Source organism: Otolemur garnettii, unplaced genomic scaffold, assembly GCF_000181295.1.
Source record: "Otolemur garnettii isolate 467f Iridium unplaced genomic scaffold, OtoGar3 scaffold00250, whole genome shotgun sequence".
In the NCBI taxonomy this organism is placed as follows: domain Eukaryota; kingdom Metazoa; phylum Chordata; class Mammalia; order Primates; family Galagidae; genus Otolemur; species Otolemur garnettii.
The window spans coordinates 596,048-736,925 of NW_003852645.1; the positions used below are offsets into that span (position 1 = coordinate 596,048).

The window sequence follows — 140,878 nt, forward strand, 5'->3', positions numbered from 1 at the left end:
AGGGACTCTCTTCCAGGTGCTGACCTGCAGGGAGAATTGTAAAAGTGCTCAAGGTTATTATGAGTAGCGTCTAGTTGGCTTCTATATTAGTCACCTATTGCTGCTCTGACAAATTGCCACTAACATTGTATTTTGCACAAAATAAATTTATTGTCTGACAGCTCTGGAGGTTAGATTTCCTAAAATCCTAATGTCAACAGGGCTGGTTCCTGCTGTGGAGGCTCCAGGGAGAATCTGTTCCTTGTCTTCCCAGCTTCTAGAGGTGCCTGCACTCTGTGGCTCATGGCCCCTTTGTCTGTCTTCAAAGCCAACAAGGGAGCATCTTCTGATCTTTCTTCCCTGATTCTCTCTCTCCTAACTCTGCCTTCTATGTGAATACTTGTGATAACATTGAGCCCTCCTGGATAACCCAGGGTCACCTGCTCCTCTGAGATCCGTATCATCCTATCTCCAAAATCCCTTTTGCCATATAAAGTGACCTATTCTCAAGTTTGGGGGATTAGGATGTGGACATCTTTGTGGGGTCACTACTTGGCCTGCCTCGTCCTCTGTTCCCCTCTCCTCATCCACACACCCTTTCTTGCTGTTGCAGAGCACTGGCTGGGATCACTCTGATAACCATAAAGAGTGATGCTCTGGAACATTGCACGTCAAAGTAATGCAAAGCCATAGTCTTGGCATGAGATGAGGTCTACTAAAGAGTCAATGTCATGACCGTGCTCCAGTGCTCTGTGGAGTCTGGGTGTTCTCCTCTTCCTCCTGTTCTCTTACCTTCCTCAGGAGCATCACCTTCAACAGACCCACCACTGCCTCTGCCAGCTACTGCAATGACCACAGCACTTCCTACTGCAGAAATGCAGGGTTTCACTTCAGCATGTTAAATTTAGCTCCATTGTACCTCTGTTGTGGGACAAACGGGGTTTACTGGCTGCCTGATCCCTGAACTGTCCTACTTCCTGCCCCCGCCACTGTCCGTAACATTCTTGGAAGGGGGGCAGTCCTGGTGCCTAGCAATCCATTTCCAGTTTTGTGTTGGACTAGGGCCTGCCTGCAGGTTGGGGATTGCTCTTGACCAAAGCCCTGGTGAGTGCCCCTGGTGTGTGGGGGGTCATTCCTGGCCATGCCCTTGTTCTTGTGGGGCTGGATCACACTCTTACCTTGGGTTCTGTAATCAGAGCTTGAGACACAAGTCAACTTCCCTGCAAGGTGTGAGTCTACATCTCTGCTTCATAGAAACTCCTTTCCTAGGAAGACTCTGAGCCCTTTTCTTGGGTTTCTGGACTGGTGGAAGATTTTTTTTCCTTATAGATTTTATTCATCAGGTCCCAGCAGCAGATAGATAGCACTTGCAAACTGGGGAAGGGGTGGAGTTTGAGAGAGAAACTCCTAACAAAGGTATTCGGCTAGGGGAAACTGGCAGCCAGGGCCACTACCACCCCTTTGGGGCGGGTCCCTAAGGCCCAGGTTTGATGATTCTCTAAGGCCACTCATAGGACTCAGCATAGAATTACTCATGGTGAGGATTCGTGAGCACAAAAGGACACAAATCTCAACTGACAAAAGGAGAAGGTATGTGGGGTGAAGTCTCAGGGTCAAACTCCCGAAGTACCCCCACCAGGAGGATTCTCAAGAACCATACAGGATACGCTTAATTCCCCTGTGGCATCAAGTTGTGGCATGTGTGAGGTACCATCTGTCAGGGAAACCCTTTAAAGTCTCAGCAGCCAGTGTTTTACTGGGGGTTGGTCACGTGGGTACCTGTACCCAGCATGTACCAAAATTCCAGACCCCCAGAAAGAATGGGAGTCCAGAAGAAGCCACATTGTGTAATCAGCCTTGACACAGTGAGCCACCCTTATTCATTAGGGAGGGGGGGACCTTACCTCAAATCCCAGTTCCCAGGTCATGCCAAGCCCAGCTGGCTAGTAGCCTTTCGGAGGAGGGTAGCCTTGGGCCTGCATAGATGACCATGTGGGCTGATGGGGAGGGCCCAGGAAGGGATCTCTGATGCACACTGATCTCACTCTTTCCTGCTGGTCTCTTCTACTGGTCAAGGCTAACTTAAAGCCAGATGGAACAGGAGAAGCAGATGCGAAGATGGGCCTCTCAGGGGATGGAGAAGGATGACCTGGATTTAGAGGCCCCCACCCCAAAAAAAAACCCACCTAGGAATGTGAGTGGGAAGTGATGGCTTGCAGCAAGACTGTACCCTGGGCATTGAGCTTCAGAAGTAAGGACTATTTAATTCAAATAGGTCATGACATTTCCACTAGGAGCACTTGGATGTTTTTCTAAGTTCATTGCCTCATGCATCACGTTGCAGCCAAATGGTGTTAAAGTACTCCTTGGAATCAAACCTCTCTATGACCTCTTAATAACAGCTTTCCTGTGACTCTGCTCCCATTTAGGAAAGCCAAGTGGGTGCCTTCCTTTCTTTTGGTGCCACAGAAGTCATCAGGTTAAACTAACACTCAGCACATAAAGTATTTGAATCAGAATGGGTTTCTGCCCCTGAAAAACGTGACTTTATGATAGTCTGTTACTAAAGTCATAATGCATATCATAACCCTGGGGGAGGAGAAAAATTACAAGTCTGTTGTAGGTTCAAAGATGTTGCTTCTGCAAGGAGAATCAGTAGGAAAGAAACCATGGTAACTTCTCTCATCACAGCATGTCATCACCTGTCTCACAAAAGCCATGGGAGCGGTTGAGAAGCAGCACCTCCTAAATAAGCCAATAACCTGGCCCTGGAGGTTGTTTTCTAAGGATAAAACTGACATCTGAATTTATAAGGGAATTAACTCTAATCTGTGTGGAATTTTGTTGTCATTTTTATCCACTATTAAAACAAGGGGCAAGAGTGAGATTTCGTGCATCAAAGATCTCTACTAAAAATAGAAAAAATTGGTCCTGGTGGCATACACTTGTGGTCCCAGCTACTTGGGAGGTAGAAGCAGGAGGATTACCTGAGCCCAGGATTTTAAGGTTGCTGTGAGGTATGATGATGCCACTGTATTCTAGCTGGGGTGACAGGTGACAGACTGAGACCCTGTCTCAAAATAAATAGATAAAATTAATAACAAGGGGAAAGTTTTACATGGAAGAATCACTATGCCCGATTTGGGTAACACTTCTGTATCTGATAGGACTCTCATAGTTACAATGGACTGGTAACAATTCACACTGGTATAAACAAAGAATCCATTGGCCCAACTATCTGGAAAGAAAAAGATAATTAGCTTCAGGCACAGCTTGATCTAGATGCTCAAAAGATGCCCCCAGGATCCTGCTTTTCTCTGGCTTCCTCTCATTGGTTCTGTCCTCAGCTGGGTTATTTCCTTATGGTGGCAAATGGCATGGCAGTACTGGCCTTTTGTCCTCACCTTTCCAAGTTTAATGGAAAAAAGAGAAGGTCTTCCCAGATTCCTAAACATGTCTAAGAGCATGTTCTCTGAGGATGCGATGGGGCTGTGTAACTTCCCCAACCAATCATTATCTTCTAGGGCAGTGAAACTACACTGATTGGCTAGGCACAGGGCATATGCCCAGGTCCTGAACCAATGGCTGAGGCAGTGCTGAAAGCAGGTGGGACGAAGAGGGAGGTCACCTGCTGATTGGCCAGCTCTCAGTCACGTGAGCCGCCCTGAGCGTCGTGGCCTCTTAGTGAGGTCCATGATGGAGGACGAGGATGGAGAAGGCTCTGAGGAAGGAAATGGAAGCTCTTGCCCCTAAGGAGGAGGGTATGGCTGCCCACTGGGGATGGGCGCACACCCTGGGTCCCAAGCGTGCTGTAACCGCCTCCCTGTTGCCCTGCCGTCTCCCTGCAGGTAAGGGCAGAGCATGCCCAGCTCTGCCACAAGCTCTCCGCGGTTCCCGGGGGACACAACTCACCGGTGAGGGAGACGCGCCAGCCCCGAGCCAAGCTGGAGAACCTGGAACAGGTCCTGAAGGTAGGATGCTGCCCTGCCCTCCTGTCCTCCAGCTGCGGAGGAGGGCTGTGGGTTCCAGGGCGGGAGGCAGTTGAGGCTCTCTTTTGGAGCCAGCATCAAAATTCAGGGCTGTTGGGACTGTTTTTATCCGTTCTGTGGTATAAAAAGCGATAAATAATGAAATCCGACTGTTTTTGGAAGCAGTCCTGTAAAAGCAATTATGCATTTCCATTTCTTAGCATGTTAAACACAGCTGAGCTGGGGGCGCAGGCGGCTCGGGAATGGGAATGGAGCTCACTTACTGAAGACCCAGGGCAGGGGCTGCAGTGGCGTTTCAAACTTAATGAATTTTAAGTTGTTCCTCAGATGTTTAACGACCTTTGTTATAAAGAGAATAGATAAATCAGAAAATCGCTCTATCAGGGTGTAGGTAATTAGATACTCCTCATGCATTCTGATGAGCTGGGATATCCTTCAGTATTTAATGGGTGGGTTGATTTGCTACTGATGTCACAGAGTTAAGCTGAATGAATTCTTTAGCTTTTTTTCCCCTTTGAGTGTTAAAATTTTATTGAATTCTCATTGTGAGAATTTAAATTAAAAATCAAAGAATAATCATCTCCAGTTCTATTAACCAGTACATGCGTTACTTGGATCACTTGCATTTCATAAGTACAGAAAACGAGATTGTGTTGCCCTTACTGACACTTTAAATCAAGAAGAGATTTTAATTCCAACTCTAGCTTATTGGAGTCAATGGTTGCTGCTCTGAGGGTCCACAGATGAGTGGTGACCAGTGACAGGGAGGGGGAATGAAGCCTGGTGGTCTGATATTAAGTATTAGTATTGTTGATGGTTGCAGAATTTTGTAAATATCCCACAACTACTAAATTGTACACTTAAAAATAGTGACCTTAGGGCCAAGTGAATTATGTGTTAGTTAAAAAATAAAGATGCCCTGTTCTCACTGCTGATCCTGAATGTGAGCCAAGCTTAGTAGTATGGCTCTCCGCAGAGGAGCAAAGCCATGGTCAGCACCACGTGGCGTGGCTTGCTAGTTCATGGTGGGGACAGCTGAGATGAGCACTGGTGATACTGCTTCTTGCTATTTGCTCTAAGTTTAGGGGATCACCCTAAAGAGAGGAGATGCTACCACATAATTATATAAGCAACTGCCTTGACTATTGACTGAGTTTAATGAGTTATTCCATGTTAAGTGGTTTACATGATGTTTGATGTCTGTTGAACTTGGTGGAGGATGGGCCACAAGTCTCTGGATGTCAAGGGCATAACTGAAAGTCTGTGAGATTAAAGTAAGCAGGAAGGATAGTTTAGACCAGTGGTTCTCAGTGGGCACATTTTGCCCTCCTGGGGACATTTGATTGGTATGACTGGGGAAGGAGAGGTCAGGGAGATTTTGAAGCAGGAGTGTCCAATCTGTGGCCTACAGGCCATGTGCTGATTTTGTGAGCACCTTTTGCTTATCTGTGGTTTTAGATATCAAGAAAAGTATGCACGGACCTATTTTGCTAATCACCGTTGGTTATTTGAGTATTTAACATGTAACTCTTATTTTTGTATTTGTGTATTTAACATGTAACTCCAAGATAACTCTTATTTTTCCAATGTGTGTCAGAGGAAAAAACAAAGCAAGGGCATTCAACATTTTTAAAGTCTCCTACAATGCGCACAGGTCAGCCCCCTGCAGCAGAGAATCAGCTGGCGGCAAATGAGATTCAGAAACCGTGTGCATCATTTCTTGTTTCTGCCAAAACAAGTTACCCAGAGTAGTTTAGTGGCTTCATGCAACAGTTTTGGAGCTATAGGGCAAAACGAGTCTTACAGAGTTAACATGGCAGTGTTGGCGTGGCTGTTTTCTTTCCTAAGGCTTTGGAGAGTCTGTTCTTGTGGCTTTTTGTGGCCTTACTCCATTTCACAGCCAGTGGTACAGCATCTTCTCTGATTTTATCAAAACCCTGGTGATGACAGTGGGTGATGCAGTGTAATCTCCCATCTCAAGGTCCTTAACTAAGTCAGTCTGCAAAATCCCTCTTGCCAGGGGAGTTAATGTATCTCCAGGTTCTGGGGTGGGAACTTGAATATCTTTGGAGTTATCATTCCAGGTACTGTACCCCTGGAATACCTAAGGAGTGGACCAAACACACTGGCACCGGAGGTGTCAGAGGAAGTCTGGTTAAGAACTGCAGGGTGTAAGATTCTCATCTCTCCCACCTGGCCCACAGTGGCTGCCCTTGTCATCTGACCTTAGGTTTGAACCTTACCACTAGGACCTCTCATGGGTATGGACAGCTCAGGCTTACACCTGGGCTCCTCTCTCCCTCCTGCAAACTATTTCCCTCTTCGTGGTTGCCCTCCTGTCTACAGGTGTTCACACTGGGGGCATAGCCTGCTTTTGGGAGGACAGAATGGGAGAAGAGGCCCTCAGAGGGCTGGATGTGAACTTGACTCCCCAAAGCACATTGTGACAACATACAGGGAATGCCATCTAACAAGCTAACTGGAGACTTGGCGCCCAGGATTATTATTGGGAGCTGGTCACATGGGCACCTGTGCCTAGTATGTACCTAACTGCCAGGCTTTCAGAAGGAGAGCAGATGGTCAGCATGGTCTCGGCACCCTGAGCCCTTCTTAAGAGATAGTGGGGACGCTACCAAATTAAGTTCCCAGACATCAGCCAAGGGGCTGACCTTGCCAAGAAGAGCAGTCTCTAGCCTGCGATGTGAACTCTGGCCTGTACTCCCAGCCCAGATTCCTGTGCCTGGGCTGCGTGTGCACCCATGGGTGTGGTCTGGCCCCATCTAGAACTTCTCTGGGTAAAGCACACAAAAACCCTGGTTGTGCAAACACTGTCTGGCTTGGGCTGGTGCTAAAACATACATTCCACTCCCAGAAATCACAGGCCTCATTCTCATGTCTATTCTCACGGAGGGGAACCCTGATATCCATGGATGGGGCAGATAATCAGGCGCCATGGGAAACAGCAGGTTTAAATGTCACCTCTTTCCTGTTGTTCTGAAGACATGGGCTCAGTAAGAGCTGGTGTCCTTTCACTAGGTGCTGGGTGGAAAGAAATTGCGTGCACAGAAACGCTTCACTGTTTCTACTGTGCAGAGCAGATCCCACTAATGTGACATTCAAAGTGTTGCCATTAACGCCTGTTAAGGGAAATTGCTTTTTCCTTAATTTCTTTGCTCAGGCAAGGCAGGCTCCAAAACAGAGGACAAATCCACCTTTGATCTAACATTGAGGAGATAATTCAATTTGCTCCACGTTCGTTCATTTCATGTCACACCCGAGCTTTCCTTGGGAAGTGGCACCTTGACATTTGTAGGCTACTTAAGTGCCAGCGTTAATGTCAGCATTCGGCTATAAATATCCCCACTCTAAAAATGAGTCCTGCCATAGGCAGAGTGCTTCAGACAGCCGCTTTTTCCCGTGGCACGTAATCCCCAGTACTTTTCAGATGTGAGATCTTCCCATGGAATGTAGCATGTGCCCTTGGACAATATTGGGAGGGGATGTGGAAGCCAAATGTTAGGAATTTGGTGGGATTCTGTTGTTGGGTGAAAGCCAGTCATTTTCCGACTCTCAGTTGAATCCTCAGGCCCTTTGGGATCCCAGGAAGAAATAGAACCCTGATGACCTGGGAAGTAGAAGAAGCTTGGGTATTGATGCAGAGGGACACCAGAGGCCATGGTGAGAGCAGAGAGGGAGGGGCGGTGTGAGCTGGGGCCTGCGGTATGAGCTTCCGGGTGGGGACCTCATCTGGGTTGCCAGAGACTTTCTGGGCCCTGGAGTTACCAGCAAATGGGGACACACATTTCTCCAATCTCATTGTTCCCACAGATTGTGGAGGAAGGGAAGGATGGCATAGAATAAACATAAAAACAATCTCTGATAAGAGGATACAGGCACAAGTGTTCCAGGCAGTGGAAAAGGTGCACGCTGAGATCTGGGGTAGGGTGGGGAATGGCTTGGCTGGCTCGGCTGAAGTGTGATACAGAAGGGGCGGAGGTGAGAGATTGAGTTACAGAAGTGGCCTGATCCCAGAGGGGCTACTGGCACCAGGGCAGGCTTTTGTTCTCCGTGCTGTTGGCAGAAATCGTGCCCTTGGAGGAGAACAGCTATAGGGAGCACTTCTGGTCCGGAGCGGGCTGCCCTGGGGCAGCTATTTAGAGGCAGGAACAGCACCTGCAAAGTCTGGCTCTGGTCCAGGAAGAGGCTGGGGCTGGCCTGGGGTGGGGGTAGCAGACGTAGGGGAAGAGATTTTGGTGCAAATAGGAGAATTTTTAAAGATTTGGATATTGAATGAGTCAGGAAGTGGGGATCAGGGAAGACCCTCAGGTCTCTGCCGGGGGGCTGAGGGCACGGTGGTGTTTGCTGAGATGGGGCAGCCTGAAGAAGGACCTAGTCCAAGAAAGAAAATCAAGAACTTTATTTCAAATTGGCTGAATTTGTGCTTCTTCTATTTTGTCCAGGTGGGATGAAGAGGAGGCAGTTGGGTGTGGGTCCAGGGATAAGGGTTTAATTTGGAATTATGTGGCACTTAAAATAGTGGCACTGAGCAAGGCCACCTAAGGGGAGGGGTAACTACAGCAGTGGCTGCTCCAGGATTTAGGGATCAGGCAGCAGCAGGGGCTGGAGGATGGAAACAGGCAAGCGTGTCCAGAGTTCAGGGTGCATCAAGGAGGCAGGCCCTGTGACTGGTGTTGCTAAGAGACCGGGGCTGCGTGGTGGCCGCGGCCTGAGTGGTTGTCCAGTTGGGGCTGAGTGGTGGCCGTGGCCTGAATAACAGGGAGCCCCTCTGCTGCCTTAGCAGGGGATTTTAGTTGAACAGGAGGAGGGAGTAGATTGCAAAGGCTTGAGGAGGGAGTGGACAGGGAGATCATGGAGCCAGTGGGTAGAATCACCCTTTTACCAAGCTTTGTTGAGAGTGGAAGCAGATCTGTGGGCAGTGGCCATAGAAGGATGTGGGCTTTGGAGGGACAGGAAAGATTTGGGGAGATGAATGTGGAAACCAACAAAAGTCCCCACCTAAGCTTGTCCTCCCAGCACCCGCATCCATCATAATGAACCTCAAACATACTCTTTGAGGGGTACGATTTGTGCCTTTCTGACAACTATTTCTTGGACTCGCTCATTATCCCGAGAAACTGAAAAGCCTTTTCTTCCCGGTTGTTTCTGACCCTTGGATCTATGAGCCCTCCTTCTCCCTGCTCCTTGAAGCAAGAAGCTCACCAAGTGCCCATCACCACTTTATCCTCCAGCGACTCAGAAGCCGAGGCGCCACGCCCGGAGTTATTTCTGTGTCTGGTTAATGCTTCTGATGAGTCCCTGTGAGGAAAATGGTTTCCTCCTTCCACTAATAACTTCCTTCCCAAAGCTAAATAAAGATTACACAGGCTGCCTTTGGCAGTGCCCACGTCCAAAATAAACAGAAGCACAAAAATTAGCTAGAACAATAGTGTAATTAAACAGCTGCATAATCATTCATCCAAACTAGGTCGGCTGCTTGGGCATATGACACAGCTTCTCTGGTCCTGAAGGTGGCCGTTTATAGGTATTTCAACCCAGAAATGGGTTGGGTGGTTGGGAACAAGCCAGCAGTGGTTGGGAACATGCTGGCTTTGAGTCTTGATGTTCTTGGGACAGTGTCCAGGCTCTGCCACATTCTAGCTGTGTGACCTGAGGCAAGTTGCTTAGCTTCTCTGAGCCCCTTGCCTTGTTGTAAGATAGTGACAACAGCCCCTGAGTGAGGGGCTCTTCTACAAATGGAACTTTACCCTGGAAGCAAGAACAATATAACCTAAAAATTTCACCCTCATATTAATTTGAAAAAGTAGTGACCACAGCACCCAACTCTCAGCATTAAATGAGGCAGCATGCAGACTTGGCAGAGCGCCTGGCATGTAGCCAGTGCTTTGCGAATGGCAGTGGCTAAGTATCCTCCATCTCACTAGTGTAGTCTTAGTTCTTCATTGTGCTGTCTGTTGGTGGAGCCCCAGGCCACCACCCAAGCTCCACTTCCCGCCGCACACCTGGAGTTTTCACCCAGTGCTATGTGAGTTCAACAAAAAGAGGCTTTCTTAGATGTGTACTAAAGTGTAAAACGGTGAACTTAGTGGACACCACGTACTATTCTAGCTCATGCAAAAATTTAAAACATCTCTATGAATGGTTGTTAATAATTAATCCTCATTAGTTAATCATTAATTATTAGCCATTTGGTGAAGATAATGATGTTGAATAATACAGAAGAAAGTGGAGCCCAGAGAGCTTAGGCAGCTATCCTAAGGCTACAGAACTGGTGAGCATCAACACTGGGGTGTGAGCCTGGGTGGTCTGCGTCTTAAGTAAACACTATGTTATGCCCTTCACTGACCTTTCCACCCATGCTGTGCTGTCCCTGTAAGCACCTGTTGTGGACAGTGTTGGGGGTGGGGGAGCTCCTGGAGGTGGGCAGAGGCAGATGTGGCCGGAGTAGAGTGGGGGTGGGAGAGTGGTGGAGCTGAACCCTGAGAGGTCACGGGGCAGTGATGGGCAGAAGGGGCACCTGTGCCAAGTGATCTGTTCCAGGGACAGGAACATAACAGGTACAGGTGTTTGCTCCAGACTAGGGGAGTGAGCATGTTAGGTGGTGGTGAGTGCATGGAGCACAATGAGGCCTGTGGAGAGTGAGGAGTGCAGAGGGAACAGCGTACACCAGGGTCCTGAGGCAGTGGTTTGCCAGCTCTTTAGGAGAGGAAGAAAGCCAGCGTGTCCAGAACAGAGTGTGAGAGGCAGACAGTGGTAGACAGAGAGGAAGCATGAGGCAGAATGTGTGGGCCCTGCAGTCATAATGGCACCTGGACTTACTAGGGGCTGTAAAGGTCACCAAAGCGCTTTGAGCTGAGAGGTGATGGGCTTCTTCTGCATTGTAAGATCTCTCAGGCTGCTAGTGTCCAGAGGCTGGCCTTGGGGGACATCTGGGCCCTTCTGATCAAGGAAGACCTAGTGAAAATGTTTTCACCCAGCCAGGTTCATCTTCCCACTGCCCAAGAGGAAGCTACCACACGGAGACAGCCAGTTTCTGGTAGAGAAGGGTTTATTCTGCATAGTGCCGAGTGGGGTCTGGGGGGGAATTGCTCAAATCTGCCTTCCTGAGAACTTGCAGCTCAAGTAGATTTTTAAAGACACTTTAGTGGGCAGAGGGCACTCAGGGGCTGTAGTTAGCTGAGCTGTTGGTAGGGGTTGCTGGCCTGGGCGGGCCCACTGTCCCACTGGAATGTAGGATCTGGGAGATATTTCAAAAACGACCCCTGGGTTTCTAAAAGGTGGCCTTATCTATGGAGAAAGCTAAGAAGCTTTATGACTACCTGCATTGCGACTCCAAAGTAGCAATTATGGGCTGTGACTCTTGCCTTGTACCTTTTATTAATTTGTTAGGGTGGTTCAAACAGCAGCAGCATACTCAGGAGAGATGGTACCCCTCAAAGGGCTGAAGAGCAATGACGTGCTCCCCCACTGTCTCCCCTCCCTGTGGGGTATGGTCCACGTCTGTGAGCCAGCTTCTGGGCAGATTCTGGAGGTTTTTCAGGAACTGGTGGAGTCCTCATGGCCTGTCTGGGTGAGAATGGAGGCCTTCCAGCCCCATGCTGCTCCCCGCCTGGGGGCCTGTCCACCTGTAGCCTCGAAGAGTGCCCTGCCTCCTGCTATGGGTCTCTGCTCCAGAGCCATCTTCTGGGCCACCTGGTCTAAAATGCTGGCCTCTGGCACCACCCCCACCTCATCCTGTGCCTTGTGTGTGTTCACAGCACTTTGGACCGCTGGGCGTGCTGCATGCTTTTCAACATCCCCGGCTCTCCCAATCATCGCTTCAAGGGAACTGGGTTTGTTTCATTTTTGTTTCTGTTTTGTGTTGCTCTTGCCTGCAGAACCCAGCGTGGTGACTGGCACAGAATAAGCAGTTGGTAAACGTGTGTTGAATGGGTGAAGGAGCAAGGTTACTCTCATCACAGCAGTAGACTGAATTTCATCTTTGTGTTCTGGTGGACCCAGTATGAGGCTACATGAAACAGCTGTTCTTATAAATCAAAATGGTTGAATATCAACCTAGAGCTTTAATCCAACATTCACTATTACCTCTGACTTGTCTCATTCCTCTTTCTTGACTATCTGCTCCCAAGGCTGGGATATCCATTCCTGAAGGCAGAGTCTTTTTCAATGTGCCCAGCTTCTTGGGACCTTGTAAGCACTCAGTGAATGGTGGTCAAATGTCCTGTTTCCTGCCCTGTCCTCTCCCAGAGCCCAGGGCTTGACTCTTACCTACTTACCTCTGATGGGTCACCTCCCATCTGGAGTAACCATCAGGACAACTGATGATGAGGACCAGAGCCCTGGGACATACAAGGCTGTTAACAGTGACCCACTGTAGATCCCAGGGCCACAGCACAAGGAACAAATGAACAAATAGATGGAAGAGAAACATGCCAGCCTAGAACTAGAATCTCCTCACAAAGGCTCTGTGTTCCTCAGAATAAGCAGTTTTCATGAGCTCTGGGGCCCTCATGAGAGAACCTGACTCTGGAGAAGTCACAGTCCCTGAGTCAGTGGACCACGGCTGGGGAACGTTCATTCCCAAAGCCCCTCTGAGGAGTGCAGGGGCTGCCTGACATCCTCAGGGCCTCTGTGGGTCTGTGTGCCTTGGTTGCATGTCTCTATCCTCCCCAAAATGCCCTGTGAGATGTGCTGCTGGTTCATAAAACCACAGTGAGTTGATGGTGGGTGCAGGGGACTCGAGCTGTTGTGAAGAGAGAAACTGCCAGCCCCAGATTGCTGGACCCAAACTGCTCAGTGGGACCAGGAGAACAACATACCTGGATCTCCGGAAGCCTGCCTGGCTCATGGCCAGCACTCTTTCTAGCAGAGGTGGACACCAGGCAATGACTGAGTGCCCTTTCTTTACCTTTCGCTCCATGACAGGGGCGAACCATCTATTCAGTCTCAATGGGAACAGGTTATGGCAGTTGACCAAGACACCCATGTTTTATGGGGTTTTGTTCATATTTTGGGGGGTTCTAATTTCCCAGGATCTCAGATTCTTATGATAGTTTCCATAGCAACAGCAAAACCACCACTTGTCTGTTGAGATGCAGGGTAATCACAGCTTCTGAGTTAGCTGGGAGCCTCTTTGGGAGATATAGAGGGGGCTGGGGGGCACCCTTGCAGGATATCACCATGCCTGGAATGCAGGGCAGAAGGAGATTTAACTTCTTCCTTAACACACAACTGTCTACTTTGCAAAATGAAGAACAGACACCTTCCCCATCCTCAATAAAAATGACTCAGCTCTAAGATATTTTCCAGAAGAAAGGAGATTTTGGAGGTGTGGGTGGGGTGTCCGTGGGGAAATGGTGAGAATGGCAAGTGTATTTGCCTCTCTGCCCTCCTCCCACAGGGCTCTCCCTTCCCAGCCAGGGTCCCTCCACAGCTTTGCCCTCCTGCTTCATGCCTATTCAGGGCTCCTTCTGGCTCAAGTGTGAATTGGTAACAGCCTCAGGCAACAATGTCATCGGCTTTCCCATGGATGTGAGTGTCCTGCCTCGTGATGTGTGAAGGCTACAATCCTTTAAGATTCTGAAACTAACTAAAAATATATAAAAGACTACACATCAATAGAACTGTAAAATGATGAATCAATAAAAATAAATCACCAACCAGAAGGAAGGGGTGTTGGGACACCCCCCTCCCCCATGCGGAGACTGCTCCTTTGTGATGTGGGTCATCTTTGCAGCTCTCTGATGTGGGTGACATGGGCCTTTGTGTACTGGAGGCCACATGCCCCTTGGAAGGGAGCAGCCCCCATTGCTTCCCTTAGTCATGGCTGAACCTTCCCATTTTCAAAGGAATCTGGACTTTTATGTAAAAGATACAAATTTTTAAATGTTGACCACAAAGTCACCATTTAGTAAAACGTTACAAGAAAATGACAACGAAATTCAACCATTTTGCTCATGGACTTCTGGTGCTGCCGGTCGGGCACCGTGGGACGTTTCCCTGGGTGGTTCCCAGTGTGAGCACCAGTCGGGGGCTTGGCTGCTGCCTGCCATGTACTTTCTCACGTGTTTCCTTGTGCGGCTGCCCTGAGGTCTGCGGTGGGTTGCTGTTAACAGCCTCATAGGTCCCAGGCTTCTTGTCCTCATTGTTGCTGGTCCTGATGATGATTCTGGGTGGGTGGGGACCCAACAGAGATGAGTAGGTGACAGTTGAGCCCTGAGCTCTGGGAGAGGACATAGCAGGGACCATAGCCCTTTCACACTGCTCTAGGAAACAGGCCAGTGGGGACCTCCCAAAGACCTTCCCAGGAGGGTAAATGAAGGAGCGTGTGGACTTGGGCTGAGCATGTGGGTCCCTAGAACCAGCAGTAGGGGCTAGAACACAGATTCTGAAGCTCCAACAGTGTCTGTTCCCCAGCCTGTAATGGGCAAGGATGACTTCTCTGTGCCTTAGTTTCTCCCTTCCCAGCCTGGAGCTCGGTAGTCTTTTCGTCCTATGGTTGATCCGAGGATTATGACTTGGGTGTGGTATGAGACACGTAGGAGAAGATCCATAAACCTCAGCTGCTATTTGCAAAAGACCTGGGTCAAAATGGAAAAAGTTCTTCAAAACAAGGGAAAAGAGGGAGTTCACTGTTTTAGGAGAGCCTTGAACTCTGCACAGTGTGAGAAGGACCAACAAGACCTGAAGACCTGCTGGCCTCAGAGTCCCTGCCCGCCACCCCCTACCTGTTGACTTTGCTATTCCCTGGCAAGGCTGAGACTAGCAGAGACCCCTGGGCTGGGTGAAGTTGGTCTGCCCCAGTGTGGATGCATACCCCGGGGGTAGTGACCAAGCTCAGCCAGACTTTCCTTGTCCCCACAGCACATGCGAGAGGCCGCTGAACGGCGGCAGCAGCTGGAAGCAGAGCATGAGCAGGCCCTGGCTGTCCTCAGCGCCAAACAGCGGGAAATCGACCTTCTGCAGAAGGTGAGTGCAGTGGGCTGGGGCAGGGCATGGGGGGCACACAGGAGGGGTGGGCGGGGACAGCCCACCCACAGCCTGGGCTCCCAGGCTGGAGAGCCCCTCCTGCACAGAAAGGTTTGGTCATTTTTGCTCTTCTGTGTGCTCTGGGTTTTCTGAAGTTTCCATGTTCACATTCCGTAATGCAAAAACAAAAGGAGCTCTAATATCTGGTGCTTGTAAGGTGGTAGGGGAAAGGATGCTCTTGTAGTTTGCTAGTGGAGGTGTGAATTATCTCAGCTAATATTTGGGCGGAAGTAAAATGCAGCATCGATTAAAACTAGGGGTTGTAGGGGAAAGGACGCTCTTACAGTTTGCTAGCAGAGGTGTGAATTAGCTACTTGGGGGGCAGTAAAATGCAGCATTGATTAAAACTAAAAATGCATGTAGATGCTGACCCTCCAACTCCCATCCTGAGACTGCCCTGCAAGAAATTCAGGAACACATTCCAGTGGGGGGATTGTTATTGTTCTCAGTAATGCTGCATGAGAGAAGGGGATAGGAAATTACACGTCACCAGCCAAGTGATGGTTGTATACATCATGGCACCTCCACACCGTGGGCCCCTCTGATATCAGTGAAGGGAGTCATTGTGCCTTACCCTGCCATCTGGAGGCTGTTTACACGATGAGTTATTAAGTGAGCAAATCTCACTGCAGAGCAGTATATATAGCATGATTCCATTGCCAAAGGAAAGGGGGGAGAAAGGACAGAGAAAGAAGAGAGAAAGGCGAGAAGCCAAGAGAGTCCCAGGGACAAAGACTGGGTGGTTTAGAGTATACCTGCTTGGCACCTGCCACCTGCCACCTGCTGGGGGTGGGAAAGTTAACTGTGTCCCCACTTCAGTCCTCAGCCAGGTCCTGCTGTCTCTCCTGTAATGGCAGCAAGGTCCATCTTTTAGAGCTAAAGGGAGTTGGGATACCTCCACTGAGAAATCGGAACATAGTGACTGTGACTGGTTCTCTGGTTTCCTTCCAAAGCCTGGTGTCACAGCCCTGCCCACCCTTCCCCTGGTCTGCGGCTTCCCAGCCTGGAACTGGCTGGGGTGGACATCAGGTGACTTCTCTGCCTTCTGTGCCCCCCCTTCCCCCATCTGATAGTCTCTTCAGGTCTTGAATCTTAAAATAAAAGACTCGTAATCACTTGCCCGAGCTGGGTGGTGATAACAATCTGTCAGAGTGGCTTTTCTCTTCCAGTTTATTAGCAGAGCTTGTCCCAGCAGGTAGATAACTTCTGATGCTGTTCCTCTAATCATTTAGCATGAGATCTCTGTAAAGATAGATTTCATTAAGCCAGTGCTGGTGGGACAGGCACAGTCCTTATTGCCTGTCACAATGGGTTGGCAGGCCCCCTGAGAAGCAGTGTTTCAGTAGATGTTATCGGGAAGGATATTGCGGGAGTGCAGGCAGTAATATTGCTCTCATCTCCCGGCTGCCCCCAAAGGACCTTTGCCACGGCTGGAGGTGCTGGGACCGTATCTGTGCTAGCTCAGTGCAGCCCTGGAAGCCACATCTCCAGGCTGGGACTGTCTGAGCCAGATAACCAGTCTGCAGGGACACAAATATCATCTGTGAGGGTGACAGGCTCCTCTTAGCAGAACATTCTCCAGGAGCCCAGAGTTCTATTTCCTAAGCTCGTGACACCAGAGGATGAATGGGACCAGCTCTGTTATTCAGCTCCCCAGTCGCTTCTCTGTGTTACCCGATTTCCTTTGCTCTTTCCCTTGCACACGAATCACTGTCTCTGCTTTAAGAATGAGGGGAGCAGAGGAAGGGAAGTTGGACAATGTGTCCACTTTGTAATTTCTTAGAAGGTCTGACTTTTTAGAAAAGTGTGAGAAGAGGAAGGTTGAACCTGGAGTGGAAGGAGGTTGGCAGATTCTTTGCAGTTTGTCCTGCCTGGTGTCCAGCGTGGGTGGCAAGTCCCTCATTGTTCATTCAGCAAGCTCTGGCCACCTGCCCCTAAGTCAGCTGCTTGGCCGTTGTTCTAGAAAGTGGGACAAGTGGGTCAGCCTGGGATCTGCCCCATGGGAGCAGAAAGAAATGAAAGACTGAAAGTGTGCGCCAAGAGCCGCGAGGGAAGTAAATAGTATGGAGTAGGAGGTTGGCCCTTTAGAGAAGGGGAAGGTTTACGAGAGGAGAGGGTGTCCACCATGTCAGGAGCCAGGTGAGTGCATGTGGAGAGCAGGGAGCAGTGAATGCAGAGTCCTTGACGGGTGGGAATCAGCTCAGTGCGTGAGAGAAAGAGGAATCAGGCAGGACGTCAGGTACAGGCATTGAGGGGGAGGGTTTGACTCCAGAACTCAGGCACAGGGCAGAGCGTGTAACCCACCAGGCAGTCATGCCTCTGCCCTAGGGCCAGGGACCACCTAAGATCTCCTTGCCTCCCTCTCAACAGAAAACTCATCAATTGTCTTTTGCACTATCCGAGGTTCAAACATGTTTCCCATGGGGGAGTATTGTGGAGCTACCCCGATGAACCCTGCGTCCTGTCCACAGCCCAGGTCTTTCTAGTGTCCACTCTGTGGGCCACCCACTCTCGTCACATGGGTGACACGCCATGTGTGGGCCACGTGCCATGCTCATTCTCTGTGCTCATTTTCTTCCACCCAGAGGCCCAGTTTGCAATTGTCATCTCCCAGGACACCACTCTGTCCTGGTTTTCCTCCTATACACAGACCCCTCTGCACGTCCTGGGCCAGCAACCCCAAGAGTCAGTCCTCAGCTGTGTCCCTTCTCAGTCCACACTCACTGTATGGGCAATCTTGGCTTATCCGAGGGTTTGGACATGGCCGTTGTATGGCAGCACCCGAACTTGGGTCTCCAGTCAGCTGCCGCCTCTGAATCACAGTTCTCGTATTCAAGCTGGGCTCTTCATGGCCTCTAGGATGCTCTGGAACACCACATCCCAAAGCAAAGCCCTGCACCCCACCAGTACCCGTTCTTCCCCTCAAGTCCTCCAAACTCTGCAGACGGCAGCATTTCTTGGGTTGTACAACTTTTTCTTTTCCTTGGAGTTAATTGTCTCTGTTTGCCTGGTTCTCTGTGTGCTCCTCTATTCCGGAGGTCCTTGTGGGAACTGGAAAATTCCTCTTGGGAAGGCCTGAGTGCTTCAGGGAACTAGTCATCCCATTTTCCCTGGGGAGACTCCTGCCTGACCCCTGGCCACGGCCTGCCATCCTGGCTGCTCCCAAGGACAGACACAGAGCTGGGTCCTGGGAATTCCCTCTGCACCTCCCGGGGCTTTGTCTGATCCTTTGCTTCCAAGATTCCACAATCTCCCTTTTCTTGACATGCAGTATGTGGCATGAGCAGGAGTGTGTTTTCCTGGAAAGATGGGTGGATCCTGCCACCTTACAGGACTTGGCCATTCCCTGGTGGCATCAGGACAGAGGGGACCCTTGAGTCCCAGGTACTCTGCTGCTTCAGACTTCCTGTTCCTCAAGCGGGTATGTCCTTGTCCTGTGACAAGCAGCAGTTATGATAATCCAGTGGTGTGAGCCAAAGAGTTTTCCTGTATTTAAAATTCATCTGCAGATCTGACCATTTTACTGTGGCTGAGAATTCCTCCCATTTGTGACATGATTGCTTTCAGTTTTAAGGCTATTACTGGAATGCGTGATGGATGCTAAGAGAAGCTGGATTGGCCATGACACGTGTAATTGATGCTGTAGTCGATTTCATGTGTTCCCCTCGACATGTTGGCTTTAATTACTGTGTGGATGGTTGGGAGGGAAGGGTCATAGATGGGCCCTCTGTGTCAGTTCTGAGTCAGATCCACCTGTCATGTACTGTGTCTACTCAGTAGCTTCCTTGCTCTGCGAGTGCCAGGCTCTAGAGTCCTCTCCGCCTGAACACAGTTCACATCCCACTCACTTCTCCGCGGAGCTGACAGTAAATAGTACCAGCCACTACTCTTGCTCTCTGCCATCCTGACTATGATGCTTCTGAGTGTCATGTGCTGGGTCCCAGCCAGCCAGAGGCCCAGGACTTTATCATTAGGAGACCTGCTATCCCCGGTGTGACACCACCCTTGGTGACCCACCACCACGGATGTTCTGGCATTGAGAGGGGCGTGGGCACCGTGACAGAGTGGCTTCTCTTGAGTTTCTTTGTTCTGCAGGAAGTTGCATCTGAAGGAAGGTCAAGCTTTCTCACAAATTGGCAGTAGCCCCTGAAATGAGCCTCGCTGAAGCCGCTGCTTAGATTTTGTAGGAATTCAGCACTGCCAGTTTTAACTGTTAATTTTAACAATCTATTCTGATTGCCCAAATGGCCCAGCTTGCAAGCAGCCTGCAAAAACGAACTCCTGATTTTCATCCAAAGCCAGAAACTAAGTTGTTACCGCCAGCTTGGCTGAGCTTTAGCAGCCTGCCGTGAAGTTTTTTGTTGTTTTTTAATCCTGCCAGTTGAAAACTATCTTTGCTTCAACTGACTCAATGGTGGCATTATTTATATAATCCCTGTATGTTCTCTGCCTGTTTGTCTCTTTTTCTATTTTGTTATTTATTGTTGCTCTCGGTGTTTTTGCTTTGAAAGGAATAATTTTAAGCATTCGACAATTGAGCCGAATTCAAGAATGGTGTAATTAATGTGCTGTGTTCTATTCACTTGCCCAGCTCTTAAAAACCTCATTGGAAGTATGTGAGAATGAAATGCATATGAATGAACTCTATAGAAATCTTAGACTGCTTTTCATTTTGAGTCTGTGCTGGGGAAGCCAAGCTCTTCCTTCTTTCCAACTCATGGAATTTTGTGAGCAAGAAGTGAAAAGCTGTTAAGATAATGTTCAGTTGCTTATGATGCTGAATGGCCCATCACTAATAATCCCTGAGGCACCTGGAAAAAATACTTGTCTAGAAACTGGGAATTCTGAATGTGAGTCTCAATGCAAAAATGGATTCCTCATTAGAGCTCAGTATTTTACGAGGTAGGTGCACCAAGGCATCAGGAAATAATCCTCCTTAAAAAGCAGGTGTTTTCCTGCTTCATTGGTAATGTCCGTGAGATCCTCAACCCAGTTTAATGGATGCACAACATGGCAGTGCAGTACAGGCCACAGCTGGAGACACCTTTTCCCCATTGTCTAAGGCACAACATGTTTCTCCAACTTTAAAATGGGGAGCCTCACATTCTTTTTCTTTCTCTTTCTTTTTTTTTTTTTTGCAGTTTTTGGCTGGGGCTGGGTTTGAACCTGCCACTTCCAGCATATGGGGCTGGCGCCCTACTCCTTTGAGCCCACAGGCGCCACCCAAGCCTCATATTCTTAAGCAGTTGATACTTATTTTCACTGGCACCCTTGGCTTCACGTGACAGAAAATCCAAAAAGGAAATTTTATTTGTACACATAACTGAAATTTTGACTTCTGATTTGTCTGGGTCCAGGGCCCAAACCACCTGGCTTCAGAATCCAAGGCTTCATGATACCATCTACCACCTTACCCTTGTGGCAGGATGGAGCTACCAAGGGCCAAATCCTCATGGTGGCAAGGTGGCTGCAGCAGCTCCAACCATACCTCCTCTTCTCAGGCCAACTCTGACAGGAGAGGTACTTCTCTCTGCTGTTCCTGGGCCACATGCCACCCAGCACACCACTCACTGAGGGTTTGGACCTATGCTGGGTATCTGGGAGAGACAGGTCCTAGCAAATCCAAGGGTTCCTCCCAGGTGAGAAGACGATGACAGATGTTTGCCGTCATTGTGTTGCTAGAACTTCTGGGTCTGTGAGGCAGGAAATAAACACGTTGCATTTCAGTTCTGTATGAATTTGCCTTTTGATTCAGGCAGCAGCTGTCCTGAGAAACTTTTTCAGTGAAACGTATGAACATTCTTATTCTGTGGGGCACATGGTCTTGCTCTGGTGCTGAGAGCACTCACAGGCACCTGCTGCACGGCCCAGTGAAGTCTCAGGAGACCAGGAGCTAGTTTGGGGGTCAGATCTGCAGCATTGTATTTTGTTTCTGAAGCAGTTAAAGATGTTTTAGGGATAAAGTGCTTCCCAGGGGGCTTCAGAAAGGATTACCCTGCCACTCTGGGCTCACTGCCCACTGCCCCTTCTCAGGAGCAGAATTGGGCCCCCCTCCCACCTGCCTGCCCCAGCCAAATCCCACAAGCCGTCTGCTGGATGGGAAGATTTGTCAGTTTAGCAATGGCCAGCAAACCCAACCAGAATGTATTCCATCCACTCCAAGGGACATACACAATCTGGAAACTTATTTAGAACCTTAGAATACAGGGGCTTATTAGAAGAATAAAAATAAATGAGCTACCCTCTTGATTCAGAATTAATCTGATTTTCTTCTCTCCTCCCTCCCCTTTAAACGTTTTCTCTTTTTACCATAAAAAAGGCTCAGGTTGAAGCCAAGAAGGAGCATGAAGGTGCTGTGCAGCTGCTAGAGGTAAGGAGCGGGCCCTGTCTGGGTGGGTGAGGCTGGGGAGGACCACGCTCGTGCCCTCCGCACACCAGCTCCTCCGTGCTGTTCACGTGGCCCCGTCTGGGTGGGTGAGGCTGGGGAGGACCACGCTCGTGCCCTCCACACACCAGCTCCTCTGTGCTGTTCACATGTCGTCTTATGTGGCCTTAGTGAGCACATGATAGGTACTGTGAGGAGTTCTATGTCTGCATGTGAGGAAGCTGAGCCACAGAGAGTTAAGTAGTTTTCCCTTGGCCACATAGCAGGGTCAGAACCATGTGTATCTTGAGTGTACTCCTTGACTGGCTCCCCTTGGCTGGGAAGCAAGGGCTCACTTCCTCTAAAAAAAAAAAAAGGTGGGCAGACCATTCGTGTGGATATCTGCCCTCCTAGAGACTGACGTAGGTGTGCGTTGTCAAGGTGTGACACAAATTCTGGGAGGCATATGCAGAATCAGAGAAAGGAGGCCTAGGATTCAGAGAAGCTAGTGTCATTGCAGGCACAATCTCCACAAATGCGGCATGAGTGGCTTTACTCCATCCAAGATGGCTTGGAAGGGAGATGGCTGCCACGTCCTGCCAGGGTGAGTGGTGTGTCAGATGCCAGCCTCCTTGGGAGTGAGTGGACAGACAGTCATGGACAGAGCTCTTGGGCTGCTCTGAGGCCTTGTCTGCATCCCCCATGCCCCGTGGATGGGGCTGCAGGGGGCCTGCTGGAGACAGAGGCCATGCACTCACCACTCTGAAGCAGCTGCTTATGCAAGAGGGGATTACCCACCCTGCCTGCCCTCTGGGATAGGTCTCCAGAGATGGCCGAGGTTGCCCTGTTTAGGGCGGCCCTATTCCCTGCCCCCATGGGAGCAGTAGCCACTTAGAACATGTGCAGCTCTCACTTTGCCTTTGAAAATCTATTTCTCCCACGGGAAAAGGTTTCATCATTATCATTATATATATTAAAATTGATTTTTTGGGAAGCGTCCATTAGTTAATTGCTATCTGGAGGGATGCGTGTGGTGAATAGCAGACCAGACACATAAGTACCCTGGAAGATGGAGACAGCCCCCTAATGGCCAGATGTCTCTCTGCAACATAATTTGATTCCCCACCTCCCCCATCCGAGTTGTCCACGGCACTTTAATTTGCATAATCTCCTGGCTGGAAATGTGGATCCTATTCCCCAGTTGCCCTGAGGCTACCAACTTGGTCATCCATGTTGTCTCAATCTGCCCTTGGAGCTGTCATTCTGCTGCAGTCCTGCTGTGGTCTGTTACTGTGCTGCTGTGGCACATGCTTTGAAGATGGCGATGGCTCCAGTGCAGCGTGCTTTGGTCTGACAAATAGAAAAGGGCATGTGATGTGCTGAAAATTGTGTGTTCTTTTATTTACAACATCTTTCCGTAATGGTGTCTCGCTTTGCTCTTTGCCCAGAACACCTTGGACAGCATGCAGGTATCTAGAGAATGGTGACTCCCCGCCTGGCGTGCGTGGTGATGCTTTCCCCATGCATGCACCCAGCCATGAGTCCCTGGGCCTGCTCAATCTGCCTCTCCTTCCTGGACAGGGCACCTTAAGGTGCCAACCCAAACAGAAGCTTTCTAATGTGGTGTGGGGGGAGGAGGTCGGGGTCTGTTAACCCTGAGGGCCGAGGAGCTGCTTCCAGAAGCTCCACGAGGGGGTCACCTCAATCCAGGCATCTGGATACAGAGTGGCATTCTCTGCGGTGTTGAGCAGGCACATGTACATGGTCCCACTGTCTGCCAAGGCTGTAAGGTCCAGGCTTGGAGGCCAGTCTGAATTCGGATGACCACAGGGGAGGATGGTTAGGGCTGATTCTGCCCTTGGGTTAGCCACAGGTGTGAGACTACCAGCAGACAGCCCAGGCTTCAGTTATTTGGTCATCAGAATTCAAGCCTCACGCCTGCGTGTTACACCTCTGTGTTATTCCTGCCCGTTACCCCTGCTCAGGCACCTTTCTGCTCTGCGTCTGCCACGGGCAAACAGCAAGCTCCCTCCAACAGGCTTTGTCGCTTCCTTTAACAGACAGCAGCCCTTTTAGTTACCTCTGGAGTCAAGGAGAAACTAAACTGTCCCTCAGAACAGGGCTTGGAAATTTTTCCCAACCTCTCAGACCTGCTGAATCAGAAACTAGAGGACGGCCATGGAAACTGTTTTATCTTGCCCTCCAGGGGTTGGTGGTACAGCTGATTCTGAAGAGCACATAGTCTATGAGGCCAGGAAGTGGGAAGGAGGAAATATTTTAAGGAGCAGTTTTCCTAGGGGGTCTCGGCCAATCTATGGCCTGGCAGCTTAGTAACCATTTAGCTTACCCCAGGGGTGTGGACCAGGAGACCCATCATCCGTCAAAGAACAATCTGCTGTGCATGGCATAGCTTTCGTTTCTAAGTGTTAATGTCCTTGGAGAATGCAGTACGTCCTTTCTATAGACAGAAATGATACTAAGAACAACCCCCATGTTCTCCCAGCTGGATCTATCATAATTTCTAGGTAAGACTTACCTGAGAACACATGTTCAATAAAAAATCCTCAGTGTACCCACAGACACAAACCCAGTTCCACCTATATTTCTAAGCCCTATGTTCTAGTGAGTGAGTGGCCAGGATGCTTGAGGTGGGGGATGGGGGTGTCTTTATTCCTGGTTATGTCTCATGGGGACAAGTCCCAGTACTCAAGGAATCATCTGGGCTGGTTTTGGAGTTTAGCTAAGTTATGTGCCAAGAGTTCACTAAAAATAGAACAGAGGTTTTCAGGAATTCTCTCTTCAGGATGGGGAGCTTTTTTGATAAACCAGAAAGGCTAAGAACAGGGAGATTCCAGATGCTATTAGTTAAGTAAATTTCTTTGGCATTTGAAGTCATGTTTAAAGCAAAGAAGCAAGATAAAAACAATAGTCTCAACATTTATTGAGCATGTGCTGTGTACCAACATGAGAGATATACATGTCACTCCATCCTTACCACAACTCAGGGATACTAAGCCAAGTCAGGTGAAGTGACCTGCCCAAGCAGTAAGGGGCGGGTCTGACTCAGACTTAGCTGCAGCTCTGGGACACGGCTTCCCTCCACCTTGGAACCCTGCCCTTCTGTGGTGTGTAGGCACATCCTGAAGGTTGCGTCGAAAGTCCGGGGCACTGGCTGCATAGTCTGGATCTGCCTGCGCTTTCCCTGGACATGGCAGTGGTGGGTGAGAACACAAGTCACCAAGTCACTCTATACCTGGCCTTTGACAAGTGCCATCAACTTTAATCTGGAAACCAATGGCGAGGTGGTTCTCTTCCTCCTCATGTAGGCAGTCAAGGAACAGAGAAACGGGCCACTCACCCATGAGCATACAGTTTCTAAGAGCCAGAGCAGGCCCCAAGGGCCTGAGGACATCCTCTCAGTGTGTTGAGAAAAGTCTCTGCAGGGAAGAATTGCTGCCAGGATCATAGACCTTGTCACCAGTGTCTGGTTAAGTGAAAGGAGGCTTCCTGGGCAGGGGAGCATACCTACAATGGGCGTGCCCCAGAGCTTTATGCTGCAAATGTGTCCGTCAGTGTGCTTCCTGGCTGATTCTCCAGGGCACCCCTGCAGGAGTTGGGGTCATCTCTCTGTAGGTCTTGCTGGTCTTCTCTTGGAACAAAAATATCACCTGCAGGCAACATCAGCCCCTGCTCATCTTGGCCTCAGGGGAACCCAAATGTTCTCCATGTGAACAGTTTGCTGTTGCCCAAGTCTCATTTGGGAGACTTATGAAAGTGGATGAGATGCCTCCTTCCATAGGCACGTATGGGCCACCTCCCCTTGAGGATCTCTGTCAGGGCCGCTGTGGGCTCTGGGCACCTGTGCCTGTAGGGATCCCTTACCCCCATAAAAAATGCGGAAAGTTATATTTTACATCTGCCCAGGAATAGAGAGGAATATAATCTAGATTCACCAAGATATATTTGTTATTCTTAATCACTTTTTTCTTGTGATTTTAAAGGAGATTTAAATTAAAACGTTTCTGTACATCCCTAAACATATGTTGGCCCCAGACTCTGCTGGGCCTATGGGAGATGCCAGCCCTGCCTGGCTCTTGTTGAGATGGTCACTAACCTCATAGCAGGTGAGTGTGGGGTGGATGAATGGATGCAGGTCGGGCTCAGGTGTGTGTGTGTGAGGCCAGGCTGGGTTATGCTGTAGTAACCAGCTTTCTGACCTCACGCTTACTGCATGAGGGCTGCTCTCTCCCTCTCAGTGGTGACTCAGGGACCTATGCTCCCAGCCTCTTGTGGCTTCCTGGTTCCCATGGCATGGAGGGCTCATATCGTGTCAGTGCCTCAGGTGCAGACAGACTTGGGTCACCTCTGCTTACAGGACATCATCTGGAGCTGGAGAGTTGGCCCAACTTCACTTCAAGGGAAGCTGGGAATTGCAGACTCCTGGGGCCCAGGAGCAAAGCCACTTGGGGTGGCTCATGGCACTGTCTCTGTCACATCAGAATTCTGGGAAGTAATTTTGACATCCTGGATGTTGTCTTTGACCAAAATGGCTACATAACACTGACATTAAAAGTGACAGAACATGAATCAAGTTCAAAGTCTGAGAGATGAACAGATATAGAAGACTTACAGGTAACATTCCATACCCTCAATTTTCCCCCTGGAACTGTGTGCATTTTCGAAGGAGACATGGAGCTTCCCCTCCCTCAAAGTGGTCTGGACAGTGTCATGTCCATGAAAGCCTCACTGGGAAGTGAGGTGAACTGGGGACAGGGGTATCACGTCAGATCCTGTGTTTGGGAGTTTAGTCGCTCAGGACAGAATCAGATGCCTGGTTTACCTGCCCAGTGCCTCCTTTCCCCCGGGGTTGGCACCTTGGGGGCCAACACCGGGGTGAATAAGTAGTGTAGGCCCTTTGACCCTGTGTGGCTGCCACATCTGCACAGGAACAAGAACATGAGACGGCCCAGCCCACCAGCTTGGAGCTCCCTGTGCTTTGTGTGCGTGATCTCAGCATGTCACTGAAGCAGGCATGCAAGGCGCCGGGTCCTCACAGAGCTGTGTCCGCACAGAGAAAACACTGTAGTCTTAAAAATGAGTCCTCACCAGTTTCTCACCCTGGCTCCTACTTTGTTACATTTTCATACTAAGATTTTGTCATCCTATAAAGATCTTAGAATTCAAAGCAATTGCTTCCAGGATTCTACACTTCAGAGTCTGTTCAGTTGGGTCCACACAGTTTTTCTGCACATGTAATAGTTGCAGACAGGTGCCCGGAGCAGGGACTGGTGCCAAACTGCCAATGCAAGGAATCCCCACAGGGAAATCGCTGTGGACAGGTCCGGGAGCGCCTCTAGGGACTTCTAATATGTTTGCAGAGTTCAGACAAGCACACTCTTGTGTTCTGCTGACTGTGGGTTTTAGTCACTGAGAGGAGTGAATGAAGATACTGGGGTGATGTCACTAATTATCTGGACCCCTGGTGTTCGGGCTCTTTGGCCACAGAAGATGAAAGATCTCACCGTCTGGGTTCCAGAAGGCTGCCTTCACCCCTGTTTTATAGATGGAGAAACTAAGTCCCCTGAAGTCACGTGACTTGCTTCCAGGTTCTATTGGGGGTTGAAGGCTCAAGACCTAACCCCAAGTTGATGTAGGGTAGGCCTGCCCCTTGGGTGTGCATCTGTGAGTCTCTGAGTCCCTCGTGGCTGACTCTTCCTGCCTGGTGCCATGGTCTCAGCTTGACCTACCAGGGAGTCTCGACAGTTGGGATGATGGCTACACATAGTAGGTACTCAATGAATGATAAATCCATACAGAGATGGCATGCAGTTTGTTTCCTAATCACATCTACGTGGGGTGACTGGGAGCCTGGATGGCCCCTGAACTTTGCCTGCAGTTCCAGAGCCTGCAGCACCACCCCTTCTCCCCAGACTATCCTGTTTGGACACTGATCTTGGGGCATTGTGCCCACCTCACCACCACCTCTTTATGAATTCAGGGGCAAATGCTACGTGGAGGGATGTGGGGATCCTGGCAGTCACGGCTTTGGGTATGTTTTCCACTGTCTTTATAAACACCCACATCCACGTTTGCAAGCCTCTGCTGTTTGTTCCAATTATAGTTTGTTTGCCTGATGACTGTGCCATCTGTCCCTGCTGTGGTCAGGACACAGTTGCTACTGAGCAGCGCCCTCTGTGCCCCCATGCCTGCAGGTACTGGCCTGGGGCCTGGGGAGGAGACAGCAAGCATACCCATCTCAATCCAACCTGGGAGGTGACAGTGCTCTAGGTCTTATAATAGTGACGTCCAAGTGCACCAATCTGGGGCAGGATGGTGGGCATGCTGTTTCCTTCCCCCATAATTTAGAAGCAGGTCCTTTTGTTGGTGACTCTTGGGTGGTTGGTGGCACTTAGCTCCAGAGCCTACACCTTCACCATGTGTGGCAGGGCCAGGGGTACAGTCAGATGAGCTGAAGGGAAAGGTGCACAGACATTAGGTGTGCATGCTTAGGTACGACTCTTGGATTTCTCTCGGTGGGAATTTGAGGTGGGAGAGGCTTTGCCATTCTGTCTCAACTTCATGGTACGTTGTAATGAAAGTGAGTCTTACCCCAAACCTGCTGGTGCGGACAGATGCTTGTTGACTAGCTGGAGCTAAAGGGTTTGTTCTATGTCTGGGCTGTGAGGTCCTAGCTCTCTCTGCTGTGGGCCATGCCCACTAACACACACCTACACAGGGCCCAGGCACCTGTTGTCCTCAGAACTGGCATCTGCATATAGGACCACATGGCAGTCCAGCTGTGAGTGCTGCCCTGAGGCTGCTGGGGAAGAGCTTCTCTGGTGCACACCTGATTCATCACTGGTGGAGCAGCACTGAGATATTTGAGCCATTAGTATGTCTTGAATACCCTTGATTCATTTCATCAACAAATGCCTATTTCTACCATTCTTTGTGCCTCGGAAAAAGCCTATAATTTTACTTTATCCTCCTGATATCGGTCATGCGACCAAGCATGCCTCAGGCCCGTGGAAATGCAGAGGGCAAGATGAACAGGGCTCCTGCTGCTGGGGTGGGGCTGCAGCCTCCCTGGTACCCTCCAGGAGGATTGCAAGCTAGAGGTCCCGGAGTACCTCCTAGGGCTGAGGGAGGAATTGTCTTACATTGTGGATGATGCAGGTGCAGCTGGAGGTGTCAGTAGGACCACAAGGCCCCCAGAACCAGCAGGGTTGCCCCCTATACTCTCTGGCTAAGGAGGAGTATAACACAGTGGCCACAGCCTGTATCAGTCTCCAGATGTGGCCTGGGTCAGCCTAGACAGTTCTTGAAATGCTTGTAACCAATGTGTGTATGTACTGGGTAGTAGACAACCCCAGCCAGGATGCAGCAGCCCTGCTCCGACTCCCCTAATTCCTGCAGCTTTGCCTCTCTGGCCCCTGTGGACACCATACCCCATGGTGGTCTGCAGTCACTCCTGAATCTGCTCACCCCCAGAGGGCTGACCACCCTCATCCAAGGCTGGGCCTTCTCCAGGCACCTTGATCACAGACCCTGCAGGAAGACACACCCAGAAATGAGGGAGTGGCTGGAGCCCTGGGGTGTCCTCAGGTTGGAAGTGACTTCAGTGTTATAGCAGGGCCATGGCCCAGTGTCAGGCAGAGAAGAGCCCTCAGCGGTGAGGAAGCACAGGTCACCATGCCACATGTGGACCCTGCCCCTGGGATGGAGGATCCCTGGGCACTCTCCTCTAAACCACCCGTGCCCAGGGCCCCTGGTTTTCAGTTCTGCGCCTTCCTCAGTGGACACAGCTAGCTTGACTAAGCCCATTCAGCTTTTTAAAAGAATCCTGCTGATTGTTTCTTAATGAATCAAAGAAATTAATTATAGCCTTTATATTTGTTAGGTTTATTTTTAGAAATTCATAATCTCAGACATAAATAGCACTTCATTCTGGATCCAGGAGCTGAGAAACCGAATGACTATAGAGGGAGCTGGGTGGAACAGGATGCAGACAAGGGGTGGGGGTGTGTGTGCCCCTTTTTGAGCATTTCAGCCAGGCCAGGGGGGCTCTGCTGTGACCGGGCTGTCCTGTGGGCTCTGTGTCCACATCTCACACGTGTCTGTTGAGTGCTGAGTTGGTACTGAGGTGTGTCCCCCCCCATACTGGGACCCAGCAGGTAGAAGCAGGCAAGGGTCCTGCTGCCCTGGAGCTGACCTTTCCCTGGGAAGCCCGCCAGTACACACACCAGTGATCGGGTAGGCAGGGTCTTCCTGGCCATCTTACTAAGGCCTTACACAGAGACTGAGTGAGCCTGGGCCCTGAGGAGCCACTGCTGTCAGGAATGTGTCTCTGCGCATCAAGGCTCCCTTCTTTGTGCTGACCCAGCAAACACTTATGGAGCACCTGCTGTGTGCCTGGTTCTGTGCTGAGCACTGAAAATGTGCAGTGACCCAGGAAGCAGAGCGTAGACTCAGAGCTCCCCATTCGGTGGTGGAGGTGACAAGAAGCAGGTAGTCGGGGCAGCTATAGCGTTCGGGTGGGGAGCATGTGATGGCAGGTATACATGGCAGGGAGCAGGCCTTCCATGTGCATCTCCATGAGCAGAGCCAGGGCCCTTGTTGCAGGACAGGGCCTCCTAGACAGTGAGTCCCCAGGGCAGGGGAGAGAGCAGCTTTGCTCATGCCCACTCGACCTGAGAAGGAGCAAGCCCTCAGGGGCCAGTGCTGTCCCAAGACCAGCCCCAGTTCAGCCTGGGCTGTCCTGCCCTAAGGAGGGAGCTTCGCTGGGCTGCCCTGTCCTATGTGTGTCCCTGAGGGAAGCGCCTGCCCTTCCCTAGGGTCTCGAGATGTCTGTGTGTTGTTGGCAAGTACAGCAATGTTGTTAACCAAATCCAGCAGGTGGAAATTCCCTTTTTTTACTCAAAATGATGTTCTTTTGAGTTCTGCAATACTAGGGGACAGGTGCTGAAGAGAAGGAAAAAAATGCATCAGCGAGTTAGCAACTGAGCTGTTATGAGTCTGGGCTGTGTCACTACCTCACACTCCAATTTCAAACAACTCTGGCAAGGCGTGCCAACCACAAAGTGCCCAGGCTGCACATGGGGCCCGGAACAGCCGCAGTTGGCTGGGAGCTGTGTGTTTACAGAGTTTCTTGGTGCCCGTGGTGTCTCTCACTAGCCAACAGCCAGGCTTTTGGGGGAAGCTGGGTTATCAGACACCGGCCTCCTGAGGAGGTAGGAGGCAGTCACACACATGCACACCCCATAAATGTGTGCGCACACATCCCCCCACCAGATGCCCCTGCTCACCCCCTCCTGCCTCTGCTGTGCAGTCCAAGGTCCGAGAGCTAGAGGAGAAATGCCGGACTCAGAGTGAGCAGTTCAACCTGCTGTCCCGGGACCTGGAGAAGTTCCGGCAGCACGCGGGCAAGATCGACCTGCTGGGTGGCAGCGCGGTGGCCTCTCTGGATGTCCCCACAACTCCTGGCAAGCCTTTTCCTCCATTCATGAATGGCCTAGCCACCTCCATCAGCAAAGGTAAGCGCCTGGGTCTCCCACTGCCTCTGCTGCCGGGAAGGCAGCCCTGACCAGCCAAGAGGCTGTGCCCATACCTGGCAGGGACCACAAGGACCTGTCACAGCTGTCCCTAGGATGAGATCACACAGGGAGCTCAAAACACCTCATTCACTTCACAGGCATCAGCAAATCTAAGTTGGGAGACAGTATTCTTAGGCCCATTTTATAGAGGAGGAAAGCCAAGGCGTGTGTCGGGTGTCTGTTGATGAAAGGCTGAGCCAGTATTGGGCTGCAGAGGGTACCCCGGCAACTGCTGTGCGTGAATTGCTGGCCAGGTGCCCCCCGCACCCTGCAAAGCTTGGTCCTCTGCTGTGGGTTTTCTTCTCACTTCTACAACCCAGGGGGAGCACTGGGATGCACTTGGAATTTTGTTCCAGCAAAGGCAGCGATGACTGTTAGCGTTTACCTCTGTGTTTCTATTCAGGAAGCAGAGTGAGGAGCAACATGGTTCAAGTGTGCCTGTGTGTGTGGGATTTTGTCCTGTTACAGGTGTCATTTAATCAGACTTCATTACAGGTGCCACCTCTACGCTCACGAGATGAAACTCCCGAAATGAGTTTCGTGACCGGGTCTGCCCACCAGCTTAGTTGATTTTGAAATTAAGAGGAGATACGTGTCAGACCCTCACTGTGGAATTTTATAAGAGAGAGCTTCCAAATTTCTCTCAGTCTTCTAAATTTTTCTTATCAGACTGTATGATCTGAGCTTTTTGGTGCTGGTTTTTTTTTTTTTTTAAATTAAAACGGTATGATGCTTCTGGAATCCTGCTGGGTGACATCCCCTGCCCCCACGTCTTTTCTCTTCCCCCACCCCCAGTGCAGACATCAGTGGGGGTGCTGGGTGGAACCTGTGGCCATGAAAAATAAGATGAGGGGGAAGCCGAGGTGTCCTCCACCTGAGTCCAGACGCTGGGGGCCCTGGGTGGAGCCTCTGGTCACACGGTGGGGATGGACAGTAGGTAACCAGGAGGCCTCAGTGCAGACAGACACTGCAGATGAGCAAGGCAGAGGGACCCTGGCTGTTTTAGGAGTGTCAGGGCAGAGCTGCCTGGCCACCCGCAAGGTGGCAGGGGTAAGAAGGTTTGGGCTCTTCCCAAGAGAGGACAGAGATGATGGCTGTGCAGATTTGCTGGCCTCTGCCCTGCTCAGCGAGGAGGACGGCGTCACTGCGCCGGGAGGCCCTTTGAGACTGAGGGCTGGCTTGATGGGCTCTGCATGTGCCCACACTCCAGATTTCTTGCAGGGAGGTGGTGTTCCCTGCCAGGGGAGTGGCTTTATTAGCTGAGGGCCTTTTAGAAGCTGGGTTCCTGACACCAGCCAGGGCCCAGCCCTGTGAGCAGCCCTTCTGAGAACAGCAGGCTTGTCCTACTAGGCCATCCATCTCTGATGAGTGTGTGTGTGTGAAGCATCCATTGGAGGAGGTGAGAGCAGTGCTTTACCTGAGATGGATCTGGTACAAAGGTCTAAGTAATGACAGTGAAAAATGGACACTGAAGAAAACCAAAAAAACAACATGGCCTGTGCCTCTACTAAGCCAGGGGCCCAGATGCTCAAAGAGGTTTGCAGTATGACTTCTGTTTAACCACCATGGGGAGGGTACCTCACCCTCATTAACCCAGCTGGTTTAATGAAGTGTCACCTATCCCAGAAGGGGCCCCACTGGCAGGACCCCATCTCACCTGGCACAGCCTTGTGTCTTCCTTGCTGTGTGGGACCAGCGCCTGCAGAGAGCTGCCCCTGCATGACCTGAAATCTTAGACATCCTTTCCTGCAAACAGCTGTGGGCCCCCCACCATGGGCTGTTGTTTAAGCCTTCCCCATCACTGCAGTATTTACAACTCTTAGGTATAGATGACAATTTAGAATGTTATATATAGTAGAACCTCTGTAAGTTGACCATGCAAGGGACTGTAACAAACTGGTTAACATACAGAGGTGGTCACCATAAGGAACGAGGCCTGCTGTGCTAATAAGTACACATGGTGCATGTCCAGTCTATGAGAATAAGGTCAGCCTGAGGTGGTCAGCTATAGAGGTCCCACTGTTTTTGAGGTGTGCCACTTGATGATTTGCTACGCATACGCATCGTGAAATGACCACCACCATCGGGGTTCATTAACCAAGCATCTGCCTACTCACATGGGTAGCTTTCCTTTTGGGGTGAGAACATTAAGATTGACCTTAGCAAACGTCAAGTGTACATATGGTGTTGTCAACGATGGTCACACTGCTAGATCCCTGGAACTTGTGTCATGTCACTGAAGTTCTGTGCCCTTGGATCAACATGTCCCCGCCCCTGTCTGAGCCCTGGGGAATCACCTCCTCCTGTTTTTTGGGTCCATGTGTGAGTGAGCCCTGATGCTCTGTGGTTCTGTGTCTGGCTCATTCCACGCAGCACAGTGCCCTCCAAGGTTATCCACTGTTGAGGATGGCGGGATTTCCTTCTTTTCTACAGCTGAATAATATCTTATTGTCTATGTACATGTTTTCTTTATCCCTTCATTCATCACAGATCTTCTCTCTGCAGTGGAGGTGGTAGGAAGATGCAGGGCTGGCCTCAGGTCAGAGGAGGCGACCCAGGCGGGTGCTCCTCACTCACCACCCTCCCCCTCACCCTCCCCCTGCCTGGGGCTAGCGGCTGCTTTGTGATGGGAGGGCCACAAAGGGTTGAGCATGAGCCCCTGTTGGGATTCACATTCTGAGGGGTGTGTGGGAACCTGTCCTACTTGAAGGCAGTGACTGCAGAGTTTTATTTCTAATCTTACATTTACTCATGAAGAATAATGGCAGGTAGAAATCTGCCATGCTGATCAGATGGTTTGCCTGGAAAAAAACCTAGAGAACTGGGTTGGTGCAGGTCACGTGTGCTTACATCTCATCTTTATCCGCTGTGCCATTGGTCAGGATGGGCAATGTTCTGCAGTGACAAGCAGTCCCATACTCATGGCACAGGTCCATGTCTTTTTTGAGACAGGGTATAACTTTGTCACCCTGGGTAGCGTGATGTGGCATCATAGCTCATAGCAACCTCGTTCTCTTGGGGTTAAACAATTCTCTTACCTCATACTAGCACCTGCTATAATGCCTAGCTATTTTTGGAGATGGGGTCTCATTCAGGCTGGTCTTGAACTCCTGATCTCAAGCACTTCACCCACCTTGGCCTCCCAGAGTGCTGGGATTACAGGCGGGAGCCCCCACACCCACCCTCAGGTCCTTGTCTTAATTGTGCTGCAGTCCTCTCAGGCTAGGGAGTGGGTTCCATGTTGTCACCACTCAGGAATACTGGAGGAGGGGGGTCTCCTCTCTCTGGAATGTTCTCTATGCTGTGTGTGGAGAGGAAACGTGGCATTGGCCCCAAAGTGGGATATGTCACTTCCTTTCTCAGCTCACTGGTCCATGGGAGGCACGTGGCAGGGGCACATTATGCTGTTGCTGAGGGGCAAGGCATCGGAGGCACTGAAGACCCCTGCACAGACTCTCGGCTTCTTAGGCTTCTGAGCTCTCTGGGAGATGACTTGTCTGATAAACATTTAACACCTGCTACGTGGAAAACGCTGTCATAGGCACTAGGGTCTGTGGCGGTTTACAGAACAAAGCCCCAGACCACCTCAGTCTGATGTTCTTGCAGGGGACATTTGGGTAGGGCTGTCTTGGCACAAACTCCGAAACTCCCCTCACATTGGCACTGTCTTGCCGTTCACTTAACCCCCTGGTGCTGTGGGCCGTGGAGCGGCCGAATTGGAGCGCTAATCACATTGCTTGTATTTCCTGGTTTGGCCTCCATGGCCCACGTCCTTCAGCATGGCTGTCCTTGAGGTGTGATGGCTGTGAAGAGTCTAGACAAGGCCACAGGGAAAACAGCCTCAGTGGGGGAGTCTGGGGAGGGAGTTGAGGCCTCTGTCTCCCACGCCGTATCCTGCTACAACACCCACCTTCACTCGGACAGTCCCGGCTGACGTCAGGCAGGTGCTCACTTCTCCCTCTCAGACAACAAGGACGGGGCAGCAGCCTTACAGGCCCCCAGGACACGGGCTAGAACACAGCTGCTTCTGTCCTGGCAAGTCTCGCCAGAAGTAGTTTTGAGTCCCAAAGCTGGCCTTTTGGCCAGTAGGACTCTTCTGGTCATATGTGACAGCAAAACAACCTAAACTGGTGTGAGCAGAAAGGTACTTGCCTGTTGTTCAAAGCAGACATACCTCTCAGGCTCCTCCTGTGATCACGTTCTGTTTCCAGCTGTGTGTCCAAGTTTTGCAGCCACTCGGTTGTAAGCCAAGGAGAGGACAGACCTCTGCCTATGACTCTGCCTGGGCCCTCCCTAGTCACCTGCCACCACCACAGTGGACCCTGCCAGACACACAGGTCTAGAGCTGGGCTGGGGTGAGAATGGCCTCTGTAGATTAAGAGAAGATGGGGGAGTGGTCCCCAAATTGAAAGTCAAAGGCTGTTTCCAAAGACGGGGGAGGCCCCAGGAAGGTGAATGACTGATGCTCTCTTATTTTTTTCCCCCACTTATTTCAACGTCCATGGCCAGGCCAGGAGAGCACTATTGGAAGTGGCTCTGCACTTGGAGAAGTTATCCGGCCTCTCCCACTCCCTGCTGACAAGCCAGAGACTCTGTCCACCAAGCCCACCTTTCTGTCAAGATCTGGTAGCCCAAGATGCAGATTTGAGTCAGACGTGAGTCCTGTCCTGGTGGGGGTCACCCTGTGTGTCTTGGCGGACTCGACCCACCTTTTCTCCCTGCCCCCCTCCTCCCTCTCTTCCTCTTGGCTCTTCCCTTCACTCCTATTCATTCCTGAGCCAGGCTTTGATGCCAGGATGTGGGGACCCTGCCATGATCATAAATGTGAAGTCCCTCTTCCTGGAGGTGGACCAAGTCACATTGAGCATGAAGCTAGCACAGCAAGACACCCTGAGTCTGGGATGAGCTGGGGAGCAGCCTGTCCTGGTGCAGATGGTCCCTCTGAGGGCTGCTGGTCTGTGGGTGTTGCGGGTGATTCTCTGTGGGTGAGAAGGACCCAGAAGCTGCCCATGTGTGTCTGGACAGGAGGTGGAAGGGTAGGAAGGGAGCTGAGGCTGTGGGCCACAGGACATATTCAGGTTCTTGGAGAGGCTGAAGGTGAGAGCGACATGGTCTAATTTCTGTTTAGAAAGATGTCTCCAGCTTCCAGGGGGAGGGAGAGAGCAGAACTGTGAGGGGAGGGTTCATGTTGTCACCCAGCCCTCACTCCCGCCCCCGAGATCACTGCAGGAGTCACCCGTGGGTGTTGTTCCCATTCTGTAACCCCCTCTGGCCATGTCCCCCCAGTCCCTGCAGTTTCTAGATGCCCATGTGTGGTCTCCTAGCAGGCAGAGCAGTGTGTCCTATGAGCCCACCACTGCCCATGTCTCTTGCCTTAAATTAGGTTGGATGTGGCCCTCACCTCAAGCCTTACTTGGTGATTGAGGACTAGGTTCTTTGCAGTGCCCTTCTGTGTGAGCAAGGGGGTATGGGGGCATCTTGGGGGACAGCACAATCTGAGGCTATTCCCCCCAAAGTCCAGGGAGACTGTCCGAGGGCTTCCCTGTGGGTTGTAGGTGTGAGATGCGACCCTTCCATCATCAGTAACCCAACACTTCTCTGTGTCCCCCCAGATGGAGAATGAACGGAACTCCAATACCTCAAAGCAGAGATACTCGGGGAAGGTCCACCTGTGTGTCGCCCGCTACAGGTGAGGACGCTGCCCCTCTCTGCACCTGTCTAGTGCCTGTGAGCAGGGACACTTTGGAGCAGATGAGGTGACAAGTCCGGGATGGCCCCATGAGCTGAGAAGGTCCCTTGTCCACGCTGGGCTCCAGAGGATGAGAACTCTGGTGGGCAGACTGTGGGTCACATGTCAGCTTCTGGGGGCTGCAGGAGCAGCAGAGGTTTCTCCTCTCCTGGCTCTGGAGGCCGAAATCTAAAGACCTGGAGAAGGGCCCTTCCTCCGCCTCCCAGCTTCTCAGAGCTCTGGATGCTTCTGGGTGTGCAGCAGAGTTGCCTACCTCTGTCCTCACATGGCCTACTCCCCACATGGGTGCACCCCCCTCACACAGATGCCATCCTTGGGGGAGAGCCCCCCACTCTAGCGAGACTTTATTCCATGATATTTGCAAAGACCCTGTTTCCAAATAAGTCACAGGTGCAGGGGTTAGAACATGAGTATGCCTTTGGGGAGGGCACACGTCAACGAACAACAGGCAGCAGACTGAGTCGACAGGGTTACTGCTGTCTGGGGCAGCCTGTCAGTGGCTCTGGTGTCCTTGCTTGCTTCCCAGCACCCCAGGATGCATTTGGCTGCAATTACAGTCACTCAGGCGATCTCTCCTTATGGAGGGCTTTGGTATTCATGCTCACCGAAAAGTGACTAGAACCAGCTTTGTCACTTAAAACTGTCAGATGAAGGTGAGTGGATGTGGGCTCATGCCTGCCCCACCTTCCTTGCCTGTGTGCAGGGAAATCTCAGGCCACACCTGCTGCACAGACTCGTGTGGATTAACTGGAGCAGGCGGAAAGCAGGCAAACCTTCAGTTCTTCATGCTCTGTGAGAACCTGGACTTTCCTCTCCATGGGTGCTCCAATGCTGGGAGGACAAGGCTGGCCCAGAGCAAAGCTGACAACATCACAGAGGCAGATACTGAAGCCTGGCATTGGGCAGCTAGGGTCCCCCCGTGTCCTGTCTGCACACACAGCTGTGTGGGAGCTCAGTTCAGGCAAAGGTGCAGATGCCCCATCACTAGATCCTCAGTCTTTGGCCGTGTAGGGTGGGAGTGGCTCTTAAGTTTAGCTGCTCCTTATTTTTTTGAATGCCTTCTACTTTTGCCAGTGAGAGCTTCTAGAAGCCATTATGTTTCTAGTAGCCAAGATGCTGATGAGTAGATGTCCCTCTGATGATTCACCAGCTACCCGTTCTACCAACGCGAGCCCATTTCTGACATTTGGGTTACAGAAGTATCTGGTGGCCCCTGGGATGTAGGCTGCCTGATCAGAGGGTTGTCTCACCCCCAAGTGAATGCTAGCTATACCTAAGTGGGCCTCACCCATCACATGTCCCTCTGTTTCACTGTCCTGAGGGACAGCATCACAGTGCTGGGCACACAGGTCCCAGTGGGCATGGCTGGGTAGAAGCTTTTCCTTGCTGTCTGTGGAGGCCCCAGCACCATGCCCTTGGCAAGGCCAGACTGGTGCCCTCTGAACTGGTGTCAAGATTGCCCCAGGCTGCGCCTGGGTGAGCCATACCCCTCCCTTCCTAATTCCAGGCGTGGGCCAGTGGCGCTGCCACATGCAAAGTGTAGTGTCCATTTTGTGGTATTGCTGGCTCTTGAGATCAGATCCAAACCAATGTTGCCCCTGTGGACCTGCACCTTTGTCTTCTCAGCTCCCTTAGATGACCCTGATCACTACCTGTGGGCCTTTGCACATGCTGTTCTCACTTCGGGAACTCTTTGTCCCCTTACATCCCACCCTGAGCTTTGCATTCCAGGCTTATCTGAGTCTGTTCCTTACGTGGATTATCACCTGTGCTGACGCATATGTGGTCAGATTGTCCATAAACCTCTGGACTCTGGTAGTGAGGGACCCCAGTGATTTGATGTGGCTAAAATCACATGAGATAGGGAATCTAGGTCCCCCCTACCACTTTATAGCTTATGACTTTTCTTATTTTCTTTGGCCATTAAAATTGGGAATACTATCTTCTCTGTTTTCCTAAGTTTTAGTGGCCATCAAATAAAACATAATACATGAATGTGTGAGTAAATTGCCTAGTACTATTAATGTGTGAATCATTACTCTGTTGGTATTATCATGTCACAGTTTCTGGCTATCTTCTCCAACTATTAGTAATGTTATTTATCTTTTTAATTGAGGACTTTGCTGTTATTATAAATTCTTTAGCCTTTTATTTAGAAAGTCTCAAATTTATCTGAATTTGTGTTATGTGCTTAATTTTCCACATTGGCCTTGACTTTTAAAAATGTTAATTCTAACACACTGAGGACTTGAGCATCTGTACTCCTGGGGACAGGGCCGGCCGGGTAGGGTAAAATCATGACTCTTTCTAAAATTCCGACACTTTGTTTGTATTTGTCTCTTCTACCATAATTACACGTTTCCAGATTAATAAGCAAATATTAAAAAGATTGAGCCTGTTACTTTCAACAGGTATCATTTAGTAAAGGTGGAATTATATGCTACTTACTGTTTATATATTTTTTTCAGCTCATAGTATGACATTCTATACTTCTACCTTGAGAAATCCTGTGTCATTTCCTTTTTGATGGGTGGACAGTATCCCATTTTTAGAACATTTTGATAGCACATACCCAAGACCTTAAAAGTGTACATTGTTTTGAGAAGCAAATGTATTTCTTAGGATTAGATTAGGCAGAAATCATGAAGACGTGCAAAGATACGTTTATAAAGGCATTTGACGCAACCCTGGCTGTAATTGTCAAAAGCTGGAAGAAACACCAACGTTATGCCCAACGTGAGGACACAGGTTTGAAAAAGTATGTTAACCTGTTGGGTGGATACTGTCCACCCATCAAAAAGGAAATGACGTGGGATTTCTCAAGGTAGAAGTATAGCATATCGTATCATGAGCTGAAAAAATGTATAAATAGTAGGTACCATGTGATTCTGCCTTTACTAAATGATACATGTTGAAAGATAACAGGGTCGATCTTTTAAATGTTTGCTTATTTGGAAATGTATAGTTACAGTAGAAGAGACAAATGTGAACACAGTGTCAGAATCATAAATATGTCATCTGATAGAAGGGACGCCGAGAATGTGACGTGGGCTGAGAATTAGTCTTAAGTCTGTGTGAGCAGCAGTGGCTGCATTTTCAGCCTGCAGGGGACTGACTAATCCCGAGCTACTGCCAGGGTTTCACGGGAGCAGCAGGGTGCCCACCGGCACTCTGCTAGACTGTCCCAGGCGTCTCCACCCAGTTCCCCTGATGCAGACCTTGTGCTTTTCTCTCTAGCTACAACCCCTTCGATGGGCCCAATGAAAACCCGGAAGCCGAGCTGCCTCTCACGGCGGGAAAGTACCTCTACGTCTATGGGGACATGGACGAGGATGGGTTCTATGAAGGTCTCTGCGGGGCCCTGACGTGTGCTGGGTTCCTGGGCCTCTGCTCCGCTCCTTACCCACTCGCCAGAGTTCCTGGTCCCCCCCTCCTTTAGATGACCAGCAAGAAAGCTGAGCAGCATTTCCAATTTCTATCTGCCAGCGGACTCCGTGCGTGTTCTGGCGTGTCAGTCTCCACAGAGCTTTCCGGCAGCTATTTGCATATATGCGGGGCTGACGGACCCTCTGCTTCCAAGGGGTCTCTCTTGCTTTCATCTTACAGCCCCCAGACCCTTGGGGTTTCCTTGTCAGTGTCCTCTTCTATAGGACCAAGTTCCTCTCCAGGGGACCTCACACAAGAGTGGCTTCTGGAAGTTACAGAGAAAGATCCCATGGCTGTGAGGCTCTGTTGTTAACTTAGGGGTCAGTCCTGTGTCCTGCCTCATCAGTCTCTTGGGTCCCCTCTCATGATGTGAACTCAGGAGACACTAGCCCTCCCGCCAAAAGGCCTCTCCTGTTGTCGCTTTCTTAGCTTGAGGATGGGCATCCAAGTTGTGAGGTCCTCGCTATGGTGGAGTGTTACCCTAGCCGGGAGGGGGAGTTAGCATACGTATACAGATAAATGAACCAGATGGTTTCAGACCACCATGAGCGTTATGGGGAAAACCACACTGGGTGATAGAGGAAGGTGGATCAGGTTATTTTAGATTGTGGGTGTGGAGGTGACATTTGGGTGGATTCCGTGATGAGCTGAGGAATCCCAGGACAGTCTTGTTGCTTTGCCTTATGGTCCTATCAGGGAGAGGTGGGGAGAGTGCTGCCAGGGTCAGGGCTCCTGCCTGATACCTGGGTGATGGCCCTGTCCTTGTACCCAACAGGAGAACTCCTCGATGGGCAGAGGGGTTTGGTGCCCTCCAACTTTGTGGATTTTGTCCAGGACAACGAGTCTCGGTTGGGAAGTACGCTGGGGAATGAACAGGACCAGAACTTCATCAACCATTCCAGCATCAGCTTGGAGGGGGAGAACATTCTGGACCTCCACTCGCCCACTCACATAGACTCGGGCATCACGGACAACAGTGCGGGGACGCTGGACCTGAACATTGACGACATTGGAGAAGACATTGTGCCTTACCCTAGGAAAATCACCCTCATCAAACAACTCGCCAAAAGTGTCATTGTGGGCTGGGAGCCCCCGGCAGTACCGCCGGGCTGGGGAACCGTGAGCAGCTACAACGTGCTGGTAGACAAGGAGATGCGAATGAGTCTCATGCTGGGAAGCAGGACCAAGGCCCTCATCGAGAAGCTGGACACGGCTGCCCGCACCTACCGCATCTCTGTGCAGTGTGTCACAAACAGGGGCAACTCTGACGAGCTGCGGTGCACGCTGCTAGTGGGCAAGGATGTGGTGGTGGCACCCTCCCACCTGCGGGTGGACGATGTCACGCAGGTCTCCGCCCAGCTCTCCTGGCTGCCCACCAATAGCAACTACAGCCACGTCATCTTCCTTAACGAGGAGGAGTTCGACATTGTCAAGGCTGCACGGTACAAGTACCAGTTCTCCAACCTCAGGCCCAACATGGCCTACAAGGTGCGGGTCCTGGCCAAGCCCCACCAGATGCCGTGGCAGCTGCCGCTGGAGCAGAGGGAGAAGAAGGAGGCCTCCGTGGAGTTCTCCACATTGCCCGCAGGTGAGCCTGTGTCCTTCCGTGGGGTCCCTGAGGGAGAGGACACTGGGCATTGGCCTGCACGTGGGGAGCAGGGGTGAGAGTACACAGGGGACCCGCATGCCACCCAAACCACCCTTGAAATGCCTTAGAGCCACCCAGGAAGCACACGAGCCAGTCAGGGTGTACAGGTGTGTTTGAGTGGGGGAGTACCAGACAGGTGGTTGATCATATTTCTTTCAGCACTTTTATCATCCAATAAAAGATGGGGAAAATGAGTCCCTCCCAGGGGACAGAAGAGTGACATCTTCCATACCATGTTCTCCCTTGAACATGTGTTCCTGGAGCAGAAGAGGGGTGGGAAAACCCACACCCCTCTTAGAATTGTTTCTTTCTCATTCTTTCTATTTTTTTAAAGCATATTTATATGGATTATCTAGAAGAAATGAAGTCCCATTACAGAAGTGACCTGGGGGCCTGGGCACTCTGACAATGAGAACTGCAATCCCCAACTCTACTACCCTCCCTTTCCCAGGGAAGTGGTACCCAGAGAGAGTGAAATGTGGACCCTGCTATGGCCTAACTCTGATTGTCTGTTGTGATCATTGCTGGGTCCCAGACTCACAGCCTTTCTAGGCAGTGACTGAAGCCTGAACACCCTGCGGAAGAGCAGGGGTCGTTTCGGAGACAGTATTCCAGGGCACAGCTGGGCTCCTTTAAGGCCCTCCCTCACCATGTGAGAGTCCCACACTTCCCTTGGAAGCACTTGTTCCCACACCTTCCTTGGTAGATGTCTCTTTTGTGTTTTATAATTAATCCAGCCCTGTCCCAGATGAATTTGTCAGTCACTTTACAAACTATTTAGTTTTTTCCTCCCGCATCATTTATATGTGAATCAGTAACTCATCTAATGCAAGGTTGGCTTCTTAGTGTGCAAGGCAGATTGTACGTCCTTGTGCTCAGGCCCAAGCCCCTGGTGTCACAGGCTGGCAGGAAGGCTTGTCTGAGCAGAAACTAAAGTCTGAAGGGCCAGTACATGTGTGTTACATGGTGACTTTTGATTTTCTGCCTGACTGCCAGCTACTGGGATGGGGAGGACCTTCTGTTCACTGGAGCTGATTGTAGAGCCTGTGCTCAGTGCTGGGGACAAGAACTCCATGGGGACTCAGAAGGAGCAGAGGAGCACATCCCTGGGGACAGTAGAAGAGGCTCCCAAAGAGGCTGACACTGAGATAGGGAGATACTGGGCACAAGGGAAGGTCTTTGGCATAAGGGAGTGGAGGGCAGGTCCCATGGAGTGTCCAGGATAGCAAGTGACCTGAAGGGATGTGCCAGTGTCAGAGGGAAGCAAGCATTTGCTAGAGTTTATGCTCAAATCACATCACATGTTCTCCCACTCCCCCGCAGATGAACTTAGGTATTGCCAGGACACGTGTGCTGTTCCTGTACACTGGTGCATGGTCTCCTATTGGTCAGGGCCCCCACAGTAACAGAGCCAGGAGGAGATACATCTGTCTTGGGAAGGACCATCTATGTCTCCAAGTGATCAGTTCATGCACAGGTCTCTCCCAGAATCACCTGCACAGACACACCCAGAAATGTACCGTGGTGTCCACACTGTCTTGTGTAGCTACAGAGAGTTTTTGATTTTCATTACTGAATTTTATAGTAAGAAAACACCAAAGTTGCTTTGTTTTGTTCTATTGACTTGTTTCCCGCTATTACAAATAAAGAATCTGGAGGAAATGGTTACTATTTCACCAGTAACCATGATGTTGCTTGTAAAGTTACCGTGAATGACCTTTATTGGATTATGGAAGTTTCTTTCTATTCCTAGTTTGCTGAGAGTTTTTATCAAGAGTGTGGATGAAGGGCGGTGCCTGTGGCTCAGTGGGTAGGGTGTCGGCCCCATATAACAAGGGTGGTGGGTTTGAACCTGGCCCCGGCCAAACTGCAACAAAAAAATAGCCAGGTGTTGTGGCGGGTGCCTGTAGTCCCTGCTACTTGGGAGGCTGAGGCAGGAGAATCACCTAAGCCCAGGAGTTGGAGGTTTCTTTGAGCTGTGTCACCATAGCACTCTACCAAGGGCAGTAAAGTAAGACTGTCTCTACAAAAAAAAAAAAGAGTGGATGAAATTTTTGCAGGTACTTTTTTCCTATCTGTCAAGACATAAATACAGCAGTACCTCCATAGCTGACCACCTCCCTAAGTTGACCTAATTTTCATAGATCAGATATGCACCACATGTATGTACCAGTAAGTAGACCTAGTTCCTTACGTTGACCTCCATATGTGAGGAGCTTGTTACAGTCCCTTGGGTGGTCATTTTAGAGATTCTACTGTATTTTTTCAATTAATTTCAGTTAATTACATTACTTTGAAATTCCAAGTCAATTTTGCATGTCTAGGATTGAAGCCCACTTAATCCTGATGTATTCTGTGTGTGTGTGTGTATATATATATATATATATGTATATAGCTGGACTAGACTTGCTAATATTTTGTTGAGGATTCTTACATCTGCCTTCATGAAGAATATTAGTTTCTAATATTAGTTTCTTACAGTGACTTTTGGTTTTGGTAACAGGGCTGTGCTGGATTCATAAATGAACTGGGGTGTTCCGTCATCTGCTGGTATCTGAAGGAGTTTAGTTTTATCAGTGTTACTCAACTCCTATGTTTAATAGGATTCACCAGGAAAACCATCTGGACCTGGAGTTTTCTTTGTGGAAATGTTTTAAAATTACAAGTTCAGTTTACTTAATAGATACAAAGTTTGGGGATTTTCTATTTCCTCGTTTGTCTGGCTTGGTGTGTTTTTTAAGGAATGTCTCTATTTCAACAAAATTACCTAATTTATTCTTATAAAATTATTTATAGTATTACTATATTATTCTTTAAATTTCTTTAGATTTATAGTTAGGTTTCCTCTTGAATTCTTATTTGTAAGTTATGCATTGTTATTTTTGATACGAATTTATTATTTTGTTAATGTTTTCAGATATCTTTTAGGTTGAATTTTTTCAAGATATTTTTTGGTTGAATTTTTTATTTGGTATCTTGATTTCCATTCATATTCTTTTTTTTCTATTTAAACTCAACATACTATTCTATTCTTGATTTCCATTCCTATTCTTTTTTTTCTATTTTGGACTCAACATACTTTTCTATTCTAGCTACTCTAGCTGTCCTTTTCATATAAATAAGTTAAACTAGTAAGTTTCCATTAAAGCAGTGCTTTACCTGTAGCCGATAATATATAGTATATTTTCTTCCATTATCATGCAATTTAAGATAGTTTCTAATTTTCCATAGGAGCCCTTTTTAAAAAAAATACTTTATTTACAAATAGGTTAATTAATTTCTAAATATTTGAGGGTTAAAAAAATACATTACTACTACTGGTATACGTTTAATTCTTTTGTGATCAGACAACCTCTTCTGTATGAGTTCAGTCACTTGAAATGTATTGACACTGACCCTGTCTGTGGTCTACTTTGGTGAATATTTCAGACGTGTTTGAAAAGAATGTGTGTTTTGTAGATCTGGGGTGGTGGTCCGGCCACACAGACTGAGAGCAGGTGAGGAGGTGGCTCCACAGAGACGATTTGGGATCGCATTTCCCAGAAAAGGATGAATAAATGCTGAGTTTAAAAAAAATTGCAGCTATGCACCCTGGTAACTGATGCTCCCCCCACCCCCATTTCTGGCTAGCCTTCAGATCTCCATCTCTTCTACTCTTCCTCCCTGGAGGCTCTTTTGGTCTCATACCAGCGGTACAGGCAGAGCACATCTAATAGCGCGTCTGCCGAGCCAGACCCTGCAAACATCCATTCCTTCTTACCCCCTCCCAGGTCCTCCAGCCCCCCCACAAGATGTCACCATCCAAGCTGGGGCCAGCCCGGCCACCATCCAGGTCTCCTGGAAACCACCTGTGCTGACTCCCACTGGGTTGTCCAATGGAGCCAATGTTACTGGCTATGGCGTGTACGCAAAGGGGCAGAGGGTAAGTCTGGCTCTGAGGGGTGTGAGCACTTAGTGTCTAAGTGCAGCAGGGTCTGAAGATGTGTGCTCAGGGGAGACAGGTGAGGGGTGATTCTTGGAGCATCCTCAGGCCCCACCCTTCCAGCTAGAACACATCTGTATATTGGGATTTCTTCATCCATTTTGGGCCCCTTCCTCCTTTCTAGCATTTTCTCTCTCTCTCTCCCCTTACTGAGCTTCTTGCTTCTCTCTCCTTCTTGCTGAGCTCCTGGCATTTTTTTTCTCTACCCAATATTTAAAAATTCATCTCCAGGCTCACACCTCTAATCCTAATACTCTGAGAGGCTCAGGCAGGTGGATCCCTTGAGGTCAGGAGTTCGAGACCAGTATGAGCAAGATCGAAACCCCATCTCTAAAAACTAGCCAAGCTTTGTGGCAGGTACCTGCAGTCCCCGCTACTCAGGAGGCTGAGGCACGAGGATTGCGGGAACCCAGGACTTTGAGGTTGCTGTGAGTGATGACACCATGGCACTCTACCAGGGCATTAAAGTGGGAATCTGTCTCAAAAAAAAAAAATTCACCTCCTTCAAGTATTCCAATATCAGAGCCTTCCCCATCAGTGCCTGGCTTATTAATTTCAATAGACCAGTCGTAAGCAAGATGTTACCAATGGCCAAACGTGAGTCCCTCCTTGGAAACACTGCAGAGTTTGAATAGGTGACTAGGCCTTGATGCCAAGAAACAGGGGCATCCCAGTGCTCAGTGGAGGGGACCCACATGGCAGTCCTCCATTCCTGCCTATCCGGAAGCAGAAGCGTCACCCTTGGGGAAGACTTGAGAAAGCTTCTGTGCCTCTTGGTCTCCACCAGCCTCCCCTTTGGGAAGAATCTCAGTACCCCTGAGTGGCCTCTGGCTGCCCCAACCACCTCCTGTGGGCTCTTGGCTCTTCCCTCTGTGCCCTGCGACATAGGAAGCCTCCAGGACAGGCTTCAGCCCTCAGGGCCCATGTCGGCCTCTGCCCAGGGTGGTAAACTCAATGTCAGACACCTCTGTGGCCCCTGCATCTATTCTGAGTGGGTCCAGAATATGGGAGATGAATGGTACTGCAGGTCAGCTGTTCTAAACTTTGCCAGCCCGTTGAGGCCCCCACGCCATGCAGTGTGGCTGCACTGGGCTGTGGCTGGCCCAGTTGGCCATGGGGCCTTGCTGGGGGCCGGCCAGCAGGCTGTAAGCCGACTCTTTCTGTGCAGGTGGCTGAAGTCATCTTCCCCACGGCAGACAGCACAACAGTGGAGCTCATGCGGCTACGCAGCCTGGAGGCCAAGGGCGTGACTGTGCGCACCCTCTCTGCGCAGGGGGAGTCGGTGGACTCTTGCATTGCTGCCATTCCACCTGGCCTCCTGGTGTCCCCACCCCCACACCCAAGGACTGCTCCTGCAGCAAAGCCACTAGCCAGTGTTGGGGCCCCAGATACCAAAGATGAACACTTGGGTCCCCACGCCACAGTGGATGATTCCTGGGAGCAGGGCCGCACCCACGCCCCTGTGCATGGGCACACATTGGAACCGCCGGGGCTGCCTGGCTCAGGGAGACGGTCACCCTCGCCCAGCCGGATCCTGCCACAGCCGCAGGGGGCCCCAGTGTCCACCTCTGTCGCCAAGGCCATGGCCCGGGAAGCTGCTCAGAGAGTGGCCGAGAGCAGCAGGGTAAGCTGGGTTTCCCCTTCAGTGGCCCCTCTAATGCTGGAGTGGATTCTGTCCTTGAACCCAGGGGGCAGCCAACAGTACATGCATGAGCACTGCCTTGCAGGCTTGTTGGGCAGGGGCTGAGCACCCTCCTCTTGGACTTTCCTTTGGGACCATGTCTTGTGCCTGGTCCTGGGTGGACTGAGTTGCATTTAGTCCCAGACAACTGAGGAAATGCCGGGGCCTGCCTTAGAGAGCAGATGAGACAAAGCCATGAGGGGCTCTGGTTGGTGCTATGGCATCTGAGGGTCTGCCAGGGAGGGACCTGTCCTCCTGAGTCCTGGCTGGGGCATGTGTGTGTATGCAGACACATGTAGATATTACATATCTTTACACATACTTGCCTATATAGGGATATACACAGATACACATGTGCATATCCACATGCCTGTAATGGGAGAGTTTCAGGGTCAAGCAGGGCAGGAGCGTTTGGATCCTGGTAGGGCCGTATTCAACCTGATGTGTAAAATGAGATATGAAGTTGTAAGAATCTCCTATTAAGTGATGCTTCCCACCTAGGACTTGGGGGGGGGGGTAGGACCTCAGCCAGACCATGTACCCCTCCATGCCTGGGACAAGCCTCCTCCCTCTTATTTGTGGGGAGCCCAAGTTTCTACCTTGGAGGCAGCAGCACAGCCCCTGGTCAGGGCCCTCAGCACCCCCTGGGCAGCCTGTGAGGCCTCACTAGGATGGTGACCCCTGGAGAGATGGCTATGTTGAGCTGGGACACAGTCCACTTCTGGGCACCACACCCCAAGAGGATGGAGCCAAGCATCATAGGTGACATCAGGGAGGACAGAGAATGAACAGCGGCTTCCCAGGGCTTCCCTGGCCCTGGCCCTGGCCTTCTGGGTGCATCTGGACAGGCAGTGCCCTAGTGCTCCTTGAAAAATCAAACATTCAGACTTTTTTGTGAAATCTCTGAATTTGTTCAACATTGGCCACTATCACCTAAAATGAACAACATGAAATTGTTACCTTTGACTAAAGGAAGCTCTTCAGAATGTACAAATTCATCATGGCTCTGATAGGCTCACTGGAGCCCCAGGCCTTGATCTTGGGAGTTGGTGATTTTGGGTGGAGCCCAGGGAAGAAGGGGGTGGCAGAAGCATTGCTCCTCTGCCTTTTTATGTGTGGCCATTACTCCTCCCTATTAGGCCCTCACAGAGGCCCTGGGGGTAGGACAGCATGGTGCTGTCTCTTGTACAGGGCTAGAGAGAAAGCAGATACTTCCAAGTTTCCAGAAAATGTTAATTGATAAAATTAAAAGTCGGGCCCAGGTGGTGAATGGAGGGGGATGGGATTTTCATTTATGTCCATGTATCACCTTGAGCAAAAATGACTTGGCTGAGTGTGGGGTGCCTGCTATCCCACAGCTACCTAAACAGAGTGGGGAGCCCTGGGACAAGGAGTGGGTGCTCAGCCAGCTTGAGGGGCGGCGCTGCTGGGCTTGGCGAGTGGAAGGAGCTGTGCCAGCAGTGGGGCCGGCATGACTGAGGGGGCTCTGGGGGCTCTTCTGGCCCCTGCTGAGCGCTCAGCCCTGCATCTCCTTTCTCTTTCCAAGTTAGAGAAAAGGAGCATCTTCCTAGAAAGGAGCAGCGCAGGGCACTACGCCCCCTCAGACGAGGAGGACGGCTACGACTCCCCTGACATCAAGAGGAGAGGGGCCTCTGTGGATGACTTCCTGAAAGGGTCTGAACTCGGCAAGCAGGTGAGCACTGTTTGGCCCATGTCATCAAGTCCTGCGGGACAGCAGCTTGGGACAGGTCTCTTGGAAATCGAGAGAGAAAGGGACTTCCTGGACACTGTTGGGTACATGAGAGAGGTGGAGAGATGTCAACGTGGGTCACGACATTCACACTAGATTTTTAAAGTTTATGCTTAACTATGCCTGTATATAACCTTGTTTGGGGACAATTTCAAAAATCTGAATGTGAGGCTTCCATCCTCCCCTATCCCTCCCTGCTGGTGTCCAGTTTTGGGGGTCAGTCCTGGGTAGCCCCCATGTACCCCCTGTTCTCCATTTAGGCAAAACCTACCATTTGTGTATTTGCTTCCATGAATTGGGCAGATATTTTTTGGACATCTGTTCTGTACTAAGCATCATGGGAGACTCAGAATTAAACAGTTGGCATCCTCCCATCAGAGGGAGGCTCAGGAGTCACACATTCTGCTGATCTGGAGGCTGTCTGATCCCGTGTATTGTAATGGAAATGCGCCTGAATGGTGGGAAGCACTGAAATTAGACAAAGGAGTGACTGGAATAGCCAAGAGCCTGGATCACCCAATGCCCTCCTACTTGGAGGTACTTACTTCTACAGCAAGGTACCTTCACGGCCAGACAGGGAGGGGGCTTGGGGTCCCACAGACCTGGAGTCACCTCCCAGCTCTGCCCCTGCTGGTCCCAGCACCGCATGTCGTCAAGCCACCAGCTCCTCTGAGTGAGGGTCTTCATCTGTAAGCTTAAATCTATTTGCATTAATTTTAGCATAAGATACAGAATGCCCTGCTAACCGTGACTAAGATGACAAAGATATTTAATCACCCTAAGTCAGAAGTCTGCACTAGGAGGCTGCAAGGTCAACTCAGCTGCTCATTTGTGTCAGGGTTCTGTCTCTTCCTTCTCTTGGCCTTTCTCTCATGGTCAGAAAGTGGCTGCTGCAGGCCCAGTTATCATACTCTTACGTGACAGAACTCCAAGGAAAAAGGAAATGGGGGTGTGTGTGTGTCAGGCTTCCATCCAATCGGATGTCCCACTGCCTCTCCCTGAGTAGACTGAGGTCACATGCCCCCTACTCCCATGGGAACTGGGTTCCTGCAAATGCCTTACCGACAAAGATTCATTCCCTTGGTGCTGGGCACCCGGATGCACCCACGTCTGGTAATACAGGAAGAAAAATGAGATTTCCTGTTGACTGTTGTACACAGACCAGGTGGCTTGGACAACAGAACTTTTTCTCACTGTACTGAGGTTAGAAATCCAAGAGCAAGGTGCTAGGAGGGTGCTTGTCTCCTGAGGCCTCTCTTTGGCTTCTCCCTGTGACCTCCCATGGCCTTTTTTCTGTGCATATCCCTGGTGTCTTGTCTTCTTTTTCTAAGGAAAATGTATTGGTTCAGGGTTGTACCCTCATGACCTTATTTAATCTCAATCACCTCTTTAAAGATCCTAACTCCAAATCAGTAGTTAGGGTTTCAACATATGACTTCTGGGGGTGGGGGCGGGCAATGTGTGAATTAGCCTACAACGAATGTGGACCAGCGCTGTCTGCTGCTGTAACACTGACCGGACTCGGCTTCGCGTGTGCTATAGAGCACATGGCACACACCTGGCACACAGTGAGCTCTCAGTTTTAATACACAGAGAAACTGAGGCCCTCAGAGCCAGAGGTGTGTTGCTCAAGTTTGCACAGCTGGCTTTATGATAGAGCTAGGATTAGATCAAAGGCTCTGTCTACAGGATTCCTGTTTCTGTGCCTTTCCCAATAACCGTGATTCCTCTGCCTACCCAAGTGTGGGTCCTTATGTTCTCTGACTCGCTGCTCAGGGTCAGTCCAGAGGAGGGGCTAGAGCACAGTTCTCTGCATGTGGGACCCAAGACACTGTTGTGTTTTGAGATGAGCTGTCACATGCCAGCCACAGTAACGGAGCCACTCAGCCCTTGGAACATGGCTTTTGCAACCAGGGCATACAATTTTTACTTCTGTAAATGAGTTGCAGATGAGTTTAAATTTAAACAGTCACACGTGGCTGGTGGCTATGTTATTGGGCACCTAGTTCTGAATGACTGCACCTGCTACAAGAGCTGATTGTTTTAACTGAGTGTAGACACATACAGAACTCATTCTTTTCACTTTGCAGTTGGGTTTAATATGTGATTAACATTTCTTTAGTACGTGTTTTATTTCCATTTTTAACAAAGAGCAAACAGGTCTCACTTTCTAGTTTCAGTGTAGTATTGCTTTATGTTTTGTTTCGTTTTTTGAGACAGTCTCATTGTCGCCCTTGGTAGAGTGCTGTGGTGTCACAACTCACAGCAACCTCAAACTCTTGGGCTTAAGCTATTCTCTTGCCTCAGCCTCCCAAGTAGCTGGGACTATAGGTGCCTGCCACAATGCCCGGCTATTTTATTGGTTGCAGTTGTCGTTGTTTAGCAGGCCCGGGCTGGGCTCAAACCTGCCACCTTCGGTATATGTGGCCGGTGCTTTACTCACTGAGCTATGGGTGCCAAGCCTATTGTTTTGTTTTTATATTTTTACGAAAAATATTTGTTTTCTAGTTATATTGATATGGTTTCTTTAAAATGATGTAATTAAATAGTGAGTTCAAAGGAGATAAATATACACACTATACGCACACACACAATAGAACCTCTGTAAGTTGACCACCCAACTTATTTGGCTTATAATGAACTCTCAGTATTAACACACAGGGAAACTGAGGCCTTCAGAGCCAGAGGTATTTTGCAAGAGACTGTAACAAGCATTTCATAATAACAAGTTGCTCCAATATTTGTTGAATGAATAAAAGAAGGAAGGAAGGCAGAAGTTAGCTGTTACCTTAATTCTCCTAATATTTCAAATGCACTTTCATGGTAAATCGACAAGGAGAAATGCTTGATATAACAATATATAATATAGTTATCTGTTAATTTTCCTCTCTTTTAAAAAAAATTTGGACTAATATGAGGGTACAAACGATTAGGTTACAGTGTTTGCATTTGTTAGGTAAGGTCCCTGTTGTAGTTGTGTCCTGCACCCAGGAAATGTGCCATACACCCTTACATTGTGACCAGCATGTGGGAGCATACCAGTCCTCCTCCCTTCTTCCCCCTCCCACCAATTGGAATTGAGTTTTTCTCTTATGTGGGCGTGTATTAGTTTGTCTGCTGGCTTCATATTGAGTACATTGGATACTTCTTCAATTTTTATTTTAAAGCATTTTATAGACAAAGATCGTATACGTTGAAGGGGGACAATGTGATGACTGGGTATGTATATACACTGCCAGTCGAATTCACCAGCACATCCATCAACACCCACGGAACATCAGGTCCCAGAACTTGTTTATCTTGTAACTAAAAGTGTGTGCCGTTGTTAAGTCTAAGGAGAGGAAAGAGGTTTTTAGGTGGGGGATTTCATTTGGGATTTTTATTTTGGTCAGAGAAAAAGTGGATTGCTGGACGGCAAGACTGAAGTTTGTTATAGTGATGTTTAAAGCCTCGTGGGATACCTTTATCTCAGCCCCTGCTGGCTGCTGGCTGAGGACATCTGTTTGGGTGCCAGTCCCAGGAAAGGGTATCTACCTGCCAGCATCTCAACTGTGGACTGAAGGGCAAGGCCATATGTCCCCCAAGGAAAATCACATTCTGGGTGGCATTTCTAAGGCCATGTCCTCTGTCAGCAGAGGCAGCAGGAGCATTTGAGCCTCAGGCCTCCCAGACCTGACCCCTGGCCCCAGTTGCATCTCTTACCAGATGGTCACCTTAAGCAAGGCCTGGACAGCCTGCTAATATGGTGCTCACCTGTTGTGCACAGCACCCTTCTAAGGACATAGAACTGACATGACGTCTCTGAACCCCTTCCATCCCACGAACTCATCTTTAAGTCGTCATTGGATTTGAACAGGATGAGGCTATGTTCTGGAGGCTATGCTGGGGACTTCCTCCCTGTCTGCCGTGGAAAACCTCCTGAAAGCCAGTCTGATCTTTGTTTAAATTCAGTTCACTTTTATGTCTTCCACTTGGCCCCTATCAAGAAGATTAGGGCCAAGTAGCTCAAATGCTAAGGTTGTGGACTGCTCAGCCGAGACACTCTGACCACCTCCTTATGGGTGCAGAGCAGGGGAATGCTCTGCTGAGCTTATGCACACCCCTGAGCAGATGCCAGCCAACTTGCTGTGACTGCAAGTGTTTATATATCTTTACCTAGGTTAGTCATTGAAACCCGGGTATTTTTAATGAATGTGTCACAGAATGCTATTAACTCCATTTATCTTGTGCCTACCAGCAAAATAAACTGTTCTTAATCAGCACCATGGAGTAAACCAGAGTATCTTTATGGATGTGTCACATTCATAAGTCTGAGCTCGTCAGAGTGTGTGGTTTGAGTTGCTGGGACTTATTTTGCTTTAAACACTCAAGTTAATGGCTGCTGAACTCAAGTGGCACCATCACTGCCAGAGCTGCTGCCAGGATCTCAAAGGTGGCATGTTAGCAAGTATCCTCTTAATCTTAAAACAGACATTTGGTGAAACCTTTTGCTCTGTCTCAGCCTTCTCCTGTCACCACCTTCCTCTGGTGTGGGGAGGCATGCAGCCTTCATGGAGGTTTCTACCCCCCACCAGACCAGGCTGAGTCCATGGGTGCCTGGTTCTTTCTGTACCCCCCAGTCCTTTCTGGTCGTGGTGTCCATACACCCACTATAACCACCCCCTCACCCCCCCAGCCACCAACATTCATATGTAATGCACAATCTGAGTCAAAACAAATTATCTGAGTCACAAACTTCTGGCTCAAGCCTTTGTCTAGCCACTAAGTTGGAGAAGCTAAGGGTGCCCAGAAGTGGAGCTTTTTGTGTGCATGTCTCATGAGCCCCAGGGGGAGTTCTGTCTTGACTAGAGCCCAAGTGTTTCTGTGCCTGCGGGAATTAGGGGACCCTCATCTGTCCCATCTGCTATTCTAACTCGTGGCATGGCTCAGAGGGGCACATCCTCTTTCCAGGCCTTATTCTCCTCACCCTAGATGAGTAGTGCCCACACATACCTGTACATGTCTCTAGACATTGAGCTCCAAGAGCTAGAGAAGAAAAAAGAAGGGACCTTTAGGACACCAGGGGAGCCTTCTGGAGCTGAGTTGACATTCCCTCTTCTTGGCCCCCAGCCCCACTGTTGCCATGGTGATGAGTACCACACTGAGAGCAGCCGGGGGTCTGACCTCTCAGACATCATGGAGGAAGACGAGGAAGAACTCTATTCAGAAATGCAGCTGGAAGATGGGGGTCGGAGGCGGCCCAGCGGCACATCCCACAATGCCCTCAAGGTCAGTGGCCAAGGGGAGGGCACTCAGGGCCCTCCACATAGTCCCAGAGCAGTTCCATCCTTGTCCCTTTGCTGGGGCTGGTATGGCTGGTTCCAGAGGGCCTCGCGGCCCAACCAGCAGCCCCTGGATTTGGATTTGCTTCTTGCTCACTATTGAATTTGCATTCAGGAGTTAGCTGTGTCTCCCAGTTTGGAGGAGGCCTCGTGGTGCCCTTCAGGGGGCCCAGTCAGGAGTTGAAGTGGGAGGAATAGAACAAAGGCAACTCCACCCCAGCAGCGGGTCTCATCCTGGAGAGAAGCAACCTCTGAGTCAGCCCTGAGACAGGGAGCGTGGTGGGCTGGGGAGCTGTGCAAGATCCCTTCAGAGGGAGGCAGGCATAGGACAAGCTCGGTGAGGTCAAGGGAAGGCTGGGTTGGGATGGTGGTCCCATGGACTAGTCACATGAGCCCCTCATGGCCAGGCTGGCGGGTTCATTGTCTTGCAAAGACCATCTCCCACTAGGCCCTGGCATGCCTCCCTCCCAGGGGAAGCTACCTTAAGCCTGGCAGGTCGGGTTCCCCTTGATCTGGTGACCTACCTTCCTTCCTTGCTGCTGCTGCTGATGGGCAGTGTGTTCCGGCTCCATGGAGCAACAGTGCCCAACCACCTCTGTGCACAGGCCCTGCACCAGGTTGCAGGGCAGCCCCTGTCCTCCAGCAGCTCCTAATCTGGTGAGGGAGACAGACAAAGGGCCAGGCCACTAGTAGGACCTTCTTAGGTTTTCAAAATGAAAGAGGTCTTGGAGAGGAAACTCCTGCTGGGGGTGAAGCCTCTGGTAGCACACTTCTCTAGGAACACAGAGCCGTGCACTTTGAATGGTGGACAGAGGCACATCCAAATCTGACCCTCTCAGCACCCACTTGCATAGACAGACTGACCTATGTTCTCCCAGCAGAGGCCTCTAGCAGGGCCTTGGGGATGTCTTGTCACCAAAGAACATGCCAGCTCCCTATGCAAAGCTTGCGTGGTTGCAGCTTGTATGCCATTCCTAGTGGCTCCTCCCTATCCATCAGCTCCCTGGGTAGCACCAATGAGCAGGATGCACCTGGCGTTTCCCGAGAGGTCCAACCTGACAACCCCCTTGCCCCCCGCAGCTCCCCATACTGTGCCTCAGAACCAAGAGCTACCTGGAAGTGCTCATGTGCAGGGCGAGGCATGCACCTGCTCTTCTGATGTGCTTGATGCTTTTCCTTTTGAGGGAGGAAGATCCTGGGGTGGTGCTTCCTGAGAATAGTTTAGCAAAGAAATAAAAAGTCATCTTATGTCCTTGGGAGGAGACCCAGAGAGCAAGCAGGTTGTCTACAAGGCCACCTGGCCCAGCCTCTTAGACACAGCAGTGTAGGGATCACAGGCAGGAGGGTAGCCGAGATGGTGGCAGGCTCACTACCGTGTTCTCACAATCAGAAACTGTTATAGGCTAGTCTGAACTTGTAGGTTCTCTGAGAAATTCCAAGATGTGGCTTAGAGGTCTGGCCTGGCTCGGCTCATAGTTCCACCTGGCATCAATTTACTGGTCTCCTGATGGGAAGGGTCACATGTTTGTCCCCGCCAGCCCAGTTCACTGATACCAAGACCCAGCTGCTGCAAAAACACTGTGGTGACCATCCCTGCACTCATGGATGGCTTGCTCTTGGTGTTCATCATGGTGATGTTGGTTGACATGCCTGAGTGTACACCCCAGAACATGGTTAGCAAAGGAGGAAGACAGACCTCAATCAGTCTGCAGAGTGAGTGGCCAGGTCCAGGCGCATGGCAGACCCCACACCCAGTAAACCAATGCGACCCTGATGGGAGCTGGTAGGTAGCCAGTGCATGTACAAAGGGGAGGCAGGGGTACACCAGGCCTGGAGAGTCAGCCAGGGTACCCAAGGAGAGGCAGTTAGGAGTGGCTATCAGCATGAGGTCTCGTTTTTCGGCCAGAGGGTGAGTTTGAGGGCTGTTTCCAGCAGAAAGCAGGATACTTGTGGAGACACATCAGTGTGAGTTCCCCTGAATTTATATGGAGCTCCAAGTGTGGCCTGCTCTGTGCTTGGCATGGGAGACCATGATGCCTCTGATAGTCTGTGCCTCTGGGGGCCTCCAAGCATAGGATGCAGAGGACAGGTAGGCAGACCTCAGGCCTCTGCCCATGCCACCCAGAACCACTGCATGAGGGCACTACTCTGGGGTACTAAGTGACAAGGTGCCTGGTTTCATGCAGCTTCTATTTTAGCCAAGAAGAAAGGTGATAGGTCAGGAGAACAAGAAGGACAGATTTAAGAGGGTGCTCTGGGGGCAAGGAAGAAAACAGACCAGGAGACAGGCAGGAACCAGCCAGGGTCCCCGTGAAGCCAGCGTAGTCAGTTGGCATCCGATGGCGATTGCCTGGGGGTTCTGAGGACACAGCAGCGGCGTTGGGTGCCTAAGGTCCGCCTCCACAACAGGGCCTAGTGCTGCAGCCCCGCCCCCAGCTTGCTGCATGCCTCTGCTCACCTGTCTGCTGCAACCCCCAAGCCACCCTTGGCTATCCCACCCGTCTGCTGCACCTTGCTGGAGCATGCTGGCCCAATAGACGCAAAGGCTGCGTCCACCCCACCTCAGAGACTAACTCGTGTGTGTTTTCTCCCTTGCGCCCCCCCTCATGTGCGGTCGCGGTCACGCCCTGCCCTCCCTGCACCCACCCCACCATGCCAACCCCCAAGGAGTGCTCCGAACATAGGACCTCCGAAGGCGTGTTCTCGGAGCAGCAGCCCCCGCGCGGAAAGAGGCTTTTCAGTATCCCCGAAGTAGCGGAGGAGGAGGCCGAGTGCTGCGAGCTGCACAAGCAGGGCCTTGGGGCGGCCACCAGGGCACGGGTGCCGCTGCTTGGAGAGCCCAGGCGCTCCAGGCTGCGCAGGGGGAACGAGGCCCCGCGGGGCTTCTGGCTCTCCGAGGACAGAGGCTGCCGGCTCAGCCGCTCGGCCGCCAGGAGCCCAGACAGTGGCCTGGACTGTGGCAGCGAGGAAGAGCTGCGCCCTGGCCTGGGGAGCACCACGGCCACTTGCCCCCCAGGGCACTGTCCCTGCGCTCGGAGCCCGCGGCCCTCGCTGGCCAGGCGGCGCACGCTGACCCGGCAGAGCAGCATTGAGGAGGACTTTTGGGAGCAGGAGGACCCCAGCGCCGTCCTCAGGGGCGACGACACCCAGCCTGGCCCCGAGAGGCCCGCGCCCAGCAAGCACGGCTGGGACGAGCCCGCAGAGCGCCCAGACTTGCGGGGTGTCCGGAGGAACAGCGTAGCAATGCCCGACAGCGGGATGCCAGAGAGTAGGGCCGCTGCCCAGCGCGCAAAGCCGGCTCCCAGAGTGGCGCAGGGCCCTTTGGTGTGTGACGTAAACCGCCTTTCACCTCCACTTGCCAAAACAATCCTCTTCATACTTTCATTAATTTTTTGGTTGTTTCTTTTCTTTTTTTTGGTGTCCATCCTTGGGGAATCCTTGCTGGCTCTCTTTAGTTTTCCCTGCATTTTTGATTTATTAAGTCCCATTCGCTTCCCAGTCTTTGGACCATGCTGAAGATTTCTTTACTTTGCTTTAGACTGATGATTTCCCCACCTCCAGAAGCAATGATGATTGTGGCTGCTTTAATTAAAGGACAACTGAATCTAAATTTTAATTAAGGGTTAGCTGAACCGTGATTTACTTAAAAGCTTGGCAACTTTTTTTTTTCAAAATGATCCAAAGGGACTTATCTATTAGTATTACTGAAGGTTTCCCCCTTGTTTTTGATCTTTATAACTGAAAAAAAAAAACAAACAATTATTGAGAAGTCTGTTTTTGCATATTGTTTCCAAGGTATTTTTGTTTTTTTTATTGCTGATTCTTTTCGGCAACCAGTTTCCGAAATGAAGCTTCCATTGTCAACCTTCACCTGTGGGTGTAGATACACCCCATCTCCTGCCTTCTGTTAGTGGGTTGGAGAGTAGGGATTCATTCAAGGCGTCATTCATCTCTACATTGTGTCCTCTTTCCAGAACATTTGCTCCTGTCATGCTGACCTTTCCATTGCAAACACAGGTGAGCCATCCACGTGGTGCCAGGCCTCGAGTCTGAGCCCATGAGCTCTGGGATGGGTCCACGAGAGGCGCTGACCCACACCCCGGGGCTCCCCGCCAGCCGCCTGCAGCCAGCACACCCGGGCACCGTTCACTCCTGTGTTCCTGAGAACATCCTCACTCAGTTGACTTACTAGTGAGCTGGAGGTTTTGCTTTAATTCTAACCTTCGGTCTAAGTTAGAGGTGAGCTTACCCAGAGAGGAGATCTAGCCAGGTGGGCCCTAGAATCTCATCAGCATCTTCAGATTAGCACTAAGAGGTTGCCCTGAGTTTCAAAGATTTCGTCTTTGGATTTTTGGAGCCTCTCATACAACTTTTATCCAGGCAGGACTTTTGGAGTTATAGAATTTTCCCCCACTTTTGTGAACAGCTGCCGGGAAGTGGGGCAGGGCACATGGAAACTGGGCAGGGGTGAAAGTGGTCAGAGGTGCCCATGGCAGGATGAGGTGTGTGAAAACTATTGGCACTTTGGTGCAAGGTATTTGGCTTCAGCGGCAGTAGCAGCAACAAAAGGAACCTCCCCAGTAGTTACTTTTTGCCCCTGCCTTACCGCATGTCAAACTGCTAAGTGGACGTAGAAAATGGGGTGCTGGGTGACAGCTTTGTTCTCTTCCAGGTCATTCAGCTAACCTTTCAGTTAAAAGCTAAGTTTAGTTGCCTTTAGAGCTTCTGCTTCTCAATCAAATTGATTTGGCTAACTGAATTCTTTTCTCCCAGGGCTGGCACAGCTTACGACTTTCTTGTTGTTTTATCTTTAGATCTTAGGAAACCCAGCGTCTGCAGGACGGGCAGATAGGGTGGATCACATGGGACGGAGGTTTCCCCGAGGCAGTGCTGGTCCGCAGCGGTCCCGGATGAGGCCTGTCCCGTCCATCGGTCAGTGGCCCCACAATTGCCTCTCTCTTTCCACTCCAGAGCACGTGATTGCTTGGTCCTCTATTCAAACATGTGAAAAACATTTCTTAGCAGTAGCATTTTCAGCTAAATACAGAAAACTCTCGGTTATTTACTGTATCTAGAGGGCAGTAGCAGCACGGCATGATAAATAAAATGTTTTATGGATATTCTCATAGTGTATCATATTGGCTTTTTATGTCAGTCTTCTCCCTACCCACTTTTCACTGGAGACCTTCACAGAGTAAGTGCTGATGGGGTTGCCTTGTGCCATCTGCTTGCCCTGGCTGGGCTCTCCTAAAATGCTTGGGGCCAAAGCCCAAGGTAAGTGGGCCCTGAATAACCGAGAGTTGTCTGTGTGAGTAGGACATGTGGGCAGGTAGCAGCCAAACGTGGCCCTGAATGTGTGCCCCCCTCATCTGTCTGGTCACTTTCCCACTCCCAAGTCATTACCTGGCCTTGTTTCCATTCTCTTAACTACTTTTTGGAATTTAGCCATTCATGCTGAAAGCAGTTATTTCAGCCATCCTACTCAATTTGTTCAGAGGGGCCATGTGGCCAAAGGCAGGATGGTAATACTCAAATTATTGGAAATGGATCGTGGCAGCAGCAATTCCAAAAAGTACCATGCACAAGATAATGGAAGCTGGTAATCAACACAAACTAGCCTCTTGTGAAAACACACATACACATGAAATGCAGCAATGAGAACTGTTAACAGAAATAGATGAAAGCCAAACATCCAGATTTGGCATTACAGGGCTGGAGGAAAACAATGTCCAGGTCATCTAGGCCATCATATTCAAATTGTAAAAGAGAATTGGTCATCTTTCCCAGCAACTCAAAATGAAGAAAAACCTTATAAAGCAAAACAGATCCTCTAAAATGGTTTTCTTTCACACATTTTTAAAAATATAATTCAACAATAGGGAAAAGAATTGCCATTTTTATAGTGCTATTATTTATTTATGGAGACAGGGTCTTGCTCTATAACCCAGGCTGGAGGGCAGTGGAACAAGAGTAGTTCACTGCAGCCTTGACTCTTGGACTTAAGCACTCCTCTTAACTCAGCCTCCAAGGTAGCTGGGACTACAGGCACATGCTACTACAGCCGGCTAATTTTTTGACTTTTTTGTAGAGAGAGGGTCTTGCTGTGTTGCCCAGGCTGGTCTTAAAGTCCTGGCCTCAAGCGACCCTCCCGCCTTGGCTTCCCCAAGTGCTAGAATTACAGGTATGTGAGCCACTGTGCCCAGCCCTAGAATGTCATCAATACAAATTCCATAGAATGTTAAAGATCATTATACAGTATATTCAGTTAACTGAAAGATAACAAAATATACACATACTCAAAACATTGATTTTTGCTTATAGATCAACTAGCAGTTCCATATATTGTATGCTGAGCCTAAATTCCTCTGGAGCATTCCAAACCTACAGTCCCATCTCTCACATATTCATGTTGTGTGTAAATCCTTCTGTAACAACTACAGAGCTTATGTAGGTTCTCCCCGTTCTCAGGTCATGTGACCTATTAGAGACTTCCTGTCATGAGGAGCCATGTAGGTGAAGGGGCAGCCTTTCTGCCAGGGCTCCATGTTGTTCTTCTGCTCTTGAAGCTGGTTTCAAGTTTTCTTTTCACTGTAATTTTAGTGAGTGAAGACAAGCCTTGCTCATTAAGTACTCTGTTGAGGTTCAAGCCAGGGACAGGCAATGGTGTGGGCAGTGGGAAAGGGTGTCCGTTCACAGAGGCACGGCGGGCCTTCCATTCTAGTCTCCTGGGCTGGGAGCTGATCATGTGACACATACCCACTTGAGCAAGAAAGCCAAGGTGACGAACCTCTGTGTGTACAGTCTTGCCAGACTGAGCCTCGTCTTCAGAGAGCCTCAGACAATGCTGCTTCGGTTAGATTTCTCTTACGGTAAAAAAACTCAAAAGGGTATATACAAGAACTTTTGTTAAATTGGTTGAAGAGAGAGCAATTCTGTGTTAACCCCTTAAAGAAAAAGCCTCTTAATAATGTAACTCAAAACAGTGTTAAGTAATAAAGCAGTTAGAGATTTAATTGTACAGACTTATATGCCCCACACAACCTAAGTGGAAACAGTTTACACGTACACATTTGTACATATGCATACCATGGTACCTATTCTATTTCAGAAGAAAACAAAATGAAATTGTCACCTACTGTAAGGATGAGGAGTCTAAGGTGACTGGCCCGGTGAAATGAATGGTCAGTGATGTTTGAACAGACAGTATTTTCCTCTTGTTCTCAGTTCTACTGTTCTTGTGAAAATATTAGAAAATATTTTAGAAATTTGCTATCTTCCAAAAATATCACTTTTCTTTCTTAGAGGAAATCAAGTGTGTAAACCACATGATTCCTAAGTGTATTTTTAATAAGCAGTGGTTCCACAATTAAAAACATTGCAACTTTTAATATTCTCGTGTTCCTGAAATTAAAGGAAAAAGACGCAGTGTTCTTTGGGATTTAAAAACCACAGTTTTATAGTTCCATGTCTAATAAATTCTAAATCATATAATCAGCATAAAGTGTCTATCTGAACCTTGACAGACATGTCCAGAGACATATTTAATTGGGTTTGTTTATTCCCTTTTTTGGACCTTGCCTCAGCCTCCTGAGTAGCTGGGACTACAGGCGCCCACCACCACATCTGGCTAGTTTTTCTATTTTTAGTAGAGACGGGGTCTCACTCTTGCTCAGGCTTGTCCGGAACTCCTGAGCTCAAGCTGTCTACCCACCTTGGCCTCTCAGAGTGCTGGGATTAGAGGCGTGAGCCTCCACACCTGGCCTTCCCTTTAGTCTTTGGTCTTTGTGTTTATTGAGTTCTTTACCTGTCAGGCAGGAGGCTAGAAGGTTTGCTTTTCTAAAAACTTCACCACAGTTGTGAGGATTCTATTCTCAGAGACTGAAAATTTCCTCTATTTTCTCTCACTTTTTGTGATTTTGGCTACTGAGCTTACAGAATGAGGAAGTACAGCCCATTTCCTTTTGTGTCCAGAGAGAGAAGAACAATGAAAAGATAATAACTTCATCAACAAAGGTTGGTCCTTTAAAAAGAGAGAGAGAATGGAGAACTCTTTCCCACAGGTTTCCCCACAAGGAAAAAAATGAAAAGCTGTGAAGTATGTTTAATAGATGATTCCCTTTCTCTCCGTAGAAATTACAGTGGACAGTAGCAGTGAAGGCGGTTGGTCTCGGTCAGGTAGTGAGGGCCACATCCCGCCTGTGCAAGACGGTGCTTATTCCCGCAGCACCGGGGGACTCAAGAGCCGACCCAGGTGGCGGGTCAGGAGCCCTGACCTGCCTGCCCTCCCTCACGGTACGCAGCCTTTCCTCTTCCTCCCTGGCAAAGACCCACCCAACCCCCGGGGCCAGGATACTTCCACAGCAGGGCAGGGCAGCGCCCACTCCCTCCTGGGTCGGCCCCAGTGCAGGTAAGTGCTCCCTTCAGCCCAGCCTGCCACTGGACAAGCCCCAGCTGCTCACTCCCATCTCTGGCAAAGTCAGATTTCCACAGGCACATCCCCCCCCCTACACACACAGCCTGGGCTCTCCCCACCAAGGTCAGGTGCCCAGGAGATACAGAGCACCCTCTCTGGGAGAACATGCAGTGGGGTCACCTCATACTCATACTTTTATTCACACACTTTCAACTGCAAGACTCACCTCCACCCTCACCCACACCACCCCCAAAACACACGGAGGAGAGAATGTCTCAGTGTGGCAGTTCTCCTCTGGGTGGGACACTGGCCTGAGAGACCCTTTGGTCTCTACCTCATTGCTTCCTGTGGGATGGTCACTTGTCAGGGTCCATGCGATTTGGGGCTTGAAGATGTAAAAGTTCAGTTTTCCACAGATCATGGTCCTCGAACCTAAGCCATCTACTGAGAAAACACGCTCCTTGATACACTGCTGGAGTAACGTAGGGGATACTTCAAAGGAAGATGCTGGCCATACCCAACTCTCTCTCTAGGCTCAGACGTTAGCATCTGACACCCTTGTGTGCTGTGACACATAAACTCAGCTGGAGAAATGCTGTAGCCAGCAGCTTGTGGACGTGGGCAGTGTCCACAGCTGGGGCTGCACTCTCTAGGTCCCACCCACACTGGTGCTCAGCTCCTCCTGCAGACCTCCCGCTGATGCTGCCTGACTCGAAAATAAGCCCCACCCCAGAGGCGTGGGGTTCTCTGCCGCTGTCTGTGAGCAGAAGGGGTTGCCCACCCCAGAGGCATGGGGTTCTCTGCCGCTGTCTGTGAGCAGAAGGGGTCGCGCCGCTGCACACGGGACTCAGAGACTGCCGAGGGCTTCACTCCAGCTTCTCTCTGTATTTATTGTAGATAACATTTGAAACTAGGAAAAAGTCATTGGGTCTTTCCTCTGAGTATCAATAAAACTAGTGTGAAGAAATGAGTGAGACCAGCAGTGGAAATGTTTTGTTCCCTAGCAGAAGTTAAATTACTGAATTTTTAGATTATTTAGGCATTCTAAAAAGATCCTGGATTTCAGTAATGTAAATAACTCACTACGTTTTCAAGATCAACCTTTCCTGCAGCTAAAGTGCTTTTGTTTTTAAACTAAACTTTTCCTTTCTTTCTTGTTTTTGGCTGGTGAAAGATGCTGATTGCTTGGTTCTTTCTCTACACCTGCCCTGTCCTTTCTGCACACCTGTGTCCTCCCATCCCATGCCTGTGTTCCTTGTGCTGGTGACAGAAGTTCAGACTAGGCTGTTTTCCCCAGCCCTGCCTTCTCTGCTGCTGATGTGTGTTTTTCTTGTTTGCTTCCCTGCTGGTTCTGAGACCCGCTCGTGGGATTAGAACAATATTACCTGTCAGTTGTTTGTCTCTCTGTACCACAGAGGGTGCCAAAAAGTGTGCACACATTTTAAGAAAGGAAAAAACGGGGTTAACGTCGTAATAGTCTACATACACCGATAACAAAAGATGAATGCAGGTCACGTTGAGCAGCTCCTATAATTGCAGAAGTCAAATGTGACGTGAGGGTGACAAATGTCATACAGGTCTTTCTTTCCATTCTCACACTGTGTATACATTTTTGGCACCCTCTGCACACACAGACCTATGTACATATACACAGATCTCATGCTATCTAATCATATATATGCACACATGTATAAGGATTTCAAAAAGAATTGTTTTTAGAGGCAAGATGGTAGAGTTGAAACCCAGTTCTGCCAGGAAATTGCTGATTACTATGAAGAATGAAGAATGTGTTTGTTGCCAGTTAAGTATTTACTAAAGCTTAGAGCTAAGTGAATGGCTTGGCCACCTCTACTAGACTTTGTCCAACATATAGATATATGATGCCCAAGGGCTGTGCTCAGCTCTATGCAGAGCGTGTAGGGGCTGCGAAGGGCCCGTGTGCTGTCCCCCAGGATCTCCATCCTCTCTGCATCTGGCCCACCCCATCTAGGGGTGGAGACTTGCAGCTGGGGTCAGGGTGTGGCCATGGTTTGTAGCAGTTACCGGCTTCTCCAGCCCATCCAGTGAGGAGCTTCTGATCTCCTCCTGCCCAAATGTTAAGCCACAAAGTTAACATGGCTGGAGGACTCACCTGCCTCTGTCGCTGTCTTCACCCCACATGCTGCCAGATGAGTACATGGGGCGAGACCGCCTGTCCCCAGACTTCTATGAAGAGTCAGAGACCGACCCTGGAGCTGAGGAGCCCCAGGCCCGCATCTTTGTGGCTCTCTTCGATTATGACCCGCTCACCATGTCCCCGAACCCAGATGCTGCAGAAGAGGAGCTTCCCTTCAAAGAAGGACAGATCATCAAGGTGGGCAGGAAGGGGCTGCAGCTCCAGTGTCCAAGGGGTCTGGGCTTGGCGGGGCAGAGCCTGCTGACAAAGGCCAGCTCAAACATCCTGGGTCTGGAGGCTGCCCAGGGCCTCTGCCTCATGGGTGTCACTGCCCCAGAGTCTGCTCATCTGCTGGAAGAGGCAGTTTTTTTGCCCTGTTAGCTTTATAGAGTGGGTGCACACACATGTGCACACAGATACGCCTAAATATGTCCTGTGCACTGTAGATTCTATTAGATCCTGTGTTAAGAAAAATACTACAGGCTCCGAATTTTTTTCTTTTTTCTTTTTTTTTTTTTGACCAGGGCCAGGTTTGAACCCACCACTTCTGGTATATGGAGCCTGCACCCTACTCCTTTGAGCCCAAGGCTCTGAATTTTGTCAATTGCATAAGACCAAAACTGCAGGGAAGGAGGAAGAGGGGAGGGAGTAAGCTTTCATGGCCAAAGGCTGGGGCTGCCACACCGCAGAGCCTGACAGAACAGTGAGGAGACACACAGGCTCCAAGTAGGGAAATGGGAGAGAGAGGGCTGCTCAGTAGGAGGAGGGAAAGGGGCCTTGATCCCTACGTTTGCAACCTCAGAAAGGGTCTAGATGACTAGGGTGTGACAGTGGTCAGAGTACCTGACATGGGCACCAGCTTGTCACAGAGCCATTTCAGGCAGACAGAGGCACTGCCACCTGCAGCTGACTCAGCATGAATTCCAGCACTCGAATCCTCCAAGCCAGCCTGATGGGAGGCTCAGCGAGTTGCCCCAGCCCTGGATGAAGCGCTGGCTCTTGAGTGGGGCTCACGTATCCACACCCACAGCATGCCAGTGATCAATCTGTGGTATTCTTCAAGTATATTTCTGACTGTGCATGATTCCACTGTAAGTAGGGCTGATGTATTTCTGAACCAACATTGTAATATGTTTTGTTTTTTCCCCCCATGGCTCTAGGTTTATGGTGATAAAGATGCTGATGGGTTCTACCGCGGGGAAACCTGTGCCCGGACAGGCCTTATTCCTTGTAACATGGTCTCTGAAATTCAAGCTGATGATGAGGAGATGATGGATCAGCTTCTTAGACAAGGCTTTCTCCCTCTGAATACACCTGTGGAGAAGATAGGTAAGAGCAAAGCACTGCACAGCCTTTGTTGATGCACATCACAGCACAAACACACCAGTGGCTCGGAGCAGGAGGCTGCAATGAGGAGACTCCAATTTGCATGCGAAAATTAGCCACTGATTTTTTTTAGGCAAAAGCCACTTTACAAACCGGGATTGAAACAGTCCTGCATGATTTAGGGACACATAGACGTCTAAATATTTGGGAAAACACAGATGATCTTCTAATGAGAGATGCAGTACACCCTTCCTTACTAGAAGTCTACCACATCCAGAAAACAAATGATTAGCTGCTTTTTGGTTATATGCTTTGAATTGAGTAAGTTTCAAAGGAAGATGGGGTAGTGCTATGCCTTTCATTCTTCAGGTGACTTTTGCTTATCTAAAAAGGCACACATACTCTTCACCCTTTAATTTGGATAGATGCTAAGCTCCTTCATTTATCCTGAACCACTCTGCTAGCACCAGTGAGAAAACAGAACAATGACTTTTAAGAAACATGACGTTTGTGATCTTTTGTTTCCTAAGTGCAATCTACTCATTAAAAATTTATAAATAGCTGTAGAGAGAAAGATCAGTTCTGTGTTATTCATATTTAAGGTTTCATATTTCAAACAATTGGATTAACTTCTAAGTCAGATTTCTAAGGCAAACTTCAATAGTTTAGAGCATATACATAATTTTAAGGATATTCACAAATAAAACATTTCAGTCTTTTTGGTGTTACTAAACACATTGTCTCAAGATGAAAGGCACATCTCGTCAAGGTTTAATGTGGCTATATTATACCCTGAAGTCCACAAGACTGAAGATCTCTAAGCCCCTTTTCCAGCTCCTCCTCGGGCTGATGAGCTCATTCCTCATGTCAACTGTGGCTATTTCAGAGGGAGAAGGGCTCTGTACACCACAGATGAGGGAGGCAGACCAGCTTTCTGTCATCAATTAGATTAAATGTCCTTTTATTCCATGCTATTTTTTCTATTAATAAACGTGGCTAGTCAAAGGAAGTAGGCCTAGATATCTACTTGCTGCTGCATTCTCAGGAAACCACCCTTAGTGGTGAAGGCTGAACACTGTCGTCCTAAGACAACTACGCACAAGCATCAGGCCTTCCTATTCCCTTCCAGTACCACAGTGGAGATCAGAACCAGTGCGATATGGTAAGAGGGAGGAATACACAGTATACAGACTGGAAAGGAAGAAATAAGACCTTTTCTATTCATAGATGACTTGGAAATCTACTTCGGAAAGTTCAAAGAATCTCACAGAACAAAAAACTCTTAGAACTAGGGGCTCCTAGAAGCAAGTCATAACAACGTTGATGGACGCAAGATCAATATACGAAAGTCATCAATTGTGTTTCCACACGTTAGCTGTGGAAATCTTGAAATTTTTAAGGGTAGTGTTATATATAGTAATGCAACAAAACGTGAAATAGTTAGTGTTAATTAGAACATAACGTGTGCAGGATCTGTGTGCTAAAAACTGCAGGGCACTAATGAACACCAAAATAAATGGAGAGAGATCATGTCCGTGGTCTTAATATTGTTATTAGGTCAGATACCCCTAAATGGACCTATAGATTCATGAAATCACAGTGAAAATCTGTGCAGAGATTTATAGAGAGCTGATAAGCAATTTTTATAATTTACATGGAAAGGCAAAGGAACTAGAGAATAACTGAATAACCAAAACAATTTTTTAAAAATCTTGGAAGACTCATATAACTTCAAGTATACTACAGAGGTACACTTATCAAAGCAGTTTGGTATTGAAGAAAAGATGGAAACATAGGTCAGTGGATCAAGTCCAGACACAGACCAACACAGGTAGAGTCAGCTGATTTTTGATTAAGTTCAATGGAGAGAGGATAGTCTTCTCAATCATTGGTGCTGGAATTATTGACTATCCATATGTCAAAAATGAACCTCAAGCTATACTCTATCCATATTAAAAACTTAATTTTTAAACTTAGAACAGTGCTCCATTTTAAGACTATAAAACTTCTAGAAGAAAACACAAGAGAAAAACTTAACAACTGGGCAAAGATTTCTTTGGATAAGATATTGAAACACGATAGATAAAACAGCCAATTTTAAGGTTTCATCAAAATACACAAAGAACTTTCATCAACAAGAAAACAGCCCAATAACCACGTGGTCAAAAGATCTGAAGAGGCCGTTCACCAAAGAAGATACGTGGATGGCACATAAGGACAGGAAAAGATGCTCAGCAGCATTAGTGAATTCAAACTGCCACCTGAAAGCAACCCACACCCACTAGAATCTGGCTAAAATCGAAACTACTGGTCATCCCAAGTCTGGGCAAGAAAGTGTACGAACTGCATCTCTCCTGCACTGCTGGCATGTGTAAAAGGGTACGGGCACTTTGCAAACGGTCAGGCAGTTTCTGAGAAAGCTAAACGTACGGTGCAACCTGACGGTTCTGCCTCTGTGTGCTTACCTGCAAGAAGTGAAAAGCTGCGTGTGACTATTCTAGTGGTTTGACAATCACTAGAGACTGGAAACAGCTCCAGTGCTTTCAGGCATTGACAGAGGACAGAATTGCGCTGCAGTAGGGCGTGACTGTGGTGGGAACAGCAACCCTGCTGCATGCAGCAGTGCGGGCGACCTTGTGTATCACACAGATGAGTGGAGCTGCTCTCAAAATGCTGTATTCTGTGTGATTCCACTTAAACAGTATTCTGGAAAGGACTGGAGTGACTACAGTGCACGATGACTGTTATCAGTCTTGACTATTTTGGGGTCACAGGGCCATGTATATTTGCCACACCTTGCAGAACCATATGCTAGTGAACGTGAATTGCACTGGGTGTAAGTTCTACCACAGTAAGAAGTACACATACATTCTTATGCTGCCCTTTGAAATTCATGCATGTAGCATTCTGGTCATGCTACCAATGCTTAGACGCATTGCATTTAGCCTCTGGAATAATGCCGTACTTTGTTTCAAGGAAGCATGCATGTGTGGGTCCTACACTGGCATATTCGCCTCCTCTAAGCTAAAGCTCTTAACCTGAACCCAGTGGTGGGATCATCTCTAGAACTTTGCATGTTTACATAACTGGACCCTATACCTGCTGCAAACCACTGAAAAGCCACATACCTAACTTTAGTTGCCTTAAGATACCTGCCTTTGATAGCTTTTGTTTGTTTGTTTGGCTCTCCCAAATTAAATGTAAGCAAAACGTGGCTATGTTTAGAAGAAACATGGAAGAGCCATCTTTCCCCTGGACACCAGTCTTCACAACCCCAGCAACAGAGGGTTCTGTCATTTGGGCCACACCCACAGTGCCTCACCGATCCCGTTGTCCACGCTAAATAGCTCACGTTTTCCGAGAGTATTCCCATGCCGTGTGTGAGGCTCTCGGGCTTGACAGGGCCTAGGGCAGTTCCTCTGTGGCCCTTTTGTGCTTTCTGAGTATAATGAGACAATGCCCGTGGTGCCATCTGTGGCAGAGCCAGGTCAGATGATGGAAGCGCAGTGAATGTCTGAGTGGCATCTTCCCATGCCACTCATAAAGCCACCATGAAAGGACATACAGGACACTGTGAAAGGCATCATTGAAGCAAGGAGAGCAGGTGTCCTCCTTTATGTCCTTCTGATGACAGTGCCATGTGCCTGTGCTCTGGCGGAGAATGACTTGGCTATGTGGCATCATCACAGTTACATGGGCAGGCACTTTTCAGGCTGTGTTTGGGGGACTTCCTGGAGTAAGCCACAGCCTTGGCCTCTCTTGGCCGCAGGCACCTGCACTGGCTCGAACCATCCAGTTCAGTCTTGAGAGAATCCTGTGTCATCTGAGTCTCTGGTCAGTGGACACCCTGGAGAAAGGATGTGCTCTTGTTTCTGTGAAGACCATATTAGAGCAAGAGTGTAAGGGTGCAGGGTCCCGGATCCCTGGCATGAGGCAGACACGCTTTCTGAGGACTGTGCCCAGGAACGTGGGTCTGTCAGATGACGATAGGTCTTAGTCACATTGGCCCAGTATGGCAGTGGACGCTGCTAATTTGGGAATAACTTTATGATGGCTTTCTTGTCCCTTGTGACTTGTGCAGAGAGAAGCAGAAGGAGTGGCAGGCATCACACGGTGTCCACACGGAGAATGGTGGCTCTGTATGACTATGACCCCAGGGAAAGCTCACCCAATGTGGATGTCGAGGTAACAGCCAAATATTCCTTCCCTGCTACCCGGGACCACACCCCGCGCCTGCACTGGCAGGGCTGCTCGCGGGCGCCGTGCAGACACCAGGCCCCTTCACCCTCTCTTCCTTCCTCTTTGAGGCACCTGGGGAGGGGCTACCAAACCAACAAATGGCCAGTGTGAGACTGCCAAGAGGACAGGAGGGGCCAGATTTTCTCAAACTGTTACAGAAAGAGCAATCTGTGACCTGTTTCATGGGGATGGCACTATAGGGTCATCTCTAGAAGAGGCAGAAGCCAGGTGGCCAGTGAAGGAAAGCACAGCAGTAGGCCCCGGTATTAGAAGAAAAGTGGAGAGGACAGTGCTGATGTGTGAGGTGCATGTGGCCCGGTCCTGCTGGGGCTCCCTGGCTATATGTGACTGAGAGTCTCATTTCTGTCTTCAGACACGAGAGGAGAGGGTTTCCCTCTGGGGGCTATCTGCCTAGATACTCTCGGACTTTCTCATTTTTGTGTTTAAAAAAATCCTTTTTTTAAAAAAAGTATGCTGTACTAGATTTCTGTTTCCATGTTCTACTCTGTAACTGTGGACCACAATGTGCTTGGACAGTCTGGATCTTGAGGGCAGGAGTCTGATTTAACATCATGCCCCTGCCTTGAGGCTGGTGCCTGGCACAGATAGACAATAATTGAGGTGACTTCTTAATACTCAGTGAAAGGATCCTTATATAATGGTCCTCTTTTCTGATGTTCCAGCTGTTTAAAGTTAACTCTTTCACTAGTTTTAAAAGTGTATTACCTGGCTCAGTGCCTATAGCTCAGTGGTTACAGTGCCGGCCACGTACACCAGGGCTGGAGGTTGGAACCCAGCCCAGCCTGCTGAACAAGGACAACTACAACAAAAAGCTGGGTATTGTGGCAGGCGCCTGTAGTCCCAGCTACTTGGGAGGCTGAGGCAAGAGAATTGTTTAAGCCTAAGAGTTTGAGGTTGCTGTGAGCTGTGATGCTACAACACTCTATCAAGGGTGACATAATGAGACTCTTGTCTCAAAAAAAAAAAAAAATTAATTTTTAAAGAAAGTATTACCAATAGAAAAATGGTATGTTTTTTGTTTTTGTTTTTTTTGAGACAGTGTCTCACTCTTTTGCCCTGCATAGAGTACTGTGGTGTCTGTCAGTCAGCCTAGCTCACAGCAAACTCAAACTCTTGGGCTCAAGAGATCCTCTTGTTTCAACTTGCTGGGACTATAGGCACCCACCACCCATGCCTGGCTAGCTTTTTCTATTTTTAGTAGAAACACGGTCTCACTCTTGTTCAGGCTGCTCTTGAAACTCCTAAGCTCAAGCAATCTAGAGTGCTAGGATTACAGGTGTGAGCCACAGCACCCAGCCAGTGGTAATCTTGAATTTCAGTCAAAAATCAAAGCACCCAGCATTTTTCTTATAGATCAGTGGTTCTTAACCTTCCTAATGCCATGATGCCATGACCCTTTAATACAGTTCCTCATGTTGTGGTGACCCCCAACCATAAAATTATTTTCATTGCTCCTTCCTAACTGTAATTTTGCTACTGTTCTGAATCGTCAGGTAAATTTCTGATATGTAGGAGACCCCAAAGGGGTCATGACCCACAGGTTGAGAACTGCTGTTTTAGAGCGACATTATCGGGATTGGTACTTACTATGGCTCTATTCATAGTCTTTATTGGACTGAAAGAGTAGATTAATATCAAAATTTCTCAGATAGTAAAGGGATCACAAAAAACTTATTTTTTTTTAACTAAAAATGTATTTTTAAATAGAAATCTATAGGGGGCAGAGGTGGTTTTTTTGTTACCTGGCCACATTGCATAGTGGAGAACTCTAGGCTGTTAATATAAATCCCTCCCACCTGAATGGTGCACATTGTCCCTAATAGGTAATTTCTCATCTTGTAGCCTCTTCCCACCCTCCCTGTTCTGAGTCTCCAAGTTTTAAGTTTTTCAAACTACTTCGTATAGGAAAATAGCATTAACTTTATGTTCCATTTCTACAGGCTGAACTTACATTTTGCACAGGAGATATTATTACTGTTTTTGGTGAAATTGATGAAGATGGATTTTATTATGTAAGTTTTCAAAACATTGAGAGGCAGCATTTCATTCATTATGTGTTTTCCCCTTGTCCGTTCTCTTAATATTAACTTTGTGGTTTGCTGAAAAATGTGCTGGTCTCCACTGGGTTATATGTAATATAGAAAGACAGTAAGGTGATAGTCATTGTTCTTTGCTAATAATGGTATTTTCCAATGTGAACAAACTGTAAGCAAAATAAATGTGTTCTGATTCTTACACTTAAAAATTGCTCCCATCTAAAGATTTACAAGACAATTTAATTTTCTAGGTTTTTTTACATGTATTGCCTAGGTAAGAAATACATTTTCTTACAGGAAAAGTAAGAAATACAAGGAATTTTCTTTTAGAATTCTTATGATTTCTTATGGTTTAAGTCTTTTATCTATCTTAATTTCTGTGAGTGGTGTGAGTATCCTTCTGCATGTGGCTGTCCACTTTCCCCAGCACCATTTATTAAATGTGTCTTCCTCCCCTCAGTGTGCACTGCTGTCGTCTTTGTCAAAGGTCAGTTGTCAGTAGGTAGATGGTTTTATATTTGGGTTCTCTGTTCCGTTCCATTGGTCTATATCTTTATTTTTGTACTAATACTGTGCTGTTTTGGTTACTATGGCTTTGTAGAATAGTTCAAAATCTGTAATATGAGGCTTCTAGCTTTGTTCTTTTGGCTTAGGATTTCTTTGGCTATCTCGGCTCTCTTCTGGCTACAATCAAAGTGTAGAATTATTTTTACTAGATCCATAAAATATACCATTGGTATTCTGGTAGGGATTTCACTGAATCTGTCAGTCACTTTGGGGAGTATGGATATTTTAATAATGTTGGTTCTACTGATCCATGAGCATGGTGTCTTTCTCCATTTGTTTGCGTCATCTCCAAGTTCTTAGCATTTTGTAGTTCTCCTTTTAGAGATCTTTCACTTCCTCGGTTAAGTATTATGTATATTTCTTGGTATTCTATTTTCTTTGTAGCTATTGTGAATGGCACTGAGTCTTTGATCTGGCTCTCAGATTGACATTACTGGTGTATAGGAATGCCACGTATTTGTGTACATTGATTTTTATATCCTAAGACTTTTGCTTGCCCCCTTGGGAACACAGGGGTTAAGGATGGTGTTGAACAGCAACTGTGGTTTAGATGCTTTTAAGCCTAAGGGCTGTGACTAGGACACTCTTGCAGAATGTGATTCGTGGAGAAGTGGCTGTGCCACAGACCTGTGTGTATTCTAGTCACCACCAGCATGGGGGGAAACAGCCATATGGTCTTTGTGCCCTTCTGCCCATGCTCTAATGGTACTCTGTATGCCCAGTGCAAAGAACCATAGCACACAGTGACCTCACAGGAAACCCCGTCACACTTTCTCTTGTGAGCTAGAGCAGGCCCACCCAAGCTGGAGCCACAGGACTCAGTGTAGCTCATCTGCACAGGCTTGTTCAGTGGGAACGTGACACTGGTAGCTATCTGGGCATAATGCCACATGTGGGTTTTCATAGAACAGTCCCTAAATGCAAGCCAACCATTCCATCTGCTGCTCACCCAAAGACAGTCTTTTCCAGAGCTGGAGGGAAATCTGGCTGTGTTGGACCCACTGAGAGGGGGACCGGACATACATTCATACATCATCCTACAGTGTTTGCAATTCTTGAGAGGCGGGACTCTCCACAGGCATGTGCACAATCAAAAGCACAGATGACTGGGACAAGTCTTTTAAGTCCCCCAGCAGAGAAAGACTGGGATGGCCAAAGGTAATCAGAAATGGGATCTTTAAGGTCAAAGAAGAGTGGATGGGGCAGTGTATAGGGATTTGTGGCAAAGTCTACATAGAGTTTAGCATCTGAACCATTTTTTAAGTGTATAGTTCCCTGGCATTAAGTACATTCATCTTGTGAAACCATTGTTACTGTTCATCTCCAGAACTCTCTTATCTTCCCAAAGTAGAACTCTGAGCCCGTTAAACACTATCTATCTTCCACGTTCCCTTCTCTGGCAACCATTCTATTTTCTCTGAATCTGATACTCTGGGGACTTCATAAAAGTGAGATCCTACCATATTTATCTTTCTGTGCTTATTACTTCACTTAGCATAATGTCTTCAAGGTTCACCCATATTGTAGGGTACGTCAGAATGTTTTTCTTTTTAAGGCTGAACACTATTCTATTGTTTGTATGTAACATGTTTTATTCATTTGCCTATCAGTAAACACCTGGAATTCTTCTACCTTTTGACAATTGCAAATAACACAACTGTGAGCAAACATGTACAGGTATCTCTTTGAGACACTGCTTTTAATTCTTTGGGGTATACATTTGAAGTGGAATTGTTAGATCATATGTTAATTCTATAATTTGTTCAGGACCTATCATGCTGCTTTCTATAGCATTTGTACCATTTTACATTCCTACTAGCAGTGCACAAGGATTTCTTCACATTTTCACTGACTTATTTTTTTTCTTAATAGTTGCTAACTTGATGGTATGAGGGGGTATCATGTGATTTTGATTTGCATTTCTCTAATGATTAGTGATGCTGAGCATAGTTTCATTGCTTGTTGGCCCTCTGAATCTGTTTTTGGAAAAAAGTCTTTTTGTTGAGTAGAAGTTCTTTATATATTTTGGATAGCAACCCCTTCACTGAAGATTTGCAAATGTCTTCCAATTCTGTAGGTTGCCTTATCATTCTGTTCATTGTGTCCTTTGATGCACAGAAGTTTTTTTTTATTTTAATAATATATTTCATCAATTCACAACAGATATTTTGAAATTTCTGAAGCTGCTGCATCTTGAAATCAACAGCATCTTAAAATTAAATGATAGAATGTTTTTAATGGCATAGGAAATCAGTACATTGCATAATTGATGGATTATAGAATCAGTGAAATGCATGATTAACAAAATAATCTTCCCTACCTAGAAATGATTTGCATAAATCTAAGCATATTATGCAAGAGACTGGAATTTTTTTTAATTTTCAGATTGCATTGCTACCATTTAACTACATTTTCTTTCCTGTTTCTATGGCACAAAAATCAACTAACACAACATGACTTTTTTTCAGTAATCAGTTGTTTGAGTTTTAAACATAAACTTGGGCAAAGAGTCAAGGAGTTTAAACTGTTATGTTACTCATGCCAGATGCCACTCTCCATTGTTTTAAAAGCTCTCGGAGTGTATTTTTAGACAGCTTTTTGCTCTCATGCCTGTCTCTAGGTTTGTAGTTGCTGATATTGAGGAGCATTTTCAGATGTGCTGTAGCAGCAAATCCCCCAACAAGTCAGCCTTATATTCCTTAAAACTGTAACTTTGAATTTAAAGGAAAAAGGAAAACAAACTTCAGCCTTATATTCCTTAAAACTGTAACTTTGAATTTAAAGGAAAAAGGAAAACAAACTTCAGCCTTATATTCCTTAAAACTGTAACTTTGAATTTAAAGGAAAAAGGAAAACAAACTTCAGCCTTATATTCCTTAAAACTGTAACTTTGAATTTAAAGGAAAAAGGAAAACAAACTTTTAAATGAAGAATGCACGTTTAGAGCAAAATGTAGGAAGACAGAATTAACTGTGGGACCAAAATTTCAGTGACTTTGATTCTCTAGGGTCATCTTAATGCTACATGGGTGATTCCAAGTCCCTTTGGAAAGACAATGTGAATGAACCATGGTGAATTAGAGTGCCAAAAATAATAGCTTATTCTGGATTATTAAAACAGCTAATTCTGTGATAAAGGGTGATTTTATATCATTTATTATAAGTTTGTTTTTATCTAAATGAAATGACCAACCTAAGAGCCACAGAGTGTTTTGAATTTTAAGTTCTTCTGAATCCTGATCCTTGCTATATTGAAAAAGGGGGCTCGGCGCCTGTGGTTCAAGTGGCTAAGGCGCCAGCCACATATACCTGAGGTGGTGGGTTCGAATCCAGCCCAGGCCCACCAAAAACAACAATGATGGCTGCAACCAAAAGATAGCCGGGTATTGTGGAGGACGCCTATAGTCCCAGCTACTTGGGAGGCAGATGCAGGAGACTCGCTTGAGCCCAGGAGTTGAAGGTTGCTGTGAGATGTGATGCCACAGCACTCTACCCAGGGGGACAGCTTGAGGCTCTGTCTCAAAAAAAAAAAAAAAAAAAAAAAAAAAAAAAAAAGAAAGAGGGAAAAGAACAAGATATAACAGCAGGGCTTTTGTTTTTTAAATTTAATGTTTTTGTCAACATTGACTTGAATAATTTTATAAAACTTAGGAGACAATTTTTGAGGAATAAACAAATCACTTATAAGAAGTTACAAATCAAACATAGATATTGCATATATATAATTTTAAAGCCATCAAAAATGCTATTGATTTTGAATGAGATTATGAGTAGGATTCTAAATATCTGCTTTAATAAGTAGTTTTATGATATCTGACTATAAATGATGTTCATAGATACCTTTAGGTACCTATGGTACGTCACATACCAAGCATTTGGTACATCTTTCCAATTCTACCCTTACTGTGGACTTCCTAACATAATACGTGACACTTCTATATATTTCCTTTATTAAGTTTATAATTAAAATCATAACTGCACATTTATTGGGCACAATGTGATGATTTGATATATAATGTGGAATGCTTAAACTGATTAATATAGCCATCACCTCACTTATTTTTAGTGGTAAGACATTTAAAATTTACTCTTAATTTGTAGTACACCCTTGCATTGTGCACACTTATGTTGTCACTCTCTTGACCTTGTAAACAGAGAACCATAATCCCAGTTAGTCATCCATTTGAACTTTGGGCACTTGTGGAGTAGGTTGGGGGCTGTGGGCTTATGAGGCCCTCAGTACAGATGACCAACAGGCAGTTGGATTTATGGATCTTGACTCTAACTGGGCAGAGGCACAGATGTGTACATAAGAGGAAAGGTCTAGGACATACTCGCCTGGAGCAGTAACCTAAATAGTGAGAATGCATCCACGCATGAGGAGGAAAAAGGGTAGCAAACAGGTCAGCAGCTTTCCAACCCTCCACCCCTTGAAGATGGTTGTAATTGGTCCAGACTGGTGTGCCTGGGGGATATTTTTTAAAGGCCTGGAGTAACTCAGCCTTAAGGTCAACCAGCCTTAAGAACCACTGAGGGCCCTTGGTCAAAGCAGCACATCCCTCGGTGCCTCAGACAGAGGCCCAGGCCCCTCTTGTTGCTGAGGTCATGCTTATCATCAGGGTAGTCTAGAATACCTTCTAATCCCACCTCTTTGAATCAGAATAAATGTATCATGCATCTTTACTTTGAGCTGTATTCCCTTAGCTAAAGCAGTAAGTGGGTTTCTTGAAAAATTGTTCTTCTGACTTACTCTCGTGATTTTAGGGGGAGCTGAACGGGCAGAAAGGTCTTGTACCTTCAAACTTCCTGGAAGAAGTGCCTGACGACGTGGAAGTCTACCTTTCTGACGCTCCTTCCCACTATTCTCAAGAAGCTCCAGTGCGTTCCAAGGCAAAAAGGGTAAGCAGACCGACTTAGCTTTTTATCTCTGTCCCGCTCTGCCACACATGCTCTAACAGTCTTGACATTGATATTTTTATATCTTGGGCCGAAAAGCATATACCCTGAATTTTTTCTCTGCCCTTCTATGGGGGTTGTGCCTAAAAATTCTTAATTCTAAATCTTAAGTTTATTCATTTCACTAAAAAAAAAAAAACCCTTTGAACTCTAATCTGCCTTTATTCACAAGAGAACTTCTCATCCTACATTTTAGATACACATTTCAGTCTAAGAGTGAACAGGGGACAGCTCTTTCAGATTTGGTGGGCAAGAATGGTTATTTGCCCTCTGTTAGGATTTTAGTCCTCTTAGCAAAGATCAAAGAGCTTCCCAAGCATATTTAACTGTTAGATTACATTCATGTTTAGTATCTCATTTTTATTTTATTTCATCACTGCAAGTTTTTATATATTACATTTTTATATATATATATTTTTATTTCTTTGCTCATCTGCTTGGAAACAGAAGAAGAGTGTTCATTTCACACCTTAATCAGGCAATGTAGCCTTCACGTAAGTGAGCAACTGAAGTTACCTATAAAGATACCAACTTAAGCTACCTTAAATGGACCAATGTGGTAGACTTAAGCCTTCACTGTGGGGTTAAAAAAAGACAAAAAAAAAAAAATGAGAAAAAGAAATATGTCTCAAACAATTATTGAACCTAAAGTATTAGGATATTACTTGCTCTCAGTTGTAAAGCAACTGAATTTATAGTGAAACAATCTTTAAAAATAATTTCCTACTATTTACATTAAGAATATTTGAAAAGTGAACATTGGGAACATATTTCTTAAGAAGCTGTTTGTTACATAGAGAGTATTCCAATGTCTACTCATGATTAAAGCTGCATATTGCATTGTTAGCCACTCTTGGAAAAAGCACAACCTAAAAACTGTTTACTGGAGGAAGTTTCACTTAAAACAAAAATTCAAGATCAAGCAGATGAATAGTGAACACAGAGGATCTAGTGCTGGCTTGATCTGCCAGTGTGTGTGTTCCTTATGTGGCCTCTACCTACAGGAGAGCCATGCGCCTTCTCAAAGCACAACCATTCTGAACATGCACGAAGTTGGTGACAGACTAATTTGCTGGTGTACCAATGCAATACTAAGTTTTATGAAACATGCAGCTCCGATGATTGCACTAGTTGGAATAGCTGGTATCTTCAGGTGTACTTTGGGATGCTTTCCTAGGTGTTTTCCATTAGAATTAGACCTTGATTTTAAATCCAAGCAAGCTTGAAGCCCCTTGGCTTATATCATTTGCCTGCTGCATAATGAACACTCACATTAGCGAGCGGTTTGCTCCGGAGAGGTAAGGGAACTAGAGGAATAACGATGTGCTATAGGCTCAGGCATGTACTCAACTGCAAAAATAAGTGAGGTAAAGCCATCACTCAACATACAATCAAATTCTACCCCTCCGAAGCACTGTTTATTAAGCACTTAGAGTACACTGAAATATTGCCATGTGCTATATACACTGCGATAAATTCATTTTCAGTGAATTGGAAATAACAAGCATTCAATAAGGGCCTTTAAGCTTTCTTTGATTGTAATTAAGGTTCATTTTAGTTTTTTTTTTCTTTCAACCAGTGTGCCATCTCCAATATTTCTATAATATACTAACTCAAGAATGCACTTTAACAATATCAGGATTTTTATATAACCAAATAGTTTTCAAATACAACAAAATTCCTTTTAAGAACTTTCGCTTTTGGTCCTAATTTGTAAAGTAAGTTATTACCTCCATTTTGCCAAAAATGGCCACCCCCTTCCCCAAGACAAACTGGAAATCCAACATTTCTGGCTAGACCCTCTCTGACATGCTCTGGGAGAGGGTGTTTGCTTCTCATGGCATACTTTAAAAATTGAAAGAAGAAATGAACCACCCCATTTATCTTTCCTGGTGGGAGTCGGGACAGTGCAATGTTACCAAGTGAATTGCTGTTGTTGGCGCTCACACACTCAATAAACTGTCACAATGTACCTACTAGGTTCCTCCTGAGGGTTCAGGGACAGCAAGGAGAGCTCCATCCCCCACAGTCCATCTCCATTCGGGGTCACCTCCGTCATCTTTGGGTTCTGGTAGTCCTGGGAGAGGCAGGGAAATGTCCTCGAAAAAGAAAAAGGGGCTGCTTTCCAAAGGCAAGAAACTGCTGAAAAAGCTGGGTGCAGTGAAATGATTCATGTGCTCATGGACAACTTCCAAATCTATGTAATTTTCTTTAATTCCAAACTAGGGCTTTCATGACTCAAGTACTTCCTAAAAAAACAATCTTCTCCCCTGACATCAGTAGAGAAATGCACTTTTGCACTACCATCCACTTTAAACCAACCGCAAGAACAAAGGGGAGCGCTTGCTCCCTCTGTCACCGCTGACAATCTTCTCTTTGTCCAAGGTCTGATCTGGGAGGTGGGAGGGGATGTCTTATTAAAAACAGGGGGACAAATAGCTATTTGTAGCTCACTCCCTACCTGTAATTCCAGTCTTTGTGCATTTGTCATCCACTCTTCAAGGAATGATTTTCAACCTTTCTCCCTTTTCAAAATGCTTGCCTCATGATGCATAACTTTCACTTTAACTCTGGTCTTGAAATTCCTAGTTTAATTCGCCTTGATGTTCTGCCTTATAAATGCACAATGATTTGTACTGTCTAATAAAAAATACAGTGTATACTTTGTATGTGTTGTGCATTCAGTGGTCTTCATCCTCAACTGACACAGTGGCTTGAAATCAAGTTGTACAGGCTGTGCATTTTAAGATACTGGTTTTAGTCTCTCAAAGCAAGCCAGGCAACACACAGAAAATGTTTACTTATTCAATCATTCAAAAAAGAGAGGAAGTAACTTTGGTAAAGTACCAGTCCTCCAACTTGCCAGAAAGGTGATACACTTCATTGCTTTTAGTGTTCTATTTTGTGGCATATGGATTTCTGTTACTTTCATTATTTGTCAAAATGCCATACCCAAATACTCAGCAATGAACAGCACACATCAGGTAATCCACATAATGCATAAGCCACACCAAACACCCTCAATCTGTTCAAAATGAGTCCATACCCATCATTGGCATTTGAACAAAAGACTTACAAAGTTGCTGGCAGATGTATTTGATGGCTACTATTTTGTAATTCTTGTCCACTTGTAAATTGTTTTTACTCTTTATACATACTTTTCAGACTGCCTTTCTTTTGTAATTTATGGATGGTTTATATATGAATGACAAAGCTTTTCCCATTGTGTCTTCAAAACTATTATAAATTGTAATATAATATGTGGTTAAGCTCTGTGTGGGTGTGTGCATGTGTACAGTTAGTGTAAAATATTTTCTAGAAATAAAATTTGTTATTTTATACAATATTCTGTATGTTTGTTTTAAACACTTTTTATTATACCTGGATAACTGAATTCCTCTCATAGGTTTACAAAAATTCCATAACCTTACCATTTGGAGGAACTTTTTTTCAATAACTGACTGTTTGGGGGGTCATTTACAAACTTCTGTGAGACATTCTTGCATTATTAGTAACAGTTTGCTCAGTGGCAAGCAAAAGGTAATTAGCAATTAGTACTTCTTATGTGAGAAAAATACCATAAACACTTCCAGGGTGAATTTAAACCAAATTTGTTAAACAGTTTTCCTTTGGCAACTTTAGAATTCAAGTGAAATAAAGAGCTACACTGACTTAATAAAATACAAATTAACTTCCAACATATACTTTCTCTAAAATTCTGAAAATTGGAATTTTTTTAAAAGTAAAACCTATATGCTTATGGCAAGATGAAAATATAGTTCAAATGCAAGTATATATGAGTACAAAAATTATAATTGCTGTCATTCTTGTTGAATTATTTTTTCACCCTACTACAAAGTTGTTTTGGAGACACTGTCATAGTTCTTCAACAATAAAAAGAATCTGCAAAAGTATCCAGGACTAATGTTTCCCTAAATCTTTTGAAAATATTTGCTATTGCTTTGGATCTACTGACATTTTCATATTTGGGGCAATTTGCAAAGTGGACTATTTTTTCTCCCTTATTTAACAGATAAGCACAATTTTTTTTTGTTTTAGTATTTTTTGTACTTTTTGGCTAGGGCCGGGTTTGAACCCACCACTTCCAGTATATGGGGCCCGCACCCTACTCCTTTGAGCCACAGGTGCCGCCCAGCACAAGTTTTCTTAAACCACAGCACCTGCAGCCTGAAAAGTCCTCAAGTCACATTGAGTGGCTCCTGGCACACAGCCTTGATCTCCTCAACTGGCACCCTTTGCAGGTGATGAGCGGAACCATCAGTTTTAATGGTCAACACTTCCACCAAAACAAGTTAGGAGACTCTTCATCACCAGTGTGACTTAAGGGATTAGTCTAATAGTCAAAGTTAAGCCCAAGATGTACAAAATACTCAAAGAATCAAATGTATATTATCTTACTATGGATGGGCTTCAGCATTGCTGGCTCTGGAGCAGTCAGGGCACAGTGAATGCCTTCCTCCATTGTCCCCCACCCACCCATTTCCCAAGAGGAAATAGCAGCACTTCCTACTCAGAATGTCTTTCCCATTCTGATCCCTTTAGATGCAAGTTTCCTTCAACAACTAACAACTAAAATTCTTAGCGGAATTTATGTTCCTACGTAAATTTAAAATGGAACACTTCCCCCAAATTTTGTTTTCCAGCTTCTCATTTGAAAGTTTTCTAGTTTACTGATAACACTTTCTAAATAGTGCTTTTTACTTTTTGCTAAAAGTAGAACTCAAATCTCTTCTGTGTTCTGCCCAAGGAACTATACTGTATTTTCTTAATCTTGAAAATCATGCAAAGTTATACTCAAAAGCAATAACTTTCCAGAAACTCCTGTTGTACTTTGTCCTCTGGCCCTGAGGTATACAAAGTCTGACACTGCTGGACCTGGTTCTTGGGGAAAGTTCTGGTATATAAGTAATGCTTCTTTACAGACAAAGATAAGAATGCAATGGAAGCTTATGGGAAAAGAAACTATAAGCTATGTTTAAAATTTTATCAGTTTTTTTAAAGATATACTTTAAACACATACATACTGGTCAAATTATGTGCCTTAGCTTGCAAACTGAATATGGCAGACTCTGGGTCAGGCATCCTCAAACTGCGGCCCACCTAGGACATTTATCCAGCCTGCTGGGTGTTTTTGCCGCCGCTGCCTGTCCTGCTTAGTAGCTGACTCGTCCCCGGGCCTGTAGTCCAGCCCTCCAATGGTCTGAGGGGCAGTGTACTGGCCCCCTGTTTAAAAAGTTTGAGGACCCCTGCTCTGGGTGCTCATAGGGGCATTATAACATGTCAGTTTGTTTCTGCCACTTCTTAGAGTCCCATTCACAATAAAGAAATCATGTCTAGGGTTAAGAAACCAGGATATATAGCTTATGTTAGACAAAAATCAAAATATCTAAAAAGGAACATGAATCAAGTGTTAAAGTGAAGTTATTATGAGAATGCAAAATAAATCAACATGTAAAGTATTCCACAGATGAGGATGAGCTATGTATAAATAGTTCTGAAAAATCCAAAGTAGAGACCTTCCACTAAGGCATGTAGGAAGTACCTCTCCCATACCTTTAAAGCCTCACCCAAAAGATATCAATGATAAACGTGTAAAATATGTACATATGGCAAACATCTCAACTTCACCTGTATTACAAACTAGTAATGCAACATTTCTCAGCTTCTATGTGACCCAAAATCCAAATGTATAAAAGCTTGCTACCACAACCATGTAAGTTCCTGCCTTGGTGGTACTGCCTGTCAATACAATGTTTCTTACTCCACTAGTTGCTTGGGGGAAGCTTCAAAGTGTTCATGTTCTTTAACTGAATCTCATTTCTGGGAATCCAAGAGATATAGGCAAGGATTTAAGCATTAACACATTTATTACATTAATTATAATAGTGAAAGGTAGTAAATTAAAAATATCCATAGAGGTTTAAATAAAACTAAATAGCTATTCATTAAAACGCTAAGTGGAGAGACAACTGACATATGAAGTTGATATATAGTGAGAGAGAACAGTCTCTCCTAGCCACTTGCTTCCATGGGAAGCAGTGTCTCCACTAAGGTGGAAGGACCCCTGACACCTGTCCCACCATGTTGTGCTCAGCCAGGCTGTACCCTCAGCTCCTGGCCCTTCCTCCCCATCCTGTCACTCAAACCCACTTTGCACAACAGCTGGTGAAGTGCTGCATGGCCTCCAGGTCAGCTGTCATTCACCATGTTACAGTTCATCTCCATGTGCTTACCAGACTGATTAGAAGAAATACACATATAAATATAAATGACAAATGATAACACCTTCATCTCCTCTGTTTCCTCACTTAAAGGCCTTCAACTGGGGATGGAGTAGGCAAAGAGGACAAAGAAAGGGTTAAAGAACAACTCTAGTTTCAACAGCACTTGGCAAGCAGCTATCATCAAAATAGCTGCCTCCAATTTTCTAATAAGATACTGTGAAATTTGTTGAAATTATGTCAGCTTCTGGGAATAATCTCCACTCACAGTAAGGGAAAGGAATAATACTGAAGCCCCCCCCAAATAATCCCTACATCTGCATCACCCACACTTTGCTCTGAAGGGAGGCATTTTTCCTTCTGGAGAACCTAAGACTCAGCAGTTGCCCGAGCGCCATAAAAAAAGGAAGCCTTAAAAAAAGTATAGAAGAAATGAAAGTAATGGGTTTTTTTTTGTTTTTTTTTTTTTTTTTTAACAAGGAAGACTTTAGGCCCAAATAGTTTTACCAAATAATCCTACCAAAGACTCAGTAATCATCCCAGTCTTAAATAAATCCTTCCAGAAAATAAAAAAAGTATCTTTCAACTCATTTTAAAAGACATTCATACCTGGATGCAAAAATCAAAGACAGAAAAGAAAATTATAGGCCCATTTCATTATGCATATAGATGTAAAAACTTTAAAGTGTTAAGCAAAAGCCAAACAGCATATGAAAAAAAAGAAACAACCAAGTTAGTTTATATCAGGAATACAAGGATGGTTTAATCTTAGAAATTTTAAACTAACATGCACCACATTAACTGAAAAGGACACCTGAGACAAGATAAAAACCGTATGATCGTCTTGATATAGAAAAATTACATAATGATAAAAACCATATGATACTCTGAATACACATAAATTCCCTGTAAAAACTCTTCGAAAGCTATGAATAGAAAGAAATAGTGTTAACTCAGTAAAATTTATAAAAGTCTTGTAATAGGCATACTCTTAAATGGGGAAGTTAGAGGGATTAATTTGAAAAGCAGAATTAAAGCAAGAATGTATACTCTTACCTCTTTTATTTGGCATTAGACTAGAGATCTTAACTAGTGCAGTAAGAAAAACAAAAGTGAAAACGTAAGGATTGGAAAGAATATAGAATTATCACTGCAGAGGATGCAACTGTCTACAAAGAAAATAATACAGGTAAGTCATTAGTAGAGAAAGTGTGGTAAAGTGGTAAATATGTTGTATCAACATAAAAACTCAATTACATTTCTATATACTTGTAACAAAATTAGAAAATATAACCTTTAAAAGAAAAACATGTACAATAGCAACAAAACTCTAAAGCACTTAGGAATAGCCAAATCAAAAAGTATAATACCAGTACACAGAAAATTATGAAACTTTGTGATGAAAAAACATTTTAAGAACTCAAAAAGGACAACAAACCATTTGGAAGATGGTAAGTCATAAAGTCATGAATATGTCTATTCTTCCTACATATTTCTATAGACTCTATACAATCTAATAAAATCTTAAGTTTTCATCAATGTCATAAATTTTAAAATTTTTATGAAATCATAAACAACCAGATAACAGGAGTTAGGTAAGTAATTAAAACAACATGATGCTGACACTAGGATAGATCAACTGACCACTAACCGGTAGACCTGTATGTTTATGGGGCTTTGCTGTGTGGAGAAGGCGGTACTCTTAAAGGGAGATGGAAAATGACTCTCCATGTGGGAAAATGTGAAAGAGTATCCCTAGAAATTTAGAGCAACACAAAAATCAGCTCTTGAAGAATTAAAGATCTAAGCATTTAAAGTTTTAAACTTTTAGTAGAAAATATAGATGAACATCTCTGACTTTGGGTTAGACCAAAATCTTAAAACACACACGAAAATAGCCTATAAAAGAAAAACTGGCAAATTTGGACATATAGTATAAAAATTTGGAACTTTTACTCATCAAATGGCAAGGCAGGCCAAAAGTGGGAGGTGGTAATACATGTAACTGCCAAAAGATGTGTATCAAGGAATAGAAAGGACTCCTATAAATAAATAAGAACAAACCCAAGACAGACAGAAAAACACAAAGAGACTTGAATTATATTTCACAAAAGAGGAAATAAGTATGGTCAATAAACAAAGACTCAGAAGTCAAACTCAAGTACACTTCTGTACACTTCTCATTTTAAGGAAGAAACCTGGGATTCACTTTGTTTTTTTGCCTTGTTCTTTGTGAATGCTGAAATGAATTCCTTTATGTACTTGTCCTAGGGACAAGGGGAATTGTCACTTTTTCCCGTAAGTTGATTACGGTGTTTAACACATTGAGCAGATGCCCACTGTGTTTACCTGTCCATTCTGTCTTCTGGTTGCAGCACACACATATCCTTTGGGGAGCCAGCCATTCCTTTACCAACTCCAGAGAAGCCCCATCTTACCTAGGACTCCAAGGCCTGCTGCACACCCCAGTCAGGTCCAACCTATCAGAGCAGGGCATTCTTCAGGTTCCTAGGACTCCAAGGCCTGCTGCACAGACAGCTTGGGTTTCGTCACACCCATTGTAAAACGGTGTTTTCACAGGAGAGAGGCTGAGACATAAACCTGGACTTTGTGGTAACCGTCTTTGTCACTGTACGTAGGAAGTCTATCTTATTAAAACTGAAGCAGAGCAGAACCAGGATAGGTATTCAACATTATACACCTTTTCAACTATCAGTTGCCAAAATCTGACAAATCACATGGGATGTATTAAATAAACCCGGCCTCTCTTCTAAGAGTCTGATTTCTAGGTCTGGTTTGGAACCCAGTAGTGTGTATTATTACAAAACCAACCAGTGCTATTTAACAGATTAAATTTGGGAAATGTTACCTAGTATGATAAGAAAGCCAATTAAAAACTCCATTGGCTTAAAATAATTTGTGGTGGGTGGTGCCTGTGGCTCAAGGGAGTAGGGTGCCAGCCCATAAGCTGGAGGTGGTGGGTTCAAACCCAGCCCCGGCCAAAAAAACTCCAAAAAAAAAATTGTGGTTTTCTTTCCCTTGCAACTAGGTCTTTATTGATATAGTGAGGGCCTCTGGACAACTGCAACTTTTTCAGAATTATCACATTTATGATTCTAAAGACATTTAAGCCCTTTAAGGGAAAGCTTAAGAGATTTTTAATGACTTAAATTACTGACCGGCCATTAAAAAAACTAATATCGCAAATTAATCTTTTCAGTTGTTATTAGATTTCCTTATATTCCTTAAAGCTGTGGCAACCTTTAACAAGTTTTATCTTTGAAATACCTTTCCTATTCTTCTGAAAGGTCACATTCTGTGTTTCCTTCTAAGTTAAATAGATTAAGGAACATAAGCTACTAGCCCAGAGCAACCTTAACAACAGTTACTAGTTCAAAGAACTAAAGGGAAATAAAATGGTTTGTACTCATGATATGCTAAAAAGGCTAAATCCAAAAGGTACTTATACAATGAGACTTAAGTACAATAATGTAAGACAACTAACTTTATTACGCTGCAGTAGTTTAATCACAGTCCCAGGGGCTCGTGTATCACACTCAGTACTTACATTCAGTACATTAAGCAATGTTTGAAGGTGCCCTCATGACTTACAATAATTCAATAATTTTCAAGCCTGCTTTTTGCAAAAGTTCCTGAGAATTACTATAAATATGTAGATGTCAATAGCTACAATTACCTACTTCACAGTAACAGACTTCTTGGTCTGCATGTCTTTACAAGGAAGTAGTATAGATACCCATTCTCATACTGCAAATATTGTAGGTAACAGCATTTCCTACCAAAATTTTACTCTGACATTAAAGTTCATAAGTAAGACTAATTTAGTTTATATAAATGGAATCATATTCTTTTGTGTGTACTCTCCAGGAGTTTTAAAAATTAAATGGAAAGAAAATGCACATACTTCAGTAAAAACAAAAACTACACTGTTATTCAAATAAGGTAACAATCACTTCAATTTTATTTTGTAACAAATAGAATGGCGTCCTAATGGCAAAACAAAATAAATAGTCATATTAATATAGAGCTTCAATATTGGCCTCTTTTGTTAAAGAGTCTTAAAATGTTTCTTTGAACAGAAATTTAAAACTATCTTTTTTTACCCCATTATCATCTACCCTCGAAAAGAAATAAAAATAAAAAGGAGCATATTTTCCCCTATGTCTTATGTATAGGTTATTTGTTGGTAATTTATATCTTTAAAATATGAGCTATCAAATACTCAAATAAAACCCTACCCACCATTGTACTTTATGCTTTCTCTCCTTTAAATTCAAAATAGATATTTAAAAAATAAAGTTAATAGAGGTTTGTAAGTAGGACTCACTCCTGGAAGTGGTGAAAGAAAACTAATGAAGTGGTTAAGAAAACCCCCAAACACTTTTCAAATACTTTTAGAGTCTGTTTATAAATATAAAGTACTTTTACATTTTGTCAAAACAAACAAAAATCCTCATGACTTATGAGAAACAAGATAAAATATAAAATCTTAATTTTTACCTATAAAATAAGAAGTCAGTGAATAGCAATCTTACAAATAAAATTCTGAGATCTTCTAATTCCCTTCCCAAGTTTCATCTAGAAAGATAACAGTTAAAAAAATAAAAGCTTACAAAAATCCCAAAGTTATAATTTCAAGAAAGGACAGTTTCATCTTGTCTTCTTCTGTAGGTTAGAGGTAGTAAAGACGATTTGACAGTGACAGATTTGGTTCTCTGTGAATACTCTGGCCAACAAGGAAAGCCAGTTTGTGGGCGTACTGGCAAGGAGCAGGAACACGAATGACACCCTTTGGTGGAAGGAAAAAAAGGCTCTATTACTCTAAATTTAGCTTTTTTAAATGAAAATCTCAGTACTAACTCTAAAGCCCCTTGAACTATATCAACTTAATTTTGAAAAGTAAATCTCATCGATGTGAATAAATTTTAACAAAAATACTTACTGGCCAGTTATAATAGACATGACATAGCTTATAAGTCAACCGCTGTATGTGGTCTGGCTTCAGGCCACTGCTGTCATAGATGACATTATAATGTGTGGGAGAAACACTACCACTTCTCACAGCCTGGCTCACAATAAAAAAATCGTACCTGGAATTACAGAAAATACATGAATGTATTCCTTATCTTTTTGGACCATTATTCTCTGAATATGCTTTTACCATAGAAGATTTTCCCCTTTTGCTGTTCCCATTGTTATTCAACAGAAATATGACTAATTTTAATCATTAAGATTTAAAGCAAACCTTTAAAAGGAAGAGAACTTTGAAGAATATAAATAGAACTAGATAGGACCAAATGGAAGAACAAAAACCAAGTACTGTCTTCTCTCAGAATTGACCGGGGAGCGGCTCCGGGACCCCGGTGGATAACAAACTCCAGGATGCTCAGGGCGCTGATGGAAAGGGGTACAGCCTCTGCACAAATCCTCTCATACAAGGACTCATCTCTAGATTACTTATAATACCTAATATGATGTAAATTATATGTAAATAGTCATTTTACTGTTTTGTTTACAGAATGACAGGAAAAATATCTGTACATGTTTAGTACAGATGCAATTTTTTCCCAAATATTTTCCAATACTGGTTGAATCCACAGTTGGGAAACCCATAGACATGGAGGACTAACTGTAGTACATACATGAAAGAATAGAATGTTAGATAATTTTCATTTTACTGGTATGACTAGAACATCAATCCAAAAATATTATTATCTGACCTGGTAAAGATATAAGGAAATTAATGCTGCAATTTATTATGACCACTGAAACCAGCAAAATCAGAAAATCAGAACTGATCTTCAACAGACTCTACAGTTATTTTTTAGAGGAATGAAAGGATCAGAAGTGTTAAATGACTTGTCCAAAAAGAATGGAGAAATCACAGTAAAGCTAGAATGTAACCCTAATTTCCAATTAAAGCACGTATCATGTAAATTGCTGGTAATTAAAAATGACTCTAGTATTCAGTAAAAGATTTTTCCAAGGGTTTGAATAGTGTCAGCAGCTGCTAAGTTGTAAACAGCATCCAGTAAGAAGTTACTGTTTCATTTTTCATAATTCAACTTGGATTTTACTCAGTTTGTTTAAGGCAGTCGTCTGCAGGCCAACAATACATCTTGGCTTTGGAGTCCAGATAGTGGCAATGTTAGAAAGCACTGGGAGTCATCTTGAGGGGTTGAAAAGAATTCCATGGAAAGGAACAGCTATGTTAGTGCCTTAGCCTTGTTTTCTCTTCCTAGCCAATTTTTCCTCAATCCTTCTGAACCATAACTACTTACCATATGCTTGAAAGACAGAAACTCAAGATAATGTATTTCAGAATAAACATTTCTACCCACCGTCAGATGACAGAGTGACTAGATAAAACAAAGATCTGTATTTTGCTGTCATCTGGTCACATAAAGTTATCACAGTAATGCCTCATTTAACCAAGGCACATACCGGAAAAACGGTCCATATATAAACTTTGCACCTCATCTAACACTTCACCCTGATTAAAGCTGCCTTCTTCCCAAGGTTCTAAAACACACAAAAACAGAAATCATCCTAACTATTCACTCTCATAAGGTGGGCACTGACAGACTGTCCGATGAACTGCCATCATGAACACAGCTCGCTGCACTGACCCCTCCCTGTGCAAACGCACTAAAAAGGAACTAAGTTTCATGGCTCTACCCCTGAACCCCTGTGTGAGACTAAGACCACGACTGTGTGCCCATCAGTGGCCCTGCAAGTTCTAGTTGGCTTTCTCATCTTCTCACTGCACAGTGTAGCTCTAGGTTACACACAAAAGCTTTGCCTGCTCAGAAACCACTTTTCTCATCTGCAGCTGTGTCTCAGGTGAAACTTTTTGACCTTGGTTAACTAAGAGCATTACAAATCTAAAAAGTTTTTCTAGAAAACAGCAATCTACAGAGGCAGTTCTTAACCTCTAAATGTGTAGTTCCCTTCCCCCAAAGAAAACCTCAGAAACCTCTGTTTAGTTTCAGACACTAAGAATTCATGCGCTTTAGTAAGAATGTTAGATCAAGTTAGCTGAAGAATTTAGAATTTATCAGAAGAATTAAAAAGTAAACATATTAAAATAATATAGAGGGTATGCTCAAACAAAACAAAATAAAAAAGGTGGGGAAAAAAGAAAACAATTTTCATCTTATACAGAACTTACCATTCTGGTCGGGTAACTTCTACATCAATCACTGTTCCAGGAAGTGGATTTTGAAGTCTTCCTCCAGACTGAGCAAAAAATCTGGCATTCACTCGTTTCTTCACCACAATTACCGTTAGTCTTGGGCTTAAAGATGATGATGAATGTTAACTAGTCAGTCAGTCATAGTTTCAAAGCACTCAATCATTCAGACATTCATATACCCCATTTAAAAAGGAATATCTCTCTTCAGTCACATCATTGATCCAAGTTGTGCAGGAAATGATTCAAATCTTCCTTTCAACATGAGTGAAGGACGAGGAAAGGTTAAAACCAAACGGCATAAATGTGCCCTATGACACAAGGTCATGCAGATGGTTTATCTACAGACAAAATGTATTACATACCTATCATACCAAAATGTTAAATCCAACACGTTTTCAAAATTCACAACTTAAAACACTCTATAGGGGCATCTTCTACTGTGTTGAAAATACAATATGCACTCTAAATTCTTTGAAAGGTAAGTTGATTCAAGTCATCACAAAGTCTTATTCAGTGCTTTTCAAAATTACCAGTTTACGATATATCAGGGGAGATTGTGTGTGTATGAATATTTATATGTAAAATATGAACACACCTTTTCAGGAAGAATAACTTGATTTTTTTGTGATTAATGAATGTCTCACTGGAATCTCAAAAGACATTTTGTACAGACCCCAGAGCAGCAATATCCCTCCTTGGCCTACCAGAGTGGCCTTGGAATCAGTAGTGTGTGGTCTGTTTGGGCATGTTCCACACCCTCTTCTGTGCCCCTCTTAAAGATTTCAAGTTCCTTTGAGACAATTAACAATCACACCTGTATGCCCACAATCCATTTGGGAATCCAAGAATCAGTACAAGTAAGGCACCCAGAACAGAACTGGCAGGTGATTATGTACCTGATAAATACCAGAAGTATTGGTGCCTCCATTTCTCCAACTAGAGCATTATTAATAGCACAGACACACTTGATTCCAAACACTGTGGGCAAAGGGTTCCACACAGAGTACAGACGTACTAACGTTTGACTCAGTAATTTTGCTGATGTTTTCGGAGTGAAAATTAAGCAGAGTAGATAGTTCAGAGTATTGTACCTGGATAACCGGTCAAAAGGCCCCAGATAGGAAGCTCTATACAATGATAAATCTAATTCAGCTCCTTCCTGGTAATAGTAACCAAATATGGAGGGGACCAGAAAGTGATTTCTCTCCTCATGAAAATCTACTGCTGCCCAGCTGCAATCGCTCTGAATATGACAAAGGCTTGGCAGAAATGATCAAAACCCCTTAGTGCCCTCAGTTTTAAACACTTTGCCACTTACAGAGGTTAAGTTCAGACTAGGGTCTGTAATTATGGTTACTGTTGGAAAGTGATTACTTGTTAGGACTTAATGACAGCATCTAAAATGTCTATCAGTCTGCAGAACACAAAGACTGAAGGTAGATGATTTTAATCCTGTAACAGCACAGGATTATGGTAACCTAAAGACAAATCACAAATATGCTGAAGTGACTTGTTCTTATATCAAACATTTTGTGCTAACCTGTGTTGTCACTCTATAAAAGATTAAAGTCAGGCTGGGCTAGGTGGCTCACACCTATAATTCTAGCACTCGGGGAGGCCGAGGTGGGCAGATCATTTGAGCTCAATAGTTCGGGACCAGTCAGAGCAAGAGCAAGACACTGTCTCTAAAAAAAAAAAAAAAAAAAAATAGATGGGCACTGTGGCAGTTGCCTGTAGTCCCAGCTACTTGGGAGGCTGAGGCAAGAGGACTGCTTGAGCCTAGGAGTTTGCTGTGAGTTATAATGCCATGGCACTCTACCAAGGGCAATAAAGTGAGAATTTCTCTCAAAAAAAAGATAAAAATCAACACTTCAATTTAAAGGCACACATAGTGCTTCTAAGGACAACTATAACAATTTAATCCAAATTTTGCGTTTCTTAAGTGAGGTGTTTTATATACAACCTGAAGTTATTTTCTAGAAGAATTACCTACCATTGAGTGCTTACTGGATACCATGTAACAAATATGTACAAATATTTACACATATGTAAAATATGTTACACATATTTTCATTTATTCCTCTCAACATCTTGGTTAATTGTTTCTCTTATTCCACACATGAAGACAAATCTAGAATTAACTCAATTCCGATATTAAGACATGCTGCTCTTGACCATGAATTTCTACTGCCACCGAATAACAGTACAATTCACACTGTGAACTGAAACTTCTGTGCAATAGTTACGTGTTAGTCCAAGCAGTCAATTTTGGTTCTCCTTCCCTGCAGCGTGTGTTCCTATTAGCTAAGGAGCCAGCAGGTACACCCCACCCACTGCGCCAGGCTCAACATGTGCACTAGGGATGACATTTCCAAGGACTCCCTCACTGAGGCTACGACATCCTTTCCAGGAGCAACTTGTACCAATCCTTCTTGGAATCAAACCCAAAGGACTCAAAGAATCAGAAACAGTGTATACTCCCACTAGTTCACGCATTCAGCACAAGGGAGTAAGATGAACTTGCACTAATATTCTTCACTTCTTGAAAATATCCTTCCTACTCAGGGTATGGTAAAAAGGCAACGAAGACTAGAAAATGCTAAGTATTGCCGTAGTAAATGACAGAAAAAAGACGAAGAAAGCAGATGTTCATCTCACGCCTTCCTCTGCTCCCTGAAGCCATTCCACACCTACCCACACTGACAGAAAACCTAAGAGAACAGCCCGAGGCTTCCTAAATCTCAAAACAAAAAAATACCATTATTTGAGAAAAATACAAGTATTTAGACTTAAGGAGACAGAAAAGAATACTGACTTTCCTTTTCAAAATATTAAAAAATATTTAGCTTTTTAATCTGAAACACAATTATTTCAAAAAGATAGAAACACCCCTGATGTGCTCTGAGAATTTAATGGCATAAAATCGCATTTAAAAATGTCTAGGATAAAGCTATTGGAAGTCCTTTTAGGATGTGGCCAGCAATGATGCAGCAGCACCTTCTGGTTGGTTAGCTAGAAGAAATAAGCTCTTAGTGCTGATCCCATACCACCCAAGCCCCAAGTATGGCCAAAGGCTTTCAAACTTCCCATCTCTATAATAATAGAAAATGCTGACTAAAAAGATCTGACAAGAATAATCAGTGTTTCAATATGCATGTGCAAGCATAATAAAGCTTCCAAGATTTTCAAAATAATCTTAACAAATTACAAATCTTTAATCTATTATGCACTTAGCTCTTACTTCAACAGTCTGTGATCTCAAATTGCTCACAGATCTCATAAAAAGTTAAACAACGTACTTATTAGAATAGCTGTCTAGAGATGGTATGCATTTTATTGTCCACTGGCACCGATGGTCATGTCTACAGGAGAGCAGAGGAAGGCAAAAGCCACTTTGGGTTTCAAAAGACAAGTACAGAATTTGGATATAGATGGTGCTGTTCTTGGCTGTCCACACTAAGACAGTGGTTCTCAACCTTCCTAATGCCATGACCCTTTAATACAGTTTCTGTGGGTCGTGACCCACAGGTTGAGAACCACTGATCTAAGACAAGAAAGTGAGACCATCTCCTATGAGAGAAGATGCTTGCCTATTATTTTACTGACGAAGCATATTCTAAGTCCACAAGAAAGTGAGGCAAACCTTCAATACGTTAAGACTATGTGGAATATTTATCCCAACAATGAATTCTATGCATTTATAGAATCATCACATATGCAATCCAATGGTTCAGGTGAGAATGAAGGCAGACAGACAATTTGTAATGGAATCTTCATGTCCTACTCCTTAAAGAAATGATACTAACCTAGAGTCAACCCAACCTCTCTATTATGGAAAAGTCCTCAATAAAAACATTCCCCTGCCCCTTCCATTACCTCAAAAGCCCTACTACACCACCCATCAGGTTTGGATCTCACTTACCTTTTCAGCTTGTGACACTAATTTGAAAGAGAAAAAGGTGAAACTTTACAAAGAAAAAGTGCTTTATAATTTGCATGCTTACTTGTAACCCCTACCAACAGATTTTAGGCAATCCAAAAACTGTGGTACTTCGTAGTTAACCAATGTTTTAAGCTGACCATCTCCTACACCATCCCGATACACAATAATTCGACTAGGCATGTATTCATTGCAGCTATTCCAAGCCCTCAGAGCAGCTGAAAGAAAGCCAGAAAAGTTTTAAATGAATTCATACTTATAAAATAAATGGTGTGCTTTCCCCAATTCTGGGCACAATTTTTAGTAACATAACTCTTAGGATAATTTCTCGAAGATCCCAGTTTAGAGATCAGAAGGGAAAAGTTTCAGGGGACTAACCTTGCAAGCAGACTTTGAGCCCATCCACTAGCTCTTGTCCTCTATCTTGAAATACGCATCGTGAGAACCAGCTATTCAGAGAAAAATACAACTAAGGTGAAAAAACAATTGTCTGCAAGTTTTTCCTTTCTGAATTATTCTATATTTCACTCTTCACAATTTGTCATCTTTGTAATTTCTTTTAAAGACACCTGCTAATACCTCCAAATACTTTATAAAACCTTAAATAGAAGTAGCAAGACACAGCAAGTCCTTTCTCAACATAACAAACTAAGTTTTTCTTTCATTAGAAATCAATACTATATGGCTCAGTGCCCTTAGCACAGTGGTTACAGCACTGGCCACATATACTGAGGCTGGTGGGTTCGAACCCAGCCCAGGACTACTAAACAACAATGACAACTGCAACAAAATATTAGCCAAGTATTGTGGCAGGTGCCTATAGTCCCAGCTACTTGGGAGGCTGAGTAGAGTTTGAGGTTGCTGTGAGCAGTAATGCCATGGCACTCTACCGAGGGTGATATAGTAAGACTCTGTCTCAAAAAAAAAAAAAAAAAGAGAAAAAGAAAATCAATACTATGATCCCATCTGCTGGAGAGAAAATAAAATGAAAACAATACCAAGAGGTGCTGCCTAGTTTTACACCTAGCTACACAAAGAATTATACACACTGGTATGCTTTTAGAAAACTATTCAACATACATTTCACTCTTCTTAAAAAAAAAAAAAGACCTTGAAACATACCCATTAATAATACTAATACACCCACCAATTTTCATTCATTCTTACCCTTAGCAATTCCCTTAGTTCCAGGAAAATCACTGAAAAATAATTTTAGTGTGTTGAAATACAAGTGACTGGGTAGTTTCTCTACATGAAAACTTGAAACTACATTTCAGTGGCCAATAAAAATCATTAAAGAAGCTTTTAGAGATGTCACATTAATGAGATACACCCTCTAATACAATATTTAAAAAATAATCTGAAATGCTGTTTGAATACTACAGAATTAAGGTCAATGAAGGGGTAGGATAGGTAATAACACTTACTTTTCTAAGTGTTATGGTGGGCATAACAGAGAAACTTGCAGGATAAAAATAAAGAATTAACTCCACTCCTGCGCCCCCCCCCGACACCAGCCCCAGCTTTATCTCCTCTCTTGCCTTTGTCTCACCTTCACCTACAGCCGTCTCACTCACCGGGTCATTCCTTCATTGATGCTGGCAACGAATCCTGCAATTGACCTCCGTCCAGCTGTAGTGTCATGGTAGCAATCAATGCCAACTATCATTGCTAGCTTCAGCTTTAAAACAAATATTGCAAGTTTAGATACAACAGAGTACTAGCAACATTTAAGAAGTAAACCCGTTGTCTTAAGTATCATTTTTAAAGGTGTATCTACCAGTTAATTAAAACTCACAGGCATATCAACCCTCCAAAGCTCTCCTCCCATCTTGCAATTCATTTGCAGAGCAATCTTTGTAGCAATGGCCATGACTGTTTGCTGTTTGCCTAAGGTTCGGGCTACCACACACTGACTTGGTGTAGGACAATCTGTACATAAGTATTTCTTAATAGCATCATATTTGTCCTTCCGATTACTTGACAACAGACAAACAACCTAAAAACAAACAAAATGCCATCATTATAAAGAATTAGGGAATTGATGATTACATTTAAGGGAGAGGACAGGAAACCAGACCCACCTGCGAAGTATGAACTCCAAGTACAGTCATTTATTTCTCATGATTCGTTTCTATATATAGCTAATTGGTATGACAGTTAACAACTTCTAGACACTGTTCATTATATTTAATCAAAGGACAAATGCTCACAAAGGAAAGAAATCATGTTAAGCAAACTATGGCACTTGAAACTGAATACCATTTGAACTGGGGAATTCAGTTACATATGCTTTATGTGACCAGCTTGGCGTAATTCAGAGGTAGGGAACAGGGCAACACAAGTTAGTGATCACTGACAAGTAGACAAATACAAGATTTTCAATAGTTCTAATTTATGATTCAGTTAGCAGCATGGCTTTTTAACTTTACAGCTCTGGCTCGAGAGTCTGATTAAACTATGAACTTTCCTAGGAAGCTCATTGACAATTCTGGGTACAAAATGGGAGTGCCTGAGCTAAATATACTCTTGTCCAAATTCTAGAATATAAGTTTAAGTTTCTGGAGTTGCATCCAGCTTCCAACTCATTGCCATATCTTCAATGTATTTCCATATTCTCCGGATTCTTATCTTTCTTCTATTTTATAGCATTCAACAAAATAATTTTCTACCTTGGGTACCTCCAATATTCCAGACAACATAATATAGTAATGTGTCTCTGGCATCTAAGTATGAGATGAAAGGCTATAAAAACAGATTAGATGAAGCCAATTCATTTCACCCAAACAGAGATATGTTGTTTATCATTTGATTTGTCTTTGCCAACTCATAACCACGTGGAGTGAAGAGTGAAAGTGAACACTCAAGGGGGCAGAAGAAATTCCTTCCAGCACTCAATTCCCCACGTCTTGTTGCTATTTTCAGAATATTTCCATATAAACTAGGAATATACTTTCAATTAGTTTTTAAAAGCAAAGATATAAACACCTAATAACTATGATCTGTGAAACAGCTGAGTTATTTGTATGCAGATCTAGTTACCGCCCCTTCCTGCTCTACTTTCTATCATAATCACAGGCAAATTTTTCCTCACTATTTAAGTTTTAATTTCATATTGTCATTCTATCATTTGCAACTTACAGTTCCCCTCATCGGATGTGTGGCAATCTTATGCTACAGATATAAAAAGCAATAGCACTTTGTTGAACCACTATGTGTAAGCCACTACAGTTCCAGGTCACAAAACTGACAGAAGTGAGAGCAAAGATAAGTCAACCAGCTAGATTTCTCCCAGAAGCCCAGCTCTGCTAAGAATGAGGAGGGCTATTGTGTTAAGACATTTATATTCTACATTTAGAAAGACTCACATGTACCCCCATAGGCTAAACCATAGACGTGATCCCACCAATCGTCTTCCCTCCACCCATCCTCCCCCCTCTCCTCCCCTCCCTCGCTCCTTTCCCCGTATTCTTGGGCTAAAATTGGGTTATAGCTTTCCTATGAAAGCTATAAATTAGTTTCATAATAGGGTTGAGTTCATTGGATACTTTTTCTTCCATTCTTGAGATACTTTGGTAAGTAGAATATTCTACAGCTCCATCCATGTGAACTAAGAAAATGGCATGAAGGCTATGTCAACCAGTTGGATGAAAGTATTTCAAATTGTATATAGAAACAATACACTGTACCCCATGATAGTATTAATGTACACAGCTATGATTTAATTAAAAAAAAGAATTACACCCTCATATGAACGATAAAACAAATATAGTCTAGCAAGGAGGAGGAGTGAAGGAGAAAAGGGGAGGAGTCGGGGGGGTGATGGGCCAGAGTGTGCGGTTCTCCTACAACTGAACTTTACTTTGGAAGTGAGAACAATATAACCTAAACATTTGTACCCTCATATTAATTTGAAATAAAAAGTAATGATTAAAGAAAAAGAAAAATGAAAAAAAAAAAAAAAGAATGAGGAGGGCTGAAGTACTTGTCTTGGAGATTGATCAGGTAGGGGCCCAACAAAATAGAAGGAACATTCAAACTGGACAAGTTGAAGAGACCTGAACAAAAAGATCACTTGCTAGGGACCTCTTACCCCACACCAGGGGCCAGCAACAGCAAGGAACAGTGCAGGACAGGCAGGGATTGTTGCAGGAAGGAAGAGGAGGAGGAGAGTACAGGGAAAGCGCTCAGTTTCGGCTGGTTCTGCCTCTGTACATGCCCAAGCCTTTTTCTCCTTCCATTTTCTTCCACTATGGACCAGGAAGTCTTGAGGCTACTAACTTGAAGTTCTTGGGCAAAGAGTGAGTGCAAAGGAGATTCTGTACTGAATGCGAGTAAAGGTTTGGACAACTCCGAAGTTTCCTGACACTGAGTGTACGACCCCATTTTGCTGTATTATGCCAGGCATGTGGACTTAAGAAGACTAAGGCACTGTCTCTCATGTTTCCAAAGGCTGCATTCTAGATGCACAGTAAAGAGAAAACATACCATTTCAATCCTGATAAAATTTCAGGGTGAAAGGAGTATTGGAAAAGAAATATAACTTGAATATTTTTAAATTTGAAAGCTTTGCTAGAAAATGCAGAGGTAAGATTTAGGAAAGTGTGTGGAGTATGTGTGGGAGAGAGGTGCTAGGCAGGAAAGCAGCATGGCAAGAGCTAAGGCATTCCATCTCAGAGAGTCCTGGCTGCAATTACACCTATGTCAGTGCCTAGAGCATTAAGGGCACGCTACCTGAGACGGGGTTAGAACACGAGGAAGGCAGATGACCCTGTGCTTGAACATAGCAACCTAGAGCAACCAACTAAGAATTCATATAAATCTGGACAAACAGGTAAGAAGTACCTGACAGCTTAAAAACCTAGTTTGAAAAGAGTGTAATGATTTTTCTTTTAATGATAATTTGAAAAATATACTGGGATTAGTGAAAAATGTAGAGTTTGAGGGGCTACCTGGCAGCAGCAATGACCTATTGGTCCTTGAGAGAGGTGCTAGGTGTGACAATGCCATTTCACTGCACAAGTGTCAATAGTGTTACTGCTATTATCACCACCAAACTGTTTTCAGTTAAGGAAAATAAAACCAAAAACAACTTGCCTCAGACCACACAAATGGCTGAGCCAGGATATGAATGCAGGGATTTGACTTTAGAGTTTATACTCTTAATGACTGTGCTACAGATCAAAACAAAAACAAACAAAAACCCAACAACTAGACCAAAATACCTAAAATTTCAGATTACAGATAAAAATCATCCACCTTAACTGACTGCCCTTATCTGCAGTCCCCAGCCCTTTGTACCTTCTGTAATAGTAATAACACACTACACAACAAGACTCCACAGACAGGAGTGTCTGTTTTTCAGCTGCTCCAAGTCATCCCTCACTCACCTTGGGGGATGGGCAAAACAAATCAGCACATTCAAAGATAAGACAGAAGATGAAAGAGTTCAGGAGAGTGGCTCTGTCTGTATTTTTAAACACTTCAGCTGTGATGGACACTGAAGTTTGCAAGTTGCCAAGTTTCATGTTTAACAGGGCTAGCCCACTCACCAAGACAGTTCTCACACCTGTGTTGAGGAAGTTTCTATTTAATTATAAAATTATTCTGTGTGTGCTAAAGAACTAAGAGCTGATTTTTTACTTTTATGCCTTTCAGCTTTCTCCTTATTTTCTAGAATTAAAGCCTTTGAGTTTGAATAAATTGAAGATGGCTTTTCTACAGTTGTCCCTTCCTTTTGCAGAATGCAATTAAGAGGCTACTAGGCACACAACTAAAGTTAGTGTTAGTTTAGCTACTTTAGGACTGATGCACACAAAATGTATCTTGTACCTTAGAACTCAAAATTCCAAGATTTACATGCATCCTTCTAAAACAGCTCATTCACTAGAAACTGTCTATGTATCAATGTATCAATTAGCTACTTACTATCTGGGTATCTGATGTAACCTTTTGCTGTAAGACTCTCAGATAGGCTTCAGTTCTATCATCTACTTCAATCCTAGAATGAAAGTACACAATCCAACATTCAGGAAAAGCAACAAAAAATGTACCATGCATATTTTCCCATATATATTATAGCACATGAAACATTTCTATGTAAAATCAAACACTGAGAATAGCTATTTAGGCAAAAGGCTATTTCTGACACAAACAAAGGCAATTAGGCACATACATTTGACGGTCTCATTTGATCTTTTCTCCCACCCATTTTAGTTATTAAAATATAACTGTTTATAGGAAGCCATCATATCAAATCTTTCAACTAAGGTAATCTAGTTACTGTTTTTAATAGTTCCATCACTTCTGAGTTCCCAAACCCTCCAAAATGACTACGAATCAATTTTTGAGTAGAAATGACTTGGTAAACTTACATTATTGCTTTCTTCATTTGTATACCCATTGCTGGTGTAACTTTAAATAGATTTTGTATCAGTGAATTAGCTGCTTCGTAATTTCTTCTTGTATAGATCAATAACCAGTTATCTAGTGGCTTAACGCTAATTAATGGTGCACCTCTTGTTTCTTTTGACCAATCTGCAAATTGTGGATTGTAATCAAACTAGAAAAAAGTTCAGAGACACTTTAAATTCCATTGTAAATTCTCAATAATCAAGCCAAAAAGTCTTCAACAATTATACCATGGCATATTTGGAAACTTAGTGTAGTACTACTTATATATTCATAGAGAGACAGACAAAAATGTATTCAGTGGGGGGGAAGATAGAAAAATGTATCCAAAGGAATATGGTAATTCTATCTAAAATATTTTCATATTGACAGCTACTGCTTGACTGCTTACTTGTACCAGGTACTAAGTACTTAGTTGCAATCTCCTTAATCTTTTCTAAAAATCTTATAAGAATAGCTGTTATAAAATGTTTTCTTTATGATGAAGATATAAAAAATAAGGCTTTGAAAGTTAAGCAACTTGACTGAGGTATTAGATGCTAAAAGCAAGCTTCAAAAACGAAGCACTGCAGTCTTGTGCCAATTATCACAGAGGAGAAACCCAGTGTCTACTTCTAACTTCTTATTATACAGGGATACATATAACATCATTTATATATATGATTTCTATAGTAGATAATAAAAACAATTGCAATCAAAATGTTAAATTTGCATTAATAAATTGCTATTCATAGAAGTTAGGAAGGGCAGTTTACTATAAATTATTTTTTTAATTTTGGCACTTACAGTGATTCAACTACATTAAAAAAGTTTTAGAATACTTGCTTTTCCTTTTCTGATGATTAAATATAAAAGGCATTAATACATGTACTTTATATTATCTCTACAAATAAATGGTCCAGGCAAAAATGAAGCCAATCAAATTAAGAGTTTCCTTGCAAAAGATTACTTCAGTGGCAAAACAGCAAACCAATCAGATAGTTAGAATTCTTCTACATATTAAGGCTGTTGTAAAAAAGTCAAGCCGCCTTTTAGTTAAGTCTTGCAGATTATTTCGCGGACCGAGCTACAGGCTCCATATTCTCCAGTGCTTCCCCCCTTCTCTCCCTGAGCATACCCACTTCTCAAGTCCTGCACTGCTTCTCCAGAGTCTATCGGGGGAGTGTGGAAGTGGAAGGGGAGAAGTGAAGGTGAGGAAAGGACCATTCTGGCATATACCCAGGTTTTTCCTACTTGCTGTATTGCCATCTGACCCAAATCTCACTTGATTGACAACTTTAAAAACTGCCTTACTGTTTTTCCACCTTGGTGAATCTTTTCTGCTTGCAAAATTCTTCCCGAGAAGGACAGTAAGTTGGAGTCAAAGCTCAAACCCCAGTCTCGGAGCTCCCTCTGAACATTATCATCTCTGTAAATTTAACATATTTACATGCCACTAAACTTAAAAGAAACACAGCAAAAATTAATAGACATATGCGAATAGAGATGTACTCCAGCTTTCAATGTTTATCTCCAGATTGGAATCCTAGCCAGCGTGTCAGGAACCACCACCTCTGTGCTGCTTCCCAGAACGTTCTTTGATTTAGAATTCTGATGCCCTAACTACCTTCCCCTCAGAGTAACCCCCTTGATATGACAAAGACAGAAAGGTTTATCCAAAAACACTTTCTGTTTTGTTACTTTCTTCTAAAAGGACAATTAGAAAGGCCACAGGCTAGAGCTTAACTTCATTATGTCCTAAAGAACACAAGCCCACCCCCAAAACTGCAAACACAAAAGGAAAAAGTGACTTTCTGTCACTCTCATGGGAAATCATCCCCCAAACCCACTGTAAAATACTAAACAAAAAACTGAAACCATGTCCTACGAAAGAGATGACTTACTTATGAATATAATCAATGAGTCTTCCTACTTCACGTTGCCTTTGTTCTGGAGTCAGTCTCGTATGAACAGCCAAGTCTTTCATTACATTAAAATCATTACGCATTTTATCAGTCAGACCTTCAAATGAAACACATAAAGGCATGTGATTGAAGAAATGATGATCAGTCTAAATAATATAGTAGATCCTCCCTAGTTGATGTCTTCCTTAGGTTGACCTAATTCTCGTAGACCGGACATGCTGCACAAGTCCTAAAGTCTAGTTCCTCAAGGTGACCAAATCCATATTTTGACCAATTTGTTACAGTCCCTTGGGTGATCGACTTATAGAGGTTCTTATAGAGGTAATTGAAGAGTAGGGTGTGAAGCAACCTTAACAAAAGGGCTTAAGAGGTGGGGTTGAGGGAGGGGGCAAAGAATTCTGAAGGACTTCTAGAAAAGAAAGGATAATCTACTGACTCCCTTTGAAGTAAACAAATTTCAACAGTACCTGTAAGGTAGCAGAGCTCAGGAATGAGCATTGCAGGCCCCGGCAATGTGCCCCCAGGGCCCCTCCTTCTCTTGGGCTGGCTGACCAAGACTGGCTGCTTCAAGTCGGTGATCTCTTGGTTATATTGCTGCTCACGAGAGGAAAGCGGCACTGTTCATACCAAATGCCTTGAGTAACATATCTCAGTGGGCAAAATGGTGGGGTTTGTTTGTTTAAATAAGAATTGATGCCAATAGCAAGGCTGATAACAGCTCCCAAATAAGTTTTTAAAAATGCATTTTAAAAATTTTCCTGGCTCGGTGCCTGTGGCTCAAGCGGCTAAGGTGCCAGCCACATACACCTAAGGTGGCGGGTTCGAATCCCCAGCCCGAGCCCTCCAAACAACGATGGCTGCAACCAAAAAATGGCTGGGCATTGTGGCGGGCGCCTGTAGTCCCAGCTACTTGGGAGGCTGAGGCAGGAGACTCGCTTGAGCCCAGGAGTTGGAGATTGCTGTGAGCTGTGATCATGGCACTCTATCCAGGGGGATAGCTTTAGGCTCTGTCTCAAAAAAAAAAAAATTTTTTTTTTTTTTTCCCTAAAATAGGTTGTGAATTATATGCTCTACTGAGTACCTCATTTTTCCCCCTAAAGGCTTAGATGGTCAAGGACAGGTTTTGAGTCTTGACTTTTAGTCATATTTCTATTTGCTTCATTTTCTAACTTTTTGGCTTAGAAGCTGTTGAGTCTACACAACATAATTCCTCTAAAACCACGTGTTGTAGTGAGAACTTACTAATAAAATTAGTCTCGTGATAAACAAATAGGGAAAGGGAAAACAGGTCTACGCTACAGAACATTTTTAATCAGGAAAGTTCTTATAGGATCTTCCTATTTTTAAGAGGCTCAATTTTAATTAAGCAGAATTAAGATTCCACATATGGCTTTACTGTCTAAAACAAGCTTTTACAACTTGTGAAGTGACAAAACATGACGACATTGGTGGTTCAATGTCCTTACAAAATGAGCTCTCTGGCCTCCAGCTCAGCTCTGCTCTTCTAGACCCACGACAGACTTGGACTGAGTCATCCTCACCAGTTTCTGTCCTGTGTCTTAAAGAGCCTCCTCCCCGTCTTCTCCTGTATCTCGATGATAGATCTTTTAAATGCCTGATTAATACAGATATGGCTTTTTTAGTTAACAAAATCACATCTCCACTGAGAATACAAGTGGAGCATCATCATGGCCGTTTCCTTCGTCTCAGCCTCTCATGGCTGGACAAAGGCACGCCTGTCTATTTCCTGTTCTTATCACATGGCAAGGTGCGGGCCACCTATTAGAACCCTTCTGAATTAAGAAACTACAAATTAGAGTCTGTCTTTGACTTCCTTCCTATCCAAAAAAAAAAAAAAAAAAAAAAGTTAATTTTCTTATTTCAAACAAGAAAATTTTAAGTAGAACATTCACATCTGACCTCTGCTTCACATAGTTATACTACTGTTTTATCATATTATTTTCCATATGCAGGGTCTGGCAGCAGTTACCCTCCTCATGTCACATCATATACTTGGGAACACACGTGGCAGTAATTTCAGAAGTGTTCTTCCTCTCACCCTCTTTCACATAAGTGCATAGTTCCTACCACAGAACTCAGGGATCCTTCCTTTCTATACTTTTAGGGCCTAAACAAAAAACCTAACAATTTTTTAATTTTCCTCTAGATCTAAAAACCAGCACATTCATTTCTGTTCAGCATTATCGTTGAACCTTTTTTCCTTATAACCAATTGACTGATCTTCACATCCAAAGCCCTTCTCCTGCTGAATGTTCTCTAGACACATGTATTATTTTTGATCCTAAACCACCACTTACTACTCAAATTGCACTTCTCCTAGGAAGTCCTAAGAATGCCTCGATTATTTTAAGTATTTCAACCCAATCTTTTTTCCATCTGATCATCCCTGGTTATGACAGAAGTCTTCTCCACAGAAAGATCCTGAGCTGAGGTCCAAAGCATAAGGTAAGACTCCAGTCTGCAGTGTGTCCAGCACAGAGGAGGGCATGGGAAGACAGCAATGGCGGGCACAGTAGGGCAGGGGCCAACTGCAAGGACAAAGCACCAGCAGGGGCTGCCTCATGCAGGGGCTCACTGGATAAAGACCAAATAGTTAACTAGACGCAGGAGCAGTGAATGGGAAGTCACCTAATTCTTTTGGGTAAAAGAAAAATAACATCAGATTTGTATGAGTTTCAAAATGGATCAGAAAGCAGATGATACTAAGATCAATTCAATGAATTATAAAAATGAGGCCCAGGAAGAAGATGAAAATCACTTAGAAAAGGAGAAAAACAAAAATATTTCAGATAGCAAGGCAGAGTACCAGTATTTAACGAACAATGAGTTACACAAGCCATAAGGTCTGAGGTTTTAACTGTGTACCACATGTTTATGTAAATACCTGAGTGGCTATTTAGGCATTGGAAGGGTACATAAAGTATGAAATCTCCACCGTTTAGAAGTTATTTTCCCTGCATTGATCAAGAGTGCAGAATGAGACCCGATTAGGGGAATATAAATAATCCATTCAATGCTGGCAACATGGGAGGTTATCTTTGAGACATCCAGATACTTAGAACCAGGATCACCAGGCAGTTGAGCTTTGACAGGTCTGGACTGGAGCTAGAAATATGGGAATTATTAGCATATCATATGCTAGAAGCCTGGCACAGCCAAGGGACTGCATACAGTCCTAGTTCATCTAGGGACTGCAAATACAGTTCAGGAGCCTGGGGCAGAAACACAGAATGGGCTCATGGGTGATGTTCAGTATTAGTCAGGGAAGGGGAAGATTTTCCCTCATCTTGCTTCAAGTTTAAATCACCATTTTCAACTGATGTTTCCTTCAAATTTGTGCTGACTTATATCAACTCCTCCCATCCTCAACAGTGATTTTTCAAGTTTAACACAGAAAAATGCTACAACTCATGTCTCATAGTGACTTTTGACACCCAGAAGCATTCTAGGCTAGGCATGGTTGGAGTCCTTAAGAAGTAAAGAGGTTGAAAACAGTGGTAGGAAAATCAAGCTGAAATGACCCCTGGCCTGTTTTCATTTTACCAGGAGTAAGATTGGCCCTTCATGCAACTTCTCATAGAACACCTCCCCCTGTCATGACCGCTGACCTCTTCAGTCATGGCAGAGCAGCTGAAGAGCAGCACAAAGACCACTAGTCAGACGTGTACTTTTCCCACAAAATATTAATATGCAGTAGCTCATTTATCCCAATTTTAAAAAAACATGAAATATTCTACTAAAAGTAGAAAGTGATAAGCTTTAGCACTCCAGAGACAAATTTTACTATTTTAATTGCTATCATTTTCTAGAAATAATTTTCCTATACTTTTAACAAAGCTTATCAAGTGGAATGTGACCTTCAGAAAATGTGACCTACTAAATCCCTGAGGATTTAGGGGCCAGACCTGTGGTCTCTGAATACTAAAACAATGTTAGTATGCGCTCCTACATAAATAACTGTCTTCTACTCAGGCTTGCTGTCGTCTAGTAGTCTTGCTACTATTTGCCTCTATCTTTTCAATTTGGTGATTACAGTGCCCAAAACTAGAATCTTTATATAAAAGTATGTTTGATGATCACCCAATAAACTGATCTAGCCTATGGGAACTTAAACAAGCTTGTCTGAATTCTGCCAATATGTAATCAAAAGAGTTAACCCATAGGCAGCAGATTTAGCACAACTGATATGGAGGGTTCACTGTTCAGGTGGAGTTAAGCAAAATGTTGATTACAGGATGACAGACAACATGGTAAGCTGTTTACTCTTGTTTCCAACTGTTATCAGACCTACTTTCTTCCCCATGCTTTAATTCAAAGATCAGTTTTTATTATACTTAAAAAGGGAACTGGAAAAGGGAACTTCTCATTATGTGAACTGTACAAAATACAATTTTAATAATTTGATAATGAGTTAAAATAAATTCTGCTGGGAATACTTTATACAGCCTTAAAAGCAACTTGTTTAAATGGTGCAACAAGTGTTGGAAAAATCTACTGAGAATATTTCAGATTTCTATCAAGATCTAAATACTTCAGATGAAAAAGATAAATCAGTACTTGTGTCTTACCTTCCGGTAATACTCTAAGAAGCTGACTTCAGAGCCGTCAGCTTTTTTAAAGGTGCTCTTTGGATTCTGGTCCCAATCAATATCATCTACTCTGTATGTTTTATTGTTATACCTGTGGAATGATTGAGATTTGACTGCATTTGATAGAGCTAATGTTAAAAGGAGACTAGACAGCATGCATTCTCTAAAATTTAAAATCATCTGGCTATATTCAGTGTTAGGGAAAGAGAAAGGGAAAAAGAGTTCTTACAGACTATGCCAGATGGATGGGGAAACTGACCACATTACCATCAGAAGACAACTAGAAAGGCTAACAATTATTAGGTATTTGTCCTTTCCATATAAGTTATATTCCCCAAACTTCCACCTTGAGAAGGAACTATCCCTTCCCCTTTTCTGTGTTATTCTCACCACTCAACTTTAAATCCTATTTCTTTCTAACATTGTAAGCTAGAAAGACACAGTATTTTCAGACTTGCAAAAAAAAAATTATTTTGCATATTATAAAAGCAGTCTTACTTGGTAAGAACAATTAAACCTATTAGTTCTTTAGAAACTTGTTCTTGAAATTTATGTTCTTCAGTTTGATGATAAAAATTGAACATGAAATCTAGAACAGTCTCACTTCGAAGGACTTTGTGACTAACATCGGTACAAAGCATGATGTTGTTTTCATACTGGAGAATAGAAGTAGTGAAGCCAGGCCAAATCACCAACCTGTCAAACGAAATGGAAGTCAAGAAGTAACTCTGTAATATCCAAATGTGTTTTGTATATATTTGTATTTTTTCACCTTTATTAGGTGAATTTAAAGTGTAGAGTTTTTGAATGTGTTAATTTACTTATTTCTAGGTTTTAATAGTTCCGAATAAACATGTCTTTTCAAGATTTTCAACATCAGTAATAAGTCCCATTTTATATAAGTACACTAACTTTATTAAGCTATTGGTTACATCGGCCTAAGACTTGAAAAAGTTGCCAATCTAACTGGAAGCACCTATAATTATTATAATAAACCTAAACCACTTGGGCTGCCATCTTGATACACCTCACTAATTGATGAATTTTATTACCTAAAAGCAAAATATGAACTTAGCATTGGACAACTAATCTGCTTACCCAATGTTAGATAAATTATGTGAATTTTTTAAAATCCAAATATTCTGAGATGTCTCATTATTATTCAAGCCAAGTTAACACCAGAAAATTTGATCATTTCCAATTTTGAGTTATCATTTCCAAAGTGTGTGATTAAGGCTAAGGAATATGAAATTTTCCACTTCATACAAACCTATGATTTGGAATATCAATTGGGTCACTTGGGTTATAATAATTCCGTCCAATTTGTTGCAAATTCATGATTTTCAAAAGCCTAGAAATTGAAAGATCAGAATGGTAACAAAAGTGAATATTGACAAGTATCTCTAATATTGCAAGCAGAATGGCATATTGTTTAGAGTAGGATTTGGGAAACTATAGGATCTTTGGCTAGGCCAAATTCAGCTTCACTGCTGGTCTTTTTATGGCCTATGAGCTAATAACAGTTTTCAAATTTCTTAAAGGTTAGGAAAAAAAAATCAAAAGATTACTTTTGATTACTTTTGACAAAAGATCATTTTACACAACTGATGTAAAATTCAAATTTCAGTGTCCATCAGAAGTTTGACCGGAACACAGCCAGGACTGTTCATTTATGTATTTTCTACGGTCCTTGCTTCTCTAGTGCTCTCACACTGCAGTAGCAGAACTGAATAGCTGCAACTGAGACCACATGGCTTGCAAAGCCTAAAATATTTAATATCTGGCCCTTTGCAGAGAAAAGCTTGTCAACCTCTTATTAGAGAAAAATAAATCTAGCAATTATATTAATATAAAATAAGTATCAAAATGAATCTTATCATGACAGTTACCTTATAACCAACTTAAAAAGGTAAATCACAAATCCAAGTATTATAATCCATTATTCTCATGCAAGTTTCAGCCTCATTCAGACATTCTCATTCACCCCCACATGAAAAATGTTCTTTATAGAGAGCATATGTTTTGATTGAGCATTCGGAAAATCTGGTATATACACTGAAAACCAATGATCAAGCATGTAGTATGTCCCTTATGGTGGATCAAGTAACCTGAACAGCCCTAACCCTGCCCCTTCCCTTCCTGATCAAGTACCCACCGTGGGGAGAAGAAATATATAGTTAGCAATAAGCACCTGAGGATATGTGTTCTTAAAAAAAAGTGCAAATAGTTATCTAAAAGATCTGATGTCAATGCAAATGGGGAAGTTAAAAATAGAATACTTGTTTAAAGCAAACAAATGAATTTTACATCAGTAAGCCATACCTTAAATGAATATTACAATACGGAGAAACCAAACGATCCTAATGAACACTGCAAAATCTAGCTTATCACACATACAATTAAACCTATTATTCTTTTTATTGAGAAAAATTTAAAAATTGTTTTAAGGTTTTTCTCAATAAAATGTTGACAAAACCCACTAACATACCTCCTGAAAATAATATTATAGAACTGCAAACAAGTTGGTGATGTGGGTGGAAGTTCATTTGTTAAAGTAATTGTAATCCTCACGTGCTCTCCATTCCGGGTCTGACTAAAAACTTCAGTAACCTAAGGCCAGAGAGGGAGAAAACCAAACTTAATTCTTACAGGAAAACTAAACTTAACCATATTGTACCTGTTTGAGAAAGGAACAATGAGAAGTACATAAACATTTTAAATGACATTTTTTAAAAATGGCTATGAGAAAACAGTAGCTAAGTGTCTCATAATTCAATTGTATCATTAAGTAACTCAGGTTATTTTAGAATGACGAAGTAATGCCAAAATAGCCTTTTGGTTTGCAACAAGTCCTATCAGACAGAAGACCCCTGGGGTCTCTCTAAAATCTATCTGAACTACCTTATATTGTAGTAATTCTGCTTTTTTAAAACTTCAGATCAATGAGAGTATAAACAATTAGGTTACAATGTTTACCAAAGTAATTTAGCTTTGAAGTAGAAATCCCTCATCTCCCTCTCCCCATCCAGACATTTGAAATAACCTTGTGCTGTAGTCTTTTAGGTAAAAATAATATTGTTCCATCAAAAGCATGACACCTTCCAATTAGATCTTCGTGTTGAAAAAGAAGAGCTGAACGAAGTCGTCTGGCTTCCATCAGTGGGTTATAGTCAATGTGATACTGATATAAGGCCCACTGGGGACGTGATGTCAATCTGAAATGGTTTGTACTTAACCTCACTATAATGCCTGAAGAACCTGAAAAGTAAGTCACAATTAACAAAATATTGAGTTTATTCTTCTTTGAAATCTTTCCTACCACAACAAGGCAGATAGATCTGTAAACACAAAGCTAAGTGCAGCAGACAATACGAAAGTTCTCAGACATCTGACTTTGGGGGCCACTAACCTATCTATTCAGGTGAATTCCTAAAGAATCATACATTTAGAAGTAAATTCTCCTTAGACTAAGTAATTTACAACAAAACCAATGAGATCTCTTCATGGCAAAGAGTTTTAAAAGAAAAATGATCTATAGAATATTTAATGAGAACATTTTAAAATATGCAACTAAAAACACCTAGAGGCTGGGCACTTACACCTGCAATCCCAGAACTTTGGGAAGCCAAGATGGGATGACTGCTTGAGCCCAGGAGTTCAAGGCCAGCCTGGGCAATGTAGGGAAACCCCTTCTCTACCAAAAAAAAAAATTAGCTGAGTATGGTGGCAGGCATCTGTAGTTCCAGCTACTTGGGAGGCTAAGGCAAGAGAACCACTTGAGTCCAGGAGTTGGAGGTTGCAGTGAACTGTGGCTCCAGCCTGGGTTACAGAGAAATACCTTATCTCCTTATAAAAACAAATCACCTACAACCCATTTCATCAAAGCTGAGAGAGAGGAAAATGGAAAAGCCATGCAGGATCCTTGACTTAATGTTTTTTCTTCCTAGTGATACACCACACAAATAAATGTGAAAAATAAAGTGCCTCAATTCACTGCTCTGTGTACTTAAAAGGTTAACTCAATAAACTATATTCTTAATTAACCTACCTGTTTTGTGGTGTTTTTTTTTTTGGACAGAGTCTCATTATGTTGCCCTCAGTAGAGTGCCATGGCAACAAAGCTCACAGCAAACCTCAAACTCTTGGGTTTAAGTGATTCTCTTGCCTCAAGTAGCTGGGACTACAGGCACCTGTCACAATGCCTGGCTATTTTTTTGTTGTAGTTGTCATTGTTTGGCAGGCCCAGGCTGGATTTGAACCTGCCAGCTCCAGTGTATGTGGCTGGTGCCCTAGCCACTGAGCTATAGGCGCTGAGCCAACCTACCTGTTTTTGATTCTTTAACATGGTCTAGGTTCTGTCTTGTATTCACACCAAGATCATGAAAATCTCTACGACGACCTCCTCTCTCTGCTAATGATAACTCCTGAAATCCAGCAGATATCTGAAGTTCTTAAAAAAAAAAAAAAAGAAAATTATATACCTGGGCAATACAAAACATAAATAATATTAATTCCCACAATGTTACTACATGCAGCCCAAAGAATATTGAAATATTGAAATATGGAAGATAACACACAGCAATACTCTAAAAATGTTTGAGTTATCTGCTGGCCAAACAGGAGAAGGGTTTCTTAGATATACTTCATTCATAAAGATTTTCTTGTCACGAGGCAAACAATTACTCCCTTTCAAGAGATACATATATTTAAAAAATTAAAACAACTAGACTGTGAAGAACTCAGGATCATGTGTTTGTTGACCAAAAAAAAAATTTTTAAGTCCGATAACTACCTAAGGGCCTCAATGTTAATATTTTCTACCATCTGTCATGATGCAATTATAGCTACAAAAATTGGTAATTTAAGGGTTTGAATCCATAATCTTGATTAGAAAACCTAAGCTCAAAAAGTAACTTCCTCACTATTTAATTCCCTTGAGAATCAGCAGGATGGAGTATGTACCTGTGCATATCCCCTGGCCATGACAGACGTTTCATACTGGGATAGGTAATAACGTACTGATCATATTACTCAGCTCATACTTAGTTCCAAAAAACTGTGGCTACAAGAACCTACATCATTAGGTCATTCAATTTTCAGAATGTAATGAAGTATATATCAACAGTACGATGGGGGCCAAAGAATGAATATGGGCTTTGCCATCAAAGTGCTAAAATTCTAGCTGTCAATTAACAGACATTTTTATCTTGTATAGACTATTAACAGACATGTTACCTTGTAGAGACTATCTTGTAGAGACCCAAAAACCAATCTCTCATTCTTTCTTTAAAAAATTTATTTTGGGAATAATATATATATATACATAATTTATAATATATATATTTTTTATATATATATATATATATAAACTAACATTTCCACTACTCCTGCTGTTAAAGATGGCCTAAGAGACTTAAGCAGAAATTGTAGGATGTTCTTTGTCAGAAAATGCCTTAGGAGAGCCAATAGCTGATTAGTGCCTTCTGTGTTCTCCATCTCAGCTCTGCCCTGCCCTGCCCAGCCCATAGTGCCTGGAATCTGAATAGGGCAGCAGGAGGGGTTCAACCAGCTCTTCTGAACCAAGCATAGGTCTTAATGACGCAAGTCATGGATTCAGTACAAATGAGTCTAGTTTTTTTATGATCACAAACACCCACAACTGCCTACTTCTGGACTTCTTCATTTGAGAAATACCATAACAGTAGCTTAAACAAAATATTGCAGTTCCTGATATACTTTATAAACAAGTTATTTGATGTGAGCTTCAGTTTCTTCTGAAAAATTGAGGATAAACTTTACAGGCACGTATGATAACAAACATCACTTAGAAAGCACTTTACTAGCCGCTATGTTAGTTCCTATACCTCACGATTTGCAGGGACTCACTCTACTTAAAAATCCTTTAAATATGTAACTGTTCATATATTTGTCCCTTCAGTGAGCTTTTCATCCCAGAGACTCCCAGTCTAAAGCATCTATGGCACTAGGTGAAAAACAAGTCATGACTACTGAGTCCACCCTGATGATAGGGAATCATCAAATCTTGTTTGGAAATTTTTCCCTGAAAATATTTGATTTGTCTTAAAAAAAAATCAGTTCTGGATACAAAAACCCAATCATAAGTTTATGAATATAAACAATGATAAAATCTGTTCCCATTTCTACATATAGTCCTGCTATTTGATTAACTGTCATTCTATAAAGAGAAAAGATTTCCGAATGGGTAAGCTTGGCAATCTTGCTAATTCCCCCTTTCAGGCAACTGCCAGGGTGATTTTATTCCAAATACAAATCAGACCTTGCCACTGTGCTATTTAAGAATCTGTCAATGTATCCACATCCTTTACAGGATGAAAATCAGGGTTCAACCAATGTCTCAATAATAATCTGTTAAACTTGCCATATTAACTTTTAAACTATGGTGGGTACTTCAACATTTACTGTGACAAGCAAGTCTCAGAATCCCCATAAGAGCACTGAAAGCTAACAAAATAGGGACTTCATCTGCTATCCCATGTGTTATTTAATCCTAACAGTAGTCTTTACCTCTAAAGGTAGACACTACCCTTTTACAGACATGGAATTGAGTTTCACATAATTAAATTTAAGATCATGGTTTTTTAAAAAAGTCATTATTAATGAAGATTGATGCATAAATTGTTTAAGACATGAGATTTAAGTATTTCCCACAAATGTATGTGCATTTTCAGGCTGCGTTATAAGAAAATGTTTCCTCAACAGCTTCGTCATATATATTGTACCAAGTTTTAATTTAGTAAAATTTTGCTGTATATGTTAAATAGGTAAATAAATCAAAATTTCTAAAGAACTTCTAGAATTTTCTATAAATACAGAAAATACACATATACATGTAGTTATTAAAAACACAAATACAGTGCTATTTTACAACTTGTTTTCATTTGGCATAGCTGAAGTAGGTTCCCACATTCTTAAAAATGGCCAAATGGTCCTCGGTTATAAAAGTACAGTGGTTTTATCTGACTGTTATTGATTAGGTAATTCCAGTTTTTGTACTTAACACCCTTACACATCATATTGTCATGTTGTACTTATCTCCAATTTTGCCAGACACATTCCAAGAGTCAAATTGCTAAGAGGGCCCCATTACAGTTGCTATATATTATAAAATGCCAATGCAATTATACAATGCCATCAGTACAAATGCCAGTGCCAACATAAGCAAAAAATGCAACAATGGAGAAGAGGCAGGTAAACAAATGTTCCAGTTTAGTTTACATCTCTTTAATCAAGAGGCTTAACATTTCCATTAGCCTTTGTATTTTTCACTGCACTGTCTTTTCATTGCCTTTGTTCATTTTCCCACCACAGAGGGAATATTATGGATTACTGAGAATGGTCTGATATCAAGAGGAAGTTACTCTTTTATCATTTCAGTAAGTTTTCATGTCATTGTTTATCTTTTGACATTGATAGTATTTATATTTATCATAGTTCAATTTATATTACTTCACGATTGTCTTAGCATATATCCTTTTTCTTAATATTTGTGAATTTAATTAATTATACCTAAATATAAGGAACTCAAAATAAGGACTAAAGTGATCCAACTTTACTTTCTAAATAGTCATTTGCCCCAACACTATTGAACAGCTCATTTCCTCCAACCACCCCAGAGTTAAAATGCTAACTTTATTAAATTATTCCTCATGTAGCTATTTATTTTTTCCTATACACAGAACAAACTTAATAACTTCTTACATCAAGAATCCAAATACTGGCTCAGCACCTGTGGCTCAAGTGGCTAAGGCGCCAGCCACATACACCTAAGGTGGCGGGTTCGAATCCAGCCCGGACCCGCCAAACAACAATGACGGCTGCAACCAAAAAATGGCCGGGTGTTGTGGTAGGCGCCTGTGGTCCCAGCTACTTAGGAGGCAGAGGCAGGAGACTCACTTGAGCCCAGGAGTTGGAGGTTGCTGTGAGCTGTGATGTCACAGCACTCTACCCAGGGGGACAGCTTAAGGCTCTGTCTCAAAAAAATAAATAAAAAATAAATAAAAAATAAATAAATAAAAAGAATCCAAATAACTAATTTTTGTAAAAATTCAGTGAAAAAAATCACAATTTTTGGAATCAGACTGATGTTCTGACCCTACCAACTGCCAGAACTTTGACCTCAGTTTTCTGCAACTGAGAAACAGGGCTAACCAACACAACACACGTGACAACGTGTTTTATATCAAAGTTATGTTAAAGTTGGTACAACTTTTGATGAAGTCACTAAAGATATCAAGAAAAAGTTCTAAAAATGGCTTATGTAATTAGCTAACGTGGGGCCCTGGCATGTCAAAGCTGTTTTTAATTTTCAAGGAGAAAAGCAATCACGTGGTACTCCACCCACAGTAGGCTGCACAGTTAATTATTACTTAGTTATTCTGTAGGCCCTCTCATAAAAAGGGTCTGTACACTACTTACTATTCCATGCTTAATGCTACACACATGAGTAAACTGTTTTGACTCTCCCTTCACCTTGTGACTTGGCTGTTGCTCCTACTGTTCCTCCTCTCTGTCGTCCACGGCCAACTAATTCCCCCTCTGCCGGTGGCTGCTGAGGTCTAGGCTGACTATAACCAGGCTGCTGACTCTGTAGTTACAGGCAAATAAAGAATAGCATTCTTTTTATGTCAGGTGGTGATAGTTAACCAACACCTAAGTTAGTAATCAAATACTTTTAGAAAGAAATTTTTTTGGTGACAGAAGAGTCACCAAATAAAGTGAAGAATCAGCTTCTAATAGCCTTAGAAAATGAACATGATCTCCCTTGGTCAATTCCTATCTCTGTTAAGGACTGTTTTAAATTTATTTCCAACAGTCTAGGCTGATAAAAGTTCAAAGAAATTTTCCATAATAAGAAGTGGTGCAACACTCACAGCAGCGGCACCAACATGTTGTACCGTCTCCTGACCCCGGGCCCTTCCTCTTGCTCTGGCTCTGGCTCGCCCAGTCATTTTTATTTTTCCTAGAGAAGAAATAATCATAAAAAAATACTCAGTGTACATAATCACATTTGACAATTTCTACAATGTTACATTTAAATTTACTTAGTTGACATTCTAAAATAAAGTTCTAGGTCATTATATCCCTTTCTAATCTTTCTCGGCATGGTTTAAAGCAACCATTCCTACATACAACAAACTGAAGTGCTTACTGTGAATTGGGCACTGTTCTAGGGCTTAAGGAGAAAACTTACATTAATGTAAGATTTAGGTTTTCAATTTATTTACTATAAACAAACGGACATAGGAGGAAAACAATGCTAATAGAATTGAGATGCTGGTGACTAGTTCATTCTTTCCCATTTGGAGATTTTATATATTTATACATGATAACATTTACTGTGAATGGGCACTTGTGGCAAGTTTCTCAATAAGCCCCTTAGACAATCCTTCTACATACATAGGATGTCCACCTGGATCTTCCCCCAGTTCCAAGAATAGCTTAAAATGAACACACCAAACTAAGAATATCTCTTTTACCTCATCACTCATGTGCTATAATGTCATTCTTGGTGAGGGGCATCACTATCTACTTTGTCTCTAAAAAAAAAAAAAAAATGATCTACTACACCAATTTCCCCCAATTCTTCAAGGGCCTGCTATTGGCCAGGATCAGCATTTGGCATACCACCCCACACACCCCACCATGGAGAAGAAAGCTGTGTCATCCATCTCAGAGTAGATGCCTTAAAGCTCTGCTGCCTGAATCCAATTCCTTCACATTGCAGACAAGTAACTAAACAAACCACAATACCCTGTGATTCCTGTCTATGTCTGTAAAATGCTTAGAATAACCTACTGCATAGGTCAACTGTAAGGAGCAAATGCAAACCCACAGAGTGCTTAAAAAGTATGTGGCACCCATTGATCCACGAATGGATCAATAAACTGTGGTATATGTACACCATGGAATACTACGCAGCCATAAAGAAAGATGGAGACTTTATCTCCTTCATGTTTACATGGATGGAGCTGGAAAATGTTCTTCTTAGCAAAGTTATCACAAGAATGGAAGAAAAAGTATCCAATGTACACAGCCCTACTATGAAACTAACTTATAGCTTTCATATGAAAGCTATAACCTAATTATAGCCTAAGAATATGGGGTGGGGAGAGGGGAGGAGAGTGGATGGGTGGAGGGAGGGTGAGTGGTGGGATCACCTCTATGGTTTATCTTACAAGAGTACAAGTGAATCTTTCTAAAAGTAGAATATAAACGTCTTAACACAATAACTAAGAAAATGACATAAAGGCTATGTTAACCAGTTTGATGAAAATATTTTAAATTGTATATGAAAACACCACACTATACCCCATGATTGCATTAATGTACACAGCTATGATTTAATAAAAAAAAAAAAGTATGTGGCACCTAGTGAGCACTCAACAAACATTAGCCCTCATGGAAAATTAGAAGTACTAATTTTAAAAAAGGTAATGATGAATACAGCAGAATGTTTTAAAAAAAAAGGAATTAATTTACATGCTAAAGAGGCCTACCTCTAATAACATTTAAACTGAGATGTAAAAGAATTAGGAACTGGAAGGTAGGTGGTATGAGTTTTCCAAACAAGAGCTAAAAATCATCTATGCCTAAATGCTGAGAGCTTGGAATAGATACAGAACTAAAAGATGCCCAGTGTGACTCAAGTGCAATGAATGAAGACAGTTGAGGAACTCTGAAATGGGCAGGGATCAGACTGTATAGGGCCTTGTAAGCAAAATTAGGGAGCTTGAACTAGAGGTTCAATGCACGAGAAATCACGGAAGCTTCTAAACAATGGCAAGTTATGACATCATTTACATTTATCATCACTCTAAGTGAGGTTATCCTCTTTTATGAGTTCTAACAGCTTTTAAAATTCTTTGCTCCATGAAGATCTTCCTTAAAAGACAAATGGCATTCTCCAGTTTCAAAAACCTCTGACTATTTCCTATTGTGTTCTATGGGACTACAAGCAAATATGTGAAACAATCCATCTCTAAAACAATTTCCAAAATAGGTAAGGTAAAACAAGATAATCTGCTGAGGTGCTATCATGTCAACACATATAACTGTAATCTCATTAAACTACTTTGTATTTACATTTACGTAAATCATGACAATGGCTATACATGTACATTTAACTCACGTTGGGCATACTGGCAATACACGCTTGAAAGTCTCTGATGATACACAAAAATCAAATCCAGAAGCCTCTGCTTGAGACTCCTGCAAACCCTACTTGTGTCCAGCCACCAGGACAATCAGTTCCATGACTCACCCTACACCGTGGCACGGCCCTTTACACTCCCCCTCCAAAAGAATACGGTTTCTCTCCTGGTATCTTTGTATGCTTCTCTCAAAGCCTTGTTCCCACTTCTTGCGCCTCTCATTTCCACGCCTGCGCCTCTACCTAGGCCGCTAATCACAAACTAGTCCTTGCACCGGTTCCAGAGCTTGACACCCTAGAATCAAGGCAAACAGCAGCGATGAGCTGAACTGCCACCTCGCACAGAGAACAGCCTAGCACCAGCGCAGTTCTCAAAATGTGGCCTCCAACTGGCAACATCTGAAACTTGTTGCAAATTATCGGTGGGGTGAGGGTGGGGGAGGATGCTTCCAGCCCCATCGAGTTAGAAACCGGTTTTCACCCATCCTCCAGGTGATTCTGCTGATGACCCAAGGGTGAGCCCACGGCAGCAGCGCCCCAATCACATAACCAAACACGTGCTGGCAAGGCGACCCCCGGCGCATGTTTGCCCCGCACAGTCCTGCCCCTTTCAATTTCCAAAATATACCACATTATCGCTCTAAAGTAAGAAAATAAATTTGCCTTTCTGACAACCACCACTAACGGGAACACATCTGTGCCCAAGTCACCTTCACCTACCAATAAACACTAACTGCAAAACACCGCGCAGTGAACGCTACCGTTCCACCTTACAAATTGTTGAAATGGTAAATTTCATGTTGTTTGGCCACAATAAACAAAGCAAACAAAAACAAAAGCCAAGAACCCACAAGGAGCAGTCCGCATGCTGTGGCAGCTGGCGTTAGACGCCGGCAGGATTAAAAGGACTGCAGAGATGGGCGGTGCGGGTCCCGCATCTTGTTACTCCCGGGCCCGCCACGGCGGCCCAACGTCCCATCCTCGGCGCGCAGCCTCCCTCCCGCCGAGCCTCCGCCTTGGACGCTGGAGCAGGGGGCGGCGTCTCGGTCCCCGGGAGGTCCCGCCCCCGGCCTCGCACCGCGGCCCCGCCGCCCTCGCACCTCGGCCTCGACCCTCAATCCCGCAGCCCCGCAGCCCCGCCGCCCTCGCACCTCGGCTTCGCCGCCAACAGCTCCAACGGCTCCTGCGGCGATCCTTCCGCGCACGCCCGCCCGCCCGCCCCGCGAGCCCGGCCCGGTCCCCGCCGCCACCTGCACCGCCACGCCCACCTCGCTCCTAGCGCCGGGCTCCTCCTGAGAACCAGGGGTACGCGGGCTCCGGGGAGTCTGGTCCTCTTTTTCCGGGCCGGCTAGCGGACGAACACACTTTCGAAGGAGTGAGGGCACTGCTCTCTGCGCACGTGACACCCAGCTAACGGCGGGCGGCGGCGCGCGCTGCGCCCTCATTGGCTGATGCACGGAGGCGGTTTTTGATGGGGCGGGGGGACAGGGCAAGACGAGCCCCGCCTCCGCCCGTCCTGGCCACGCCCACCAAGCCGCACCCCCGCGCGACCCCGCCCTTCATGGCCCCGCCCCCAGTTTACCGTGCCCAGGCCCCGCCCAACACAGCCACTGCTGCGGTAGTTCCCGGAGTTGACCCACTTGCAGGCTGGGCTGGTTCCCCCCAGCTAGTGGAACAGGGTGGTGTAGCAGGCCCTTGATAAACTTTGCATTGTGCCCGGGTGGGCGGTAAAAGCTCTATTGTAAAAAAGTAGACTCGATCTGGGGCAGGCCCTTAAAATCAGAAGCTATGTCTTTCAACAGGGTCACGGAAGTAGAAGTTTGCCCCCCCCCCAACAATAAAACTGTCTTCCAAGGCTAGATTTCGAGGCACCTGTACACTTGAAAACCAAATCCATAAATGAGCATGTGTACAAGCATTCTTACGCGTCTGGCAGCGATTCTCCGGCTTCACCTGCATTGGAGGCACCTGCAGGGCTGCTCTGCCTCCTCCCCAGGCTCTGGGCGGCGACCTCCGCAGTTGCAGCCCGCTGGCTGCATTTCTGAGGACTAGCAGGTGAGGATGCAGCCGCTCCAGGCCAAAATAGATGCCCTCAACAGGGGCTGATTTCCTCACATAGGCAAAACCAACACCAATAAAACAGTGGGAAATATTGTGGAAAGGAACAGGATTATTTGTCAAGCTGGGGGTGGTGGTGGACCGATGCTCATTAATTAATTGCCTAACTACTTATGCTCCACGGAAGTGTAGGTGGTAGCAGAAATACTGTCATCTCCACAGACATTTTTTTAAGGCTGCATTTATACAACAAACATACTGGTTTTTGTTGATGTTTAAGAGGGTATACTTGGAGGTGGAGGGCTTGAGAGGGCTGAAGGCTCCCCTAAACCACACCCCAAGTCCTATAATATCATCCGGGCAATAAAAGGAACAGGCTAGATTTCAGTTCTCCCCACACTCGCTTCAGAGTAAAACTCTACAAGAAGAACTTCCAAAAAATACAGAATCCCAGATAATTCTGATGGGAGCGAGGAGTTTTCTTTTAACAAGTGACACCAAGTTATTCTGATGTTGGGGAAAATCTCAGAAATCCAGGGGGAGTCTCTTGTTATTTTGATGTCATATATATTTTGAGAATTTATGCATAAATATGACACTTGAATCGAGTCACTTGGGGGGAGAAATGGCTTCACAAAGGTTTTAACCTTTTAAAAACTTAAAGGCGCATTTTAGAATAATACGGCATGAACATTAACTTGTCTAGGAAGGATAGATATTGGTGAGAAAGATGTTTCCAGATCTCGCCAGCAGATGGAGCCATAAAACAGGAAATAAATCTTTACTGCCTCAACTTGGAGCTAAATGGACAACAGAGGATAGAAGTAACACTTTCCCCTTGTATTTAATTTCTCTACATGCTTAAACTCCTTGTAATTGCTGAAGATAGGTACTCACGTGAAACATCATCCCTGCAGAATGCCTGGTGTTCTCTGTATGAAATGGTTGGTTTCTAAAGACATAAGAAATAATGACACAAGCAAGATGTAGACAAACCCTCTAATTCTGATGATGCAAATACGGAGCTCACCTAAAAATTGAAAAGAAAATATACAGAGAGAAATTCAAGGAACAATGATAACTTTAATTTTTTAAATTTTATTTCAGATTGACATGAGGGTAATACGATTAGGTTGCACTGTTTGCATTTGCAAGGTAAAGTTGAAGTTGTAGGTGTGTCTTTCACCCAGGCCACGTTCCATATACCCATGCATTGTTCCCTCTGGGGAGGGACCCAGTGAACCCCCTCCTACCCTCCCTCCTTCCTGAAGTTAACTGAGTTTTTCTCTCATGTGAACATGCCGATGTTAATCCACAAGTTTCAAATTAGTATTGAGTACATGTGATGCTTGTTTTCCCTTTCTTATGCTACTTAGGAGAGTGCTGTCCAAATCTGTGTAAGCTGTTACAGAAACAGTTGTGACGTTTAAAAGTTTCTATATTGACAGCACAGCCGGGACATGACTAGTGTCAATTATCAGGTACAACTCTGCCCCTGTCTCAAGAAATTAGAAAATGAATAGATACAGATTCTTTCCAAGAGCTGCCTCGAGGGTGGGAGCACTCGTCAGGAAGGAAAGTGAGCAGAGGGCCGTAAATCCTGGTTGAGAGATGTGTCACGATGTGAAGATGCTGAAGTCCTGAGGGGTAAGTAGGGTTTACAGAGACCAAGAGGGAAAGTAGGGCCAAGCATAGGGGTGTAAGGGAGTGTAGGGTGTTTAAAGAACTGCAAGTAACCTTGGCTCTGCAGGAATGCCAGGTGAGTGCAGGGGAGTAAGTGGCAAGCCGTGGCGCTGGAGGGACAGACTCTAGACATTAACTAGCAGTAAAATGTGGGTGTCTAGACTGGTGAGCCCCGTCTCTCAAATACACTCTCTGTCCTCTGTGATGACTCAAGAAGGGAAGCCAAGACTGTGACAAACAGGAGCATGGACTTGGTCCTCGCAGGGTCCCTAGCCAGTGTTCACCATGAGGGAACAAAGTCTCAGAAATGCTGGGTCTAATGTTATTTCATTGGTTGGTGATTTGTTCTTTTAATAGAGATGAAAGTCACATAACCTGAACTACTTTACTGTGAACAATTCAGTGCTATAATTTAGTGTGTTCATGATGTTGTGAAAATCCTACCTCTATCTGGTTCCAAAAACATTTCCGTCAGCCTAGAATAAAACCCCAATCTCCATTAGCAGTCACTCTCCACCCCTGTCCCCTGGTACCCTGGGAGCCACTAATCTGCTTTCTATCTCTAAGGATTTGCCTCGTCTGGACATTTCATGGAAAGGGAATCATACGATATGTGGTCTTTTGTGTCTGGCATCTTAGACTTGGCATCTGTTTTCAAGGTTCACCTGCACCCCAGCACGCGTCAGGGTTTCATTCCTTTTTCTGGCTGAATGACGTTCTCTTGTGGGATATCCCGCATTCTGTTTATCCACTCACGCGTCGATGGACAACTGTAACGTTTTGAAAGAGAAGCAGGGAGCTTGGACATTCCTGACTCATTTTTAGCCCACGGCCATAGAGTGTCTGAATGTTGTGTTGAGGAACATTCCAGCACTAGGAAATAGAATAAAAGAAACCCAGAGGAGAGAAAATTCCTCCAAGCTAGTCCAGGTAGAGCTAATGCTGCGGGCTTGGCAGAGTGTGGTGGAGGATGACGGAAACTGCTGGCTACAAAAGAAAATTGAGGATTGGTTGTCGGGAGCCCAGAGTGCCACATTCAGGGATTTTGACTATATTCTGTAACCGATCAGCTTTGGAAGTTTTTAAAGCAGAAAACCACACAATCAAGAGCAAACTTTCATCTAGTTTCTTTTATTCAAAGATCTCAAAACTCCTTTAAATTCACGATCCAGGTTTTCTTTGTAAAACAATAGATGGCGTTGGGTGGGGGAAATCAAGGCAATTCCTGTGAATCCCTTAAATGTAATTTCAGAACAATTCCCTTCTCCCTTCATATTTATTGTTGCTCTGGTTCAGCTGAGCTGGTTCAGGGAGCTGTCTAGCCTCTCACCTGCCCCATGGACACCTGGCACTAACTAGAGGGACAGATTGGCAATATGTACTTGTACCCCAAAGGCAGCAAACCCAGTGGTGTATCCGGAAATATTCATCCAAAGGGAAGCAGCATTCGGTGAGGCTGGAGTTTGCCTGTTCTTGAAGTACGAAGTGTGAGTCTAATTCTGAAACTCATGTGCTGGGGAGGGGTCCGGGGTAGTGGAGGGTCAGAAGACTGTGGACTTGGGCTCTATCCAATTCTGCTGAGCAATCGGAAGTCTTTCTCTCTAAGTGGGAATGAGCATGGTGAATTAGACCAGCACTTCTCCAAGTGTGCCCTGTAGACCAGCAGCATCAGTCTTTCCTGGAAGTCTGGTAGAAATGTAGATTACCAGGCCTTCTAAATTGGATCTCTTGGAGGCAGAGCCTAGGGATCTGCAGGTAACAAGCTTTCTAAGAGTACTTGGCACAGGAAGAATGGACAAATGGCTTCCACCTACAACCCTCCCCTCTACTCCAAAGCTAGCCAGACCCTGGGGCACTTGCTTCCTTCCTCACCCTCCCATCTCTGCACATGGTCTTTCTGCCATCCTGGCTCTGATCTTGGATACTCAAAGGCATCCTGTGGCCTGTCCCACAGGGTGTTGCAGGGGCAGATGGTCCATGGTCACCCTTCTGTCCTCTCTTGCCTGGCTAATTCCATCTCTCATGCTCCTCAGGGCCACTCCTGACCTCATAGTCCCCAAGCCCCTGAACCTGATGTCACCCCTGAGAAAGCTGAGGCCATGTATCATGAGCTGCCCGTGTCACACCCTCTTCCACTGTGTCATGCTGGCTTCCTGTCTCTGCTCTGGGTGTCCCCTTCTTGCCTCCTCAAAGATTTCTCTCCCTCACATGTCCCTGTCTCTCCCCGCACCTCTTGTCTCCACTGGGGCTTCCCAGCTTGTCAATCTTGTCCAGCCATCCTTATCTTAAAAACAAGGGTCTTGCAGAGTGATTCATATTCCTGTGTTATAGGAGCATTATTAAAAATAGCTAATATGTGGAGGAAAACAATCCATGAATAAATGAATGGAGAAGCAAAATGCAGGCTGTTCATACAATGGAATCTTTTTCAGCCTTCAAAAGGAAGATAATGCTGACGTGTGTCACAAAGTGGGTAACCCTGGAGGACATTATGCTAAGTGAAATAAGTCAATCATAAAAGAACTAATGCTGTAGGATCCCATTTATACGAGGTACTCAGAGTCATCAAAGTCACAGAGACGGAAAGTAGAATGGGGATGCCAGGGACTCAGGCAGGTGGAGCAGGGATAGTGTTTAATGGGGACAGGTTTCAGTTTCTCTGGATGAAGAGTTCTGGAAGTGGATGGTGATGATAGTTGTGCAACATTACAAGGTTACAAGCGTGTCAAATACCATTGTACTATACACGCACAAATGACTAAAATGATAAATTGTATTCTGTGTATCTTTTGCCACAATAAAACCAACTGGGAATAAAATAGAGTAAACTAAAATAAAACAAAAACAAATCTCCCTCCCCATTTCCCATCCACTTCTCAACCTACCACTCTCTGGTTTGGATTCTCTGCATGGATTCTAGAGGCATCTTTGTTTCTAAATCCAGGGGCTGCCTTTGGCACCCACCTGTGTCCTCTGTGTGGTCTGCTGGGGTGGCTCCCTCCGGCCCCTCCACGGCATGCTCGTTGCCTTCTGATCCAGAGTTTCTTCCAGCTCTGGCCCGTTCTTCTCAGTATGCTCTCCAGGAGTTCCATCCTCTTCCTGTTCCTTAAATGCGGATGCACCAAGGAAGAGGTTCTCAAAGTGTGGCTCCTGGATCAGCATCACTTGGGACCAGCTGGAAAGGTAACTTCTTGGGTCCGCCCCCCCAATTTGCTAGATCTGGAACTCAGGGGGTGTGGCCAGCCCTCTGTGAGTAGCCAACAGAGGAGAATTCCAGTTGATTCCGATTCTCCCTGTGGTGGAAAACCACTGAGCTAAGGAGTTAAACTTTACACAGTCCCTGCTGTCATCACCACCGTTTCCAGCATGCCCCGTCACACGCATGGGTTCTAACTGCAGTTCTCACCTGACTAGCACTGTTCCCGACGGCTTTGGCTGTGGTCCTACAGCAGGACACGCTGTCCAAGGGAACTGCAGGAGATATAGGAAACACGTTTTATAACTAGTTTTCAGAAAATTAGAAAAGAAATGAAGCTTTAATAATATTTAAGATGCAGGTGACACTGGTGCCCTCTTGGAGTGACTAAGGCATGGGGGGCATCCCCCACCCTACAGAGGGCCTGGAGACGCCCGCCGCCTCGCATGCTCACCTGTCCTGACCTGCTGCAATTTACCTGGAGCCCCATGGGCAGCAATTCAGATGACAGAGCCAACTCTTCCACTCTACGCCAAGCTTCACAAAACAAAAACATGGCTTGGAAAGATTCCTGTAAAGGAATTGGGGGGAAATACAAAAAACACAAACCCAGCAGACCTGAAGAAACAGTCTGAACCAGCACCTGTGCTGCTTCCTAACCCTTCTGCAAGCTTTTGGTAGAACCAAAGGCTGACCTCATTTAGATTTGAAATAGTAACTCTGAAAAATAATTATCACTAATCATTAGTTTATTGAGAAAAAGTTCCTGTCAAATCAAACTGTTTCAATTATTTATTTCATTCTAATCTTATTTTTAATCTTTAATTTGGAGTATATGTGCCCAACACTGCAGTCTCTTGTAACTATATGTGGTGGTAGATTATAACTAGACTGGGTGCTGTGCTCTAAGTGAGGCTGTTCTGGGTGCATGAGCAAACCCATCTGAAGATGACTGGGCTGCCAGGTCCGGTGCAGGTCTGTGGCGTGGCACGGCCTGCACTCAGCCGATTGTCCGGTTTGGCTCCTTGTCATGGCTCTCTTCAGGCTCCAGCCATGGAGGACTTCAAACTCTGCTCTCAGGGCGCACTGCCAGTGGGTTTTCTCTCCCAGACTTTTCCTCTCTGTGGACTTGTGTCCCTATTGTTAGGGACTCTGCCCCCTGTGGCTACCTTAGCATCCTCTGTGTCTACAACAGCACTTATCACATTGTGGTTTTAAGTATACACGTCCTTACCCGTCTCCATCATTTTAAAATCTCACTGGGACAGGATCCTCTTCTTACTCAACTCTGCGTCCTGGTTCCCAGCACCCAGACAGACTCAGATGTTTCTGGAATACATGCACCTAACACACAGAGGTTAGCTCCTCTTAAGGCCTCAACTGTAAACACACTTTGCCCATTTCTATGGGCCTTTTTGAGCCAGGCTGGGGCTGAAGTCACTTGCCTTTGGCATTCTTAATTCTTTTTTTTTTTTTGCAGTTTTTGGTCGGGGCTGGGTTTGAACCTGCCACCTCTGGTGTATGGGGCTGGTGCCCTACTTCTCTGAGCCATAGGCACCGCCCAAGGCATTCTTAACTCTTAAATGCATGTGTTTGTTTCTCCCTCCAATATTACATACTTCCCCTGCTCCTGACTAGCTGTGGGCTTTTTATTTTGTACTGTGTTTTGCTGTTGTAGTTTATTTTGGAATGATAATAATTAGACTGAACACGATTTCCTGGTAATTGAGACACCCAAGGCCATTTACTACCTTCCTTTAAAAGATTGATATGTCATAGTTGTACACATTTAGGGGGTATCTGTGATTCCTGACACATGTATGCAACGTGTGGGGGTCAAATCAGGGTAATTGGGATGGCTACCACCTCCATTGTTTCCTCGCTGCCTTCTCTGCTCTCAGAACCCAGTGTTTTGTTGGGTCTCCATCCCCCTCCTCACATGACTCAGGATTAGTTTTAAATTAGTTGAAACTAACCGTGGCAGCCCCAAAACCTTGGCTGGTGCATGGTGCAATTTTGACCTCAGGGTGTGAAACGATCCAAGCCAAAGACACAGGAGAGGATGTTGTCTGGGGTTACTATAGAACAAAATACAAATAAAAAAGGAAACAAATGGGGCATAGCAAAGAGATGGTCTCTTCCTACCTTTGGACTTTGAAGCATGCAATGCCCAAAGCTGCCGCAGCCCTCCTGTGACTCTGAACAAAATTACATGAGATGAATTTGCTTTCTTGGTTATGTCAGTGAAACCAGGGTTTTCTGTTACTGTAGCCCAGGCACCCTGACTAGAGGTTCAGTTGTTCTCAGCTTGGGATGTGGATGAGAACCTCCTGGGAGCTCATCAAACCTGGGGATGCTGAGACCTCAGCTCAAACGTCTGGACCAGGTCCACAGAGACAGGTGTCTCTGTAAAAGGTTCTCTAGTTGATTCAGATGTCAGTAGGTCAGGATCAAACTCTGAGAAACACTGCCAAGTTATGTTTTCATAGTAATATGTTTTGAAGCAGAAAGGAAATTCAGAGTTTAGTTAGGGGCACAGTTCAGTTTGGACAAATAAGCAGCCTGCCATGGTGAGCTTCAGGGGTGACTGTTTAGAGGTAAACATATACCCTCAATCCAGTGATTAGTTACACTTTATGCCCTTAAAATGGTCAAATCCAGTGTTACAAGAAATGATCATGAAGTTTTAGTAACTGTGGTATGCAAAGGATACACATGAGAGAGAACTTTGGAAAATATTCAAAATAAGATTCTTATTGTCTCAAATGGCAATTCTGAAATCACATCTGTAGCATTAAACTTGTCGGTAGAAATTGTCATTTCTCCCTATGTGTAGTAGCAGAGCTACTCTGGATTTCTAACTGGCATAAAAGAAGTCTGTTTTGGAAATTTGTTACATGTATGAACAGACCAGTAGCAGAGGTCTGATGATTTGGGTGATGATGTTTCAACCAAATGCATATTGCTATTTAGCTATTTACATCTCGATGCCTTTGGAATTTCTTCTGTCTTCAGTTCTCCAAAGACAAAGAGCAAAAGTAAAACACTTGCAGTTGAATTTGCCGTAAGTTACATAGGTCTATTTGACCTGAGGCACCACCTAGGTGGTGGATTTTCTTCCTGTGTGGATCAGAAGTGTCACAAAGAACGACACTGAGAATGTAACTCTGAGACTATATGTGCAATGTAGCAAGCAGAATCTGGCTACCCTGTGAGATGAAGCTTGGATTGCGTCTGTGAGGTCATGCTTAGCCCTTAGGAACATAGACACCCTGGGCCCTGCTTTTAGGACCAGCATCCACGAACATTTGCTCAGTTTTCCAGATATTACCAGGATGTCCCAGAACCTACTGAGTCCCTGCTGCAAGACCCTTGCTGTGGCTGGACTAGGCTGATCACACCAGGTATTTTTGGAGCCTATGCCCAGTGACATCTTCAGCATTATTGGTGAGGAGGGTGGGGATGGGGAAGGTAGTGGTGTGAAAAGATGTCGATGGCCTTGTCTAGAAGCCCTTGTGAGTAGGACGTGCACCACTATTATGAGGACATCTTATTTGGGGTGGCTTGTGTGGGGGCTGGTAGATTATGGAGGGTGGGTAAAGTCCTCCCTAGATCTCACCACTTGCTACCACCTTTGGGGCCTCTCGCAAAATAATGGCTCATTTACTGTTTGTTGAATGAGTAAATGACCCATATCTTAGGATGTGTGCCCCTGAGCAAGTCATCACTCTCTGGCATCTTGTTCCTTATCACTGTATTAGAACCCATAATTCCAACTTCAAAGAATTATCATGAAAACGAAGTGAGATGAAATTCACAAACTGCTCCCAGCATATAGGCGATGTGTAATAACTCTTATGTGTGAAGCTAAGAATGGGATTCTGTAAACCTGAGTCGTGGGTAGAGAAAGTGTCAGTTACTTGGGTTTTATTTATTTCCATGAACACAAAACCCCATTCGCGTGACGTGCAGTGGAGTGATGGCAGGCAGGAAAATTTTACCATGTTAAATTTGTTAAGGAGAATACAGGAGAACGCAATCTTAATTGGGTTGAAGTTTATCTTTGTACTTCAAGGAGGGTTTCAGATGCAAATCAATCCTGGGAACAAGATTGGAGACAGATTTAACCTACTTCAGAGACAAACAGTTCTCAGACAAATGGCATATCGTGTTGCATATAAACTGTCAATTGTGAAATACTTTTATGCGTTTAAGTTGATCTCTGTTTGTAAACTCATCATTAGCAGTTTGTCCTTGTTGCCATGTAGGTTTAAAATTAGTCCAATTGCTTTTTAGAGAAAACATTCCAAATTCCTTTCTCTTTTCAAAAATCAAACCGGTTGCCCTTCAGTTTAATCCTGATTAGTAACACTTTATGCCTTTTAAAATAGCCAACGTAAGTGACATTATAAAGAGTTTGAGAAAAGGGTCATCTATCATCTTAAAAGTCAATAATGCTTGGAACACGTTTGCATATTCTTGTCTAGGTTTTTGGCTATATTTTTAATGTATTTTCAGTTTTAGTTTATGCGTACAATTTTGCATTCCACCTTTCCTATTGTCACATAACAATTGTTATACAATTTTCGCATCACCATTTTGAGGACGTATGCTGTTAAGTGGATTTGGCCCAGGTTGAAAAACCTGTCTCCTTTTGATTGGATTTTTATATTGATTCTAAATGTTTAACATTATAAACAATGCCATGCTCCTTATGTAGCCTTTTCTTTGTTTTAGAAATATTTTATTTTATTTTTGGTGATTATTATTACTACTTTTATTATAATTATTTATTAAATCATAACTTTGTACATTGCTGCATTCATGGGGTTCAGTATACTGCTTTGATATACAATGTGAACTGCTTACACTGAACTAAGTAACACATCCATCACAATTATACTCATCTCTTACTAGTTTTGAAATGTACCATTGCATCATGCATGTTAGGTGAGGTCCCCCCAAATACCCTTGCTCCTCCCATATCCCCCCTCACCTCCCCTCTCTCTCCTCTTTCCTTCTATTTTCTGGACTATAGTTATGTTTTGCCATTCACATAAATGCGTAGGTGATTATATATTGATTTCATAGTACTATTGAGTACATTGGACACTTCCCCCCCCATTCTTGAGATACTTTACTAAGAAGAATATGTTCCAGCTCCATCCAGGTAAACATAAAAGATGTGAAGTCTCTATCCTTTTTATGGCTGCATAATATTCCATAGCATACATATACCACAATTTGTTAATCCATTCATGGGTTGATGGGTACTTGGGCTGTTTCCATGTCTTGGCTATTATAAGTTGGGCTGCGATAAACATTCTGGTGCAAATGTCTTTGTTGTAAAATAATCTTTGATCATCTGGGTATATACCTAGTAGAGGAATTGTAGGATTGAATGGTAGGTCTACTTTTAGTTCCTTGAATATTCTCCAAACTTCTTTGTTTTAGAAATATTTTAAAGAAAAATTTACTGAGTATGATGTTCCCTCCCAAGAGAATGCTCATTTGTATGGCTCTTTGTGCTTTGTAAAATTGTTTTTTAATAAGCATTGTGCTGATTCACTCTGTCACTAAGTAAGTAAGTGTAGCAGTTTCCCTGTATGCTGTCTAGCTCTGGGTGTTACCATTAGCAAGATAATGCTGGTATAGCACCTATGTGTCCAGAGCTCTAAAATCTCGTGGAAGGGGACAAGACAAGACCTGAACCAACGGAAGGAGATATCAAACTCTTGGCTGGGAAGGCAGCTATCTAAAGGTCATTTCCTTTAAATTAACTTACAAATTAAAAGCTATTTCAATTAAACGTTCTATTGGAGAGATTTTTAGAATTGCCTTAATATTTATATGGAAAAAGCAAGCAGTTATTATAAAAAAGGAAAATGATGATGAGCCACTATCTTCCTTCCCAAGTATGGACACTAGATTTGAAACAGTATGGTATTGACTTTGGAATGGACGAATGAACCAGTGGAGAATAAGAAAAAGATCGTAGCATGAACAAGATTTCGATATAGTAAAGGTGACGTTTCAATCCAGCGGGAACAAGATATGATTTTTAATCAATAACTGGTATACCTAACATAGTATCTATAGGAAAATGACACGGTATTTCTCACTTCTTCCATATACACTGGGCCCACGCACACTGCTCATGAATCCCCAGGACTGGAAGGATAGATAGGCTGGATGGTGGCAGCATTAGCCACCTTGGTTTTTACTTATGCATTTTTATAACATCTCAGTTTTTGTAGATACACATTTCTTTTAAAATCATTTTAAAAAGAACAACAGCTATTTCCATTTTTTTAAAAAATCATGCCACATATGCTATTGATGGCAACCTTAGTGGATCAGAAGGTTCAGTCGTTTTTTTCGTTTTCATTGTAAAGGGAAGGAACCCACCTCTCCAAATCGGAATCCCTGTGACCGCTTGAAGGAGTGACAGTTAGCGTGTCTAGACTGAGCTCCCGAAGAGGGTACAGAACTTTTCAGCCATATTTTTTATTGCTCCAATATCAATATAGATGAATATTTCATCAAAACGGAGTGCAGTTATGCAGGCGTGCTCTCCCCTGATAGCGGCTGCACTTGCCCCGGGCGTTCTCCCCACAGTGGGGAATTTTATTACAGAGTAGCCTGCCGCGCGCTCCTGTGGGTCAGGGGGTTAAAGCTACAGAAATATGATTTGAGAATCATCTGAGCTCAGCTTTGTCGGGAAGATAAACAGAAGGATTATCAAAGCCTCTTTACAATGTTATTTAAATTCTCTGCAATGGGTTGGGAGAGGGGAGCTGGGAGAGGACGTTAATGGAAACCAAACCTGTAAACATTGGTATCGCTTTCATGAAATATTGAGGACGACTGAGGCCGTCCCCACCCCAAGTTTTATGTGTACAGACGTGGGTTATTTTCAGGTTGAAATCGTTCCAGGTTTCTTCTCCTGGCTTCCCCCCACTTCATTAAATAGTACAAATTAAAACAAATGTCTGTGGATGCTGTTCTCCTTGGGCATTTCATTTGTCACAGGACTGGAGCAGGGACAGCTGCAGTGTCCTGGAAGGTACTGGCGGTGGCTGTTGATTTGGGGGGTGTGGGGCTGCCTCTGTGGCATATCATTTTTACTTCAATTTTATGCTCATTTGGGGTGACTTGGGTGGAGACTAACCTCTATCCCATCCCCGAGTAGTCCGTCTCCTAGGCCCAGTGCTGCCCACGTGAGATGGACACAGGCCTGCTCATGGCCAGCAGTTACCCCACAGAGACCTGGATCAGTGTCCTGAGGGCAGCGTCTCGTATTTAGACACAACCTAGGTGACCTTCCAGGAAAATGGGTGATATGCTACTTTATATAAAATTTCCCCCAAGAAAATCTCTATTTCAGCATACCGGATCCCACATCGGGGCAGAGGCCAGTGGTAATTTGGAAAGGTTTGGCCTTGACATTTGCTTTCTCTTTGCCTGTGGTTTTCTGTTTTGTTTTTTTTTTCCTGGGTGTGCATGTGTGTTTGGTTCCCTTTCCTGTCATGTCCCATTGTGGCTGTAAGTTGTTTCCCTTACATCTTGTCTCTAAATGGAAACAGAACAAAGAAAACAGGACAAAAGAAATAAGGGAATTTTCTAGAGGCGCATTTCACGTACAAGTATAAACAGGAATGAGATGCTGGGGGGACCGGAAATGCTCTCATAGACAGCGGTTAGAGCATGTTGTCAGCAGCACTTGGGGAGATGCAGCACTTGGGGAGATGCAGCCCTCTGTGAACTTGTAAAGGAAGAATGCACCGGAAAGGAGAGGGTGCAGGGAAACTTGGCCTTTCTCCTGCTATTTTAAGTTACATTGGTACTAGCAGACCTGAGCAAGCATCTGCCCCTTCACCAGTAGGAATTAGTTCAAATACATAGGACAGACATTTGAAAGCATCCGAACACTTCATCTCTCTAATATTTGCCATGTGGGAAGACTCAGACCTAACTCTGGAGGCAGTGGAGTGGACGGCGTTCCCAGGCTGCTCGGGGTCCAGTTGATGGTAATTTGGGGCTATAGTCAAGCATGGGTTTGACACAGCCTGGTTTTATTTAATAAAATATATGACAGAGCCAGGGCTAGATGTCAGCAACCGTAAGCCTGTTATTCACTTGATTTTGTGTCTCTGATAATGTGTTAAAACATTCTAAAAGATTTTGAGGAAGAAAGAGACTTTTTTTTTTCCTGCAGTAAAAAAGAAAGAAAGAAAAAGAAGCAAGCATTTCTGGCAAAAGCAAATGGTATAAAAATGGGAGAAGAATAAAGGAAAAGGAAAGGGAAATTCTCATGACATCTTTGAACTTGAACTTCCTGTTTCATTCGGTGATGCAATTGAAAATGATGTCTCTTTCATCCCTAAAATAGATTTTGACTTTACATATGTGGAACGAAGTCATTTTCCTTATATTTCCCCTCCTCCCCCCGCCAGAGGGTAAGACTATGTAAGTCTTTCTGCCCTCAAAGGAGCTTCTAAGGTAACATTTTCCCCTTAGTGACAATAAAGTTAGTAGCAGCCTGTTGATGTATGGAGTAGAATCTGAGTGCTAAGTATTGCAACCTTTATATCTATCATCTCTCTCTTTGTTCTCACAACACCCTGAAGTCTACATAGTCTTGTGACTAGTTTGCAGATAGCCCTGTTGACGGCCCCAAGAGATGAAGTCACTTGCTCAAGGCCCCAGGCTGGTTTGGTTGCAGAACCACCGTTCAAGCCCTCGTGCATGAACCCACACTTGATGAGGCTCTGTGTGGAATGATGAAGCACCATTTCGGTGCTGGCCATCTTTGCTCGACTTCCTCCCGTGAGTGCATCATCCTGTTTTAACCTACCTGTGACAGAGTAAAATTAAGGTGATACAGACGACCAAGGAATAAACAAACTTGGGTCAATCTGGGAAGTAGTATACACAAAATTAAGATACAAGTACATTCAGTTTAGAAAAATAGAGTTAAGTGATCCTGGGATGAATACATTTTTTTTTTTAAGTTAAATGGTTGACAAGAAGGGTATTACATGCCACTTCTCTCCTAAGTTATTTTATTTGACATGCAGCCTTCTGAAGAGCACAAAGGTTGAGTTGTGTTGTTAAGTCATGTATTCTTCAAGTGTCAGATTTAAAAATGCCATAGCTTAACCTTTGTAAGGCTGCAGTCAGCTAAGTTCTTTTTAACCTTTTTTTTTTGTGCTGTTGTTCACAGGCAGCTGTGGGCCCAGAGCCCTTCTCATAAAGAGCAGGAAGTACCCGAAGCCACAGCCAGGATTAAAGAGTTGATCTAAACCTTAGATCTCAGCTTTAAAGTTGTAATGTACAGTGAATTTGGTTACATGGAAAAGGAAACAGTAATTGTTGAAGTATGTTTTCTTAAGCTACAGAATAATTTTTGAAATGCTTGCCTTTAATCCACAGACAGGCTTGTGTTTGAGAAAATATTGTCTTGCCGCTCAAGATGAGCCTGAGCTTTGGAAATACTGGATGTTTGAGCTACCTTTTGTCAGTTTTTCCAAGAAATAAAAAGATGACTAGTAGCCTACGATAAGGTTTGAAAAGTTGCTTTCTTGAGCTACCGTAGTTCTGGTGCCTCAGTTATAAGCTGATGCTTCTAACTTAAAATCTGAAAAAGTGCTCTAATTTAAAAAAGAAAAATAGGGAACTGTGAGTTGATCATGACCAGACTAGGAACCTACCCCATTGTGCTTGAGTAAGACGGCAGAGTATCAGGATATAGACCTCCGTGTCTGAATTCTGAAGAGCTTTGCCCTTGGGTGGTTTATTCAACTTTCTAAGCCTGTTTATTTCCGGGAGTATTGGGTCTGTTAAATGATCCTTCATATGTGAAGGGCCTGACTTTCAGTATGTATCTGGTGTGGACGCAGTCCTCTCTCACCATCTTTAGGAGTCACAGACCATTTGCTGGTCTTGACATTGTATGAGACGTGTAGACGCCTCGGTCTGCACAGGTGGCATGTGAAGGGGCTTCGAAGCTGTGCTTCCCAAATTGCCAGGGTGGGAACCTTGGTTATTATTTTCACTTCCATTGTCCTACAACCTGCTATGTCCTAAAATACAATAAAAATAAACTTCTAGGGTAAAAAGTGAAATGAGGAAACACAAAGATAGGGAAACTCAAGCTCCATTTAAACAATCAGAGTCAGTAAACAATACATCAAATCTCTGTGATGGCCACTCCTGCTTTCCCTGCCCAGCTCCCTCCAGAGGGGTAACAAAGAGCTCACAGACCGTCTGCAGCCCGCACAGCGACATGGCTTTCTGGGACTGGGTATTAATCCCAACTGTAGCACAAACCAACGTGCATCCTCTCGTTTGCAAGAAATAGCAGCAGTACCTGTTTTGGAGTCAGCTGTGACTACTCAGTGCTCAGTAACTTGTGTGCTATGTGGGGGTGGGTGGAGCGCAGGGAAGCAAAAGAAACCAGATGCTCATCTTTGCCTCGGAGCTTGTAGCCTCTTCTGGAGGTCAGAGGAGAAGGGACCCCACAGTGAGTATTATAAAGGAAACACGGGCAAGGTAGGCAGCTACTGCAGAGGAGTCAGGAAAGCTTTCACGGAGAAGGGGGTCTTTGAGAGAAGTTTTAAAATGAACAACCCTTCAAGAGAAGGGCTTTAAATGAACAGCTGGCCTTTCTGGGCACTTCCTATATGCCCAGAACTATTTTTTTTTTAATTAAATCATAGCTGTGTACATTAATGCAGTTGTGGGGTACAGTGTGCTGGTTTTATATACAATTTGAAATATTTTCACCAAACTGGTTAACATAACCTTCATGGCATTTTCTTAGTTATTGTGTTAAGACATTTATATTCTACATTTAGAGAGATTCGCACGTACCCTTGTAAGATGAACCATAGGCGTGGTCCCACCAATCACCCTCCCTTCACCCATCCTCCCCCCTTCCCTCCCCTCCCTCTCCCCTTTCCCCATATTCTTGGGCTATAATTGGGTTATAGCTTTCACATGAAAGCTATAAATTAGTTTCATAATAGGGCTGAGTACACTGGATACTTTTTCTTCCATTCTTGAGATACTTTGTTAAGAAGAATATGTTCTAGCTCCATCCAGGTAAACATGAAGGAGATAAAGTCTCCATCTTTCTTTAAGGCTGCATAATAATCCATGGTGTACATATACCACAATTTATTGATCCACTCATGGATCGATGGGCACTTGGGCTTCCTATAATTCCTCTACTAGGTATATATCCAGAAGACAAAAAACTCACACTACAACAAAGATATTTGTACCAGAATGTTTATTGCAGCCCAATTCATAATTGCTAAATCATGGAAGATGCCCAGCACTATTCTAAGTAACTTACACACATTAATTCACTTCATCTTCACAAGCATAGTAGGACAGTATGTATTAAACCATGTCTCCTCCAAATTCATACGCTGAATTTGACTATTCAAATAGTTACTCTAATTCCAGTAACTCAGAATGTGACCTTATTTGGAAATAGGGGCTTTGCAGATGCAATTAGTTAAGGTCATTAGGTGAGACTCTCATCCATTGTGACTGGCGTCCTGATAAAAGGGGGAAGTCTGGGTACAGACATGTACACAGGGTGGAGAAGGTGAAGAAGGAAGCAGATGTTTCTACAGGCCAAGGAACAGCAAAGGCGGCCAGCGGCCCACTAGAAGGCCGGAGACACGCCTGGAACGCAGTGTCCCTTAGCAGAAACCAACTCCGCCTGCACCTTGATCTCTGTCCTCCAGAACCGTGAGATTTTACATTTCTGTTGTTTAAGCCACTGAGTCTGTGATATTTTGTTACATTAGCCACAGGAAACTAAGAGAAGGGGGTTATTATTATTCTCTTGCAGATCAGAAAACAGGCACAGAGAGATTTGCCTTTGGTCATATAGGAAGCTATATGGCTAAAAACTTGTTCTCAGTCAGTTGGAGTCCACTGTGGAACCCTAAGGAAACTGACACAGGAGAGTGATGGAGGACACAGGTCTGAAGCCAGATGGCAGGTTTGAGCCACTGCCATGGGTTTTGCAGAGGCAGAGATTATAGGTTGGGACCCTGGATGGGAATCCGTCACAAGGATAGATGCAGAGGGACTGGGGAGAAGTATAGGTGGGAAAGATGGTGAGAAGCTCAAATCTTCAGGACATGGAAACATAGAGTTTATACACATGGAGGTATAAAGCCAGGTTGTTTTATAAAGCCAGCCGAATCCTCATTCCAAAGCCTAACAGTTCAAGAAAGAAAATAGAGATTATTCTCTTTTATAATTAAAGATATCTAAATCCTAAACAAAATACTAGAAAATCAAATTCAGTACTATGCTGAAAAGATAATGCACCATGGCCAATTAAGGTTCACTTTGGTAATGCAAGGATAGTTCATCATTTAGAAACTTATTAATATAATTTCTTACATGAGCTGGCTGAAGAAGGAAGCCACATGACCGGCTTGATAAATGCTATGGAGACATTTTACGGAACACAAAGAAAGCTGGGAATGTAAAGACACAGCCTTAGCCAGAGAATGAATATTTACCATAAATTAATAGTCAATGCTGTGCCTAAAAGTAAAAAGCAGAGACATTCCCATAAGAATCAGAATCAAGGATTTGAAATGTCATTACTCATGTTTGATCATCTTCTAGCTAGAGCAAGAAGATCAGAAACAGAATTAGGAGGAACACATAACAAAATGTATTTTAAGCTGCATACCCAGAAATTGTGGTTCCCTGCACTGATGCCTCTCTCTTGCTGCGTGCTGTGTAACTGGTCACTGGCTGTGGCTCACCTGTGCCCTCGAAGGGGCTTCCTGCCGGCTCATTCTCTAGAGAACCTCTGGCCAAGCAAACCAAAGAACTTCTGTTGTCTAGGTGTCCAACAACACCTTCTCCAGTGAGGCCTGAGCCCAGCCTAGGAAGATTCCCCCCAGTTACCCTTCCTTGTTTTTTCTCTCTCAATCCTGGGGTACCCTGTATGCTATAGTTAATCTTTTGTCATCATAAATGATTCTTTACTTTCCTTGTTTAGCTTACTGTACAGTTTCTGTCTCTTCATTGTACCCGGACTAATATAACAGGTAAGTGCGTTTTGAAAAAAGAATTAACAAGGAAGTACTTACACCACAAAAGTTATATAATATTCAAATTACATTTTGATAAAATGCATTCAAAAATCAAAGCCCAATGTGTGTGTTTGTGTAGGTATACATATATATGTATATATATTATGTAAGTATAGTAAATAAAATAGAAGCGACTGGCAAAGTATGAACAGACAGATCACTGGAACAAGGCACAAAGTCAAGTAGGAAACCAAATAAGAATAAAAATAACATTTCAAATCAGAAATATAGGATGAATTATTTAATAATTTTTTTGAGACAACTAGATAATCATTTATAATGTAATTTGTTTAAATCCCTAATTTATAACTTTTTCCAAATACATATTAGGTGGCTTAAATATGTAAAAAATATTTTTTATTTTTATATATATAAATAAAAAATCATGGGACTACTAGACCATAATACTACTTGGATATATGTATGTTTCTATGGTAAAGTATGTGTTTCCAAGGAAAAAAAATGGCAGACTCCTTAAAAGATATTAAACTTTTCCATAAAGTCTCAAAAGCTAACTTAAAATGCAAATGACAAAACTAGGAAAAATATTTTTTTTGAAAAGGTATACAATGTTGACTAAAGATTATGTATTATTATAGATATTATTATATGTTATATTATAGCTTATTATATTACATATATTATATATACACATTTTTAAGAAAGGAAGAAGCTGTATTAAAATTGTAATAATATATACTGATGCTTGTTGTCTTATATATCATTTCGTATGTCTCTTGTAATTACAGAAGTCAGACATGGCAAGAATAATTTTCATGGAGTTTTTTCCATTCTTTTTTTAAATTTATTAAATCATAACTGTGTACATTGATGCAATCACGGGGTACAGTGTGGTGTTTTCATATAGAATTTGAAATACTCTCATCAAACTAGTTAATGTAGCCTTCATGTCATTTTCTTACTTATTGAGTTAAGACATTCATACTCTGCTTTTAGAAAGATTCACTTGTACTCTTGTAAGATAAACCATAGAGGTGACCCCACCAATCACCCTCCCTCCAACCATCCCCCCTCCCCTCCCCTTTCT

General features: G+C 44.4%; 2 protein-coding genes across 9 annotated transcripts; one reads left to right on the plus strand and one right to left on the minus strand.

The window, feature by feature from the left end:
• Window positions 1-14,852: 14,852 nt before the first annotated feature.
• RIMBP2 (RIMS binding protein 2) lies at window positions 14,853-80,576 on the plus strand. 6 transcript variants are annotated; one of them, XM_023508481.1, is made up of 20 exons: window positions 14,853-14,954; window positions 21,334-21,384; window positions 30,707-30,911; window positions 35,481-35,626; window positions 36,584-36,660; window positions 39,958-40,067; window positions 40,922-41,734; window positions 45,565-45,716; window positions 46,945-47,400; window positions 49,004-49,150; window positions 54,317-54,475; window positions 57,196-57,852; window positions 59,343-59,460; window positions 62,659-62,820; window positions 65,110-65,294; window positions 66,257-66,425; window positions 70,504-70,607; window positions 72,623-72,694; window positions 78,049-78,183; window positions 80,221-80,504. In XM_023508481.1, the coding sequence occupies exons 1-20, from the start codon at window positions 14,853-14,855 to the stop codon at window positions 80,407-80,409; spliced, it is 4,209 nt and encodes a 1,402-aa protein (XP_023364249.1). In that variant the 3' UTR covers window positions 80,410-80,504. The 6 variants fall into 6 exon arrangements, with proteins under 6 accessions (XP_023364249.1, XP_023364252.1, XP_023364250.1 ...); XM_023508484.1 differs by lacking the exons at window positions 57,196-57,852; window positions 62,659-62,820 and having other exon boundaries at window positions 80,467-80,576; XM_023508482.1 differs by lacking the exons at window positions 57,196-57,852; window positions 62,659-62,820.
• A 7,865-nt stretch (window positions 80,577-88,441) lies between these two features.
• On the minus strand, window positions 88,442-121,146 carry PIWIL1 (piwi like RNA-mediated gene silencing 1). 3 transcript variants are annotated; one of them, XM_003802603.2, is made up of 21 exons: window positions 121,023-121,146; window positions 117,476-117,564; window positions 117,075-117,189; window positions 112,888-113,013; window positions 111,607-111,821; window positions 111,052-111,173; window positions 109,834-109,914; window positions 109,062-109,259; window positions 108,543-108,654; window positions 104,421-104,547; window positions 103,933-104,050; window positions 103,343-103,457; window positions 102,013-102,200; window positions 101,567-101,639; window positions 97,437-97,637; window positions 97,216-97,319; window positions 96,017-96,087; window positions 95,703-95,856; window positions 91,675-91,800; window positions 89,446-89,593; window positions 88,442-89,292 (listed from the first exon to the last, which is right to left on the minus strand). In XM_003802603.2, the coding sequence occupies exons 2-21, from the start codon at window positions 117,551-117,553 to the stop codon at window positions 89,176-89,178; spliced, it is 2,589 nt and encodes an 862-aa protein (XP_003802651.1). In that variant the 5' UTR covers window positions 117,554-117,564; window positions 121,023-121,146; the 3' UTR covers window positions 88,442-89,175. The 3 variants fall into 3 exon arrangements, with proteins under 3 accessions (XP_003802651.1, XP_023364254.1, XP_023364255.1); XM_023508486.1 differs by lacking the exon at window positions 109,834-109,914 and having other exon boundaries at window positions 88,988-89,292; XM_023508487.1 differs by lacking the exons at window positions 111,607-111,821; window positions 117,075-117,189; window positions 121,023-121,146 and having other exon boundaries at window positions 88,988-89,292; window positions 117,476-117,536.
• Window positions 121,147-140,878: the final 19,732 nt, after the last annotated feature.

Coding starts and splice junctions, on each gene's coding strand:
- RIMBP2 (XM_023508481.1), top strand. CDS start 14,853: ATGCGAGAGGCCGCTGAACGGCGGCAGCAGCTGGAAGCAGAGCATGAG. Junction 54,476..57,195: donor CATCCCACAATGCCCTCAAG/GTCAGTGGCCAA, acceptor CCAACCCCCAAG/GAGTGCTCCGAACATAGGAC. Junction 62,821..65,109: donor CCTGCCTGCCCTCCCTCACG/GTACGCAGCCTT, acceptor ACATGCTGCCAG/ATGAGTACATGGGGCGAGAC.
- PIWIL1 (XM_003802603.2), bottom strand. CDS start 117,553: ATGACTGGGCGAGCCAGAGCCAGAGCAAGAGGAAGGGCCCGGGGTCAG. Junction 108,655..109,061: donor GGTTTAATTGTTCTTACCAA/GTAAGACTGCTT, acceptor ATCATTCCACAG/GTATAACAATAAAACATACA. Junction 89,594..91,674: donor GAAGTTACCCGACCAGAATG/GTAAGTTCTGTA, acceptor CTGTAATTCCAG/GTACGATTTTTTTATTGTGA.